Below are 144,179 nucleotides of genomic sequence, written 5' to 3'. Positions count from 1 at the left end.
TCCAATTTGCTCTTTTTTCGCCCACATCCTTCTGTATCAGAAGGTTTCTTACCGCTGGAAACGGTACTATGACTTTAGTATGGGCTTTAAGTAAGAAAGGTCTGAAATATTTGATTGCTTTGAAAACAGCATACGCCTGTTTCTCTACGTCGGAATAGTTGAGTTCAGCACCTTGTAAATTCGAGCTAAAAAATGCGATTGGAGCTTCCGCTTTCTCTTGATTTGTTTGAGTTAGAATCGCGGCATAAGATTTCTCTGAGGCAAATGTGTATAAGATAAAAGATTCTGAAAAATTTGGGGTTGCTAAAGATGGAGCGTTAATGATGGCTTGTTTTATCAAGTTGAATGCTTCATGCTCATCTTGACCCCATTTAAAATTTGAATTCTTTTTTATCATATTTTGCAAAGGAGAAACAATACGTGAGAAATCTGGGACAAATCTCTTCACAAAATTAATTTGACCAAGGAAAGATTGCATGGCTTTTTTGTTATGAGGCATGGATATTTCAGAAATTTCTTTGATTCTGTCAGGTTCAATGTGAATGCCAGATTTTGACACTATGAATCCTAGAAGTTTTCCTTCACTTAATGCGAAAGAAGATTTCTTCGGGTTAAGTGAAATCCCATACCTTAAACATCATTGAAAGATTTGTTTCAAGTCTTTGAGATGGTCGCTTCACTTCTTGGAGTACACTGTTATATCATCCAGGTAAATCACTACAGATTTATTGACTAAGCCTTTGAATGCGATTTCCATGGCCCTCTGAAATGTAGCGCTGGCATTGATCAAACCAAATGGCATCTTCCGATATGCGTATGTGCCCCATTTAGTTCAGAATGTGGTTTTTAACTGATCATCGGGATGCACCAGCACTTGATTGTATCCTGAAAATCCATCCAAAAAAGACATTAATTCTGAACTTGCTACTGCCTGTAATATCTGCTCCATAGGTGGGAGGGGAAAATTGTCTTTTTGACAGGATTTGTTGAGATTTCGGAAATCAATACAAATTCGAATATCTTCGTTTTTCTTTCTAACGGGTACCATATTAGAGACCCATTTGGAATGTCTGACGGGGAAGATTATTCTGGCTCTCAACAGCTTATTTAGCTCAGTTTTTATTTGATTTTCTAAATTGGGGTGGATTTTTCTGAGCTTCTATTGGACAGGTTTTTCATTGTCAATCATCGGGATAGTGTGTTGAATGATAGAAGTGTCGTATGTCTTCAACTCATCGTAGTTCCAGGCAAAAACATGTCTGTATTGTCTCAAAAGACGGATGTATGCTAATTCCTCTTCAGGTGCTAGGCCGTGGCCTAGATTAACGTTTTGTGGTTTCTCATCGGTTCCTAGGTTTACTAAATCGTAGTTCAGAGTCGAACTATAAAGTTTAGCATTGGTAGACCTTTTAAACCGACTTTTCAAATCATATAAGTCTTCTAACTTAACCACTGACCTAGGTATAGCATTATCAGTGCTATGCTGTTGTATTTGATGATCGTGATGGTCTTTGTCAATTATTTGATTTGAGTAGGATCCTTCAGAAGTGAGGAAATTTACAATGTCTGGATCATTATTGAATATTCTCCAGTTTGTAATGTTGTCAGGGATGGACGGTCTAAAAATTAATTCTATTGAGAATCTATCTAGACTAAAATCTTCGGAGGGAATAAGTCTAGAGGCTACGTTAGCTAACAGGTCTGCGCTCGCATTTTGGAGTCTTGGGATTGACGAAATATTGAATGCTATGAAATGTGTAGTCAGATCTTGAACTAAAGATTGATAGTGCTTCAAATGACCTGATAGGCAATGTATGGTGTTACGTACCTGTTTGACGACAATCTCAGAGTCTCCGAAGACTTGAAGGTACTTAACGTTCAACCCGATTTCTTTGTATAGGCCTTGCACCAAGGCCTCGTATTCTACTGTATTGTTTGTGCAATCGAATTCAAGTCTGCATGTAAGCATGGTTTTATTTCCGTCTGGGCTAATTAGAACGCATCCTGCTCCTGCTCCCTCGTTAGATTTGGAGCCATCAAAATATAATTTCCAAAACAAAGATGTATTTACAGAGTTATCTAAAAAATTAACACACTTCGAATCATCAGTTTGGGAAAAATTTTCGACTTGGGACAAAACTGAATTTTCTAAGTAAGGTGAGGTATGAGCATTAAAATTGCCGAGGAAAGAATCTACCGAGTAGTTTCCTATGATATTGCTGTTGTATGCTATTGCTTCATTTTCTCCCTCCATTTCTGTCACTATGTACTTCTGGTGTAACTCTCATTCAACCTTTATTTGATTCGGTTTACCATTGTAGGGTAACCACATGTGCGACCAGTCGGTTGAGAAGTATCCATGGAGTTTTTCGGACCAATCCCTGCTAAGAATTAAGCCATAGAATTTAGGGATATCAGCTACTAGAATGTCAATAACCTGACACACCTTCGGGTTAGATGACAATCTTATGGTCACTTGATTAAGTTCACCAATCACTTCGACTTGGGATCGATCAAGCTGAACTATGCGCACTGCGGATTTTTGCAGTTGAACATTCAACTTGGCACATATTGATCTGGGTAAAATATTCGTTGAAGCACCAGAATCTACCAAACAATTGTGCACGTTTTTGTTGAAAATTTCATAAGTGAGAAGAAAAGGGGGAGTGTGAGACCTAGATCTCCCTCCAAACAAGGCGATGTCATTTGGGTCAATCTTATTGATCGTGTTGGTTGGAGGTCTTCCCGTGTTGTGGGAAGCTACAGCTGTAGGCAAAGATGTAGTAGGCACGGCATGTAATTCTTTCATCATTATCTTCTATTGATGTTTCAATTTTCTCAACTCATAAAGAGTGATATTAGCCCTAGTCTTTTTCATGTCATCAATAATGTTATACTCCATTTCATCCGACACGGTCAGTGTTCTTGATGGAGGTGTTTGATCTGGTTGGACTAGGCTAGATTGAGTCGCCTTAGTGGTTGTTTTCTTTGTTGCGACTTTATTTTTTGCTGCAAGGCTTGCGCCCTTCTGCTTAGGGGTAGTTTGGGGAGGATCAAGTTGATTTTTGCTTCGTGTACTAACCGAAAATGCTTCTTGATCTTCTTCTTGTGGGAGGATGAAATCCCACATTCCTTGTAGTTCCACAACTTCTTCGTCATCGGTCTGCCCTTCAGTGGTATTCTCTTCTTCTTCTTCTTCTTCGGATTCGACGTTTGAGATAGCGTTGGGCGGTTTCACCTCCATTGAAGGATTTCTTTTAAAAGCTCTGTAGGGCTTTCTCGAAGAAGTTTCTGCTACTTGTTTTTTTATGTCAATCATCTCATTGGACATGGTTTTTAACACTTTTTGTAATCCTTCCAAATCGAAAGGATCTTTCGATTGTTTCTTCTTGGGGTCTTCCTTGTAGGAGACTTTCTTAGATTTGCGTTCCTCTATCGCAAATATTTTTTCTAGGGCCACTACGCGTTTTTCTACTGCTATCGCCTCTGTCAAGTTTTCAACTAAGGTTGTCTTATTTGCCCTATCCACGAAGATTGCCAAGTTCGATGGTAAGGCCGTAATATACCATTCACATCTCACTTCTTCGCTGGGCTGGGAAGCAGCAGGAATTTTGTTGAGGATTTTATTGAACCGTAAATTAAAGTCTTTGATGGGTTCTCTAGCCTCGGCTTTAAGATTGGATAGGTCATTTATTAATGTCGCTGTTGATCTGTCATCGCCAAATTTGGTAAGGAATTGACTTTGAAAAATGTCCCAACTTGTGATAGACCCGGAAGGTAATGAAAAGTACCATGACCCGGCTGTTCCTTGCATTGTGTAGGGAAAAAGCCGGACGACAGCATCCTCGTTGGTAACTCCATTGAGATTAACAGAAAGCATGAAATTATTGATATGTTCTTTAGCTAGCATGCCTGCTTCTGGATTGAATTTGGGTAGCCATTTCTCAGGATGGGCCGGTATTGGGCTCAGAGGTGGAGGCATTAAAACTGCCCCAGGATTGTTCCATGGAGACTGGGCCATCGTTGAGCTGCTAGTGAATGCAAGTGCAGAGGATGATCCATGATGCTGGGAAGATGAAGGTATTATGATCTTTGATGATTGAAGGGGAGGGGTTGTGAAAGATGGATGAATGGTTTGAAATGAAGACGTGGGTGGCTGACTTCGCGGTGAGGGAGTTGAGATGGACGACGTAGATGAAAGAGTCTCACTGTCAGACTCTGGTGGTGTTTTCCTTGCTCTTTTCTTGGTGGGAAGAGGGAATTCAGTTAGCTGGATGCCAAAATTTTCACTCTTTAATCTGGTCAGAGGATGAGCAGGATTGTACTGCGAAGTCACGCTGCTTTGAGATTTTTCAGACCTCTGAGTAAAAATAGAAAATCCCTGGAGTTTGCGAATCAGAGTTTGAACTTCAGGGGGTTCAATGATAGATTGGTCTGAAATATTAGGATATGTAGCAGCGGTTGATACCCGAACGACTTCTGACTCTGGATTTAATCGTACTGGAGAAGTCGGGGGAGTTGGTGAGGGCGATTTACTCTCAGAATGGTATTTAGATTTTGATTTAGATGCCATTCATAGTTCGTGCCCTCCTTCTAGCGCCAAATATGTTGAGGCCCCGAAAATCGGGTTGACAACAAGGGGGATACCCACCCGGTCCGGACCTTGGTTGGCAGCTCCTTATCCGTTTGGTATAGCGGGTCCGACTGGGGATAATGGGACCAGTTTCCCAATCTAAGGGGTGTGTGTGTGTGTAGAGTTGAATGATGCTGATCTAGGAGTATTTTAAGCTAATTTAATTCAAACTTCTAAGCTAACTCTATGCTATTGTAATCTAACAAAGGAAAAACAAAACATCTAATCTACACTATCCCGGGGTATATTTCTTATATTATGCGATCTAAAAAGATTTCGAACAATAACTGGTAATAAAGATCATTCAGCTATCATAAGAATAGAAATCAATTAAGATAAACCATTCTGCATAAAAAGTTAGGCAAAACAGTTGTGAACAACATATCGCATAATAAGTTATTCATATATCAAGCACAAATATATGACTCCACCGTACAGAAGTGCCAAATGGTAACCCACACATTCATGCATTAACATATAAACAACTGAAAACTGCATATCACTTTAAAAATATGAACAGAAACAGGTCAAGAGATAAAAGTACCATTTATGACTGGTTCCATTCATAAGCTTCAAGCAATAACGATTTATCTCTACCTGTTCTAACATCTACTAAGAGTACAAAAGTGCAACATCAGTAGCAGACATTAAATGCAAACATTGATAAATCTCGATCCATCCATTCACCAAAAACCCCCTCCGAGGGTGCAAAAGTGCATGTTCTGAGGACAAGTTTTTTGACAAATTTCCGGACCCTTCTCCAAATGCCTGAGAAGGGTTTAAATACTGCTAACTAATTAATCTTAATTACATAAATTTAGGACACGGTTTCAAATGACCGCCCTTCTACTAAAGCAAATTATTTCTAAAAATTGAATCTAATTTCTAACCGTTTTTGTATTTGCTCCTTAGTGCTGTAAGCAATGCAACATTCGCCTGGGAAGAGTCGGCTGGTTGTCTTCTCCTTTCGTTTGAGTTACAAAAATAGAAACAACAAGAGCTGGCACCGCTTTCTGACAAACTGGAAGATATTTTCCTCTGGCTTGGTGTATTCGCTGTGTGTATACTTGGTAATATCCCAAATTTCTCTCAAACTGATTGTGCTGTTGCTATTTCAGTTTCCGACCTGGCGAATGACTGAGAAAGTTAGGGACTTTGCTCTCTGAACAATTTTTTGTATTGAAAACTGCTTCCGTTCTTTGTTCCAGGCTTTTCTGGTGCGTTTTCCTCCTTTAGCGTTTTTCTTTTTGCTTTACCCAGTCTAAGCTTCAGGATCTTTTGAAAACATGCTGCTTTTGTGCGCCTTCGACTCTGAGTCTTGGATAGTCTATTTCCATCAGTCTCTGTTGAGTGATACTCTGGAATCCGCGGTCCTGCTGCATGCGGCATCCATTTGCGAAGGCATTTCTTCTCTGTTCTCCGAGTATTGACGCTTTCCCCTTTTCCTTAGATGTTTCCTGCACATTGATTTATATTAGTTGCTGTATTACAGTTTACGCAAAGGAAAAGAGTAACGATGAAAAGATTGACATGAAAGCTTTAAGCTCTAATGAATGCATAATCATGACACTCATAATGAACTGACTCTTCGAAAAACACAACACAATCCTTCTCGGATACTTTAGCGTACAATCATTAATTTCTTTTTAAGGTGCGCGCCCAATTTTGGTTTGCAGACAGCTTTCCTTGAACGTTGTGCTGAGGAACCTTTGCGATGAGTGATTTATGTGACTCGCATCGCAGTGTCGAGGATTACGTCGTTTAAGATGTGTCATCGCAGGATTTGATGATCGCATTCATCGCAGATCGCAATATCGCAGATCGCAAATATCGTAGATCGCAAATATCGCAGATCGTGCTTAATTATAATCATTGTGTGCTGCTTATGTGATGTTGCGATATGCGACATCGCATATCAGTCGTCGGCGATTCCTTAAGCTTTTTATTTAAGAGAGCTTCACAATATAAGCGATGCGATGAATTTCGCATCGCTTCTTCGCAGCTCATTATGCGCATAGGAAAATGTCTCGTTCTCTTCTCGCGATGCGATATAGCTTTAGGGAGACAAAATACAGAGTTTTGATAAAAAGTTTTTTGGATTTTTTGTTAAGAGTCCCCATTTGCTTGGTGTTATTGCTAATACCAATCAAAGAGGGGGGTTGTTGGTGACCACAACAGACTTCTATGTAGCGAAAGGAATTAAACAAGAGTTGACGGCACCTCATAACCCACAACAGAATGGGGTGGCCGAGAGGAAGAACAGAACTATTGTAGGGGCAGCATGGGTAATGCTACATGACCAAGGCCTACCAGTTCACTTGTGGGCTGAGGCATGCAACAGAGTGGTCTATTTGCAGAATAGAAGCCCGCATCACATACTTGGGATGAAGACACTAGAGGAAGCTTTCTCCGGTAAGAGAACGGATGTGGGTAACTTCAGGATCTTTGGCTCATCGATATATTTCCATGTGACGAAGGATGCATGGAAGAAGCTTGAGATGACAACAGAGTTGGGGATACTTTTGGGGTACATTGATACACCCCACAACTATCGGGTGTACTTGCCTACCAATCGGAGGACAGTGGTTCACGGAGATCTCAAGTTTGATGAGTAGAAGGCCATGCGAGTTTCCCTTGAGAGGGAGATCCAACTACAGGTTGTGGAGGAACTATTGGTTCCTAAGGAGGAGGAGCCTTAGACTGATGCAGAGCAGCTGCATGTAGAGGTTCCAGGAATGGAGACATCCACTCAAGCAGAGTCTTCCAGAGATGGATGAAAGCGCACAAGAAAAGCTAACAGATTGTTGGAGGATGCGAGAGAGAATGTGGGAGCACCATCTTCTCAACGCAAATAGAGGAGGTCACCTAAGAGGTACACTGGATACATGGCCCTTGCTGCAGAATGTCTTGAGACCAAGCCATATTCCTTTGAGGAAGCAGTGCAACAATTGATTTGGGTTCATGCTATGGTGGAGGAATATGACTCCATAGTTCGTAACAGTGTTTGGGATGTGGTTCCAAGATCGGATGACAAGTCAATTGTGAGTTCCCATTGGCTCTACAAGGTAAAGCAAGTTGTTGATGGTAGTGTGGAGAAGCATAAGGCAAGATTTTTTGCCCGTGGCTTTTCACAGGTCGAGAGGATCATGTTGCTACAGTATATTTCGACAAAGGAGCAAGATGCTAACATTTTGACAAAGGCATTATCAAAGTGTAAATTCGAGTTCCATAGAGACACAATCGGGGTGGCAAATAATCCCTTTTTTGTTGAGAGGGAGTGTTGAAATATGGAAACAATAACATTCCAATTTAATTTGTCCTTGAATTAAATTGTGAAATAAAATCAAATTTAGTATTAACAGCTACTTGGAAATAATTAATTTATTTATTTTAAATTAATTAGTTGGAGAAATTCAAGTTAGAAGTATTTATGCAGTCATGCAAGAGTTATTCCTTAAATTAAGGAGATAATATTGACTTATATTTGAATTGTAATTAGTTAACTCATTTTACTAAGTTAAGTCCAGTTAAATTAGTTCCAAAACTATTTGAGCAACTAATAGAGAGTTAATAGTCAGTTGATGCATGCATGCACTCAACTAGTGTACTCCAGTTAACTGAAGATTCCCTCATCAGAAACTCATGCATGTCTATTCTGAAAAAGACCTAGTTGAGATTAATGTCAAGGAAAGTGTACTATATGTTGCATATGTTTTCCGATAAAGAAAACTCATGCATGCATTCAAGGATCATTCCTTGAGGATTGCGCAGTTCTAACAGTGTGTGAGAGAGTGTTCCACTTGGTTGAAGGAAAATCATCCCAGAGGAACAGTGCAAGGAAATAGGAGCTTGGAGGGTAGAGAGGAAGGTTGGAGAGAAGCCAAGATTGCCTGTGAGCATCTGTGAGGATTGTACTGAGAGTTGGCTAGCTGTGAGAGCTAAGGCTTTGTATAATTCCTATGTATTTCCACCTTGTATGATAATACAGATAGTGTGGGGTTTTTAGCTGAGTCTTTCCCCAAAGTATTTTCATGTGTATTGTGCATTGATTCTTATTCTTCTCGTTATATTGTTCAGCTCAATCTTTAAGCTTCCGCAAATTGATAGTAGAAGTAGGTTATAGTATTCTACTCGAGTTAACCTACATCAGATTTTCTACAATCCTATAGGCTGAAAAATTATTTAACAGGATATGAATCAATAATACTTTATATTAAGATTATTGTTTTGGTTAAAACTAATGCCAGTGGGAGCGATATTGATCACTATATACCATGCCATGGGCAGGTATAATAAGGGTTTCACCAGCTCTATTATCTGTAGATATGAAGGGCTTAAACATAAACACACCATTAGATATAAACAAGGATGCATTGCATTCGACATACCTGCCAAATGAATGGTGCTCCTTAGTTTCTTTAAGTATATTAAAATAACAACCAACTAAGCACCGACTAAGGTGTCATTTCTCCCTTGAATGAATAATTCTATTTGTTTACTGAGAACGACTTCAAAATATCTTATGTATAAGAAACAAAAATTTATGAAAGTTAGAATGCCTTTGAAACATCTTTGGCATAGAAAAGAAAAATATGTGAAAGTCATAACACTATGGTGGTTTCTACTGGAATGCCTTCTCCAGCCGCGATTTCTAATGGATGTGAAATTGGGTTTGCTCGAATAGGAACAACATGCTACTCCAAGATAGTGCTCCCTTTTCTACTTCCTTGGATGTTGGAACTCGCTAAACTATTGGGTCTTAGAAAAAAGCTCTAGACCTATTACCCTATTAAAGAAGCTTGCAGAAATATTTTAGTATTAGTATTGTTTGGGGTTAAACTTTCATTTATAAATATGAGAATATCCGTAAGTTAAACTTCCATTTATGAAGTGGGGTGTTATTGTATTTGTTGTTTGGTTGATGGTGTCTCTATTATGGAACAACCATTTTAAATTACATAATAAAATAAATATTTATATAATAATTATTACCATAAAATATGTTAAAATTTATAGAAAAATTAATAGATTAAAAGGTAAAATCTTGTTCAAAGTTCAAAACAGCTGTTGAGTCCCAAACTTGCATCTTCCCTATACACCTTTTTAGCCTTTTTCCATTTACCTGGACCTCCTAAGATGTCAAATCATTGCATATTAGTTTAAAAAGAGCATATAAAATGGTTTCCTAACTATGTCTTTTGACTACTGTTTGATCTAGATTTTTGCTCATTCAGCTGCGAAATCTTGTCACTTTCCACAGCCAACTCAACTTTCCGCAGCATTTTTGTTGAAGTCTATGTTACAGGTATCTACAGGCGAATCCGGCCACATGGGCAAGTTGCAAATGATGTGGACATGGACCATGTCCTATTGGTTCAGCCAAATCCCTCACAGAAGGTCGTGGTCAAAGATAGTCAAGCGGTGGTCAACCTAAGAGTTTTACGGTGGCAGAACTCTGTTTTTCACCACATGAAGACTTGCGTGGCCATTCCTAAATCTCAGGAGACGTGTTAAAACCTGTGGACTGCTTCATGAACCGAATCTAACAGCCACCCTCCTTGGATTTAATCTCCACGGCTACCATAATGCTAGATTTCTGGACGTGGTTATTTACGTGTCTTTTTATCAGCGAAGATTTTAGGAAAGTAGTTGTGTCATCCTCTGTTATAAATAAAGCGTTCTCATACGCATATTAGGGAGCTTTTTGAATGTAATTTTGACTATTTACGAGCCCACTGTGCCGTGACTTTATCCTTATGTTATGACTGCATTTTAATACATGAGAAGACACTATTTATAAGCTCAATTCGTGGTTGATTGCTGATTGGTCGAGGTTGTGCAGAGGGCCCCTATACACACCAAGGTTTTGCTAACTGCTGTATAGTTTCATGCTTTATTTCTTTACGTTCTTGATGCCATAATTGTTTACTTGTATATATTGCCCTCCTTATGGTATTCATGTCGATTGCTGTCCATAGTTTTTATGCCTTCTAATGCTGTTAACTGATCATTGCCTTTGTTTCAGGTTCTAATAGGCAGCTCGGACATTTGCACATAGCTTTATAATGACTAATGACATGAAATTATCTTGTCCTTTTGCTGATTTATTTTCTTAGTTCTAATTCCATCACTATTTATTTCTTTCAGTTTTGTTCATTTACTTTTCTGCAAGATAGATATTAGATTACTCATGTCATTTTCAGTTACCTCCTAAAGCCAGAGTGAGTCAAATGGTGAGGGATTGAAGTATGAATGCGTAGTTTGATATTAGTTTATTTTTCTGCAAGTTAGTTATTGAATTGCTCATGTCATTTTCAGTTACCTCCTAAAGCCAGAGCGAGTCAAATGGTGAGGGATTGAAGTATGAATGCATAGTTTGATATTAGTTTCATTTTATGAAAATTAGATATCAGATTGCTCAATTTGTTTATGATTACCTCCTAAAGCGAAAGCGAGTCGAATGGTGAGGGGTCAGAATATGAGTTGATGTAATATGATTTAGTTTACTTTTCTTGCAGTTTTTGAATTTCTTTGAGTTCAGTTTCTTTTTATACAGCAGCAAGGATACTGGGTTTCATAGCCACTAGCTCACTGTTTGGTTTAATTAGAATATTGGTACATTTTTATTTTCACTTAGGAATTGATTTTAGCATTGTAAGTTTTAAAACCTTTTTTGAAAATTTTAAAATTTGGAAATCATTTTAAAGGTCACCATTGCCTTGAACACTTATATCCATACTTGACTTTTAGAATTGCCATCTCACATTATGGAATCAACAAAAGATAAACCCAGAAACAAACCAAAAATCAAGAATGAAAAAAATTAAGAAATCGGTTATCTTGCATATATAGTGCACCTCACTTCAGTAGCTTACGACTCCCGGATTGACAACTAATATAGCAATTTAGGACACTATAAATTGACCAAACATTTTGGCGCCATTGCCGGGGAAGTGAAACTAGGTAGCCAATTTATTAAAAAAAAGCCAAGAAAATTTCAAGGAAGGTAAAAATTGATAACTTCTCAAAGTATGCTCTCCTCTTGCACCTAATGTGACCTGGAGGATCAGAAAAGAGAATTATTGGTTCAATAATTTCTTGAGTATGCTCTCTTCTTGCACCTAGAGTGATCTGGAAGATCAAAAAGAGAATTATTAGCCCAACTTGAAGAAAAATAAAAAAAAATGACATGCATAGAGCAAGAGATTCTAGGGGAAGGTTTATAGCTAGGGCTAAGAGTTCGATTTTTACAACTCCATCTACTTCAAGTTATAGACAAGATACACCTCCATCATCTCCAACTCACACTCCTAGCCTTAGGATTCCTAGAATTCAAGGGGCAACAGTTGAATTAGGACACTCTTCCACACTATCCACCGAATCTGAGTTAGGAAAAGACCATTTCTTTACTTCTACAGGAAAACAAATTGTAATCGAGGAAGTAAAATCACCTGAAGAAGAAGAGGGAGAAATTCCTCCTCGTTTGCCATTAGTAGAAGAACCAGAGGACTCTGAAATCTTTGAGGAAACTATCATGACAGAGGAAGTAGTAAACGGATTTGGAGGAGGTAGAGGTAGAGGTAGAGGAGGAGGAAACAATGGAGGAGGTAGAGGTAACAACGGGGGAAATAGGGATGGAGATAACTCATTTGGATTTCCTATAGTTGATGAGGAATCTCGTACAACAATGAAAAACATCTCACGATCTGTCCTCCCAAACTTTTATGGGTTGCGAAGTGAGGATCCTGAAACATTTCTATTTGAGTTTGAAGTCGTGTGCCAAACATATGATTATATGGAAGACTCTCAAAAACTCAAATTGTTTCCTTCAACATTGAAGGGAGCTGCTCTAAAATGGTTCATGGGATTAGTCATTCAATCTATTAGGACTTGGAATGATACGAAACAAACATTTTTGGATAGATACCTGGACTATTGTATGCCCACCAATCATAAAGATGAGGTATTCAAAATGGTGCAAAAAGAAGATGAAAACTTGGAGGATTTACTTGAAAGATTTCAATACAACCTGAAAAGAACAAAAATGAATAACCTAGATGAGGAAACCTTGAAAGCCCTTCTATTGAAAGCCATTAGAGATGAATGGATAGATATTTTGAACATGATGGGAAAATGAGATATATCTCAACTTCCACTTCATGATATAGCAGAGCTATGTGTCCATCTCTCAAGAGGAAAATCTAAAACTAGAAAGGGGCCTAGAGATCCTTCTCTCATTAGAGCAAACAAATCTGCAACTGGATCAGTAAGTAGGGTTGAGATTGGCAACATGCTTGACGAGTTCAAAACTGATATTTTAGGGAGCCTTAGTGAGCAACTAGACACCCTTAAGATACAAAACAAGCAAAAAGCAGAAGCTGAAGCTTTGGCCATCTTTTGTCCAAAATGTAGGAAGAAACATGCTCTAAGGTAATGCCCCTTGGATGCAAAAGTTGTAGAAACATGTATGATTTGTTTAGAAAGCCATGAGACCAAGGATTGTCCTTCAATTCCTGGGCTCAAAGCTATCTTTCAAGAAGACCCAAATTCAATTGAGTCTCTCTGCTTTGTTTCAAGAATACCTTGGCAGGGGCAACAAAATCAAGGGTTTAACAACCCCACGAACTTTCAACCCCCACCAAATTGGAATCCTTGGCAACAACCTTGGTCCCAACCTCAAAATCCATTTCAATCATGGGTACAAGGTATGAAAAATCCTTATGGGAGATTTGCTCAATTTTATCAATATTCTCCATCTTTTCAAAATCAACAAGCTCCACAACTTCCAAATCAAAATCCACAACTTTCATTGCCATTTCCACAACAACAACAACCTTCTCAACAAAATCCAAATTCCCGGCTCTTGCTTCCATTCCAACAAAAGACAAATCAACTACCTTCCTAGCCATTGCCAAATCCCAATAATAAAAATCCTCAAAATGCTTACATGGTAGAAGGACAACAATTTCTTACTTGTATGATTGTTCCTCTCAATGATGTACAACTCAGATCTGGTAGAGTTTTAGAAAAGCCTTCTATAGATGCTCAAAAGCAAAGCATTTCTGAGGAAGATTCTCTTGAAGCCAATAAAGGTTCTGAAGCATCTCTTCAAAACCCAAGCACTCAAAAAGAAAAAGAAAAAGAGTCAACCCCCACAACTCCTATAGTTGAGCAACCTGCATCTTCATCCACACCTCCTTTTCCTGAAAGATTACAAATCGACAAAGGAGTGGAAAAACAAATCTTGTTGCCTGACTATGATTTTCTAGATGAATTAAAGAATGTCTGTATCAAGATTCCCTTGCTACAAGCCATTAGAGAGATTCCTATTCTAGCAAAAACAATAAAGGAGTTGAGTCTCAAAAGACCAGGAAGCAAACCAAGAGATACAAAAAGAATCCACCTGGTAGGAAAAAATGCAGATATCATGATGGGAAAAATTACCATGCAGAAGTATGTAGATCCAGGTAGTCCAATTGTCAAAACACATATCAATGGGGTAGAAATTCCAAATACTTTGATTGATTTAGGGGCTGCTATCAACATTATGAGTAGACAGACTATGAAACAACTAAAACTTCCTAATCTTCTTTTTACAACTACTTTACTGAAACTTGCAAATCGATCAATTATCAAACCAGATGGTGTATTAGAAGACATTTCGGTCTCCTTAGATTCTTGGGAATATCCAGTAGATTTCATGATTTTAACTCCCAAGAGTAATCTAGGAGGACACCCATTCATCTTAGGAAGACCTTGGCTAGCCACAGCTGATGCTTTTATCAGTTGTAGATCTAGGGATATGTATATTTCCAATGGTAATTCGACAAAGAAATTCAATTTGTATCCTCCAGCAAAAGAAATTACAGAAGTAGGAGATAATGAATGGGTCGATGATGAGGACACTATATAACCTATCTTTACCATTTCTGAAATCAGTGAAGATAGTCAAATTCTGAACACATTAGAAAATTTTGAAACATATTCAAAATATGACCACACACAATTTCAGTTAGATTCTGACATTGAGTATCTATCATCTAGACAAATGTCTCTTTACTCTATGGAAGAGTTTGGTAGTTCCGCCATTGAGATTTTTTCAGGTAAAACATTGAATATCAACAAAAACTTGGAAAAATCACAACAAGGAGAGCTAACCAAAATCTTGCAAAAACATTCTACTGCATTTGCATGGGAGTATACGGATATGAAAGGTATTGACCCTAATACTTTCATTCATCACATCTACATCGAGGAAAACAGTAAACCAATCAGACAACCTCAGAGAAGGATGAATCCAAACCTTAGGGAGATAGTGAAAGAAGAGCTCCAAAAACTACTCAATGTAAACTTCATTTATCCAATTTTAGATAGCCGATGGGTTTCTCCTTTGGTTATAGTACCTAAAAAAAATGGTAAATGGAGAGTCTGCATTGATTACAGGGAATTGAATAAAGCAACTTTGAAGGATCACTTTCCTTTGCCCTTTATCGATCAGGTATTAGATGCTCTAGCAAGCAAAAAGTACTTTTCATTTTTGGATGGTTTTAGTGGCTATAATCAAATTCAGGTAGCACCTGAAGATCAAGATAAGACCACATTTACCTGTCCATGGGGAACTTTTTATTATCGAGTTCTTCCTTCAGGATTATGTAATGCACCCGCAACATTTCAAAGGGCATTACTAGGAATCTTTTCTGATCTAATCCATGATTGTGTAGAGGTCTATATAGATGATTTTACAGTTTATGGTAATTCATTTGAAGAGGCATTAGAGAATTTGGAAAAAGTCCTTATAAGATGTAAAGAAACAAACTTTTCATTGAGTCATGAAAAATGCTTTATGATGTTTACTGAAGGTATTGTTTTGGGACATCACATTTCAGGGGATGGGATTAAAGTTGATAGATCAAAAGTTGAAGTCATCTCCAAGTTGCCTATTCCAAATTGTCAAAAAGATGTTAGAAGTTTTCTGGGATTTACTGGGTACTATAGAAGATTTATAGAAAACTTCACCAAAATAGCATCTCCACTCTTCAAATTGCTTACAAAAGACTGTGAATTCAAATGGGATCCTGATTGTCAATCAGCATTTGAAACTTTGAAAACAAGAATATCTGAAGCACCCATCTTGAGAGGGCCAAATTGGAAACTTCCTTTCCATATTTCTACAGATGCTTCAGATACAGCTCTAGGAGCTGTGTTGGGTCAAAAGGATTTAGTTCCTTATGCCATTTACTATACCAGTAAAAATTTGACTCCCACTGAGTTGAACTATACTGTGACTGAAAAAGAGTTCTTAGCTATTGTTCATGCAATCAATAAGTTTAGACATTATATAATAGGCTATGAAACTTTTGTCCATACTGATCATTCTGCGATTAGATATCTAATGAAAAAACCTGTTACTAATGGCAAAGTTACAAGATGGCTCTTACTTTTACAGGAATTCAATATTACTGTGTTGGATAGACCAGGGAAACAAAATACAGTAGCTGATTTCTTGTCTAGGATCCAAAATACTAAAGAAGATTCTCTTGTAGAGGATAAGTTTCCAGATGAATATTTATTTGCAGTAACTACTAAGACTCCTTGGTATGCAGATATTGCTAACTATTTGGTTACAGGGAAACTACCTCCACATCTATTTCCTAGTGAAAGAAGAAGAATTATTCAGGAGAGTTCAAAATATTCATGGATTTCTAATGAATTGTTTAAAACAGGGCCAGATTGTGTGATCAGAAGATGTGTTAGGGAAGATGAAATTCCTGACATCCTTAAAGCATGTCATGATGAACCATGCGGTTGACACTTTGCTGACAAAAGGACGGCCTATAAAATCCTTTCTTTAGGATATCATTGGCCTTCCCTCTTCAAAGATACAAAAGAATATGTCAAAAAGTGTGACAACTGCCAAAGAGTAGGGAAACCGACTATTTCAAATGAAATGCCATTACAACCACAGGTAATCATCGAACCCTTTGAAAAATGGGCTTTTAGATTTCATTGGACCCATTAATGCACCATCTAAACAAAAGAAGTATATATTGGTATGCATTGATTATGTCACTAAGTGGGTAGAAGCCAAAGCATTACTTTCTGCTACTGAAAATTTAGTTGTTAGTTTTCTTTATGAAGATATTTTTACTCGCTTTGGTGTCCCAAGAGAAATTGTGACAGATCAGGGAAGTCAATTTACATCCAACATGATAGAGAAGCTGATGGAAGAATACAAAATCAAGCACAGAAAATCTACTCCTTACCATCCGCAAGCAAATGGCCAAGTGGAGTCTACAAACAAAGTTATTGAAAGCATCATCACCAAAACTGTCCATCTACATAGAAGAGATTGGGCAGAAAGGCTTCCTGAAGCCTTATGGGCCTACAAAACTACATGGAGGAATACAACAGGACATTCTCCCTATGAATTTGTTTATGGGAAAGAAGTTCTGCTCCCCATTGAGTTTCAAGTCAAAACTTTCAAGATGGCAGTTCAGTTGGGGATGGATCTATCAGAAGCCCAAAAGCACAGAATGGAGCTGTTGTAGATTTGATATGAAAATATAAGACAATGAAAATAAATCCAAGAAATAACAAGATCTGAATATAGATAGAATGATTCAATTTATTAATCAAAACCCTTAAGGTAGGGCAACACCATACATTCACTCCTTAAAGAAGGAGAACACTCCACAAGCCATATACTTGTTCATACAATAATCCTTCTCTATCTCTCCATGTGGAGTCTCTAGCCTCTATATAGGCCTCATACATACAATACCATGGATCACTACCATGGTTCCCTCATACTATCAACTAATACCATGGGCCCATTACATTATTATTAACTACTTGTGGTCCCTTACATGACATGGGTTAACCACCTTATTTATTACTATGGCCCATCCCATTATTACATTATTACCTTGGGTACCTCCCTTGGTACCCCATATTATCCCCCCTAGGTATATAACATTCCACCCCCTAAGCATGTTTCATCCCCGAAACATGAGAAGAACATAAATAATAAGATCCACTCAAAAGAGTGGTCCACTGGTACCATGCACGTGCATCTAGCCATCCAACAGAAAGGTGAACCCTCAATCTCGCTGGTGCCTCGCTCGCTTGAGATGGAAGTCGACTGTGGTAGCTCTTCTGTGTGGATGTGTAGTAGGTGGATCTTCGTTCCTCTCGATCTGTCATGCGGGGGTTGTTGTCCATGTGGCTAATTGGTTGCCATCTTGATGGTTGTCTTGCGGGGTGATGTGGGTGATGATATGTTGAAGTTTTAACCCACGATGGCTTTTTCTTTACTTCACCCTGCTGTGGTGCCTGTTGTGGTGTCTTCTTTTTCAATATGACTTCAACCACTGAGCCCTCTTCTGATGTATCATCACCTGTAACCTTTTCTTCTTCAGCCTCTGTTTGTGTTTGATTGTTGATCATCAAAGGCTCATCATCTGATATGTCAGTCCCTGGAACATCTTCCACTTCAGCCTCCATATGCTCTACCTGCTTATTGATGGAAATATCCTGTAATGTAATTTTCTTCTTTTTATACCAGAGCTTCAGGAATTTCTTTTGCACATTAATATTGATAGTACCCACGGATTCCATCCAAGGATATCCCAAAACAACATCCATGTTATCCATATCTAAAGCATAAAAATCACCATGAAACACATACTTATCCATAGAAAGTTTCAAATCCTTATAAATTTGAGCATCCTTATCATCAACCTGTGTATTTTCAATATGTTTTGCTGGGACTTGCAATTTTTTTGCCAAATTAACATTGATAAAATTATGTTTACCACTAGGATTGATAGAAACAATGATCTTCTCTTTCTGAATCAATCCATGAACTTGCAATAAGGAGACACCCGTAGCAATTAACCCCTTATGTGTCTCATTCTCCTTTTTTCTAGCCCGAGACCATTTGTCCAAAAAGACTTTTTCAAATTCTACATCTGGAAGTTTGATCAACTGCTGGTAGTCAAGTGAATAATACCATTGTATAGCCTCATCTCTCATATTAAGCACCATTGGAAGCTTCCAATATGTCCCCTATTTGGACTTGTATCTTTGTATGAATTCTTCAATGGTAGGACCATCATCTTTTCCTGTAAAATATAGAACCTTGCTAGAAGCCATGAAAAGGGTTTTGAAAAAATTCACTCAGTTGGCGAAAATTTAAAGTGGCCACAGTTTAGTCAATATTGCTCAGAATCTTTATTATGACCTATTTTCGGAAATGGAATGACCATTCTGCATTTTCCCATGTGATAGAAATCCTGATCCAGGCACTAGAATTCCAGATCTGCGCTGCAACTCTCCCGCCGTCACCAAAATTTCTGCAAAAAAGAGCTGATTTTAAATCAGCGATATCTTCCTCATCCAGACTCCGATTCGACTGATTTCTTTTTCGAAATTGGGTATTTTTTCTCAAAAAATTCATATCTACGATTAGATTTTATAGATCTTGCACCAGGACATCTAGATCTGCGCCGCAAACTCGCTGCCCTGAAAATTGTCTGCAACCCCACTGATTTTTAAATCAGCGATATCTCCTTCATCCGGACTCCGATTCAACCGATTTTTTTTTTGAAATCGGCTATTTTTTCGCAAAGAATACAGATCTACAATTATATTTTGCAGATCTTGCACCAAAACGTACAGATCTGATCTGCAAATTCGCCACCCAAAATCCCTGCAAAAAAATATAAAAAATTTCTCCACTTTGGTGCCCAAGAAAGAGCTCTGATACCACTTGTTGTAGATCTAGCTCTGATACCACTTGTTGTAACTCTGATACCACTTGTTGTAGCTCCGATACCAATTTTTGTAGATCTGATATGAAAATATAAGACAATGAAAATAAACCCAAGAAATAACAAGATTTGAATATAGATAAAATGATTCAATTTATTAATCAAAACCCTTAAGGTAGGGCAACACCATACATTCACTCCTTAAGGAAGGAGAACACTCCACAAGCCATATGCCTGTTCATACAATAATCCTTCTCTATCTCTCCATGTGGAGTCTCTAGCCTCTATATAGGCCTCATACATACAATACCATGGATCATTACCATGGTTCCCTCATACCATCAACTAATACCATGGGCCCATTACATTATTATTAACTACTTGTGGTCCCTTACATGACATGGGTTAACCACCTTATTTATTACTATGGCCCATCCCATTATTACATTATTACCTTGGGTACCTCCCTTGGTACCCCATATTATCCCCCCTAGGTATATAACAGGAGCAGTTGAATGAGCTGGATGAGATCAGACAAGAAGCAATCCTAAGAACTGATCTAGTTCAACATCAAAGAGCTAAGTGGCATGATAGATACATCAAAGAGAAAAAGTTTCAAGAGGGAGATTGGGCATTACTATTTGATTCCAAGTTTAAAGACTTCAAAGGTAAATTTCAGACCCATTGGCTTGGGCCATATGAGATTGACAAAGTCTTTAGCAATGGAGCGGTAAGAATCAAGACCATTGATGAATTTCAAACTCCTCTTATTGTGAATGGCCACAGATTAAAGATTTATCATAAGCCACTCTCAAAAGAGGAATTTGTCAAAATGTTTCAAGAGAATTCTGCAATAAGGCTGGTGAAGAAGAATCCTTCTTCTCCACCAGCCTAGCCTTTGTTCCTTTCTGTAAAAAATAAATAAAAATAATAATTGTATAAGCTTGAAAACCAATCACTGATTGGCAGTCTTATATAGAAAATATAGAGTGAAAATCAGGAACACCTGACACCCTATATTTTCCAAAAAAAAAAATCTCTCTTTCTTTCCCATTTTCACTTCACTTCATTTTCATTCCACTCCATTTCATTTTCATTCCACTCCACTCCATTTCATCCCACTCCATTTCATTCCATTTCATCAATAAAAGTCTCTTTCATGACCATTTCCATTCAGTTAGTTATTATCTAACTATCTTTATTTAGCCAAGTGGTTGCTGTGTCAGTTTCCGCAGCTGGAATCAGTTTCCGCAGCCAGAAGCAGTTTTTGTAGCCACCACTCTATTTTTCAAATTAACAGTCAAGATGTTAGTTCAATAATCATGAAAATGCAGGTATGACTGAGCATATATTATGAAGACATGGAGCATCTAAAGGCATCAATAAGGAGCAGTTGATTAAGGGCTAATGGACAACAAATGGCAAAGATTCCAAGGTATGAGTAAAAATTTCTTTCAAATAGCAATCAAAGGCACAATTTTGCATAGTTATTAAACCTTAAAGCTCCACTATATGCAATGATTACCACGATAGCTCCATTACCATTTCACGACATTCCTCCATGAACCATGCATTTATTCCCTAAACGGTCTCATGATTAATTCTCGGGTTTAACTCGTAGTTGACTACACTTTCACACCCCACTTGTAATCATGAGATGTGACCTATTTAATTACGGCTCCTCTCCATCGCATAATTTCCGCAGCCATTTCTTAAACGTGTTAACATCTCCTACGCAGCCATTCAGTTTAAAAATTCCGGGTTCACTTCACTCCCCTGCCATTTTATTAAAGCCATGACTACATTACCACCTCGTTCACATACGTCTTCACTCCATTTCGTGAACTCACCTCGGCTGCCTGTCCTCTGTTTCAGCTTACAGTCCCTGAACACTCCCGCTACCTGTTCTCCATCTTCCATTTTCAGCCACTGTTTTCTTCTCCATAAACCCTGTAACCTAGCCGTCTTACCTCTGCTAAACCCTCACATGCAATTGAATTTCAAACAGAGGAAAGGATGGGTCGGTTATTAAGGGCAGAACCGGAAGGGCCCAAGTTCTTCGTTTCATTCAAAAATTTAAGGGCCACAATAAGGAGATAACAAAAGCTTTTGCAAGGTCTTTCAACGGCCAGGTGGTGGAAATTGGAGACCTTAAGTTCACAGTCACCGAAGCATCCATAGCAGCTGCTACAGACCTGCCCCAGGAAGGTGAACGCTGGTTTAAAAACAAGAGTTTGGATGAGCAGGCATGGAGAGTCATATTACGTAACCCAGGTATGGACATAACTGTATTCACAAAAGGAATTCCTATTCATGCATTAAAAGAAGAGTGGGCCAACTTACTGTTAATCATTCAAAAGTTCATTACTTGTGAAGGCCGTTTTGGAGCAATGTACATGTATCATACTCGGTTATTGATGAACTTCTTAGAGAACCAAACCCTTAATCTGCCCTACTTCTTATTGCTGAGCTTGAAAAAGATGTGCACAACAGTCCAAAAGAACATAGAAGACATAGAACCTCATTTATATCATCATGGGCTTGTGAGGATTCTAATTGAAGACCAACTGAAGAAAAACAAAGATACCTAGGAACGGTTTTTAGTAAGAAACTACTTCCAAGAGCCATCTAAGGCACTTGAAAGCAGTACACCAAAAACACCAAGAAGGAGTAGGAGAAAATAGAAAAGTGCAATAATTCAAGACTCTCCTATTAGCAAAACTAAAGAAGTTGGTCAAAAAGAGAAGGAGGAAAGAACTAAGGATGGAAAACAGAGAAAATTGAAAGGAAAAAGAAGCATAGAGGATGTCTAACAATCACCAGAACCATCTGTAGAGGAAGACTATCAAATATAGTGCATCTCCGAAAACAAGCTGCTACAACGAAGAAGAAAGAAAAAGGAAAACAGAGTATGGAAGAAGAGAGTACTAGCCCACAGTATTTAAGAAGAAGCAACAGGCTTAGAGGAAAGTGGAGGAAAACACAAGTAAAAGGACTCCACTTCATTGACTTAGGTGGGGAAACACTTGAGAAACCTCCAGCTGGTCGTAGCCCACCTCATCCTCAGCCAAATATTGAAACCAGTCCTCCAGATGTTGATATAAGTCCTTCTCAGCCAGAGTTAGAAATCATTCCTCCTCCTCAACAAGACTTTGAGGTTAGCCCAAGGAAAACACCTGAAATAGATCCAAATCAGCAAGATGTGTATGATTATCTAGAATCCTTAGAGAAGACAGCTGCAGGCCCGAGCACATCATCCACTCTGCCTCACATAGCACAAGAAGCACAAGTCCAATCATTGAAACAAGAAGTGTTTGAATTGGAGGTTTTAAACAGGCACATTAAACAAGAAAATGAAGCATTAAAGGAGCAAAGCAAAGTGGACAAAATCATTCATGATAACACTATGTTACATCTGGGACTGTGGCAGAAAAAGAACAAGAAATTAAAGAAAAAGTGCAGGAAGTTGAGTAGGGAATTAATCAATCTCAAATTCAGATGTTTGATAAGGAAGCCCAGGATGGTAGTAGCACCAAGGAAGAAGAGAAGAGGACTGGATGTACTGGTAGAAGCTTCAGAACACATGGACTAAAGGGGGGATGATCAAAATTTTGGTTGCATGAGGACATGCAACACCTTCATAGTGGGGGTATGTTGAGTCCCAAACTTGCATCTTCCCTATACACCTTTTTAGCCTTTTTCCATTTACCTGGACCTCCTAAGCTGCCAAATCATTGCATATTAGTTTAAAAAGAGCATATAAAATGGTTTCCTAACTATGTCTTGTGACTGCTGTTTGATCTAGATTTTTGCTCATTCAGCTGCGGAATCTTGTCACTTTCCGCAGCCTTTTTGTTGAAGTCTATGTTACAGGTGTCTATAGGCGAATCCGACCACATGGGCAAGTTGCAAATTATGTGGACATGGACCATGTCCTATTGCTTCAGCCGAATCCCTCACAGAAGGTCGTGGTCAAAGATAGTCAAGCGGTGGTCAACCTAAGAGTTTTACGGTGTCAGAACTTTGTTTTTCACCACGTGAAGACTTGTGTGGCCGTTCCTAAATCTCAAGAGACGTGTTAACACCTGTGGACTGCTTCATGAACCGAATCTAACAGCCACCCTCCTTGGATTTAATCTCCACGGCTACCATAATGCTAGATTTCTGGACGTGGTTATTCACGTGTCTTTTTATCAGCGCAAATTTTAGGAAAGTAGTTGTGTCATCCTCTATTATAAATAAAGCGTTCTCATACGCATATTAGGGAGCTTTTTGAATGTAATTTTGACTGTTGACGAGCCCACTGTGCCATGACTTTATCCTTATGTTATGACTGCATTTTAATACATGAGAAGACACTGTTTATAAGCTCAATTAGTGGTTGATTGCTGATTGGCCGAGGTTGTGCAGAGGGCCCCTGTACACACCAAAGTTTTGTTAACTACTGTATAGTTTCACGCTTTATTTCTTTACGTTCTTGATGCCATAATTGTTTACTTGTATATATTGCATTGCTTATGGTATTCATGTCGATCGCTATCCATAGTTTTTATGCTTTCTAATGCTGTTAACTGATCAGTGTCTTTGTTTCAGGTTCTAATAGGCAGCCCGGGCATTTGCACATAGCTTTATAATGACTAATGACATGAAATTATCTTGTCCTTCTACTGATTTATTTTCTTAGTTCTAATTCCAGCACTGTTTATTTCTTTCAGTTTTGTTCTTTTACTTTTCTACAAGATAGATATTAGATTACTCATGTCATTTTCAGTTACCTCCTAAAGCCAGAGCGAGTCAAATGATGAGAGATTGAAGTATGAATGCGTAGTTTGATATTAGTTTATTTTTCTACAAGTTAGTTATTGAATTGCTCATGTCATTTTCAGTTACCTCCTAAAGCTAGAGCGAGTCAAATGGTGAGGGATTGAAGTATGAATGCATAGTTTGATATTAGTTTCATTTTATGCAAATTAGATATCAGATTGCTCAATTTGTTTATGATTACCTCCTAAAGCAAGAGCAAGTTGAATGGTGAGGGGTCAGAATATGAGTTGATGTAATATGATTTAGTTTTGTTTGCTTGTAGTTTTTGAATTTCTTTGAGTTCAGTTTCTTTTTATACAACAACAAGGATACTGGGTTTCATAGTCACTAGCTCACTATTTGGTTTAATTAGAATATTGGTACATTTTTATTTTCTCTTAGGAATTGATTTCACCATTGTAAGTTTTAAAACCTTTTTTGAAAATTTTGAAATTTGGAAATCATTTTAAAGGTCACCATTGCCTTGAACACTTATATCCATACTTGACTTTTAGAATTGCCATCTCACATTAGGGAATCAACAAAAGATAAACCCAGAAACAAACCAAAAATCAAGAATGACAAAAAGTAAGAAATCAGTTATCTTGCATATATAGTGCACTTCATTTCAGCAGCTTACGACTCCCAGATTGACAATTAATATAGCAATTTAGGACACTCTAAATTGACCAAACAATAGCCTAACATGTCGATTTTGCATTGAATCCTTGAGCACTTAAATCTCGGCTACTTGTTCAAATCTCTTATTACAATACTTGCAACAGAATATAAAAATAAAATAAATAAAACAAAGCGACAAATTAACAGGGATATCGAGATTATCATGTAGCCTTTGCCTGTGACCATTCATACAACTTGTGGATATGTGTGCAATTATGAAATTAGTGTCTTAGTCTCTGAAGTTTCAATGAGGCATATATCAATGTACATTAGTAGTGCCAAATGTATCTGCCATCATACACATCGTTCTCCACTTGAAAGTTGCAACAAATTATGTAGCTTGAAGGTTATGTCAGTGGCTTATAATTTTGTTTGGGCTCTCATGACTATGTTACTAAGCACCTTCTACTTGGACTCACAGTCGCAAAAATTTCTTATTTTTTCTGTAAAATGGTTGATCTCCTGAGAAGGGGTTTATGTTGGGCAATGATTTTCTTATCGTTTTTTTTAAATGGTGGATCCCTAGAGAAGGCGTTTATAATGGAAAACATCTAGTGAGAAACGTATGGTGAGCAAGGAAGGAATGGTCGTTGTGATACTGAACCCTCCAATCAAAGGTGGTCCAACCTACACATGGATGAATATACCAATTAGTAATGGTTGAATTCCTCCCATTATTCCAACCGATTTCGAAGAAGAATGCCGAAAATTGTTATAGAATGCATTCCAACATTACCCCAAATCCGTGTGCAACCATTACTTTTGGGTGGATTTTGGAAGGTACGACATTTGGTAGGAGTCAAAATGGGAAAGGAATGGGTGCAAGGTACAAAAGAAGAACCTTGTGGTCATTCGGATGTGATCGTACTCCTTCATTTGTGTTTGGGTTTCATATTTATGTTTTGAATTGGTGGGGTGGGTAGGGAATTTTACCAAGGCTGGCTGGGGGCACATTACAACATGGAAAGGCCCTTACACATACACAAGGAATGCATAGGAAAGCGGTTGACTTTATAGGTAGACCTATCTGATCTTAAGACAATATTGTAAAAAAATTTCTGGTACGTGATAACCTCACTCTTTCACCCTACAAGAATGGGTATTTCTTTATAGATTTAGAATAACCCTATCTAAGCCTGTCATTGGGGTTCAAGTGCTTTCTAGTGCATTATCCCTATCGTGGTTATTTCCATCATTTATCCCTGTTATTCTCTGCCCTAGCTTTGGCATGACAACCCAATATAGAATGTATTTCTTGCCAGACGTGCCTGCTCCTCTAATGATGCCTTAATTATGCCCTAAGACACATCTATAAGAAATGAAAACAACCAATGGTTCAGGCATTTGCAAAAGGAAATGATTGTTACATCCCTCTCTCTAGTGAGCAAGCTAAATAAGCCAACTCACCCACCTTCCATCCATCTAGGCATAGGCGAGAGAAAGCACTCGACCCAAGAAGGGAGGTGATTCTACCTTGCTCATTTGTATTTAGGGTGTCATAAACAAGTGCTTCATGATATATTTTACTAGATGTAAAATTTTCGGGGATTATTGGGAAAAATAACTCTTCAATCCTCTGCGCACAAAACATTGGCCAAATTGGTGGAATTGGAAGAATTGGGGAATTAGCTGAAAAAAGGAAAGAGGCGGCAAGTAAGCCTTTTCCTATTACAAAATACATCAATTGTGATTGCCCTTTTTGCTGCAATTGTTGGACTAGTTCCATGTTGAAGGGAAGTGACAAATTTCAAGTGGACTTTTGAAGGGAGGGGGAAATTCCTCAATTAATAAGGCTTGGTCAAAATGCACGACATTGTTAGCTACTTGCCTACTCCTTTCCACTAGACAACGCTTGAAGATGGTTCACTGCTGCAAAATAAGTAGTGAAGTCTAAGGTGTTTTTGGGTACCCATTTTGTGTGAAAGTTTGTTGAAGTGCAGGAGGCCCTTGGGTTTGGTAAAAAAACACATATGAAATAGAAATACAAGTATATTCTACCTTTGCATATAGCAATAAATTGTTTGGATACAAAGATTTGAGCATGAGAAAGATGGATTTGTGTTTCATCTGTGTATCTTATCATTTGATATGAGGCTGTGTTGTAGCAAGATGTGCCTGAACTCTCCCTCAAAAGAGGTAATCATCATTGTAAGTTATGGCTAAGATAACGAGATATTGGAAATGACCTTATGTACCTGATTGGTATCTATGTCAAGTTCTTATCTTATTGTGTGAGTCTACTATGTGAGGTGCTCTATGTGATATGAAATAGAAGTAGGTATCTCTAACTTCTAGGGCTATTGCCTTTTCTAGTAGATTGCATGTGCTTTATGCTGACTGTTTTCTTGAAAATATTATTAAATAATGATGAAATTTTATGGAATATTTTGTAAAATTAATGAGGTGTTTGACGTTTCAGGTCAGCACTTCAACCATCTATAAATAGAGAGGAGAGATTATCATTAGAAAAAATAATTTAAAATATTATAATAAATGATGATTTTCTTAATATTAATTTGGTTTTTTAAAAAGTTGTAGAGAATAATGTATAATCCTTAATATATATGGATTGGTTGCATCTTTATTTTAAGGTAAATTAAATAGAAAATTACTTTATCTTGTCAAAATATAATTTATTTAAAAATTTAACCATTATTTTAGTATTATGATTATATTGAAGAGTGGTTGGTTTTCAAGGATTTTTAATTTTAAAACTTGTTTTCTTTAATAGTGTAGTTAAAAAGCAATTTTTTAGTTTTATTGCTTTCAACTCTATTTCATCTAATATTATGAAGAAATTTAAAGCGGTGTTAACATTTGAGGTTTTAAGTTGATGTCAAATACGTTATTTATTTAATTAAGTAATAAATAACAATAATTAAAGGATGTGTATGCTATTATTAATAAATAATTTTCAAAAATGTGAAAGCTACATAAATCTCAAAACAAATCCAATTTTCAAGAATATAAGTTTGGATATAAACTCATATAGTTCAGAATACGTTTATCTATATACACATAAGTCATCCTCTCGTAGACCATGCAAAAAAAATGTTTATCAATACATTTCCATATTGGCACATAATTACTCTAACACACAACGTAACACTTATGTATTATTGATGATATCGTGGGTTTAGTTAAATATGTTACACATACACCACCGGTTGGAAAGAGTGTGGTTTTTTTACATGTTCTGCATATATAATGTTTAATACCACACTCCCTGTCCACGATGGCTGCCACATGGAAGATGTCATGGGACTTTGGTTTTAGTGGCTTTGGGGTCCCACTATCCGTGTACACTCTAGCCAACTTGAATTTTGGTTTTAGTGGCTTGGGGTCCTACTATCTGCGTATACTCTAGCCAAATGGCATTTTTTTCGACGGACGGTGAGGATTTATTCCGAATGTTTAATAGTGGGGTGGCTTATGTCACAATTAGGGTAACTACTCGACCAAAACCTACAATCAATCATTCATTATGCTATGTCATCGATGGTGAAAGTGAGCTTTCAAAATTTTCCTTCTAACCCCACTGCCTTGAGAGTATTTTTACCCTTTTCCTAAGGATGTGCAATCAAGATTTTGGTTGGATTAGATTAGGTAACCATGGAGATTCGAATACCATACCTTGCATGGTTTTAAACCAATGTTGGTTCATCCCTGGGTAATTTCTCTTAGGAAAAACATTTTTTCCTTTGTTTATCTTTTGGGGTTTTTAATTTAATCCAACATCTTCCTTCATTGAAATTTAACCACTCGTACACTGTATTTGCAAGTGTCACATTTTTATGCTAATGTTCCTTTGGTACTGGTACCAAACTTCCACTCGTTATTTTGGTTCGAATTCTGTTATTCCACAGGGTTATTATGCTGAGTTTTCTTTATGGTAATTTTTTCAATCCTAACCCTAATGTTATCGCTCTCGAGGGTTTCATTTAGTTCCTCAAATGGCCTAATAACGAGTACTAATTGCTCCTCTTTCTTGTAGAAATATTGCACCTGTGCTCCACATCCACAAGTATAATAACCTCAAACTCCATGTTATTAGTTCTCTCTTTCCTTTCGACAATTTTCCTTAGAAATTAGACAATTGTTTACCCTATTCATTTTCCTCACATGTACGCTTCAATAGTAATAGGGTATTTATTTATGAACAAAAGCTTACTGGAGAGTGTCATTGGTTTTGTTTTCCCTGCAATGACTACATGTTCTTATTACTTCTTTTTATTACTTGTCATGTCCTTCACACTGTGAGAACCTTCAAACTTATTCACGGTTCTTATATGTTATACTAGGGTTCTTTCCGGTAGAAAGACCATTAGACTGGTCGAGAATAATTATTATTATTAAGGGCATGGCCCATTTTAGTATACTACTTGCTTCACCTTTCTTGGGCCTTGTTGTTTGAAAACATAACAGGTTTTTTTCTCCCTTTGAGGGTTCATATTATTATGCGATGAATTAATCATTTTCATTTCCAAGAGGATTAGAATAGTTTCGTCTTTTATTTATCCAAACAACAATTTTTAAATTACTTTTTTTAGATTTCCCTGTAGATTCAATAGCTTATGTGATTTTCTAAAACACAAGACAAGAATCTACTCTACTCTTCTCAGCGAAAACCAAAATTGATCGATGAAAAAAATAAGCAAGAAAGGAAGAATATAAATTGAACATAACACAATTTTTTTTTGGGGAAAGCAACTACTAAAAACCACGACTATCTATATTGCATTAACCATAAGATCTAAGAAGAGAATACAATGCTTGTTCGTCTTGAACAATTCCTGCACTAGTACAATCTAACTGATCCAAAATTGATATAAGACAATCAATAAGGTATTACAAATTCATGTGCATGGATGTGCCTATGTTATTTTATGCAACGGATCGATAAGATTGCGAAATACACAGACACTGAAGCAGTTAAAGAAAACACAATAGGAAAACATATAAACACAACAAGTTTAATAAGGAGTTCACCCAATACTCCTGGGCTACGTCTCCTGGTCCCACCTTCAGTGGTGGCCTCTCTATTATGTTTTCAAAGCAGAGTTTTTACAATAGTGAGCTCAATTTGAGTCTCACTCAACAGATATAAATCAGCAAGACTGTACTTGGATTCCCCAAGTCTCTGGAGTACACAGACTCTCCTTACTGACTCTTGACCTCTACTGGTCACAATGGTATGAGTCTAATCTGAGACTCAATACATGACAGGCATATACAGAGGAGTTCACTTGAACCTCGCAAGCCCTTTCTAGAGTACACTGACTCTCTGACTCTCTCTGACTCTGTCTCGATGCTGCCTTTTGCTTCTGTAGGTCAACTCGATTTCTTCTCTATGTTCTCTGCTCTTAGCTTTCTTAACTCGCTTACTGCTTTTACTGCTTGTTCGTGGCTTTAAAGCCAATCTGCTTTCTGACTATTCGTTTCTGCTTCTCGGCTTTCTGGTTCCCTTACCTTTGTCTGTTTGAATCCCTATGTTCTGCGTAATCATCACTGTATAATGCCTCACAGGGAGGTGGCCACCTGTTTCATAACAAACTGAGTGTCAGTTCTCTTGGACGTTTTCAAAACGGCCGTTTATTGCATTAACTCCAAGAATGCCCGCAAACACGACCTTCTGCCAATGCATCGTCCACGTCGGACTTCAAATCTTATACAACTCTATCTATTTATCTCATCAGGTTCAGTCACCCATCGGAACGCATCTCCACCGTTGATATGGGGGGCCTAAATCCTACGATCATCATCCATATCAGGTGGGTAAGTAACATGATGTTTACCCATCCGATGTGAACAATTTTCTCTCTCTTCTGCTAGACACGTGGCACCCATTGTGTGGCATCGGGCAGGACTTGGTTGAAACTGCTTACCGCTCGAAGCCCTTCCGATATTCTACCAGTTTTTGTGGGACCCCACTTCTGACGGAATCAGAACGGTACTTTTCCGCAATTTACAATTATTTCGGGTCCGGGTGCTCGAGGCTTTTCCTTCTTTGAGGGGTTTTCCCTGCGATATGCGATTAGTCACTAATCGCATATCAGAAACTACCCCCGTTTCTTGAATTGACTCCTGGTTTTGCTAATTTGTGGCAGCGCGTGTTACCATGGGCCGATGGTCTGCGTGCTTGACCGAGGGTCCTCGTTGCTCCACGCTGATCACAAATTGCAACTGTTACGAGGTTATCTCTGATAAGCTTGATCTTTATAAGACTTTGAAACTTTGGCATGAATTTTACAGAATTCATGAAAACTTAGAGAGTGTTCTAGGATCCAATTTGGATGACTAACTCTCTACCTCACAAGCCAACTCAAGCCAACACTTAGCCAATTTTGTTGCCTTCCAACCCCCTACTTCCTTGCACAATCCCTAGAGGAATTAACCCATATTTAATTGGGAAATCCACTCTCTATAGTACGTTGTCCCCGAACTCTAATCTCAACTAGGTGTTCCTATGAACTGACATGAATGAGTTTTTTATGAATGAATCTTTAGTTAACTCTTGTGGTACTAGTGATGCACTGGTGCACTACTCCACCAATAGACTTCTACCAGTTCGTCAGATAGTTAGAAACAATTTAATTGACTAAAACTTATTTAGACTGAGTTATCTAATTACAACTCCAAAGAACTCAACCCGGGCCCCTGAAATTTAGGGATCACTGTACATGACTCTAGATAGACTTTCAACTCGAATTTCCTTATTCAATTAAGTCAATTTAACTTCATTAACTATTACAAGTTGCCATGAGACTAGAATTACAATTTAATCCACAATTTAATTCAAGGAAAAATTAAAATGGAATTTCTTGTTGCTATTTTTAACACTCCCTTTCAACAAGAATGGGATTATCAGCTACCCCGATCCTATCTCTATGAAACTTGAATTTGCATCTTGACAATGCCTTTGTCAAAATATCTGCATCTTGCTCCTCTATGGGAATGTACTCCAACAACATAATTCTACTTTTCACACAATGTAGAAGATGATAATACCGGATATTAATATGCTTGGACCGATCATGAAAAACTAGATTTTCAGAGAGTTTGATATAACTCTAATTTTCACAGTAAATCACAGTTGGATCCATCTTCTAACCAAGAAAGCCAACCAGAATCTTCCTCACCCATATAGCCTAACAAGATGCTTGACTAGGAGCCATGTACTTTGCCTCTGCTAAACTGAGTGCAACCGATATCTGTTTCCTTTTGTACCAAGAAGCAGCAGCTGAACCATTATTGAAGATCCCTCCTGATGTGCTCTTCCTGACGAATGGAATCATTGCCCAATATACATCGATGAAGCCTTGAATTTTCACTTTGTCTATCCATATGTACCATAAACCATATTGAGTAGTGCCTCTAAGGTATCTCAACACATGCTTGGCTTCCTTCCAATACAGCTTGGTCATCTTAACCATCCCTTGAATAAGCTGGTTAAATGCATATCACATGTCCGAGCATGTATTCACCAAATATAAGAGTGAACTCACAGGCTTCCTATAAATAGTAGCTTCCACTACTTCACTAGAAGTAGCATCCTCCTTCCTCCAGGTACCTCTTAGAGGAGTCTCCATGGGATTACTGCTCTCCATGTGGAACCTTTTCAGTGTCTTGTTGGCATACTTTCCCTGAGAGACAAAAAGTTCCTCATTACCTTGCCATACTTACATGCCCAGAAAGTAGTGCATGAGCCCTAATTCCTTCATTTCTAACTCTCTTGCAAGGTCCTCTTCACAATACTTGATCAACTTATCATCACCTGTCATAATCAAATCATCGACATATAAAACAATAATCAAAAATTTACCTTCAACCACAATATGGTAAAGGTTCACATCCGCTTCACTTTTGTTGAAGCCCAACCCGGTGAAGTAGTTATTGATCCTAGTGTACCTGTAACACCCTCCTCACACATCTGCCCAAGTAACTAGCCAACCGGGGTAAACATGCGATGAGAGGCTACTATGATTGGATTCGACCTCCTATGTGACCTTAAGGAAGTGGAATCGATGGAACACATCAACCAACCTATCCACATCAGCAACAGAACCCTCAGGAGACATATCAGCTGCTTAGACAATCTATCCCTAGGCCCCACTGATGCTATGGAAATCTTAAACCTTAGTTTCTCTCATGCTATAGGTATGAGAGTGTCCAAACACCCATAATAGCTCTCACAGTCTTGCCTCCTCGCGTCGAGAGACCCAATTTTCCAGTTCTGTGCTAGCGACGCTGGGATTTGAGCCACTTTTTCAAGCCCAGAGCCCAAGTCACTACCCAGAATGGAATGATAGCTTAATAGCAGTCAAAGAACAGGGAAACAATGATGAAAAAGTAAGAAGTTAAACAAGGCCTTAATCAGACCCCTACTAGCCATGACAAGAATTTCGTCAAGCATATCATCAACATGTAACCTACGGGTGTAAACAACAAAATTAAGTGTATGGATCTGATACTTATCTAAGAATCACTATGAACCATTGTTCCCTCATGCCATTTTATGCATTATCATCTATTAGGCCATAGATATATTATCCATTGATTTACACGTAAAAACATCCTAAGAGCCATACATAGTTGTTGTCATAAAACAGACATATAACCAGCGTAATAACAATAGAAATGCTCATGAAAGTACAACCATATATACCACATATAATCCATCAAATTAATCTTATAAATAAATGGAGAAATAAACTTTCATTAATGATGCAATAAGCCAACCGAAGGTGGGACTACCACGTTCCACCGGACCATAGATTGGCTTAACCAAGTCTCTCTTCATCCAATCACCCCCATGCCATATCCCAAGCATGAATGTGGGACTCATAGAACACACAAAAAACACAAAATAAGCATGGATTCCACTGAGTTCTCCACCTACACCGTGAGGAATTTGAGTGCCTCCTAGTCTCTCAGCTTTTACTGTTATCCACAGTTTGATCCAGGGATCACTAGGCCCTACACCAAGACACACTCTCCATGCTTTACCGTACATCCCATCTTAGGTGTAATAGTCTCAATAGAGAGAGATACACCTCTTGGATTTATCATATATCCCATCATTCACTGACAAGGATTCATAGGCCCATCGAGGCACACAATCCAAAACTCTAAGTGTCCAAGAGAGAGAGAGAATAGAAGAGACTCTAAAAATAAATTGATCAAGCTCGCCAATTGATCCTCATAAGCCTTTTTATCAATGAGGCCTCTATTTTCTTCATTTTCCATTATTTTCCTTCAATTACCTCCTCACATGAAACCTGTGACCTTTCACCTCCCTTTCTTCCTAATTTCATTTATTTTCATAAATAAATGTGCCAAAAATGCCATTTTTCCTTTGCCAATTTCCTTAGCCAAAAAAAACCAAATGAAGACCCATACTAGGATGTATTTCCCACCATTCATCTTGGAATAAATGTCCCATCAACTGTGGTCTTATATATTTTTACATGAAATTTTTACCAGGGCTGTTACAAAACCCTCCCCCTTGGGGGAACACCATATTCAGTGTTCATTAACACCTATAACCAACTTGACTACTGAAAACAAAACATACTGCCCATGGAGCTTTAAAACACAACCCATTGCAGTATTTACAACGACCACTATTGAAACATGACAAACATACCATTTAATGGAGCTTTATAACACATCTCATTATGATATTTACAATAATATCCACATATACTTATGCACATTTTCTTCAACCAACAAATAACCATACTATCTATGTAGGTTTATAAACAAGCTCGATACAATATTTACAATAATATACACATATACACACAGACATATTATATTTTTTCAACCAAAAAATAAAAAGAATACAATGCCTGCATCTACAACAAGGGAATCCAGAGGCTCACACCTCCACCCTCAAAGTAATACCAGGATTCACCTCCTTCCCAAGAAGTCCAGAATCCACTGCCACACTCAAAGCTGCATCCAATGTCTAGTGCTACAATCCTGCACCACTTGTACTCTCAGCGAACAGCTACCGGCTCATTGTTCCAGGGCCCACTCCCAATGTGGATTTGATTCCATATGGCAATGCTCATGACCAAAAAAAATATATCCATGGACTTCCCTTCTCTGCTACATAATCCCTCGAGAAATCTGGTCACCCCTTCTGTGTATTCACTCACCTTCGAAGTTACCCGACATCCCTTATCGTTGGAATGGAAATAATTGGACTATTGAATACATATTCTCCCATGGATATCTTGATATTATGACACTTTCCAAACAAATTTACGGTTCCTCCATACCATCACTTGGCACTCTGGTGTTGGATATAGTAAGCAATTCAATTCCATGGCTATATTATAATGAATAAAGTTATGGGTACTACCCGAATCAATCAACATTATTACCTTTTTCTTCTTGATATGTCTTTATGTTCACAATCTATCTAGAATAATTTCTTCTTAGCACACTTATGAGCTTTAGTGTATTTTCTATCACAACTATAACAAATCCCTTTTACTCTTTTTTCCTCCATTTTTTGTTGTGTCAACCTTGTAGGTTGTTGAAGACTAGGACCAACAACACTTCCATCTTTATAGTTGTGAGTGTTAGACTTCCTTATTGCCATAACTTTTCTTTCAACTTTTCTTGCCACCCTTAATGCCTTCTCCAATGAATTAGGTTCCCAAAGGCGAACCTCATGTTGGATTTTATCTTTTAAAGTCCCTATGAATACATCAATCCTATGCTCCTCTGGAATATCGGTTACCCTAATATTCACTTTTTGGAAGTCTTCAATGTGCTCTATCATTGAACCCATTTGTTTGAGATTTATCAATTGGCTAAACAACGTGTTGTTCTTTGTGTCTTCATAATCTGCTATCATTTCCTCTGTAAAAATTGACTAGATGACAAGTGGTTTATGAGAACAAAGCCATCTATACCATACAAACTTATTGGGTTCTAAATATAAATATGAAATACGTACCTTTTGTGAGGGTTGCACATCATGTAGATCAAAATATTGCTCCATTTGTAGTATCCAAGTTACCAGATCCTTGCCATCAAAATTCCTCATATCTATATTTGGAATGTGGTGGTTCATAAATCCCACATTGGAGTCTCTAAAATTTTAATTGATATTCCTTTTGTCTTCATCGTGATTTTCATGGATTGCCTTGTCACCACTGGGACGCCTTTCTTCTAGAAACTTTGCCAGACCTTGCTTCAACCCCTGTATCTTGACATTCATCATTTCTTCCAATTTATTTTTCATTACTTTTTGCGAGAGTGAAATTTGTTGCACTTGGTCTCCTAAATTTGATATATCATGTTGCGTTTCTTCCTCTTAAATCTTCTTCCCGAGTGATAGTAGAGATTTTGGGTTTCTTACTAGGTGTTTCCATTTTATTTCTTTGGCTAATAAATTAATGATAATTATGCTTCAGTTTTACCTTTTAATTACTTCAAACTAATTTTTTAAACAAAACCTATGCAAATTTTAAAACTACACACCTTGTTTCTTTTGCTTTGTAGGAGCTCAATATTGAATCTATTATATCTCTGTAATTTACGACCTCCAAGATTTGAAATTTCATCCTGTGGTATCCCTATGAGTCCTCTTTCCAACCCCACAAGTATTATCGAGATTGTATTCTTCAATAAATATTTATGCCCAATCTCCCACGATGACATGACTATAGAATAGTTCAGTATATCAAACTTCTACGAGTGCCACGTGTCACTGTTTCAACCTTCAGCCCTGAAAATGATACCCTAAAACCTACAATCCGTGCTATTTCTATTAATTTTTATAAAAGTTAAATATGATGGTTAGAGAAAAAGTTATGATGATTTTTCCAAGGTCACCTGTTTGAGATGGAATTCTAGAGCCTACAAAAACCCTAACTTCCTCGGAGCATATCTTCGAAAATATAGCGAGACAATATCTAAAATTTGTACACGAGGTTCACCAAGATTTTGACTCCACGTGGTTTCAATTTAAGATTTTGAAGCTTCATATAATTTATTTTATAGAAAATATACCATGATGACTTGTTTGAAGCAGCAAAACCCTAGAATCCAAAGCTCTGATACCAAATGTTATGCAACCAGGTCACAAAATAGTAGAAGAGATATATCAACGACTTCAAAATTAGCATCTTTGAGGGTGAAACTTCCTTTACATTACACAAGTGAACAACTATTGGATGATTCAAATGACAAAACCTCCTTTCTATATATAAGAGTATAAGTGGTCAGAATATAAACAGGGTTGACATAATAATAATAATGTAAGGGAACAACAATAACAATAGCGGTTTTTTATGGGGCACAATAATAAAAATGTGGGTACTGCATGGACACACAAATAAAAATAAGGGTCTACACTGACAATAACAATGAGGGAATACACTAGTATTATAGGGACTTAACACTGCAGCTGTGTTAGAGGACAAAGGATATGATGTGGTGTTGAGCAAAGGGAAAGATTTTCTGAAGCATGTTGCTACTGGATAAGTAAAATAAATTGGTGTTACAGTAAGAAATAACTACAAACTAGAGGTGGATGCATGCACTGCATTGAGTAGCAAAGAAAAACATGTTCAGAGTCAAGATGTTTGGGAATTTTAGCATAGGCGCATGGGTCACTTACACCATGGAGTTTTGAACAATAATGCAACGAATCACCACAAAACTTCTGAAATGCATCCTTCACCAACAAGATGTTGGCAAGGGATGCACCCTTGGAAATTATGTGAAGTCCCACTTTCAGAGCCGAGATATTAGAGTTGGAGCCATCTTGGAGTGAGTCCACTCAGATGTGTGTTGACGATTTTCTATAGTCTCAGTTGCAAAGCACATGTATTATGTAATTTTCATAGATGAATTTTCCCATAAGTGCTAGATCTATTTTATGAAGAAGAAATATGAAGTGTTTGCAAAAGTTGTTATATTCAAAGCATTAGTTAAAAATGAGATTGGATAAAAAATTAAATCCTTGAGAAGTGATAATAGAGGAGAGTTTGTGTTTAGTGCCTTCAAATATTTTTGTGCCAAGTAAGGTATTAGAAGAGAACTGATTGCATCCCACAGCCCACAACAAAATACGGTGGCAGAGAGGAAAAATAGAAGCATTGCAGCGACTTCAAGAGAAATGTTGCATGAATAAGGATTTCCATTATCCTTATTAACATAATTTTGTAATACAACATTTTATTTGCGGAACCGAAACCCTTAAAGAATACTTGGCATGATAACACCCGAAGAGGCTTTCTATGGGAGGAAGCTAGATGTATCACATTTTTGAATTTTTGGAGGTCCAATCTATTTTCATGTCTCCATGGATAGAAGGAAAAATTTGGAGCCTACATATGAGTTGGGGATCTTTGTAGGATACACAGAGACACCTCATAACTATCGGGTGTATTTTGCCTCACTCGGGATGAAAGTGAGGAGGAGAGATGTTATATTTGATGAGGATAAGGCACTGAGAAGCTCTCTATAGAGAGACATGAGTATTCCACTAGAGGAGGAGATTATAGCTCCAAAAGAGGATCCTCAGGATGTTGTGGAGAAACCACATGTGGAGGAGCAGAGAGTAGGTAGAGTGGAGGCACTCACTCAACCAGAATCTTCCAGAGGGGAGGAAGAGAACCAAAGAGGCTGACAGGTTGGCGCGGGATTCACAGGAGCATGTGGGAGCTCCTACATCCTTGTGAAGGCAGAGGAGATCACCAGAAATATATACTGGCTATATGGCACTCCTGACAGAACACATTGATTCTGAGTCTTCTTCATTTGAGGAGGAAATATACCAACTACTCGGGGTAAATTCCATGATGGAGGAGTATGACTCCATCATGAAGAACAATGTATGAGAGTTGGTGCCAAGACAAAAAGAACAAGTTAGTGGTTGGTTATATATGGATATACAAAGTGAAACATGTAGCTGATGGTAGTATTGAGGAGTACAAGGCCAAATTTGAAAAAGAAGGCTTATCACAGGTAGAGGGAGTTGATTATGAGGAGACGTTTTCTCCAGTGGCAAGATCCTCCTCCATTAGAACCATTCTAGCATTAGCTACATAGTTGGGGTGGAATATCCACCAAATGGATGTGAAGATTTCCTTCCTCAATGGAGTGGTTGAGGAATATTTTCACATGGAGAAGCCTAAGGGGTTTGAGACATTTGAAAGGGAGACACATGTCTGTAGACTCATGAGATCCCTTTATGGTCTCAAACAAGCACCCTCTGCTTGGTACACTTGCGTAAAATCCTATCTCAGTGGACTTGGATTAACTAAGAGTGAATCATATGCCAGTCTCTACTACAATGTGGTAGATGGAAAATTTATTATCTTATTACTATATGTAGATGACTTGATACTGATAAGGGATGAGAAGTTGATCCAGTCTTGCAAGGAGGACCTTGCAAGAGAGTTCGAGATGAAGGACATGGGCTTGATGCACTACTTCCTTGGTTTGGAGGTGTGGCAGGGAGATGGAGAGTTGTTTGTGGGTCAGGGGAAGTATACCTCTAAAATACTTTAGAGATTCCATATGCAGGATTGCAAGCCTATGGACACTCCTCTAGCTACCAATTGGAGGAAGGAGGATGCTTCTATAGGAGAGGCAATAGATACCACGATCTATAGATAGTTGGTGGGGTCCTTGATGTATATGGTGAACAAAATTCCTAACATGTGTTTTGTAGTTAATAAGATTAGTTGATTTGCGGTGAAGCTTAGAAAGCTTCACTAGAAAGCAACAAAACATGTGCTTAGATACCTTAGAGGCACAACAAATTTTGGGTTATGGTAAAAGAGGACTGATGGTGTGAAGCTCCAAGACCTCATTGATGTAGATTGGGCAGGGAGTCCTTTAGACAAGAATAGCACTTCGGGAGCTATCCTCTGTGTTGGGTCAACATATATTTCCTGACATACCAGGAAAATAAGATATGTAGCACTCAGCTCAATAGAGGTCGAGTCTATGATGACTAGTCAAGCAACATGCGAGTCCATTTGGATGAGAAAAAATATTATTGTTATTTTTAGTAAGGAGATGGATCCTACTATGATAATTAGAGTTGTATCAAACTATATGAAAATCTAGAATTTCATGATAGGTCCAAGCACATTGATATCAGGGATCATCACTTGAGAGATTGTGTGCAAGGGAGAATCATGGTGTTGCAGTACATTCTTATAGAGGAGGAGGATGCAGATATTTTGGCAAAGGCATTGTTAAGAGGAAAAATCAAGTTCCACAAAAGCACGATAAGGGTGATGCAGAACCCTTTTCTTGCTAAGAGGGAGTGTTAAAATTGTAGCAAGAAAAGGATTCATTTGTCTTATGCCTTAGTAAAATGGAGAAATTTGATTTTCCACATCAGTAGGATGACTTGGATTGCAGTTAGTTGGAGTGAGATGGCTTTATCTCCGAGTTAAATCAATAAATTCGAGTTTGTAGGTTAGAAGTAGAGTTGTGAATGGGTTGATTGATAAAATCTAGCAATATAGTGGATTTATTATTAGTTAAACTTAGTTAACTAATCTTTAGTCTTTAGTGGAGTCAACAAGAGTTCAGTTTAGTAGCTATAACAATTGTTAACTCACCAATCTCTTAGTTAACTGATCAATTTACCAAAAATAGTCCTAATCATGCATGAAATTAAAATTTCTGAGTTGGAGTGGAGGAAAAGGCACATTATAATTGTCTGTTGTATGCTAGTTGAGTGTACATGTTTTGCATTGGAGCAGGTGGTCAATTCCTTCAAGATTTGAGCAAGGAAATATGGAATTATCCTATTTTTTAGGGGATCATTTCCTTAAGTATTCCACAAGGAAATAGGAGAATAACAAAGGCCTATTTTGGCTAAGTGTTGGTTAGAGTAGGCCAGTGAGTAGGAGATTAGAATTGTAGTGTAGGGTGTGCTTTAGGATTGAATAAAGACATTGTAATTGATCTGTATTCTGATCTGAATTAATGCAATGTAGAGGAGGTGTTTTTGCCAGTTGGGTTCCCTTGTAAAATCATTGTGTTCCTTATGTTTTGATAGTTTCATGTTATTGCATGTGTTTCTATTGTGTGTTTTCCTTTCTGCGGAATAGTAGAAGAAATTTGTGTCTCTTGATTTCTGATCAAATTCATTAGGAGTGCCAATTTTCTTGCAATTTCTACAAAACCCTAAGAGAAATATTATGAACCACAATATATAAACCCTATGATAAATATTAAAAATAGTAAAATAAACATGGTTTACCATGGTTGACCATGTTTTATTTTTAAATTGATACAATCTTTGTGACAATGCGACATTGTACCATGATTAATTTTCATATTAAGACAATTTTTGTCATAATGCGATGTTGGACCATGGTTGACCATGGTTAATTTTCAAATTGAGACAATCTTTGTCACAATTTGAAATTGGACCATGGTTGACCATGGTTAATTTTCATATTGAGAAAGTCTTTGTCACAATTTGAAATTGGACTATTCAATACATATTATCCCATGGATATCTTGAGAATATGACACTTTCCAAAGAAATTTATGGTTCCTCCATTTGCAACCATTTCTTGACACTCTAGTGATGGATATAGGAAGCAATTCAATTCCTTGGCTATCTTACAATGAATAAAGCTATAGGTAACAACCCGAATCAATCAATATTATTACCTTTTTCTTATTGATATGTCCCTATCTTCACAATCTATGTAGAATAATTTCTTCTCAGCACACTTATGACCTTTAGTGTATTTTCTATCACAACTGTGACAAAGACCTTTTTCTCTTTTTTCCTCCAATTCTTGCAGTGTAATCCTTGTAGTTTGTTGAAGACTAGGACCATAAACACTTCCATCTTTATATTTGTGAGTGGTAGACTTCCTTGTTGCCACAATTTTGCTTTCAACTTTTCTTGCCACCCTCAATGCCTTCTCCGATGAATCGGGTTCCCAAAGGCGAACCTCATGTTGGATGTTATCTTTTAAAGTCCCTATGAATACGTCAATCCTATGCTCCTCTGGAATATTGGTTACCCAAATATTCACTTTTTGGAAGTCTTCAATGTGCTCCGCCATTGAACCCTTTTGTTTGAGATTTATCAATTGGATAAAGAACATTTTTCTCTTTGTGTCTTCATAATGTTCTATCATTTCCTCCATAAAAATTGACTAGTCGATAAGTGGTTTATGAGAAAAAATGCATCTATACCATACAAACTAATTGGGTTCTAAATATAAAGATGCAATACGTACCTTTTGTGAGGGTTGCACATCATGTAGATCAAAATATTTCTCCATCTGTAGTAACCAAGTTACCAGATCCTTGCCATGAAACTCCCTCATATCTATCTTTGGAATTTTGTGGTTCTTAAACCCCACATTGGAGTCTCTAAAATCGTAATTTATATTCCTTTTGTCTTCATCATGATTTTCACGGATTGCCTTGTCACCACTGGGACCCCTTTCTTCTAAAAACTTTGCCAAACCTTCCTTCAACCCCTCTATCTTGACATTCATAATTGCTTCCATGTTTTCTTTTAAACCATAATTCAAAACTCCCATGTCCCTTTTTATATCATGTATCCTAACATTCATCATTGCTTCCAATTCATTTTTCGTTACTTTTTGTGAGAGCGAAATTTGTTGCACTTGGTCTCCTAAATTTGATATAATGTTGCATTTATTCCTCTTCTTCATGAGTCAAAGTAGATATTTCAGTTTTCTTACTAGGTGTTTCCATTTTACTTCTTCGGGTCATCAATTAATGAAAATTAAGATTCACTATGCCCTTTAAATTACTTCCAACTAGTTTTTTAAATAAAACTTATGCAAATTTTAAAACTACACACCTTTTTTCTTTTCATTTGTAGGAGCTCAATATTGCATTTGTTATATCTCCGTAATTTAGGACCTCCAAGGTCTGATCGAGATTGGATTCTTCAATAAAGATTTATTCCCAATCTCCGACGATGGCTTGATTATAGAGTGGTACAATAGAATGAACTTCTACAGAGTGCCACATGTCACTCTTTCAACCTTCAGCCCTAAAAATGATACCCCAAAACCCAAAGTATGCCCTATTTCTATCACTTATTTTAAAATTTAAATACGATGCTCAGAGAAAAAGTTATGATGATTTTCCCAAGGTAACCTGTTTGAGATGGAATTCTGGAGCCTACCAAAACCCTAACTTCCTCGGATCATATCTTCGAAAATATAGCGATACAAGATCTGAAATTCATACACAATGTTCACCAAGAGTTTGACTCCAGGTGGTTTCAATTTACTATTTTGACGCTTCGTAGAAATAAAGTTATAGCGAAAATACAATGATGACCTATTTGAAGCAGTGAAACCCCAGAATCCAAAGCTCTGATACCAAATGCTATGCAACCAGCTCACAGAATAGTAGAAGAGATAGATCAATGACTTCAAAATTAGCCTCTACGAGGGGGAAACCTCATTTACATTACCCAAATGAACAATTATTGGATGATTCAAATGACAAAACCACCTTTCTATATATAGGAGTCTAAGCGGTCATAATATAATCAGAGATGACATAAGAATAATAATGTAAGGGAACAAAAATAACAATAGTGGGCTTTTATGGGGCACAATAATAACAATGTGGATACTACATCGGCACAACAATAACAATAAGGGGCTACACTAATAATAAAAAAGAGGGAATACACTAATATTATAAGGACCTAAGACTATAACTGTGTTGGAGGACAGAGGAAATTATGTGGTGTTGAGTAAAGAGAAAGCTTCTCTGAAGCATGTTGCTACTGGATAAGTAAAATAAATTGGTGTTACAGTGAAAAATATCTACAAGATAAAGGTGGATGTATGCACTACATTGAGCAGCAAAGCAAAACCTATTCAGAGTCGAGATGTTGGGGAACTTTAGAATAGGTGCATGGGTCACTTACAACATGGAGTTTTTAAAAATAATGCAACAGATCACCATAGGACTTCCAAAATTCATCCTTCACCAACATGATGTTTGCAAGGGATGCACCCTTGGAAATTATGTGAAATCCCACTTCCAGGGCCGAGATAGTAGAGTTGGAGCCATCTTGGAGTGATTCCACTTAAGATGTGTGTGGATGATTTTCTACAGTCTCAGTTGCAAAGCACATGTATTATGTAATTTTCATAAATGAATTTTCCTACAAGTGCTAGATCTATTTTGTGAAGAAGAAACATGAAGTGTTCGCAAAATTTGTTATATTCAAAGAATTAGATGAAAATGAGACTGGATAGAAAATTAAATCCTTGAGAAGTGATAATGGAGGAGAGTTTGTGTCTAATGCTTCAAAGATTTTTATGCCAAGTAAGGTATTAGAAGAGAACTGATTGCACACCACAACCCACAAAAAAATGGGGTGGCAAAGAGGAAAAATAGAAGCATTCTAGACTCAATAGAGGTTGCAAGATAAATGTTGCATGAACAAGGATTTCCATTATCCTTATTGGCATAAGATTGTAATACAACATTTTATTTGTAGAACTGGAGCCCTCACAAAATACTTGGCATGATCACACTTGAAGAGGCTTTCTATGGGAGGAAGCTAGATGTATCTCATTTTTGAATTTTTGGAGCTACAATCTATTGTCATGTCTCCAAGGATAAAAGGAAAAATTTGGAGCCTACAGTTAAGATGGGGATCTTTATAGGATACATAGAGACACCTCATAACTACCGGGTGTATTTTCCCTCACTCAGGATTACAATGATGAGGAGAGATGTTATATTTGATGAGGAGAAGGCTATTAGAATCTCTCTATAGAGGGAGATGCATATTCCACCAGAGGAGGAAATTCTAGCTCTAAATGAGGATCCTCAGGATGTTGTGTAGCAACCACATGTGGAGGAGCAGAGAGTAGGCGGAGTGGAGACACTCACTCAACCAGAATCTTCTAGAGGGGAGGAAAAGAACAAAAGAGGTTGATAGGTTGGCCTGGGATTCACAGGAGCATGTGGGAGCTACTACATCCTTGTGAAGGCAGAGGATATCACCAGACATATATACTGGTTATATGGTACTCATGACAAAACTCATTGATTCTGAGCCTTCTTCATTTGAGGAGGAAATATCCCAACTAGTGTGGGTAGATGCCATGATGGAGGAGTATGACTCTGTCATGAAGAAAAATGTATGAGAGTTGCTCCCAACACCAAAGGACAAGTTAGTGGCTGGTTCCATATGGATATACAAAGTGAAACATGCAGCTGATGGTAGTATTGAGGAGTACAAGGCCAGATTTGTGGAAAAAGGCTTCTTATAGGTAGAGGGAGTTGATTATGAGGATACATTTTCCCCATTGGCGAGATACTCCTCCATTAAAACCATTCTAGCATTAGCTACACAGTTGGGGTGGAAGATCCACCAAATGGATGTCAATATTTCCTTCCTCATTGGAGTGATTGAAGAATATATTTACATGGAGAAGCCTGAGGGGTTTGAGACATCTGATAGGGAGACACATGTGTGTAGACTCATGAGAGCCCTTTATGGTCTCAAACAAGCACCCTGTGCTTGATACACTTGCATAAACTTGCATCTCAGTGGACTTGGATTCACTAAGAGTGAATCATATGCCAATCTCTACTATAATGTGGTAGATTCTAAATTGCTTATCTTATTATTGTATGTAGCTAACTTGATACTGACAAGGGATGAGAAGGTGATCCAATCTTGCAAGGGGGAACTTGAAATAGAATTCGAGATGAAGGACATGGGCTTGATGAATTACTTCCTTGGTTTGGAGGTGTGGAAGGGAGATGAAGATTTGTTTGTGGGTCATGGGAATTATACCTCTAAAATACTTTATAGATTCTATATTCAGGACGGAAAGCCTATGGACACTCCTCTAGCTACAAATTGGAGGAAGGAGGATGCTTCTAAAGGAGAGGCAATAGATACCACGATCTATAGATAGTTGGTGGGGTCCTTCATTTATTTGGTGAACAAAAGGCCCGACATGTGTTTTGTAGTTAATCAACTTATTCGATTTACGGTGAAGCCTAGCAAGCTTCACAAGAAATCAAAAAATCATGTGCTCAGATACTTCAGAGGAACAACAGATTTTGGGTTATGGTAAAAGAGGACTGATGGTGCGAAGCTACAAGACTTGACTGATGCAGATTGGGCAGGGAGTCCTTTAGAAAAGAAGAGCACTTCAGGAGCTATCCTCAGTGTTGGGTCAATATCTATTTCCTAGCATAGCAAGAAACTAAGATCTGTAGCACTCATCTCAAAAGAGGCCGAGTCTAGTCAAGCAACGTGCAAGTCCATTTAGATGAGAAAAATTCTTGTTTTTATTTTCAGTAAGGAGATGGATCCTACTGTGATAATCATAGTTGTATCAAACTCTCTAAAAATCTAGCATTTCATGATAGTTCCAAGCACATTGATATCAGGTACCATCACTTGAGAGATTGTGTGCAGGGGAGAATCATGGTGTTGCAGTACAATCCCACAGAGGAGCAAGATGCAGATATTTTGACAAGGACATTGTTAAGAGGAAAATTCGAGTTCCATAAGAGCACCATAAGGGTAATGCAGAACCCTTTTCTTGCTAAGAGGGAGTGTTAAAATTGTAACAAGAAAAGGATTCATTTGACTTGTGCCTTAGTGAAATGGAGAAATTTTATTTTCCACATCACTAGGATGAATTGGATTGTAGTTAGCTGGAGTGAGATGGATTTGTCTCCCAGTTAAATCAGTAAATTCGAGTTTGTAGGCTAGAAGTAGAGTTGTGCATGGGTTGATTGCTAAAATGCAGCAATATAGTGGATTTATTATTAGTTAAACTCGGTTAACTGAGCTTTAGTCTTTAGTGGAGTCAGTAGGAGTTCAGTTTAGTAGCTATATTAGTTGTTAACTCATTGATCTCTCAGTTAACTTATCAATTTACCAAAAACAGTCCCAAGCATGCATGGAATTCGAATTTCCGAGTTGGAGTGGAGGAAAAGGTAGATTGTAATTGTCAATTGTACGTTAGTTGAGTGTACAGGTTTTACATTGGAGCAAGTGGTCAATTCCTTTAGGATTTGAGCAAGGAAATATGGAATTATCCTATTTTTTAAGGGATAATTTCGTTAAGGATTGTGCAAGGAAATAGGAGGATAACAAAGGCCTATTTTGGATAAGTGTTGGTCAGAGTAGGTCAGTGAGTAGGAGATCAAAATTGCAGTGTAGGGTGCACTTTAGGATCGAAGAAATCCATTGTAATTGATCCATATTTTGATCTGAATTAATGCAAAGCAGCGGAGGTGTTTTTCCCCAAGAAATTTATATTAAACCCAAGGATTGATATTGTAAACCCTGTGAATAATATTTTATCCTAGTAATATGAACCCTTCGATTAATAAACCCAAGGGATTAGTACTAAAATCCCAAGGAATTATAAACCCAAAGGGAATAATATTAAACCCAAGAGAATAATATTAAACCCGAGGGATTAATATTATAAACCCAAGGTATATAAACCGTAAGATAAATAATATAAACCCTAAAATGAGCATAGTTGACCATGATTGACCATGGTTGACCATCATTGATCTTCATAATGATAAAATATTTATAAGAATGCAATATTAGACAATGGTTAACCATGGTGGACCATGATTGTTTTTCATATTGAAACAATTTTTGTCACAATGTGATGTTGGACCATGGTTGATTTTCATATTGAGAAAATATTTGTCACATTGTGACATTGGACCATGGTTAATTTTCGTATTGAGAAAATCTTTGTCACAATGTGACGTTGAACCATGGTTGACCATGATTATAAACTCAAGGGATTTATATTAAACCCCAAGGATTAATATTATAAACCCTATGAATAATATTATACCCTAGGAATATGAACCCTTATAATAATAAACCCAAGGGATTAATTCTAAAACCCCAAGGGAATAATATTACACCCAAGGCATTAATATTATAAACCCAAGGTATATAAACCCTAAGATAAATATTATAAATCCTAGAATAAACATTGTTGACCATGTTTGACCATGGTTGATTTTCATATTGAGACAATATTTGTCATAATGTGACGTTGGACCATGGTTGACCATGATTGATTTTCATATCGAGGCAATATTTGTCACAATGCGACGTTGGACCATGGTTGATATACATATTGAGAAAATATTTGTCACAATGTGATGTTGGACCATGGTTGACTATGATTGACTATGATTATAAACCCAAGGGATTTATATTAAAACCAAGGATTAGTATTATAAACCCTATGAACAATATTATACCCTAGGAATATGAACCCTTAGATTAATAAACCCAAGGGATTATAAATCGAAGGGAATAATATTAAACCCAAGAGATTAACATTATAAATGCAAGGTATATAAACCCTAAGATAAATATTATAAATGCTAAAATAAATATGGTTGACCACGATTGGCCATGGTTGACAATGGTTAACATTGGTTGACTATGTTTGATTTTCATATTAAGAGAATCTTTGTCACAATGTAACGTTGTACCATAGTTGACCATGATTATAAACCCAAGGGATTTATATTAAACCCTAGGATTAATATCATAAAGCGTATGAATAATATTATACACTAGGAATATGAACCCTTAGATTTATAAACCTAATGGATTTATATTATAAACCCAAGGGAATAATAAACCTAAGGGATTAAATCTAAAACTGCAAGGGATTATAAACCCAAGGGAATAATATTAAACCCAAGGGATTAATACTATAAACCCAAGGTATATAAACCCTAAGATAAATATTATAAACCCTAAAATAAACATGGTCGACAATGGTTGAGCATGGTTCATTTTCGTATTGAGACAATATTTGTCACAATGCGATGTTGGACCATGGTTGAACATGGTTATAAACAAAGAGTTGACCAAGTTTGAGAATGTTTAACTATCTAATCATTGACTATAGAGTTTCACTTTATTTCACTATGTTTGAATACTTTGGTTGACTATGTTTGACTATTAATATTAATTTGACTATTTGTGTGGTTGGCTATTAAAATGATTGACTATGTATGGCTATTAATGCGGCCAAATATGTTTATTTAAACCCAAATATTACACCTAATAGCATGACCTTAGTTCACTAAAGTTGAAAGTGTTTAAGTTTATTACATGAAACCTACTTTGATTTTAAATAAAGATATAAAACTTGTACATGATTATGATTGAAAATGTGAATCTCTTTCATTGTATTCATTGGAACGATCATTTCACAATAGAATATGATTTATTACATACATTTACCCTTATCTGATTAAATATATAGGTTTTCTAGCATATGCATGTACAGGTCTCATATCTTTATTTAAAAGTAAAGTTTCATGTAATAAATGATTTTGAATTGTTCATTTTTCCTACATCACAACATTATGTAGAAACACAGAAAGAATACCTTTATATCTATAATTCTTTTATTATTAGTATTTTTTATTATATTAATAATTTTATTTTCACTAAAAAATAGAATAGTTCAACAATCAATGAAAAAATATATTTATATGTATAATCTTATTATTAGTATTTATTTACTATCTTAAATAATTTTATAATATTATCAAACCAAAAGAGATATTGGAAATATCTATTTTTTAAGTGATATTGTACTCATTGTTAATGTTGAAAAAAGTTATAAACATATATTAAAGAAGAGTATTAGGGTTTTGATTTACTAAAAAAAGAGTGATACTATAAAACTATTATGGAATTAAAAAGAAAATTTGAACACCAATATAATTTCATTAATTTTCAACACTAAAAATAAATTTGCAACAGTAATATAACCTTATTAATTGTGAAAAAGTATGTCTTTTAGTGTACAAATAGGAGACCCGTGACTTTCAGTGTACTAATTTATTTTCATTATATTATGGCTTGCAAGGATTTATACTTCTTCATACATCTCTTTATTGAAGTGTTTTAAATATTAAACTTTTAGTTATATTCTATATACTAAATGGTAAATTGAAAGAAAATTGTTACAATTACACTTGTGATTTTATTTGGGGAAAAAGTAAAAATGAAACAGGTGGTGTTTTTCTACCGGATTGCGCTGGTCGAACACTGTGAATGTACTAATAATCAACATGATTGAGTTGCACGATGTACTTGAAACTATAAAGTTGTTTAAAAATAAAATAAAAACTCTCATCCTTGATTTAATATAGACCATCAAGATTGATGATGGTTTTATTGACAAAATAGTTAATATAGGAAAGTGGGTTTTACTGAGGTTGGTGAGAGCTACCTAAGTTGAGAAATGATTAGTGCATGACAAGTGATATATTTTGAAACTTACACTTGCTCAATAATTAATGTGTCCAATTATCAAGTGGATGCATGTCAATGAAGTTATTTCTCTCTTTGATGGTCATTTGCTAATGTGAAAACTAATGCAATGTGATAGATATGTATTAAAATATGGATACCCTAATATGAACATCATTCGTCATGATGTGACTTTCCCACACATGTCGGTGTCTCGTCGTATATTTGCAACGCATAGGCAAATTTGTTTGGCTTTGTTCCTTTGGCTTGAAATACATGATTTCCACGAATATTTTTCTACTTATGTGTGGTGGCATTACTGATTGTGCCAAAAAAAAACCTTGAAATTTCATGGCTGTGAATTTCCTAACAGATCTTTGTGCTCAGAAATTCATGATGTTTGACTAAACTAGCTATTATAGCAATGTTTCAGAGTATAAAGGCTTATAAGATATCCCTAATTTATGAATGATAAAAAATTTGTTAAAATAATAAGTTCATTGAATTCTCAAAAGAGTTTGCAAAAGATCTAACATTTTTGGAATTACAAAATTTCAGCATATCTTTGTTCTCGCATTTAGAAAATTTCCCCATGTTCTGGGATAAAGCAATGGCAAGTCCTTTGATATGAAAATTTCCCCATGTTCCATGATAAAGCAATGCCATGTCCGTGATATGAAATTATGTCATTTGCAAAAGAATATGTTCAAAGGATTAGAAAGGCTACATAAATTTGAAAATATAGATGTGGTTATAAGAGGCGTTTAGTAAAACATCCGAAACGGTAGTTCATGACCACTGTTTATTCACAACGAGGATAGAAAACTATGGTTTTTCAGTTCATTGTTGCATTGGAGTTGGTGAAATATTTATTTTATTTTAATTTATATTCACTCATTTATTGTAGTTGGTGAAAAATTTATTTTATTTAATTAATATTTACTAATTTAATGTATTTGGTGAAATATTTCTTTTATTTAATTAATATCGAGTAATTCACTCTAGGTTGTGAAAGATCACTAAATATTTATTTATTTTAATTAATATTCACTAATTCACTAATTTTTGTTATTGTTGTTTTATCAAAGTGGCTAAAAGTTTATTTATGTTGAAACAAAAGTTTGCATGAAAATCAATTTTCCAAGAAAACTAACATGTTGTCGAGCTGTGTAAATAATAGCGCTAAAGAGCAAAGAAAATAACTGACAATGATTAAAGTATACAATTTGATATTATTTCTAAATGCACTAAATGGGATTTCCATCTTTATATAATCTTTATTCTATTAGGAATAAGAGTTTTTATATTTAGTGATTTAGTTTTTCAATATTATCACAAGATGATTTTCCCAAAGCCTTTATTCCTTCGGTGTATCTTTGCACCTTTAGGGGCAATAGCTAGTTTATTGATTGTTTCTATTCCATATCCATAAAATGTCTTTGAGACCCGGCCTTAGCTCTTGGGTGCATAATTCAATGTACTCAAGCGTATCAACCCCAATGTTGCGAAGCTCTACTAGGAAAAGCATGGGTGTGACTTTTGAAATCTCGAAGTCGAGTGATAAACATCCCTTCCACCCTTCCTAGGATCCCTACAATTGGACCTTTCAATGCTATGATTTCTTCACCCTGAATATCATGACTTTGGCGATCTCCTCCAACTTCTATATTATGCTCAAAGCTGACTGAGTCAAAGTGAACTAGAAATCCTACTTCACGACCTTGTCCTCGAATTGCATGGAGAGATTGAACACTGGATAAAGGGATATGATGTTGAAGGTAGGTAAGTTTGGGAATGAAGAGTGTTGTGTCAAGATTGTCAAGCAAACTGACATCAATATATTTGTTGGGTTGAGAGAGTTTGAAGCTGTGTCGAAACCGTGGGACCTCCATAAGATCCGAGATGGCTAGGAAAACCATGATGGGAACCTAAAATAACCGTTAGGGATCTTCTTATACCAATATGTCCATCTTAAATACTAATGATCTAACATGAGCCTAGAGGGATCCAATTTTTCACTTGCAAATTTTTTTATGAGCAAACATTATTTAAATGTTTTGTATAGTTATTTAATTTTATTTAATTTTTAGATATTTTTAAACTTTTTGTAGATATGAGCAAAATTTCAACTTTCATGACAAATAGACATGCTTACACATCATACTGGGTTGTAGAATGAGCATCTCCGCTCAACAAATCCATCAAATTCAGGTCATGGAAAAGCAAGTATCCCGCTATAAGCACAAACAATATAACCCTGCCAGATCAAATATTTGATGTAATGGAAATTAGGGGAAGAAGCACCTTGATCTAACCAGTTGAAGAATGCAGAAGAAGATAGTGGAAGTTGAGCCGCTTCCATTTCTGCCTACCGATGTGTTGTTCCAATTTAGATAATTAATTAAAAAATAATTCGCTGCCATGTTTCAAATGGATGCAATGTAATGCGCAACATGAGAATAGTGAAATCCTCCCCATTCCTTTTTAAGAGAATTTGAAAATATGCTTACCCAATTAGCTTGACGAAGAATATTTTGTTCTCAAATGAAGAATATTCCAATTAGTTTGTTATTCTAATTATTGAATTTTAATAAAATCTATGAAATGGAATCTAAAGACCTATGGGAAATCGACTTTTTTGTTGTTGTTGGCTATATGTCGTGGTGTTGCAGTGATATCAAATCAAGGGCAAGTTAGTGATTTGTCTAAAGTTTACCTACCTATTTAGTCATGCACTTCACCAAATCTGCATCATACCTACAAATAATAAGGGTTTATGCAAAACATAAGCTTATAAATAAACAAGTCTGCATGGAAGATGGAATACCTACCTGATATGATGGATTGGTTGGCCACTTCCAACTTTCTTGCATTTGCTTCACTTCATCCTAGATTCTTTTTACTATTTCTGAACTTGGATATGCATAAAAAAATATTTTTCTCATATAAATCTTTAAATAGCTTGAAGTTTTCAGTTTATATTACATAATTTAAATTGATGATATCATTTAGAAATATAAGTTAATATGATGTGATGTGGGACATGTGATTTCTTTGTAATTTCTTTATCTTATGAAATCTCTTGCACATTATCCAGAATGATATCTCTTGCACAATATCAAGAAGTAAATTCCCTCTTGAAATAAATATTATCAGATAATGTTACAACAACCAAAAACATGAAAATATCGTGTGCAGGGACACCTGCAAGGTAGAAAGATCCATTAACCAAAATCATTTAAAAAAACTGGCAGAAAAAGGCATTAACCAAAGTTATTTTTAAGAAAATGAATGTTATCCGATGGATTTCAATCCATTATCAGTCAATTCCTTATATTGGTCGAATTCAAGTTTTCAATTTGGGATTGAATCATGAACATTTGTTGAATGAGACTCTTATTATAGTGGTTTTCCACAGGATAGAGGGCCAACATGTAAATCCTAACGGGGAACTCACACTATGTCGTTTACTAGTGCATAATGCCTCCACTACCACGATAATCCTGGTTTAGCATATGTCTCCTATGTTGCTCACATCACACCCCAGATCTATGTGTTGGCATCCTATTCCCTAGCCAGATGAATTTGAAGAAGGGATATATGGCCAACATTTCCAAAACCACCTATAAGGAAATGGAAAATATAGATTTACTAACTGGATAGACTTTCCCTTGCCTGGGTGGGTAGCCTGGAGAGCAGATGTAACGAAGTATCCTATTGGGAAGAAAACCTATTGGCTATTGAGAACTGGAACCTGTTGAGAATCACAACTATTGGGGGTGTTGTAAATGACTATGGATAAATGGCAAGAAGATATGATGCACTACTCCTTCTCTATACTAGTATCCATAGACATTTCAGTCATTGTAGGAAACCCAACAACACTAACAACACCAGTAGAATTGTATATAGAGGAATAAATAGCACCACCATGTTTACCAGCACCATCCTAAGACCTACTCTTGCCTTTTCAATTAACAACACTCATGTCGGCCAAAAGCCATAGAGGGTAGATGGAAGCAATATGTTGTGGGGGAAGATGGCAACAATATGCTCCTCAGGAGCGGTATTGATCCAAAATGGATCTTGGATAGACTCGTAAGTCTAAAGTGTTCCTCACAAAGGAAAATGAAAGTCCAAGGATGCTCTTGGAAACAGTCCCACTGCATATATATTTTCATTCTGAATCTACTGCAACTTGAAGGGCTAAAATGGACTTTGGATGAAGAAGTTATCACAGAAAGAAGTTTGCCATGGTCCTTTGAAAAGGAGGTAGATTCTTCCCAAAATGGGCTTAAGGCCTTATAAAGGAAAATCACATCGCAAAAGGTTCAAAGGGTGGACTTAAGGCCAGGGTGGAAGGACCCTCGATCAGCGATCTCCAATTCATCACATCGGAGGTAGGCATGTATGCAATATTGAGACCCTAGACTTGGCGATTGTGATAATAAGATTATGCAATTGCGATAATCGGTGATCGGAGCGATCGACCAATCGGAAATCGGAGGAGCAAAGGCATAGACCTCACCGATGTGATACGTGAGGTGCGATATCGGCGATCGGTGGTTGCCATAACCAAAGGGAAGACCCCCGGGCCGTTGCGACATGCGATAAAGCGATGGGTTGATGTGCGATTGCGAGTGGACTATTGGATCAAGTGCGCAGATCAACGGTCAAGATTCGATTAGGGTGATCAAAGATCGGGAGATTGGCGAATCCCTGATACAAATGCCAATGCACATTGCAATATGCGATTGCGATATGTCGATAAAAGGCAGACCCGATAGAGTTTATCAACGTGATTTCATAACTTTTGAAATCCATATTTACAGGATTTTTGTGTATTTCCCCTGTATTAGGTTGTTTTGGCCTATTCCATGCGATAGCGATATGTGATAAAGCCCAGACCCAAAAGGGAGTATAGATGCGATTTCATATATTTGAAGTTTGGCTAAAAGGAAAATGATGTGTTTTTAACGCGTCTGCCTGTGTATTCCGTTATGCTACTATTTTCAGGTTTTCGCATGATGGAAGGCCCCGATTCCTTTGTAACAACCCTTGATTAGTGTGCCATGCTGCAAGCAGGCATTTTGTAAAAAATGATGCGTTTGTAACATGCAGAGCCATAGAGCCAGAAGCCAGAGGGCCAAATGAAGAGACAGAGGAATGATTATACGCGGAGAAATGGACAGGAAGCTGCAGAGCCGGAAGAATCCTCACAAAAGCTAGAGAGCATGCAGAGGTTGAAGGAGAACAGAGAGTCTTAGGGGTTGCTAGAAGGTTGCTGGGAATTTGCTTGGAGGTCAAGCGAACCTGAAAGGCATGCAGAGGCTGAGAGAAGCTCACAGTTGCGCAGAGCCAGAGCTCAAGATAACTATGCAGAACCATAGGATCGATAATAGCTGAGAGCTGAGAGCCAGAGCCAAAGCCAAGAGCTAGAGCTAGAGACGAGAGCGAGAGCACCAGAGCCGCAGAGCCGGAGTGCTTGACAAAGGCATAGCCACCAGAAGTTGGAGGCAGAGCCTCAGAGCCACAGAGCTCACAACAAACTTCTAAGAGCCTTGATGCCGTAGTGAAGCTGCAGAATAGCAAAAGGGTCGAAATGATCAAGCTGTTGCTAGTGTCCAGAGTGGGCTGAAGATAGAGGAAGGCATTCCAGAGACAATTAGGGAATTTTGAGGGAGTTGGTGCAAGCCAGAGCAAGATCGCTCAGAGCGCTGATTGAAGGAGTCAAGTTCAGAGAAGCCTAGATCTGTCATCAGAGTGAGGACAACCAATGGGATAAGATGGCATTCTAAACCCATAGGTTTAGTTTAAACCAATGGAGTTGAGCATGGAGCTTGTAAAATATTTCTTGCCATAATCCCAGAGAGCCTAGTTGAGTTGACTAGAGCTCAAGGAGACGTAGCCCAAGAGTTTTGGGTGAACTCCATATTATATTATTGTTATGTGTCAATGCTTATTGCTGCATTGCATTTCCTGCTTATTTGATGTTCTATTTACTGTTATATGTATTTTATATTAGCATAAGCAAGTGAACTGAAAGCACTTAACAGTTAAAAATAAACACAAGCATACACCTATTTCAAGCATTATTAATTTCCACAATTGGTTAATCATAAGGTATTGGAAATATTTAAGCTTTGGAAGTGGGAGAGGTTCCTGTAAGCTGACAAGAAGCCTTTAGTGCCCCATTTTCATATCAAGTGGTATCAGAGCCTGAGATTGATTAACCCCACCTTCAGGAAGGTGATATCAAAGCTTGTTATACCATAGCAAGTGGTATCAAATCATAATGCTTGATTGACAGCGCAAAGGATTTCTTGTTTGAAAGGTGTTTAAACAGTCAGAGGTTGATTGTATGCTTGTTTGTAGATTGACTATTGTTTGAGTTTGCAGAGGTGAAGGGAAAGCTATTGATAGCTCATTCCAGGAGAGGACAAGAAGGAAGAAGGGCTGAAGGCATTCTTGTTATCCCAAAGGACCTCAAAGCAACCCTTGAAGCACAAGAGGGCTTCTACCTCAAGAGTGTGAAGATTATATTCTTGGGGAATGCAATGGTGTGAAGCATACCTTGCAGAAAGAAGGTGTATATCAGCATACACTTGAACGAGAGAGTTGTGGAAACTCTGAAAGCCTTGAAGAGGTTGATGATGTTCCAAAGGGAGCTACTTCTTCATTCAGTTCACCTCCTCATGAAGGAAATAAACGTGAAAGGGAAAGGTATAAATCTGGTTCTTATCATCTTCCTTTTGATTTTGCAAAGCATGATAAATTTCCACATAGATATGGGAAAATAATTACATGTTCCTTTTGTGGTTTGGATAACCATAATGTTTCTAGATGTTGGAAGAGGATAGCCACATGCAAGAAAATTTTGAAGGAAACGAAGTAAGAAGCAAAAGGTCCATTGGACAAGGCAAATAATGTTGTCAAGAGGATGCACATATGTTGCACCGACTACCATAAGCAAGGACATCTTGCTGCAAAATGTTGGACTCTGAATCCAACAATGCTTCCACAAAACTTGAAGAAGGTGGAAAGAGAAAATGGCAGAAATGGAAAGGAAGTTTCCATGAATGATGTGTTTCAGGATGATTCACATGTTGATGCTGATGTGCAGACAAAGGTAGCACCTTTGAAATGGATTGGTAAGAAATGGTTAGAGTTCTTATCCAATTAAGATTGCATGTCTATTGATGCATCTATTTGCATTTCTTTGTTAATGGAATGCAAGTTGTAGGATTTTGCCAAGAAGGTGAATGGAAAAGTTGAGTAGGAGACTCACTTTATTGCTGCAACATTATATTTCATTTCAACTTCGAAAGTACAATGTGCTTAAGCGAAAGTTGAAAGATGAAATGCATGCATGAGCATGATATGCATGAACACAGGGATGCTGATGATTTCTTTGTTTTTGAACATGTGTGTGTGATTAACTTGAAGGGTTGATTGCTTTGACATGCATGTAATGCAATGTTGACTTGGGAGAAGTTAACTTGGTCTCCAAGATGGAGATAATGATGAAGTGTTTCATCTTTTGAAAAAGAGTCCTAGAGGTCTTTTTCTACATGCTTTACTTAAAGGGTCATTTGTTTTAAAGGCATGTTTTGTGGGCTTGTTATCTAGTCCATCATTTGTATCTAGATGTAAGACATGGAGGTATTCACAAGATGTGAAAATCTATTTCTTTTGTTGAAGCAACAGGCTAAGCCATCCAGTTGTTGTCTGTATTTTTGTTGTTGTTGACAGCTTGTCAAACAGGTACAAATGAAAATATTGTGAAGTAGATGTAACTACACATTGGTTTGAGCCACCTTGGATCAATGATTAAGGAAGAGAAGTTCAAACTACCTTCTATAGCCTTCTCCGCAGGAGTTCTCTAGGAAGGCAAGGAGGAAGACAGTTCTTCCCAAGGGGACCAGCACATCCAGGAAGGAAAGTGGTCAAAGACTTTGGTTCAGAGGCACTATGCAAAGGCAAGTGTATGGAGGTTGAAAGAAGAGGGTGAGGTACTCTCATTTACTATTCAGATCAATATATCAGTCTTTTGGAGACCAAAAGTTCTTTTAGTGGGAAGGCGTGATCCAAAATGGATCTTGGATAGACTTCTAAGTCTAAAGTGTTCCTCACAGAGGAAAATGAAAGTCCAAGGATGCTCTTGGAAATAGTCTCATTGCATAGATCTTTTCATTCTGAATCTATTGCAACTTGAATGGGCTAAAATGGACTTTGGATGAAGAAGTTATCGCTGAAAGAAGTTTTCCATGGTCGTTTGAAAAGGAGGCAAATTCTTCCAAAAATGGGCTTAAGGCCTTATAAAGGAAAATTTCATCGCAAAAGGTTCAAAGGGTGGAATTAAGGCCAGGGCGGAAGGACCCCCGATCAGCAATCTCCGCCTCATTGCTTCAGAGGTAGGCATGTATGCGATATTAGGACCCTAGACTTGGCGATTTCGATAATGCGATTATGCGATTGCAATAATTGGCGATTGGAGCAATCGACCAATTGGTGATCGAAGGACCAGAGGCATAGACCCCACTAATGCGATACGCGAGGTGCGATATCGGTGATCAGCGAATTGGCAGATCGGTAGTCGGCATAACCAAAGGGAAGACCCCCGGGCCGTTGCGACAATGATATTGTGACACGCAATAAAGCGATGGGCCGATGTGCGATTGCACATGGACCGTTGGATTGGGTGTGCAAATCAACAGTTAGGATTCGATTGGGGTGATTGGAGATCGGGAGATTGGTGGATCCCCGATACAAAGGCCAATCCACATTGCGATATGCAAATAAAAGGCGGACCCGATAGAGTTTATCAACGCGATTTCATACCTTTTGAAATCTAGATTTACGGGATTTCTATGTATTTCCCGTGTATTGGGTTGTTTTGGCCTACACCATGCAATAGCGGTATACGATAAAGCATGGACCCGATAGGGAGTATATATGCGATTGCATATATTTGAAGTCCGTCTAAAAGGCAAATGATGTTTTTTTAATGTGTCTCCATGTGTAATCTGTTATGTTGTTGTTTTTAGGTTTTTGCCTGAAGGAAGGCCCCAATTCCTTTGTAACAGTGCCTGATCATTGTGCCATGCTGTAAGTGGGAGTTTTGTAAACAATGATGCATTTGTAATGCGTAGAGCCACAGAGCCAGAAGACAGAGGGCCAGATGAAGAGACAGAGGAATGATTATACATGGAGAAACAGACAGGAAGCCGCAGAGCCAGAAGAAGCCTCACAAAAGCTAGAGAGCACGTAGAGGCTGAAGGAGCACAGAGAGTCTTAGGTGTCGCTGGAAGGTTTTCAGGAATTTTCTTGGAGGTCGAGCGAACCTGAAAGGCATGTAGAGGCCGAGAGAAGCTCACAGCTGCACAGAGCTAGAGCTCAAGATAGTTGCGTAGAACCAGAGGGTCGATAGCAGTAGAGAGCCGAGAGCCCGAGCCAGAGCCAGAGCTAAGAGCGAGAGTACCAAAGCTACAAAGCTAGAGTGCTTGACAGAGGCATAGCCACTAGAGGTTTGAGGCAGAGCCTCAGAGCCATAGAGCTCACAACAAACTTCTAAGAGCCGTGATGCCATAGTGAAGCTGTAGAACAACAAAAGGGTCGAAATGATCAAGCTGTTGCTGGAGTCCAGAGTGGGCTGAAGACAGAAGAAGGCATTCTAGAGACAATGAGGGAATTCTAAGGGAGTTGGTGCAAGCCAGAGCAAGATCGCTTAGAGCGCTGATTGAAGGAGTCAAATCCAGAGAAGCCTAGATCTGTCATCAGATTGAAGATAGCCAGTGGGATAAGATGGCATTCTAAACCCATAGGTTTAGTGTAAACCAATGGAGTTGGGCATGGAGCTTGTAAAATATTTCTTGCCATAATCCCAGAGAGCCTAGTTGAGTTGACTAGAGCTCAAGGAGACGTAGCCCAAGAGTTTTGGGTGAACTCCATATTATATTGTTGTTATGTGTTATTGCTTATTGCTGCATTACATTTGCTGCTTATTTGTTGTTATATGTATTGTATATCAGCATAAGCAAGTGAACTTAAAAAACTTAACAATTAAAAACAAACACAAGAATACACCTATTTCAAGCATTATTAATTTATGCAACTGGTTAATCATAACGTTTTGAAAATATTTAAGCTTTGGAAGTGGGAGAGGTTCTTGTAAGATGACAAGAAGCCTTTAGTGCCCCATTTTTAGATCAGGTATGCACCAAGTATAGCAGCGGTATGCTCCAAGTATTTCACATTTCACATAAAATGTTAAAAATTAATGCTAACCTTCAAGCTAGCATTAGTCAAGCTCGCTGCTCCTCCAATTTTGATCTATATCCTAAATTTAATCAGAAAACGAAGCCTACCTCAATATTACTTGCAATAAAACCCCAAAGTATATGAGAAAGAAGTTAAAATAACTGTCATAATTTGATAATCATAGAAAATTATTAGATCTATATCCAAAGTATATATCAGAAAATGATGCCTGCCTCGATATTACTTGCAATAAGACCCCAAAGTTAAGGTAGTTGTCAGAATTTGATAAGCATAGAAAATATTTAATAATAAATGAATCCAAAAAACTTTGTATTAAGCTCATTTTCTTAATTTAAAGTAATCCATTCTGTGCATACCCAACAATTATCATCATCTAGGAAGTCACATTTTTCTCAGGCATTTCCTGAAATAACTTTAGGGCTTCGTAGACACGCCCATTCAGTGCATACCCTGCAATGATGGAATTCCAAGACACCGTGTTTCGTTGAGGTATTTTTTCAAACAGATGGCGTGCCTCCCCTATACTTCCATATATCACATATGGATGACAAGAGCACTATCCACAAAGACATCATACTAAAAAACCCCGCTGATTATGACTTCATGCATAGCCTTGAGCACTACCAGATTCGGACAATCCTAGAAAACACTGGCAAAGGTGAATTGATTGGGTTGGATGTTTGTTCTCCCTGCATTTGGGAAACCATTATTAATGCTTCTTCGACGAACCCATGCTTTGTGTATCCTGCAATTATGGCAATATGTGAGAAGGCATCTCGTGCAGCCATAAGGTCGAAAACTCTGCAAACGTCTTGGAGACTCTCGCATCTAGCATACATATTGATAAGGGTATTCAATATATATCTCTAGGGCACAAGTCTCATTTTAACAATGTGGGTATGGACTAACTTTCCATCAGACAATGCTTGCAGCTTGCTACAGGCCTGCAAGAGAGAAACATATGTGCATGAATCATGGCCTTGCCACCAGTCGATGGTCGACCAACATGCCAACAACCTCATACACATGCAAGAGGCACAAGGAAGCAATATGCCACAGGGAAAATGGTTGCAATACACAAACATGTTGCAAAAGCATACCAAATATATGTCCAAACTAATTCACAGAAAATGTTTATGTTTTAATGTTAGCATTAATCAACCTGACCAGTCGAATTTTGATTTATGACGTGATCTATCTTGTAAGTTTACATCCAAATATAAGGATCATTGGAAATAAGACTCTGAATTGTATGAACAACTTTGTCAATATCCTATAGGAAGAAAAATTATTAAAGGATATGAATCAATAATAATTTATATTAAGGTTTTTTTTTGGTTAAAACTAATGCCAGTGGGAGCGATATCGATCGCTATATACCATGCCATGGGGAGGTATAATAATGGTTTCACTAGCTCTATTATCTGTAGATACGAAGGGCTTAAGCAGAAACATAGCCTTAGATATAAAAAAGGATGCATTGCATTTGGCATACCTGCCAAATAAATGGTGCTCCTTAGTTTATTCAAGTATATTAAAATAACCACCAGCTAAGCACCGACTAAGGTGTCATTTCTCCCTTGAATCAATAACTCTATTTGTTTATTGATAACGACTTCAAAATATCTTATGTATAAGAAACAAAAATCTATGAAAGTTAGAACAAATTCGAAACATATTTGGCATAAAAAAGAAAAATATGTGAAAGTTATAAAACTGTGGTGGCTTCTACTGGAATGTCTACTCTGGCCAAGATTTCTAATGGCTATGAAATTGGGTTTGCTTGAACAGGAACAACATCCTACAACAAGATAGTTCTCCCTTTGCTACTTCCTTGGATGTTGGAACTCGCTAAACTATTGCGTCTAAGAAAAAATATCTAGAACTATTACCCTATTAAAGAAGCTTGTAGAAATATTTTAGTATTAGTATTGATTGGGGTTAAAATTTAATTTATAAATATGAGAATATCCATAAGTTAAACTTCCATTTATGAAGTGGGGTGGTATTGTATTTATTGTTTGGTTGATGGTCTCTCTATTATGGAACAACCATTTTAATTTACATAATAAAATAAATATTTATATAATACTTATTACCATAAAATATGTTAAAATTTATAGAAAACTTAATAGAGTAAAAAGTAAAATCTTATTCGAAGTTCAAAACAACCTAACATGTCGACTTTTGCATTGAATCCCTGAGTACTTAAATCCTAGTTACTTGTTCAAATATCTTATTCCAATACTTACAAATAAATATAAAAATAAACTAAATAAAACAAAGTGACAAATTAACAGGGATGTCGAGGATATCATGTAACCTTTGCCTATGACCATTCATAGAACCTGTGGATATGTGTGCAATTATGAAAATAGTGTCTTTGTCTCTGAAGTTTCAATGAAGCATATATCAATGTACATAAATAGTGCCAAATTTATCTATCATCATACATGTCATTCTCCACTTGACATTTGCAACAAATTATGTAGCTTGAAGGTTATGTCAGTGGCTTGTAATTTTTTTTGGACTCTCACGAATATGTTACTAAGCACCTTCTGCTTGGACTGACAGTCGCAAAATTTTTCTTATTTTTGCTATAAAATGGTTGATCTCTAGTGAAGGGATCTACATTGACCAACGATTTTCTTATTGTTGTTGTAAAATGGTTGATCCCCAGAGAAGGGGTTTATGATCGCCAACGTCTAGTGAGCAATGTATGGTGAGCAAGGAAGGAATGGTCACTGTGATACTGACCCCTCCAATCAAAGGTGGTACAACCTGCACATGGATGAATATACCAATTAGTAATGACTGAATTCCACCCATTATTCCAGCCGATTTCGAAGAAGAATGTAGAAAATTGTTATAGAATGCATTTTAGCATTACCCCAAATCTAGGAGTTGGGTGGAATTTGGAAGGTACAACATTCGGTAGGAGGAGAAATGGGAAAGGAATGGGTGCCAGGTACGAAAGAAGAACCTTGTGGTCATTCGGATGTGATCTTACTCCTTCATTTGTGTCTGGGCTTGAAATTTATGCTTTGAATTGGTGGGGTGGGTAGGGAGTTTTACCAAGGCTGGTTGGGGGCACGTTACGCCATGGAAAGACCCTTACATGTACATAAGGCATGCACGGGAAAGAATTTCACTTTATAGGTATAACTATCTGATCTTAAGACAATATTGTAAGAACCTTTCTGGTACATGATAACCTCTTTCACCCTACAAGAATGGGTCTTTCTTTATGGCTTTAGAATAACCCCATCTAAGCCTGTCAGTGGGATTCAAGTGATTTCTAGTGCTTTATCCCTACCCTGCTTATTTCCAACATTTAGCCTTGTTATTCTCCGCCCTAGCTTTGGCATGGAAACCCAATACAGAATGTCTTTCTTGCCAAACGTGCCCGCTCCTCTAGTAGTGCCTTAATGGTGCCCTAAGATGCAGCTATAAGCAATGAAAATAGCCAATGGTTTAGTGATTTAAAAAAAGGAAATTTGTGTTACAACCCTCTCCCTATCAAGCAAGCTAAATAATCCAACCTTCCCACCTTCCATCCTTCTACCCGCCTAGCTTCCACCCATCTAGGCAGAGGCAAGAGAAAATGCTCGACCCAAGAAGGGAGTTGATTCTTCCTTGTTCATTTATATTAGGGGTGTCATAAATGAGTGATTCATGATATTTTTTACTAGACGTAAACTATTCGGGGATTATTTGGAAAAATAACTCTTCGATCCTTTGTGCATAGAACAATTCAGGGATTATTTTGGATGATTTGGAAAAGAAGCGATTTTCCTAAAAATTCAAGGATGTGTATGCTATGATTAGCAAACAATTTTCAAGAATGTGAAAGCTACATAAATCTCAAAACAAATCCGATTTTCAAGAATGTCAAAGCTGCATAAATTCATGCCTGTGCTTTATGCTGACCATTATATATATATCCTCCATAATTGCATATGTTATTGGGTTTCAGAATATTTCATTACCCATGGCAACCTATAACTCCTAAACATAATCTATTCACTTTTTAGATACTTAATACTAAAATATTTCTTGCATAATTAATTGCTCTTGGTATCTTGTTCAAGTTTTTGAAACCACTCATTAAGACCTAGAGTACCTTTTTCTGAGATCTCCATTCTTTTCAATGTAGATCCAAAGATGTTTCCAATAATTACATTCATATAGGGCTTTATCATTCAACCCTTTCGTGTGTGTGTGTGTATATATATATATATATATATATATATATATATATATATCTATATATATATCTATATATATATATATATATATATATATATATAGATATATAGATATAAGTTTGGATATAAATCTACATACATATATAAACTCATATAGTTCAAAATATGTTTATCTATATACACATGTTGACGGTGCTGGACCTACCAAAATTCAGGGGATCACCCTTGTATGAAGTCCCAACTAGACCTCACACCATTTGGTGTGGGAGACCCATCCGTATGATGGCCCAGTTTCCATTGTCTTAAGGATTTTCCTCAACTCTTGCTTGTCATCACATGAGAGTGGTTCACTTTGTCTTCGAGAAGTGAGGTTCACATGCCTAGTGAGTGTAAGTGTAATTGTGTCAATGGTCCTTTCACTGTGAGGGGGAAATGGTGAAGGTGAGTTCCAGGTTGAAAGGGATCAGTCCCAACTCAGCTAGGAACACAAAACACAAAGGACATACACAGCTCCCAGCAGAGAAGTCCACTTGGATGTGATGGTCACAACATACGAGGTAAGATAACACGTAAAACACTCACGGATCAGTCTGAGATGAGTGCAATGGTTGTTATAGCAAGGTTCATGTGAAAGTTTTGTCTGACGTGTGGAAAAGTAGTCGACACAGATGGGACAACATTAATAGCATATATAACACATTTCGATTAATAGATTATGCATTACAACAAATGAATTAGTTCAGATGTAGAACACATGGTTAAAGAAAAATGCATTACAACTGTTAAAGATCAGTCTTACAACAAATACAATACATGTGCGAAAATGTGTTGGCCTGTTGACAAGCTTCTGAATTAAGTGAAAGTTCCAAGACACATCGTTACACCATACATCACTAACCCCATCAGTGGGGCATTGGATCCACTACTTACTCCTCCAAGAAAAGATTACAGAATCTTTTGGCTATGTTGGAGGAGCTGAGGTGAAAATTCCCTTCATGTACAAATGAGGGGGGTATTTATAGCCAAGGGTGAAATTGACCCTTCTGGATGTTCGACTACCCTCATGACCGTTCGACTTCCATGACTTTCCGACTTACATGACTCTATGTTCAACAAGTGGGTCTCTTGGACTTCCATGTTACATCACATTGATTGACAACAAACCCATAATGGAAATGTGGGCAACATGACTCATGACTTGAAACGACATGACTTGACAAGAAAATGTTGGTACATTTGTGCTACTGATAGAGTGCATGTTGAGCTACATTACTTCTAAGTGATGGATGTCTTCATGGTGTATCGTATCTTCACCTCTGCATGGTGAGGTGTGCAGAACCTTTGATGGTCCTTGGTTCGCTTGATGAAGCTCTAGTATGTTGTTCCTTACTTTTGTGTTGGAAGGCTTGACATGCTTACTTGTTCGTGAAGGTGCATGTTCATTTTGTTCATCTGCTTTGCATGATTTTTTCGTTCGTCCACTTCATATGCTTCATTCATTCGTCCGCTTTGAATGCTTTGTTCTTTCATCTGCTTCGTATGCTTCGTTCTTTCATCCGCTTCGCATGTTTCGTTTGTTCATCTACTTCGCATGCTTCATTTGTTTGTCCACTTCACATGCTTCGTTCGTTCGTCCATTGGTGAACCTATCCATCTGCATGTGCTCCCTTCGTTCATCCCATTCATCGTCTTGAAATGTTTTTGGGTGTACCTATACCTGCAGTCACTCATGACGAGACAACATAAAATCCAAAACCTCCTAGTCTACCACAACACATGATCATTCAGATGCGAGTGACTGAGAGAGGCAGCAGGGCTATGATGTGGGATGATGGCTCCAGGAAACTACTGATGAAAACTACACAAGAGTCACTAAGGGATGGAGATAGATGATCTGAGTTGACAGTGACTGTCTGCAAGGTCTGGCTCGACTGGGAGGAAAAATTGCACAAATTTTAGGAGGGACAGTCCGGGCTGTAGGAGGGCAGGGCAGGAATACTCTGTACATTTTCCGGAATGAACAGTTAGCACGGGCTAGACAGCCAAATTTACACAATTTTCTAGAGGAACGGGCCGAACTGCATGAGGGGTCAGCAAGCAGGGATTTCGCAATTTTTCTGGGGAACTACCCGGGAGACTGGCAGGTAGAATTGAGCAATTCCCAGAGGGAACTGCAAATTTGCTGCTGGGTTCAGTGGGAGCTAGACTTGCACAATTCCCAGAGGGAACTGCCAGTTGGCTGTTGGGGTCACTGGCAGCTAGACTTGTGCAATTCCCAAAGGGAACTTCTAGCTAGCTGCTGGGGTCATTGGCAGTAGAAACTGCGTAATTCCTGGAGGGAACAGGCAGTTTGCTGCTGGGAGTTGTTGGCTGGGAAAATTACATTAAGGCCGGGAGGTCGGCCTACTGATCATCTCTGCGCAATTTCTAAGCTGAGCTAACTAATGGGCAGTGAGAGGCATGATCATGAGCACTACGCAATTTCTAAGATGAACAGTTGGTCAACTGTCCGAGTGGCCAGCATGAGTGCTAATAGAATTTCCGGTGGGAAACACAGCTTGAAATAACTAGCTTGGTGCTTCTGCACTATTCTGGTTGACAGTCGATTGAGTCACAAGCAGGGTGATGGTCCAGCTGTCAATGAGGATTCTGGTCGTTAGAACTTCAACAAAAATGACTACGTGTGTGAACAGTGGAAAGATGCATAGGTGATCATACGGACACACACTCGAATGACTTGATGATGAAATGAGAAAACCATCCAGACACACATCTTCAACATGACTAACCGATGGTGAAAGCGACAAGCTCGACACTCGTGATTTATCATTCATGATCGAGACGATGCTTGCACGATAGTGAATATGACTCTATGTGTGAGTGTGAGAGATGTCTTCATGGCGAACACAACAAACACATATGAAGCAAAGACTTCGAGCATAACCAAAAAACGTTCACAAGCATGACTTAGACATCAAAATACAGAGACTTGAGTGCAATAAATAAGCAAGGTGAATGTAAAGACTCACACGAGCTCACGGAGTGAACCCGAGTGTGTGCAGTCATCAAGTGAAACTCTCCAAGGGAGGCTTTGAAATTCGTGCGGGCCAAAATTTTGGAGGGTGGTTATAGCCGCTACAACACTTGGTGACACACTGGTAGAAATCTAGTGTCTTTGTTTCGGTTCATTGCTAGCATAAGGCCTTGGTCTTTCAGGAAGTATCGAATCGTTGTGTAGGTTACTTTAGTTTCCCCACTTACCCCATGGACATACATGGTTCACCCTTTTCCAACTAAATCAAACACAATCAAAATTTTATCTTAGATCTCAGTGTTTCGAATACGAGAAAGGTAGTTTAGTTCAGGAGTTGAAGATTTTTAGAGTATAAATTTTCATCTCTAGTGTTGCTCCGTTGCCAGCAGGCCTGGACAATATCCCAGTGGAGTCACGCAGGAACACAGACATTGCTCCACTGCCAGCGAGCCTGGTCAGTATCCCAATGGAGTTCCATGCTTCACCTCTCTACGGAGGAAGCCTTTCTCTTCTTTCACCTTTGTATTTTTTTTTAAGAGAACTGTGCATAGGCACTTATTTATTTTTGGGGCGGAAGAGGGATCCCGAATTATTGAGAGTAGAAAATGTTGTTCCTTCAGAGAAGCATGTAAGACCTCTTACATAGGTTTGCTCATTTAGACTTTTCCCCTTCTCCATTTCTACTAATTAGATTAGCTTCAACACATGGAGCAGAAGGCTGAGTATAGGCATGGGGCTTCCCAGCATGGAAAATTTTAGGGGCTAATGTTCGCCCAGTGGGCTAATTTTCAATGATTTTTCCACAAATAAGATTCGCCAATTTCCAATTTTATAAAAGACGATTCGCCCAAATTTTAGAATATAAAATTATTTTACCTTAAAAATCGCCAACATTATAGAGAGACTATATATAAAATAACTATAAATTTGATTAATTTTACAAATATATCAATAAACATTTATAATTTGCATATTAGGGATTAGTGAGATTCGCCAATGTTTTAAACTTCAAGAAAATTTTCCATCCTTAAAATTTTCCTTGCTTCCCAGTGTGGACACAGGTTTACGGTTGGACCAATGCTTCCCTTACAAACGGTTTGTATTTTACATTATGACTTCATCGGTCGAAGGTTGTAACCAAGAACAGAGAAAATGGACACAAGACTAGCCAAGTGCTGCAGTGTCACAAGTCTCTTCAAATTTCAGCCACATACTCTATTCAAAAGCCAAAACATAGTAGTTGGCAGCATTTATTTCTGGCAACAAAAATAGTAATATAACAAACAAATAAAATGCACGTGAAAAAAAATAGTAATCAAAATAAAACAAAGAAAAACAAAAGATAATAAGAAAAAAAAAACCAAATGAAACAACAAGCAACAAGAAAACTATATACAAGGCATGGGTGTGGCCCGACCTACTGAACTAATGTTTGAGGACTTGATCGTTTTATAGGAAGATTATCAATCCTCCCATTGAGTGATTGAAAATCATAGGTGTGTGAACCAAGGTTCTCGTGGACTAGTGTCAGTCCACCGAGTTCCGCTACTGGAACATGATGTCATTCTAGAAAACCTTCAAGTGAAGACAACACTACTGTCTCAGGTACTATGTGCAACATGGGCTCAGATGATGACAGGGGGTATTTGTTTTTACTCCGGGAAGGGTTCAAGTTTTTGAAGTCAATGCATAAGCGACTCTTCCTAGATTTCTTATGTGCATGATTTAGATCATAAAACTAAGTATGATGACAAACTTTGCAAGAAATCCAACCACATAAAATGTTAGTCAATCTATTCTGTGAAATAAGTACAAACAACATGTATGTGTTACATTTTCCTTGCTGTAATGGCTTGTCTTCTCCTATACCTTCAATCTCATATTGGATTGTTCGCATGTAGTGGGTACTCAAGTCATCATCTACTCGTGCAGGCCCATCCTGGTACTGTACGATCAAGCAGTCAACGATTGATCACTGATGTAGTGTGTAACTTGTACTGAGATTAGCCATCTTCATATCATGATGGATTCCTAAGTTTCTTTGTTCGTTCATGGTGTTTTTCCTTCATGTTCAGCACGAGTACTTCAGCATCATTGTTTGTGAATCTGGGCTTCAAACAACTTGAAATCATGCATTATTCATTGCTTTGGATGGCTGAGATGAACTCAGTCCTTGAGTCATCACGTGTTCCTGATTTATAAAAACTCATGGTCCACAACTTGTTTGTACATGGACTATTTGGCATGCTGGTACTGCTGCTACTACCATTGTTGCTACTACTGCTACTAACAGAAAAACAAACTGTACAAGTTTCATTATCATCAATTGGGTGAGGAAGGAGTCCCAACTGCTTGTCTGATGATGTTGAAGTAGGCCGTGCAGGATAACACTCCAATGCATTTTCTAGGAGGTAGTTTCCAAACATGAGTTCCGTGAAGGCCAATGGTTCCTTCTCGCCATCAAAGGGAGTGAGAGTGTGTTTCATATACTTCTCGTATAACACCCGGATTTGGTTGCATCTGCCCTTGCACGAAATCCACGAGTGAGACCAGTCTCTAGCAAAGTATCCATCTAGCTTGTTGGACTAGTCTCTGCTGAGAAGCAGACCATATGCTTCTGGTATGTCCACAACAACTATGTTGATGCACTGGTGGACTCGACTGTCATGGGATAGTCGAATGATCACATCTCATAGTTCACCAATGGATGGTACTAATTTTCTATCAAGTTGGATGATTCTTGCAGATGTTTCGCTCCATCGTGCATTAATATTCTTAGCAATGGAGAGTGGCATGACATTGGTTGTCGCGCCAGAATCAACCAAACAATTGTGGACATGGTAGTTTAAAACTTCGAATGAAACTAGGAATGGGGGGCAACCTGAGTTTTCTTCTTCCATTTAGAATGTATTGAGCACAGTGGATAGTGATCTGGGAGGTGTGCTTGCTCCCTTGTTGGTGGATGTTGCGTTGTCTGGTTCTGTTTGTCCCAATGGGTACAACAAGATATCTCGTTGACTCTAGACTTTGGCTTGCTCAAACAAATTGATGTTCGCTCGAGTTTTCTTCATGTCATCGACTATGTTGTAATCTAGAGGTGATACACTCACTGAGGTGTCTAGTGTGGAATGAGTGTTCATGCTATCCAGTTGAGTGTTCTGCAACTTGCTGCCTACGGATGTGTTCTTATCCGCCACTGTATTTCTAGAATTTCTTTGTGTTTGTTGCTTTTATGTAGCTGGTGGATCGGCCTTCTTTATTAGTAGTCTCACTTTCTATTGCATGTACTCAAGTGTTAGGGGAGTCCCTTTACTCCTAAGATGGTAACAATCATGTTTTTTTTGGGGCTGCTGCTCGGTGTTCGTCTTCGAGATTACTTGTGACCACTGATATGCATTCACCACATGTCCATAACTTTGTGCTTCATCAAGTACAACCTCTTTTTTATCATCAGTGTCTTCCGGTTGCTCCTGTATGTCACCATATGCATCGAGTGTATGAGTATATATAGAGGTAACAACTCACTTCCAATATGAACAAGAGTTCTCGGGATGAAACTCTTCATGGAAGGAATAGAACTTAGGATGAGTGCATTGATCGAGTTGGAACACAGGCTTTTGCGCAAATTTGGAACTGAACCTGTTGTTTCTTGATGAGATGGTTGATGAACTACTTTCTGTCTCTTTCTATCTTCCGTTGCTTTAGTTTGGACATTTCGGTGGTCAAGATCTTGACAAGGCCAGTGAGGGTCTCAATATAAATTGCTTCCTTTTCTCTGCCCTTGCTCGTTGTTTCTTGGGGCTTTCTGCTCCTTGGAGTCTTTCATTGATTCATCATCCTTGATGACTCCAATCGCACGCAAGTCTTTCTCAACAACAATATCCTCTTCGTAGCTTTCTAACAATGTTGGCTCCGCATCTCGCTTGACAAACTGCGCAATGGTGCTTGGCAATGCAAACGTGTAATAGTCGACAATGATGGAGTCATGCAAACTTGTTCAAAATATGCATAAACCTCTGATTGAAATCTTTCACTTTCTCTTTTCCCTCCATCTTGAGGCTTCCCAATTCTTTGAGTAGCATGGCTGGGGTCTTATCATCGGCAAACTTTTCAAGGATCATACCTAGTTCTATATGGAGTTGGGTGGAAGGTTGTAATACTAAGCAGCTGCATGACCGTCCAAGGTACATGGAAACAATATACATGCTACGTCATCATAACGTACCTCAAGCATCGACAGATATAGGTAGAAGTTGTCTAAATGGTCTTTTTCCTTCATCGTGCTATCAGGGTTGAACTTCATGTTCATTCTCTCTGCTTGCTTCGACATCTTGTGCAGAAAAGCCTAGAGAGCCAATTGTCCCTGAGTCATCCATTCATGATTTTGGTCAGCCATCTCTTCTTCCTCTTCGTCCTCTTCTTCTTCTTCCTCCGCTTCGGAATCTGATGGTTTTGGATCTGAGTCTGTTGGTGTTGGCTTGTATAGGCCTGACTAAGGTTCAAAGGTAATTTAGCCAAGCAAATCTCGGTACTACTGGCCCTTTCGGCAACAGTCTGCAGAGCGTGGACTGAGGTCTCACTTGAAGTAGTATGGGAGGGTGCTAGAATCAGGTTTCTGCACCCTGGGGATGTCTAATGGGCTTTTGGAGGTCCACGGTTTGACCCGTTGCTACACACACTTGTGATCCCTTCGCAACCTGCGGTGTTGCTTCCCCATAGCCCTATTCGGGGTACAACCTGTATAATACCCAAGTTCCTTGCTATTTAATCTATTATTATCTGGCTACTAAACTTGTGCAAGTAAGATTAATGATTATTATAGCATATTCAACAATCATATCAGTGCGCATGATAAATAAACCAGTATAAACGTAAAGAAGGCAAGGTACAACAAATACACAAAAATAAGAATCAACTTCTCTTTATTAATATTCAATGCCAATTATAGACTCGACATCGCCCTGTGCACTCAGCTGTAGGGGTCTGCGCACTCAGCTGCGAACTCTACGAGGCCTCTGTGCATTCAGCTGAAGAGCCTCTTCCTACTACTACAACCCAATATACTAAGAGTCCTACTCTAAGCTCAAACCATTCGTACTTTTCTCTCTTATTCCTTTTCTATATTTACAACTTAGGGCCTCGCTCTATTTATACAATCCCATGGTCTGCGGACCATGGGTAGGCTGACGTGACTTTACATTTCATTACATTACTTTAGGGCAGACAGCCTTATGACTTAACCTCTACTTCGCACTCCGCATCTTCAATTCGTGGAGTCATACAAAACCTTTGACGAAAACTTGGGCTATGAGCCCCAAAACATGCTGTGGGGGATTCCATGCCCAACAGGGCCCCAACACAATCATCGTGACTTGTCCTAAGTCACTCTGCTGGTGCGGAAATCTTGGCATGGAGCCCTTCCAACTAGTCCCATACTGCTCGGAGGTTCGCAGCGCACTGTTCTGCGGTTTGTTGGACCTGCTGCATCCTTGCTTCTGAATAAGCCACATCTGAATCATGTCCTTACCTTGGTACCGACATCGGATGCATGTGTTTATAGTCCCACACGCTTGCTCGGCTCCTCAGGTCGCAAAGGCTGTGCTTCAGCCAGTTAGTTAGAGAGTTGGCCCACTCGTGTAGGGTTTCAAGCGGCTGCCATTTACTTTTCCTAGGAAGGGTTCTCCATTAAGTTTTACTAGCTGGATCGCACCTCCGTCTGTGATCTCCTTTACCACATATGGTCCCAGCCAGTGCATTCTGAATTTTCCCGAAAATTTTTCAAACTTACTATCATACAGTAGCACTAAGTCATTTACCTTGAAGGTGCGCAACTTGATATGGCAGTCGTGCTAGGCCTTTTCACGCTGCTTTTGTACCTACTAGTGAAATCCAGCTAGAAACTGTTCTTCCTCGAGTTCTTCTAATTGCACGAGCCTTTCTTCCAAAGCTTCGTGGTCCGTCATGCCTGTGAGCGCTACTATTCACAAACTAGGTATGATGTATTCCATTGGCATGACAACTTCCATACCATAGACCAGCCGAAAGGGTGTCTGTCCCATCAATTTCTTGCACATTGTCCTACCATAACACAGCAAGTACGCATAGGTCCTAGTCGTTCTGCTGCACGTTACATACTTTGGTCAGCGCAGTCTCCAGTATTTTATTGAATGCCTCTACTGTTCCATTGGCCTGTGGGTGGTACGGTGTACTTTTTTGATGATACACCTGGAACTCTTCTGTGAGTGCACTGATGGTTTCATTCAGCAAATGTGTTCCACGATCACTCATTAAGATTTTTGGACAACCAAATCATGTTAACATGTTTTCGAACAAAAACTTTGCAGCTGTAGCGGTTGTGTACTCCTTGATCAGTTGTGCTTCCACCCATCATGTCACGTACTTTGTCGTGGTGATGTTGTAGCGCGCACCCATATTTCCCTGAGGTTTGATTGGGCCCAAAAAGTCGATCGCCCATTTCTCAAATGGCTATAGTGTCATTTGGGGATTTAGTGGCATCTCGTCCCTTCGTGATGGTTTTCATATCCTTTGATATATATCGTAGGTCTTATAGTGTGGTTATGAATCCTGGTGTAGGGTCAGCCACCATAACCCTACATGAAGAATCTTCTATGTGGTCGCACATCCTACATAGTGTGCTCCTGCAACGCCCCCATGTGCTTCCGCAAGGATCTGACTTCGTTCAAATTCAAGTACGTATCATCACAATTTCTCATTATTGTGCATCTTGTAGAGGTGCCCCATGATGACTGAAAAGTCTGCCGTGTGCACCACCAATTCCTTCTTCTATTGGATGGAGTACTCCTTCCTTGTTGTTAAAAAAATGATTATATCTTCGAAGTGTCTGTCCACGACGCACACTGCAAAGAGTTGTGCATCAGGTAGTCCCTCCTCCAAATTTGTTGGTTCCTCACCTGTCTCAATTCGTGACAAGTGGTTTGGTCCTGCGTTTAAGCGTCCCGGCTTGACTATGACCTCAAAATCATATTCTTGAAACAGTAAAAGCCATCTGCATATTCTCCCCCCCAACACAGGCTTTTTCACCAAGTATTTCAATGCGGAATGGTCAGTATACATCTTGAAATGTCCTCCAAGTAAATAGTGTCGGTATTTTTGGAGTGCGTACACCATTGCCAACCCCTCACGCTTGGTGGTAGAGTAGTTCTTTTCTGCTTTGGACAATCTTCGACTCGCAAACGCGATCAGGTGATCTACACCCTCCGTGCCTTCCTGTGTGAGTACGGCTCCCAACACGATACATGACGCATCAACATGTACATGAAATTCAACATCCCATTTTGGGAAGACCAGGATTGGAGCGGAGGCCAGTTTCCCTTTCAGGACATCCAAACTCTTCATGCAATCATCATTCCAGCAATATGTAACATCTTTTGGCAATAGCTTTTTCATCGGCGCGGTTATTTGGGAATAAATTTTGATGAATTCCTATAGTATCCAGTGTGTCCCAAGGTAGCACGTAGTTGTTTAATATTTCGCGGTGCTTCCAAATTTATGATAACGACAATATTTGTAGGGTCCACCATCAGACCTTGTTTGCAGACAACATGTCCCAGGAGGTTTCCAAAGGGAATGATGAATGTACACTTCTTCAGGTTCAGTGCAATCTAGTGTCGGCATCAAGTATCCAGCATCAAGCATAAGCTTGCTACATGGTGCTTAACTAATCCAAAAACAGTCCAATCATCCAGATAGACTTCCAAAAACTTGTGGATGCATTCTTTGAATGCATCTACCATGATGCACGAGAATATAGCGGGTGCATTCTTCAGTCCAAATGGCATAACGATGTATTGAAAGCAGCCCCATTCTATTGCGAAGGTCGTTTTGCTCCTATCTTCCAGCACGATCTTGATCTGATGGTACCTTGAGAATCCATCCGTGAATGAGTATGCTTCCTGATTGCCAACATTCTCCAGTACTTCATCTGTGATTGGTGTTGGGAATGGATCATGTACATAGGCGTCATTCAGCTTCCTGAGGTCTACGCATATTCTTATTTCACCCTTCTCTTTTTTCTTCGGTACTACCATAGGACTCACCCAATCGGATTCTTCCACTGGTTCAATAATTCTAGCTGCGAGCACTTTTTCTAATTCGTCACAAACCTTTTTCTTAGACTTTGGATTCAAGTGGTAAGGCTGCTGCTTGACTAGCTTCGCATCGGGTTTTAGGGTGTTCTTCATCATTCCTAAATCCCCAACGATCCCTTTTAAGTATGTAATTTTGGTCAGGAACAATTCTTGGTATTCGCGGAGTAACTCAGCAACCTTATCAACTATGGCATCGTCCCAATAGTCCCCAAGCGTTGTGTACTTTGGCTCTACCTCTGTTCCAATGTTGACCTGCTTCGTCTTTAGTGGTGCGGTGATGTCAAGGTCTTCAAGTGATGGTCTGTGAATCTTGCGAGAGCCTTCTATTTCTGAAATGTTAATGTTCCATGGGTCCTCATCATCCTCCTCAACATTCATGTTATAACACTCCAGTGCACTGCTTAACTGTGTCACCCATTCTGGCTGAAGTACTCCCATTGGCTCCTATGGTATTTTGAAGATAGTGGCTTTTACTACTTGTAGCGCATTGTCAATAGTATCTGACCAATGATCTTCAAATGTGAATGTTAACAAGAATCCCTCGCACAAGACATCCCATTCGCCTGTACCATGGCAGAGCTCCATCTCCGTATACCAATTCATGGGTATGACGTCCAGGGTATGGTAGAATAAATGTACCCATTCAGGCTGTGGCTCTTCCCCATAGACCTTGGTCCATTTCGCGAGGTGCGTGCATGGATCATCTCATCCATCATATTTGTTGACTAGCCATATTTGTGGTTTCCCAAATCATAGGTGCATCATTCTTCTACAACCACGCTAGTCCTCAAAATTTCCTTGATGCATACCCCACCATCGTGCGGGTGTTGCGCAAAGTGCCCACTTCAGTGCATCGAACCGCTGCTGTTTTGGTACTGCGATTTCGAATTTGCTCAGAAATTCATCCACCACTGACAGTCCATCATATGTCAACAGCTCCCTTACCTTTGTTGTCACGCAACACAATTATCTAACCATCATGTTGCAATTAAGTGTTGTTACTTCATGCAGCCGATTCTACCATCGCTCTATCTCTTCGTTTGAATCCAAAGTGTAGGAGCTTTCACACTCCCATGAAATCCTTCCATCTGTAGTTGGATTCACCCAATCTTCTTCTCACACAGTTATCTTGTAAATAAAATTGATATTGTCATCACTATCGTCGTTGCGCACCGGTTCAGTGTATCACGCTCCTTCGGCTGGATCTAGCGGTACTACCATGCATAGTGACTTTTTCTCAAAGATCATTTTGTGCTTCTTCAGATTTATGACTCCATTCATATCGGTGGCCCAGTCTATTCTGAGTAGCATGGGGTAGGGATTGTTTTCATCGACAATCTCTATCACTTCAAAATCCGCCTGCACAATCGCACCTTCAATATCGACTGTTACCCCTTGTAACATTCCCATGGGAAAAATCTTTTGTTGGTTCACCATTCGTAACTAAATAGGGGACCAATGTAACGCATTTATACCCATGCATTCCCATGTTTTCTTTGGTAGTACATTCACGTCCAAACCCAAATCTAGGATTACCTGATCCATTTTGTACTCACCTATTTGTGCATTCAACCTCATTTCCCTTCCTATGCACAACGCATGCTTCTCAAGTTTTCGGACCACGTGTGGTTCTCCTGACCCCACGCACCTAGTGATAAGTTCCTATAGTCCTTTGACTACCTTGTTGTTGCGCAGTAGTTTCATGCATGTCTCCATAAAGGTAGTGAGCATTGAAGGATCCATCCCTAGTTCTAGTTGATCCTTACTACCTGAAGTGGAGGCCTCCATGAAGCTCTTCTTAGCTTCCATGAATGTCTCCTTCGTGCATTCTAAATCAAACTCAGGTTCCTTTGTAGGAGCCTTGCGAACCCACACACTTTCTTCTGGTTGCTTCCCTTTATCATCTCTCGTGGTCATACCGCTCCTGAGCATCATGTTTACATTCGGGTCTTCTTCGCGTGGCTCAGACCTCATCATTTGTAAATTCTGGGTCAGAGGGGGCTGGAGTACCCCCTTTTCACGCATCCTTGCTATCAACGAAGGGTAGTCTTCTGCCTCATGATCAAACTGAGTACAATACCAACATGATATTCTTGTCAGGTTTGTACAATCGCGAGCATAGTGCCCTAGCCCTCCGCAATTGTAACAAATTATTTGTCCGCGACCCCTTCTTGGTCCCATTCTGCCTCGACCCCTACCGCACCCTTGAAACCCATCTTGTGCCATCCCTACATCTGGGTCGAGGACTCATGTTTCGGTCTACACCCTGTAGGCAGGAGTCCGGTCCATCATTAGTTCATAGCTTCGGCATGTGTGTTCGTCATGGCCAACCGACCTGTAGAAATTACAAAACAATTACTGGGACGTCTACATATACTTCTATGACAGATGATAATTATCCGTGGTGTGCTTTCCTCCTATCTGGCAGATAATGCACCATAATGCAGACGTTGTGCTTGGCCCTGCCTGTGCCTCAGGCCTTACTGACATTGGCCCTCCTCCTGCCAAGTAGTTCACAAACATTGGATAGTGGTCCTTGTCGTGCCCTTGGCCTTTGCATTTTATGCACCATACTTCCCCCCACACCTCCGGCTGAGGTGTCATGTCCTGTTTCAAACTTTGCATTTCTAGACATAGATTCTGTACCTACGTGTGGATTTCCTGGACTCCCAACCCAGGGTCTTGTATAGTGGTCTCATGCAATCTCATTGCCATCTCCAACGCTTCGATCTGGGTGGGAAATTTTTGCTGTGACAGTGCCATCCTTAAGTGTGGCGTAAGTGAGGCCACAAACCATGCGCGATGTTGTGCATCTGTTAACGTCATATTGGCTTCGTGAATCGTACTCTTCAACCTTTGATCCATATCCCAGGGGGTCTCGCCTGGGAGCATCGCGATCTCCTTAAACCCGATGATTGATTGTGTTTCTGATTTTGGCCTGCTAAATTCCCTGTTCAACGCAGCCTGGATCTCTGCAATTCCTATGTTTGGGTGGTCATTAGAATGCTTGATATACCACGTTAATGCGCGATCCTGTAGCACACTCACCAGTGTAGCCTTTTTAATATTATCATCCACGATGCCCTGTGCTTCCCATACTACACTTACCATGAACCAGAATTGGTCTGGATCTTCATTTCCCACTCCTCTGAATATCGGTAGTTTGATCGCACTTGCCATACTGAACTGCGGTGGTGGCAGAGGTGGAGTGGGTGGAGATGGAGGCGAGGGGCGATGAAACAGGTGGCGGTGTGGGTGGAGGTGGTAAACGTAGAATATGTTGCCTTATCAGACTGACCGCACTTCTCAGAGAAACTTTCATGAGCTCTTCCTCGCTTTCCCACGAGGGTGAAATTAAGGGACTGTTTTCCAACTCTTCACTACTTCCACTTCTATAGATCTTCCTGTTTTGTGTAGTTCCAAACATTAATTTATTTGCATAACCCTCTTTTCACATAATAACATCTTAATCCAAGTGTTCAAATATTTAATATACTTACCTCACGGTCCCTTGAGAAAATGTCGTTCCGCCTCACTATAGCTGATAGTCATGTCGACCGCAAACTCAGTGATAAATCCTCCTATTATTCGGTCGAGCCAATGGTCCACAACTCGTGCTATCTTATCTCCTGATGCTTCTAGTCTACGCACTAATTCTGGAGTCCACACTATTGGTTTGTCGAGCCTACACCTTCCCTAGTGTTGTGGCCACCAACAACCCCCCTCCTTCTTTAGTATTAGCAATAACACTAAACAAGTGGGGACCCTTAGTAAAAAATTCGAAAAATTTTATAATTTTTTTTTGTATTACACTCCTTAAAAATACATCGCATGGAGAAGAGTAAAGCATTTCTTTATGAGCACAATAAAAAACTGCGAAGAAGCGACGCGAAATTCATCGCATCGCATACATTAAGAAGCGCCCATAAATGAAAGAAATCTCCGATGGCCGATATGCGACATCGCATATCGCAACATTGCATAAACAACACACAATAACTTAACAAATTGCAGCGATCTTACGATAAATGTGATTTGCGATCTTGCGATAAATGCGATCTGCGATCTTGCGATAACCGTGATGTTTCGATCTTGCCATAAACGCGATAACGCGATTCTATGATAAACTGATCAGGAAACTCTGCGATGACAAATCTTGATAATGCGATCTGCGATGCTGTGATGTGAGTCGCAGAAATCACCCATCGCAAATTTTCCTCGGCTCAGCATTCAAGAAAAGCTGTCCCTAAACCAAAAATTGGGCGCGCACCTTAAAGGAAATTAATGAATGTACGCCAAAGTATTCATGAAGGACAGTTTTGCGTTTTTCGAAGAGTCAGTTCACTATGGGTGTCATGATTTTATACATTCGTAGAGCTTAGGGCTTTCATGTCAAAATTTATTATCATTACTCTTTTCCTTTGCGTGAACTGCAGGAATGAAAATCAGGAAACAACATGAAGCAATGCGCAGGAAACATCTAAGGAAAAAGGGAAAGCATCAATGCTCAAAGAACATAGAAGAGATGTCCTCATAAACGAATACCGCATGCAACAGAAACGCAGATTTCAGGGTATTACTGAATAGATGCTGATATCAATAGGTGATTTGACATTCAAGGTCAAAAGCTCACAAAAGCAGCATGTTTACAAAATTCTGAAGCTTATGAAGGAAAAAGCACTAAAGGCGGAAAACACACCAGAAAGGCCCAGATCAAAGAACGGAGGCAATTTTCGATGCGTGATTAGCGCCTAGCGCTAATCGCACATCGCTAAGAAAATTGTTCAGAAAGCAAAGTCCCTAATTTGCTTAGTCATCCACGAGTCTGGAAACCGAGATAGCAAAAGCAGAAGCAATTTGAGAAAAATTTGGGTTGTTTCCAAGTATATACACAGTAAATTCGCCCAGCTAGAGGATGATTCCCAAAATTATCTTCTAGTTTACTAAAAAATGGTGCCAGCGCTTGCCATTTCTATTTGCGTAGCACAAGAAAAAGCAGAAAACAACTAGCCGACTCTTCCCAGGCAAATGTTGCATTCTCGCAACATTAAGGAGCAAATGCAGAAATAGTTAGGAATTAGATTCAATTTTTAGAAATAAGTTTTCTTAGATAAAGGGCGGTCATTTAAACCATATCCTAAATTTGTGTAATTAAGTTATTTAGTTATCAGTATTTAAACCCTTCTCATGCATTTAGAGAAGGGTCCAGAAATTTGTCAAAAACTTGTCCTCAGAACATGCACTTTTTCACCCTCAGAGGAGGTTTTGATGAATGAATGGATCAAGGTTTATTAATGTTTGCATTTGATATCTGCTACTGATGTTGCACTTCTGTACTCTTGGTAGATATTAGAACAAGGAGAGATAAATCATTGTTGCTTGAAGCTTATGAGTAGGACCAGTCATAAATGGTACTTTTATCTCTTGACCATTTCTGCTTATATTCTTAAAGTGATATACAGTTTTTAGTTGTTTATATGTTATTGCATGAATGTTTGAGTTACCATTTGGCACTTTTGTACGGTGGAGCCATTTATTTATGTTTGATATATGAATAACTTATTATGTGATATGTTGTTCACAACTGTTTTGCCTAACTTTTTATGCAAAGTGGTTCATCTTAATTGATTTCCATTCTTATGATAGCTGAATGATATTTATTACCAGTTATTATTTGAAATCTATTTAGATCGCATAATAGAAGAAATACATCCCGGGTTAGCATAGATTAGATGTCCTGTTTTCATTAGATTACAATAGCATAAAATTAGATTAAAGTAGCTTAGATTAGAACTCTTAGATCAGCATCATCCAACTCTGCACACACACACACCCTTAGATTTGGAAACTGGTCCCATTATCCCCAGTCGGACCCGCTATACCAAACGGATAAGGAGCTGCCAACCAAGGTCCGGACCGGGCGGGTATCCCCTTGTTGTCGACCCAATTTTCGGGGCTTCAACATATTTGGCGCTAGAAGGAGGGCCTGAACTATGAATGGCACCTAAATCAAAATCTAAATATGATTCTGAGAGTAAATCGCCCTCATCATCTCCCCCGACTTCTCCAGTATATTTAAATCCAAAGTCAGAAGTCGCTCGAGTATCAATCGCTGCTACACACCCTGATATTTCAGACCAATCTACCATTAAACCTCCTGGAGTTGAATCTCTGATTCACAAACTTCAGGGATTTTCCATTTCTCCTCAGAGGTCTGATAAATCTCAAAGCAGTGTGACTTCGCAGTACAATCCTGCTCATCCCCTAACCAGGTTAAAGAGTGAAAAATTTGGCATCCAGCCAACTGAGTTGCCTCTTCCCACCAGGAAAAGAGCGAGGAAATCACCACAAGAGTCTGACAGTGAGACTCTTTCGTCTACATCGCCCATTTCAACTACCTCACCGTGAAGTCAACCACCCACACCTCCATTCCAAACCATCATCCATCCGTCTACCAGAACTCCCACAACCTCTCTTCAATCATCTACGGTCATAGTATCCTCATCTTCCCAGCCACAGAGATCATCTTCTGCACTTTTCTCTACTAGCAGCTCAACAATGGCCCAGTCTCCATGGAACAACCCTGGGGCAGTTTTAATGCCCGTGCCATTGAGTCAAATACCGGCCCATCCTGAGAAATGGCTGCCCAAATTCAATCCAGAAGCAGGCATGCTAGTAGAAGAACACATAAACAATTTCATGCTTTCTATCAATCTCAATGGAGTTACTAACGAAGATGTTGTTGTTCGGCTTTTTCCCTATACACCGCAAGGGACAGTCAGGTCATGGTATTTTTCATTACCCTCCGGGTCTATCACAAGTTGGGATATCTTCCAGAATCAATTCCTTATCAAGTTTGGTGATGACAGATCAATGGCAACACTAATCAATGACCTATCCAATATTAAGGCCCAAGCTAAAGAACCTATCAAAGATTTCGATTTATGGTTCAATAAAAATTCCCACTGCTTCCCAACCCAGCGAAGAAGTACGATGTGAATGGTATATTACTGCTTTACCATCAAACATAGAAATCTTCGTGGATAGAGCAAATAAAACAACCTTAGTTGAAAACATGACAGAGGCGATAGCAGTAGAGAAACGCGTAATAGCCCTGGAAAAGAGATCCGCGATAGAGGAACGCAAGTCTAAAAAAGTCACCTTCAAGGAAGACTCCAAGAAGAAACAAACAAAAGACCCTTTCGATTTGGAAGGATTGCAGAAAGTATTAAAGACCATGTCTAATGAGATGGTTGACATAAAAGAACAAGTACCAGAAACTTCTTTAAAAAAGCCCTACAGAGCTTTTAAAAGAGGTCCTTCAACGGATGCAAAACCACCCAATTCCATCTCTAATGCTGAAACTGAGGAAGAGGAAGAAGAAGAAAGTGCCACTGAAGGGAAGACCGATGACGAAGAAGTTGTGGAATTACAAGGAATGTGGGATTTCATCCTCCCACAAGAAGAAGATCGAGAAGTATTTCTGGTTAGCACACGAAGCAGAATTCAGCTTGATCCTCCCCAAACTACCCCTAAGCAGAAGAGTGCAAGCCCTACAACAAAAGATAAAGTCGCAACAAAGAAAACGACCACTAAAGCAACTCAATCTAGCCCAGTCCAAGCAAATCAAACAAATCCATCAAAAACACTGATAGTGTAAGATGAAATGGAGTACAATATTATTGATGACATGAAAAAGACTAGGGCTAATGTTACCCTTTATGAATTGAGCAAATTGAAGCATAAACAGAAGATAATGATGAAAGAATTACATGTCGTGCCTATTGTACCTTTGCCTACCACTGTACTCTCTCAAGCTTCCCACAACATGGGAAGACCTCCAACTAACGCGATCAATAAGATTGATCCAAATGATATCGCCTTGATTGGAGGAAGATCAAGAACTCACACTGCCCCGTTTCTTCTCACTTACGAAATTTTCAACAAAAATGTGCACAATTGTTTGGTAGATTCCGGTGCTTCATCGGATATTTTACCCAGATCAATATGTGCTAAGTTAAATGTTCAACCACAAAAATCCGCAGTGCACATAGTTCAGCTTGATCGATCTAAAGTCGAAGTGATTGGTGAAATTAATCAAGTAACCATAAGATTGTCATCTAACCCGAAGGTATGTCAAGTTATTGACATTCTAGTGGCTGATATCCCAGAATTCTATGGCTTAATTCTTAGCAGGGATTGGTCCGAGAAACTCCATGGGTACTTTGCAACCGAATGGTCGCACATGTGGTTACCCTACAACGGTAAACCAAATCAAATAAAGGTTGAATGAGAGTTACACCAGAAGTACATAGTAACGGAATTAGAGGGAGAAAACGAAGCAGTATCGTATAACAGCAGTATCATAGGCAATTACCCGGTAGATTCTTTTCTCGGTAATTTCAATGCTCACACATCACCTTACTTAGAAAATTCAGTTTTATCCCAAGTCGAAATTTTTTCCCAAAATGATAGTTCAAAGTGTGTTAATTTTGTAGATAAACCTGTAAATACATCTTTGTTTTGGAAATTGTATTTCGATGGCTCTAAATCTAACAAAGGAGCAGGAGCAGGATGCGTTCTGATTAATCCAGAAGGAAACAAGACCATGCTTATGTGCAGACTCGAATTCAATTGCACAAACAATACAGCAGAATATGAGGCCTTGGTGCAAGGCCTATACAAAGCAATCGGGTTAAACATCAAGTATCTTCAAGTCTTCGGAGACTCTAAGATTATCGTCAAACAAGTACGTAACACTATACATTGCCTATCAGGTCATTTAAAACACTATCAATCTTTAGTACAAGATCTGACTGAGCATTTCATAGCATTTAATATTTCTTCAATCCCGAGACTCCAAAACGCAAGCACAGACCTTTTGGCTAACGTAGCCTCTAGGCTTATTCCCTCCGAAGATTTTAGTCCAGATAGATTCTCAATAGAATTAATCTTTAGACCGTCCATCCCTGACAACATTACAAATTGGAGAGTATTCAATGACGATCCTGATATTGTAGATTTCCTCACTTCCGAAGGATCCTACTCCAATCAGATAATTGACGAAGACCATCATGATCAAAAAATACAACAAAATAGCACTAATAATTCTATACCTAAATCGGTGGTTAAGTTAGAAGACTTATACGATTTGAAAAATCGGTTTAAAAGGTCTACCAATTCAAAGCTCTACAGTCCAACTCTGAACTACGAATTAGTAAACCTAGGAACCGATGATAAACCACAAAACGTTAATCTAGGCATCGGCCTAGTCCCTGAAGAAAAACTAGCGTATATTCGTCTTTTGAGACAATATAAAAATGTTTTTGCCTGGAATTACGATGAGCTGAAGACGTACGACACTTCTATCATTCAACATACTATTCCTATGATTGACAACGAAAAAACTGTCCAATAGAAACTGAGAAAGATCCACCCCAATTTAGAAAATCAGATAAAAACTGAGCTAAATAAGTTATTAAAAGCCAGAATAATTTTCCCCATCAGACATTCCAAATGGGTCTCCAATATGGTACCCGTTAGAAAGAAAAACGAAAATATTAGAATCTGTATTGATTTTTGGAATCTTAACAAAGCCTATCAAAAAGACAATTTTCCTCTTCCACCTATGGAACAAATATTACAGGCAGTAGCAGGCTCAGAACTGATGTCTTTCTTGGACGGATTTTCAGGATATAATCAAGTGCTGGTGCATCCCGATGATCAGTTGAAAACCACATTCAAAACTAAATGGGGCACATATGCATATCGGAAAATGCCATTTGGTTTGATTAATGTCGGCGCTACATTTCAAAGAGCCATGGACATCGCATTTAAGGGTTTAGTCAATAAATCTGTAGTAATTTATTTGGATGATATAACAATGTACTCCAAGAAGCGAAGCGACCATCTCAAAGATTTAAAACAAATCTTTCAACGATGTTTAAGGTATGGGATTTCACTTAACCCAAAGAAATCTTTTTTCGCATTAAGTGAATGAAAACTTCTAGGATTCATAGTGTCAAAATCCGGCATTCACATTGATCCTGACAGAATCAAAGAAATCTCTGAAATATCTCTACCTCATAATAAAAATGCCATGCAATCTTTCCTTGGTCAAATCAATTTTGTAAAGAGATTTGTCCCAAATTTTTCACGAATTGTGTCTCCTTTGCAAACCATGATTAAAAAGAATTCAAATTTCAAATGGGGTCAAGATGAACATGAAGCATTCAACCTGATCAAACAAGCTATTATTAATGCTCCATCTTTAGCAACCCCGAATTTTTCAGAATCTTTTGTTTTATACACATTTGCCTCAGAGAAATCATATGTTGCGATTCTAACTCAAGCAAATCAAGGAAAGGCGGAAGCTCCAATTGCGTTTTTTAGCTCAAATTTACAAGGTGCTGAACTCAATTATTCAAACGTGGAAAAACAGGCCTATGCTGTTTTCAAAGCGGTCAAATATTTTAGACCTTTCTTACTTAAAACCCATACGAAGATCATAGTGCCGTTTCCAGCGGTAAGAAATATTCTAGTACAGAAGGATATGGGCAAGAAAAGAGAAAATTGGATCACTGCTTTACAGGAATACGACCTTGAGATTAGACCAGTAAACATTGTAAGAGGTCAAGGCTTCTGCAAAATGTTGGCTGGAGCATCGCAAATCTCTGAATTTTCATCCGAAGAGATACAAATGTATGAGGTAAGCCTAAACGATGCAAAATCATTGTATGCCGATATCATTTATTATCTTAAGAACGGGTATGCTCCATCACACCTGGATAACACTAAGCAAAGAGCTCTGAGATTGAAAGCTAAACAATATCATCTCATAAATGATATTCTTTTTAGAAAGAATTATGATTCTGTTTTTCTTAGATGTCTTGAAAAAACTGAAGCTGAAAAAGTTTTGCAGGAACTCCACGATGGACCAGCAGGCGGACACTATGCTGGAGATGCTACTGCACATAAAATTTTACGTGCAGGATATTAGTGGCCTACGCTGTTCAAAGATTCACACAGTTACGTGAGGAAATGTCAAGTCTGCCAAACTACTGCTGGAAGACAAAAGAAGCCATCCCTGCCACTACAACCGGTACACATCGAGCAACCATTCAGTCAGTGGGGCTTGGACATAATAGGTGAGATCGTTCCTCACTCTTCTAAGCAGCATAGATACATCCTCATGGCAACAGATTATTTTACTAAACGGGTAGAAGCAGTTCCTCTCAAGACAGCTAATTCTGAAAATATTATCGAATTCATAGATCAATTTATAATCCCTAGGTTTGGATTGCCAACGGCTTTAATGTTTGATAATGCATCATACTTTTCTAGAAATGCAATGACTGAGTTTGCACTTAAAAGAGGGTTAAAACTAAAATATTCGGCCAATTACTATCCGCAAGGTAATGGGTTAGCTGAGTCAACAAATAAAAACCTAATCATGATTATTAAAAGAACAGTTGACCAAAACCAAAAGAATTGGCATAAAGCTTTGGTAAATGCTTTATGGGCAGATAGAATAACGAAAAAAGCTTCGATTGGCACTTCCCCCTTTAATTTAGTTTATGGGAAAGAAGTGGTTCTTCCAACTCACTTAGTCATTCCCTCTTTGTCTTTAATACAATACATTGATGAAGTACCTACTTCCTCCATACAACTAAGACAAACGGAAATAATTAAATTAGAAGAGCAGCGAGAAGAAGCTAAGAAAACCCATGCTCATCATCAAGCGCTAATAAAATCCTATTTTGATTCAAACATAATGACCAAATTTTTTTTTCAGATGGGAGATTTAGTTTTAAAATGGGATAAGGCTCATGAAGAAAAGGGCAAACATACAAAATTTCAAAAGATGTGGCTTGGTCCTTTTCAGATTGTTGAAGTCATCGGTCCATCAACATTTGCCTTACAGGATTTAGCAAGTAGAAGGGATTCTTTGCCTGTTAATGGACAAATCCTTAAAATATATTTTCCATAGAAGATTATTCTTCTATTTTTTAGAATAGTTTTATTTTTCTTTTCTTTTCTTTTTCATAATAAAACCAGTTGTAAATGGTTAGTACCGGTATTCACGAAAATACACCAATTCTCTTTCAGATTTTGAGCTTTTCACTTGTATAAATAGAATTTTTTTTGAAAATATGATCTTTATAATTGACAGATACAGTTAAAAACTTTAGTCTAGATATGATACTAGTTTCAACTTCAAAAAATTTGATGAAAGCAACCTTTAGCGAAGAAATTGTTTTATATCAGCACAATGAAAGGTATCAATAAAAAAATAAAGATTCTCTGTAAAACTGTTATTTTCAAACTCTATTATTGTTGTCCAGAGCTTTCTTAAGGAAAACAATGATTTCCCCCCTGCTAAAGAAAATCGCAACATTCAGAGGGACAATCCAAGAAACACTATATCTCAAAGAATAAGAGGTCTCATCACGAGCCGGCTTATCATGATCACAGATATTATAACTTTGCTGACTTTGCCAAATACTGTCCATCAAAATAGGGCAATGACTCAAGACTGTTGAAATCAAAAGACAAGGGGTCTCATCACGAGCAGCTTGTTCAGCAAAAGTGTAAATCAAGCGAGCGACTATGTCATAATTTGGCTACCAAACCAAGACATTCTTCTTTAAGAATAAAAAAGGAAAAAGTGTCAATATGGATTTTTCTTTGAAGGTTGTAGATAACCTTAAGCAGGATAAAGGATCATTGCTGGGTAACAGGTAACCCTGTCGAGGCTATGGACGCCTGCTGGCAGCAGAGGCTCTACCTACGACAAACGAGCATATTTTAAAGCTAGCACACAGAGAAGACTTTATTTTATCTTTTCAAGACCAAGTAATGGCTGATATAAACACAAGGACAAGCCTGAGGAAGCAAACAATTAGAATAGAAAGAATTTGAAACAAAATATCATTGATAGAATAAGGCATAATGTACTCTATCTGTCCATAACAAAGTTTAGATTTATGAAAAATTTTCCGCTTTGGAAGTTTAAAAAATTCAATAGAAAAGCAGAGATAACTGGTTCTTCCAAGTGAATCGCCAATGTTGTGGCCACCAACAACCCCCCTCCTTCTTTAGTATTAGCAATAACACTAAACAAGTGGGGACCCTTAGTAAAAAATTCAAAAAATTTTATAATTTTTTTTTGTATTATACTCCTTAAAAATACATCGCATGGAGAAGAGTAAAGCATTTCTTTATGAGCACAATAAAAAACTGTGAAGAAGCGATGCGAAATTCATCACATCGCATACATTAAGAAGCTCCCATAAATGAAAGAAATCTTCGATGGCCGATATGCGACATCGCATAAAAATCACACAATAACTTAACAAATTGCAGCGATCTTGCGATAAATGTGATCTGCGATCTTGCGATAAATGCGATCTGCGATCTTGCGATAACCGCGATGCTGCGATCTTGCGATAAACGCGATAACGCGATTCTGTGATAAATTGATCAGGAAACTCCGCGATGACACATCTTGATAATGCGATCCGCGATGCTGCGATGTGAGTCGCAGAAATCACCCATCGCAAATTTTCCTCGGCTTAGCATTCAAGAAAAGTTGTCCCTAAACCAAAAATTGGGCATGCACCTTAAAGGAAATTAATGAATGTAAGCCAAAGTATTCATGAAGGACATTTTTGTGTTTTTTGAAGAGTCAGTTCACTATGGGTGTCATGATTTTATACATTCGTAGAGCTTAGGGCTTTCATGTCAAAATTTATTATCATTACTCTTTTCCTTTGCCTGAACTGCAGGAACGAAAAATAGGAAACAACATGAAGAAATGCGCAGGAAACATCTAAGGAAAAAGGGAAAGCGTCAATGCTCGGAGAACAGAGAAGAGATGTCCTCATAAACGAATACCGCATGCAACAGAAATGCAGATTTCAGAGTATTACTGAACAGATGCTGATATCAATAGGCGATTCGACACTCAAGGTCAAAAGCTCACAAAAGCAGCATGTTTACAAAATTCTGAAGCTTATGAAGGAAAAAGCGCTAAAGGCGGAAAACGCACCATAAAGGCCTGGATCAAAGAACGAAGGCAGTTTTCGATGCGCGATTAGCGCCTAGCGCTAATCGCGCATCGCTAAGAAAATTGTTCAGAAAGCAAAGTCCCTAATTTGCTTAGTCATCCATGAGTCCGGAAACCGAGATAGAAAAAGCAGAAGCAATTTGAGAGAAATTTGGGTTGTTACCAAGTATATACACAGTAAATTCACCCAGCCATAGGATGATTCCCAAAAATATCTTCTAGTTTACTAAAAAATGGTGCCACCGCTTGCCATTTCTATTCGCGTAGCACAAGCAAAAGCAGAGAACAACCAGCCGACTATTCCCAGGCAAATGTTGCATGCTCACAACATTAAGGAGCAAATGCAGAAATAGTTAGGAATTAGATTCAATTTTTAGAAATAAGTTTGCTTAGATAAAGGGCGGTCATTTAAACCATATCCTAAATTTGTGTAATTAAGTTATTTAGTTAGCAGTATTTAAACCCTTCTCATGCATTTAGAGAAGGGTCCAGAAATTTGTCAAAAAATTGTCCTCGAAACATGCACTTTTGCACCCTCAGAGGAGGTTTTGATGAATGAATGGATCAAGGTTTATTAATGTTTGCATTTGATATCTGCTACTGATGTTGCACTTCTGTACTCTTGGTAGATATTAGAACAAGGAGAGATAAATTATTGTTGCTTGAAGCTTATGAGTAGGACCAGTCATAAATGGTACTTTTATCTCTTGACCATTTATGCTTATATTCTTAAAGTGATATACAGTTTTTAGTTGTTTATATGTTATTGCATGAATGTTTGAGTTACCATTTGGCACTTTTGTACGGTGGAGCCATTTATTTATGTTTGATATATGAATAACTTATTATGCGATATGCTGTTCACAACTGTTTTTCCTAACTTTTTATCCAAAGTGGTTCATCTTAATTGATTTCCATTCTTATGATAGCTGAATGATCTTTATTACCAGTTATTATTTGAAATCTATTTAGATCGCATAATAAAAGAAATACATCCCGGGTTAGCATAGATTAGATGTGCTGTTTTCATTAGATTACAATAGCATAGAATTCGATTAAAGTAGCTTAGATTAGAACTCTTAGATCAGCATCATCCAACTCTGCACACACAAACACCCTTAGATTGGGAAACTGGTCCCATTATCCCCAGTCAGACCCGCTATACCAAACGGATAAGGAGCTGCCAACCAAGGTCCAGACCGGGCGGGTATCCCCCTTGTTGTCGACCCGATTTTCGGGGCTTCAACATCTAGCTATCTACTAACTTTGCGATCCACTCATACAGCTCAAAGGGGAAGGATGCAAAGAAAATCTCATGGATTTTCATATAAAAGTAGCACTCCAACCACTGTTCCTTAGATAATTGCAGAGTTCTGTTTTCCTGCGTCGTGAACTTGTGAATCTTCTTGTCCAACCACTCTTAAATTTCTTTCTTTATTGGATTCCAGTGGCACGACATCAAACATCCTTTATGCAGATCCTGGTCTCGGTAACGGAACCATTTGTTGGCTTGTATGGGCCTAACCCAGGTTCAAAGGTGATTTAGCCAAGAAAATCTCGGTACTACTGGCGCTTTCGGAACAGTCAGCATAGCATGGATTGAGGTCTCACTCGAAGTAGTATGGCAGCGTGCTAGAACTAGGTTTTTGCACCCTGGGGATGTCTGATGGGCTTTTGGAGGTCCGCAGTCTGACTTGTCGCTACACGCACTTGCGATCCCTTCGAAACCTGCGGTGCTGCTTCCACGCAAACTATTCGGGGTGCAACCCATATAATACCCAAGTTCCTTTCTATTTAATCTGTTATTATCTGGTTACTTAACTTGTGCGAGTAAAACTGATGATTATTACAGCATCTTTAGCAATCATATCAGTGTGCACGATAAATAAACCAGTATAAATGTAAAGAAGGCAAGGTACAAAAAATAGATAGAAATAAGAATCAACTTCTCTTTATTAATCTTCGATCCCGATTACAGACTCGAGACCGACCTATGCACTTAGCTGCAGGGGTCCGCACAGTTGGCTGCGGACTCTAATAGGCCTTTGTGCACTCAGCTGCAGAGCCTCTTCCTACTTCTACAACCCAATATACTAAGAATCCTACTCTAAGCTCAAACCATTCGTACTTTTCTCTCTTATTCCTTTGCTATCTTTACAACTTAGATCCTTGCTCTATTTATACAATCCCATGGTCTATAGACCATGGGTAGGCCGACATGACTTTACATTACATTACATTACTTTAGGGCGGACAACGCTATGAATTAGCCTCTACTTCGCGCTCTGCATCCGCAATTCGCAGAGACCTACAAAACTTGGGCTTTGAGCCCCAAAACATGCTGTGGAGGGATTCCATGCCCAACAGTCAATTCGTCTCCACCTCCACCTCCTCCGCTGCCTTCCCCTCCACCTCCTACACTGGAGTTTGATCCCAAGACCACAAGAGTACCTTGTTCATCTTCAAAGAATATTGGAGGTTCCTTTCCATCTTCAATAGCTTCTTCCAACCCTTCAATAGTAGCAAGGATTGTGTCTTCCACCAATGATACAACCACTCCTGTCGTAGTGGCCTTTGGCTTCTTAGATGTGTGTGGAAGGTACTCTATGCATAGGATCATTCCAACTACTTTTGAAAACTGGCAAGTGATGGGACAAATGGAGTGAAGGTGTTGATCTGAAATCTCATGTTCAATTCTAGGAGGTGAGGAGTAACCAACTGTTGAGTTGTGAGAGAGAGAGTGCAAGTTACTTCCTTGATCAGATGGTTGATGAGTGAGTGTGAGGGGAATTTTAGTCATGTACAACTGGATGCCCTCCTTCTAGTGCAAGAAATGTTGACGATGCTAGACCCGCCAACATTCAGGGGATCACCCCAATATGAAGTCCCAACTAGACCTCACACCATTTGGTGTGGGAGTCCCATCCAATATGATGGCCCAGTTGCCATTGTCTTAAGGATTTTCCTCAACTCTTGCTTGTCGGCACAGGAGAGTGGTTCGCTTTGTCTTTTAGAAGTGAGGTTTGCGTGCCTAGTGAGTGTAAGTGTACTTGTGTCAATGGTTTTTTCACTGTGAGGGGGAAAGGGTGAAGGTGAGTTCCAAGTTGAAAGGGATCAGTCCCAACTCGACTAGGAACACAAAACACAAAGGACATACACATCTCCCGATGGAGCAGTCCACTCGGATGCGGCAGTCAGAACATACGAGGTAAGATAACACATACAATAATCATGGATCAGTGCAAGACGAGTGAAACGGTTGTTACAACAAGGTTCATGTGAAAGGTTTGTCTAATGTCCAGCAGAGCAGTCGACATGGACAAGGCAACATTAACAGCATATACAACACATTTCCATTAATAGATTATGCATTACAACAAATGAATCGATTCAAATTTAGAACACATGGTTAAAAAAACATGCATTACAAGTGTTAAAGATCAGTCTTACAACAAATACAATACATGTGTGAAAATGTGCTGGCCTGTTGACAAGCTTATAAATTAAGCGAAAGTTCCAAGACACATCGTTACACCATACATCACTAACCCCATCAGCGGGGCATTGGAGCCACTACTTACTCCTCAAAGAAAATATTATAGACTCTCTTGGCTATGTTGGAGGAGCTGAGGTGAAAATTCCCTTCATGTACAAATGAGGGGGGTATTTATAGCCAAGGGTGAAACTGACCCTTGTGGATGTTCAACTACCCTCATGACTGTTCGACTTCCATGAATTTCTGAATTACATGACTCTATGTTCAACATGTGGGTCTCTTGGACTTCCATGTTACATCACATTGATTGACAACAAGCCCATAATGGAGATGTTGGTAACATGATTCATGACTTGACTCGACATGACTTGACAAGACAATGCAGGTACATTCGTGCTACTGTTGGAGTGCATGTCAAGCTACAGTGCTCCTAAGTGATAAATGTCTTCATGGTGTATCATAGCTTCACCTCCACATGGTGAAGTGCGAGGAGTCTTCAATGGTCCTTGGTTCGCTTGATGAAGCTCTAGTATGTTGTTCCTTGCTTTCATTCTAGAAGGCTTGACAGGCTCACTTGTTCACAAAGGTGCATATTCATCGCTTTCATTCTTTTTGAATGCTTCGTTCGTTTGTCTGCTTCGCATGCTTCATTCGTTTCTCCACTTCGCATGCTTCGTTCATTCATCTGCTTCACATGCTTAATTCATTTGTCCATTGGTGAACCTGTCCATATGCATGTGCTCCCTTCGTTCATCCTTTTTTTCATCTTGACATGTTTGTGGGTGTACCTATACCTGCGGTCACTCATGACAAGATGACATCAAATCCAAAACCTCCTAGTCTACCATGACACATGATCATTCAGAGGGGGGTGACTGGGAGAGGCAGCAGGGCTGTGATGCGGGAAGATGGCTCCCAGAAACTGCTAATGAAAACTGTGCAAGAGTCACTGAGGGATGGAGATAGACGATCTGAGTTGACAGTGACTATCTGCAAGGTCTGGGTCGGCTAGGAGGAAAAATTGTGAAAGTTTTAGGAGGGACAGTCCGGGGTGTAGGAGGGCCGGGTAGGCATGCTCTGCGCATTTTTCATAACGAACAGTCAGTAGGGGTTGGGCAGCCAAATCTGTGCAATTTTCCAGAGTAACGGGCCGGGCTGCATGAGGGGTCAGCAGGCAGGCATTGTGCAATTTTTCTGGGGAACTTCCCAGGAGACTAGTAGCCAAAACTACACAATTCCTAAAGGGAACTGCTAGTTGGTTACTGGGGTCACTGGCAGCCAGACTTATGTAATTCCCAGAGGGAACTGCCAGTTGGCTGCTGGGGTCACTGGCAGCCAGACTTGTGTAATTCCCAGAGGGAACTACCAGTTGGCTACTGGGGTCACTGGCAACAAAAACTGCACAATTCCTGGATGGAACAGCCAGTCTACTGCTGGGTGTTGCTGGCAGGGAAAATTGCATTAAGGCCGAGAGGCTAGCCTGTTGATCATCTTTCTGCAATTTCTAAGCTGAGTTGATTGATGGGCAGTGGGAGGCCTGCTCCTGAGCACTAAGTAATTTTTGAGATGAACAGTCGGTCGACTGTTCGGGTGGCCAACATGAGTGCTGATTGAATTGCCTGCAGGTAGCACAACTAGAACTAGCTTGGTGCTTCTATACTGTTCTGGTTGAAAACCGATCGAGTCGAAAGCAGGGTGTTGGTCGGATTGTTAGTGAGGAGTTTGGTCATCAGAACTTCAACAAAAATGACTAAGTGTGAACAGTCAAAATATGCATAGGTGATCATATAGACACACACTCGCATGACTTGACGATGAAATGACCAAACCATCTGGACACACATGTTCAACATGACTGACCGATGATGCAAGCGACAAGTGTGACACTCGTGATTGATCGTTCATGATCGAGACGATGTTTGTGTGACAGTGAATATGACTCCGTGTGTGAGTGTGACAGATGCCTTCATGGCGAACACAACAAACACATACGAAGCAAAGACTTTGAGCATAGCTAGAAAACAGTCGCAAGCATGACTTAGACATCAACATGTAGAGACTTGAGTGCAATAAACAAGCAAGGCGAATGTAAAGACTCACATGAGCTCACGGAGTGAACTCGAGTGTGTGGAGTCATCAAGTGAAACTGTCCAAGGGAGGCTTCGAAATTGGTGTTTTAGGCCAAAATTTTGGATGGTGGTTGTAGCCGCTATAACAACACATAAGTCATCCTCTCGTAGACCATGCAAAAAAAAATGGTTTATTAATACATTTCCATATTGGCACATAATCGCTCCAACACCCAACGTAACACTTATGTATTATTGTTGATATCATGGGTTTAGTTAAATATGTTAGACATACACCACCAACAGGTTGGAAAGAGTATGGTTTGTTTACATGTTATGCATATATAATGTTTACTACCACACTCCCTATCCATGATGGCTGCCACATGGAAGATGTCACGAGACTTTGGTTTTAGTGGCTTGAGGTCCCACTATCCATCTATACTCTACCCAACTCACATTTTGGTTTTAGTGGCTTGGGGTCCCACTATCCGCGTATACTCTAGCCAAATGGCATTTTTTTCGACAGTGACGATTTGTTTCAAATGTTTAATAGTGGGGATGGCTTATGTCATAGTTAGGGTAACTACTCGACCAAAACCAACCATCAATGATTCATTATGCTATGTCATCGAAGGTGAAAGTGAGCTTTGCAACTTTCCCTTCAAACTCCACTGTCTTGAAAGTACTTTTACCCTTTTCCTAAGGATTTACCATCAAGATTTTGGTTGGATTAGCTTAGGTAACCATGGAGGTTTGAATACCATCCCTTGCATGGTTTTAAACAAGCGTTGGTTCATCCTGGGGTAATTTCCCTTAGGAAAAGCCTTTTTTCCTTTGTTTATATTTTGGGGTTTTTAATTTAATCCAACATTGTCCTTCATTAAACTTTAATCACTCTTATACTGTGTTCGCAAGTGTCACATTTTTATGCTAATGTTTCTTTGGTACTGGTATCAAACTTCCACTGGTTCTTTTGGTTCGAATTCTACTACTCCATAGGGTTATTATTCCGAGTTTTATTTATGCTAATTTTTTCAACCCTAACCCTAATGTTATCGCTCTCAAGGGTTTCATTTAGTTCCTCGAATGGCCTAATAATGAGTAATAATTTCTCCTCTTTCTTGTAGAAATATTGCAGCTTTGCTCCACTTCCACAAGTATAATAAATTCAAACTCCACGTTATTAGTTCTATCTCTCCTTTCGATAATTTTCCTTAGAAACTAGACAATTTTTTACCCTGCTCATTTTCCTCAGATGTATGCTTCAATAGTAATAGGGTATTTCTTTATGAAAAAAATCTTACTGGAGAGTGTCAATGGTTTTGTTTTCCTTGCAATGAATACATGTTCTTATTACTATGTGTATGCTATGATTAACAAACAATTTTCAAGAATGTGAGAGCTACATAAATCTCAAAACAAATCCAATTTTCAAGAATTTCAAAGCTGCATAAATTCTTGCCTATGCTTTATGCTGACCGTTATATATCTATATCTATCTATCTATCTATATATATATATATATATATATATATATATATATATATATATATATATATATATATATATATCCTCCATAATTGCATATGTTATTGGATTTCAGAATCTTGCATTACCTATGGCAACCTATAACTCCTAAAAACAATCTATTCACTTTTTAGATACTTAATACTAAAATATTTCTTGCATAATTAATTACTCTCGATAGCTTGTTCAAGTTTTTGAATCCAGTCATTAAGACCTAGAATACCTTTTTCTTGGATCTCCATTCTTTGTAATGTAGATCCACACATGTTTCCTATAATTATATTCATATAGGTCTTGATCGTTCAACCCTTTCCTTTATATATATATAAATAAGTTTGGATATAAATCTACATACGTATATCAAATCATATAGTTTAGAATATGTTTATCTATATACACACAAGTCATCCTCTCATAGACAATGCAAAAAGAATGTTTATCAATACATTTCCATATTGGCACATAATCACTCTAACACCCGACGTAACACTTATGTATTATTGATGATATCGTGGGTTTAGTTAAATATGTTACACATAAACCACCAACAGGTTGGAAAGAGTATGGTTTGTTTACATGTTACTCAAGGGTTTCATTTAGTTCCTCCAATGGCCTAATAATGAGTACTAATTTATCCTCTTTTTTGTAGAAATATCACGGCTTTGCTCCACATCCAGAAGTATAATAACTTCAAACTCCAAGTTATTATTTCTCTCTCTCCTTTCGAAAATTTTCTTTAGAAACTAGACAATTGTTTACACTACTCATTTTCCTCACATGTACGCTTCAATAGTAATAGGGTATTTCTTTATGAAAAAAGTCTTACTAGAGAGTGTCAATGGTTTTGTTTTCCCTGCAATGACTACATGTTCTTATTACTTCCTTTCATTCCTTGTCATGTCCTTCACACCACGAGAACCTTCAAACTTATTCACGATTCTTATATGTTATACTAGGGTTCTTTCCAGTAGATAGACCATTAAACTGGTAGAGAATAATTATTATTATTAAGGGCATGGCTCATTTTAGTATACTACTTTCTTCACCTTTCTCTTTGGAAACATAAGGGTTTTTTTTCCTCCGTTTGAGGGTTCATATTATTACACTATTAATTAATCATTTTGATTTCCAAGAGGACTATAATAGTTTCATCTTTTTTTAATCCAAACAATAGTTTTTAAATGACTTTGTGTGGATTTTCCTGTAGATTCAACAATTTATGTGATTTTCTAAAACACAAGACAAGAATCTACTCTACTCTTCTCAATGGAAACCAAAATTGAACGGTGAAAACAATAAGCAGAAAAGGAAGAATATCAATCAAACATAACACAATATTTCTATGGGGAAAGCAACTACTAAAAACCATGACTATCTATATTGCATTAACTAGAAGATGTGAGAATAAAATACAATGCTTGTTCGTCCTGAACAATTCCCGCACTAGTATAATCTAACTCTGTACCTCACAAGCCAACTCAAGCCAACACTTAGCCAATTTTGTTGCCTACCAATCCCCTACTTCCTTGCACAATCCCTAGAGGAATTAACCCATATTTAATTGGGAAATCCACTCTCCATAACCGCGCAATCAAAATATAGGTGCTTAATTGATTTCATGCACCATATGTACAACTTGGAAAAGTATACAACTAATAGTACAATTGGCTCTTCGTAAGAACTGGCATGCATGAGTTATTTATGAGTGAATCTTTAGTTAACTAGTGTGGTATTGGTGATGCACTAGTGCACTACACCACTACCAGACTTCTACTAATTCCTCCAATAGTTAGAAAGAATTTAACTTACTATAACTTATTTAGACTTAGTGATCTAATTGGAACTCCAAAGAAATCAACTTGGGCCCCAAAATTTAGGGATCATTTTATGTGACTCTAGATATACTTCCAACTCAAATTTCCTAAGTCAATTAAGTCAATTTAACTTAATTAACTATTACAAGTTGCTATGAGACTACAATTACAATTTAATTCACAATTTAATTCATGGAAAACTTATATTGGAATTTCCATTTGCTATTTTTAACACTCCCTCTCAACAAGAGAGGGATTATTAGCTACCCCGATCCTGTCTCTGTGAAACTCGAATTTTCATCTTGACAATACCTTTTTCAAAATATCTAGATCCTTCTCCTCTGTTGGAATGTACTCCAACAACATAATTCTCCTTTGCACACAATATCGAAGATGATGATACTGGATATCAATATGCTTGGACCGATCATGAAAAACTGGATTTTCAAAGAGCTTTATACTACTCTGATTTTCATAGTAAATCAAAGTTGGATCCAGTATTTGACCAAACAAACCAACCAGCATCTTCCTCATCTAGATAGCCTGACAAGATGCTTGACTAGCAACCATGTACTCTACCTCTGCTAAACTCAGTGCAATTGATCTCTGTTTCCTGTTGTACCAAGAAACAACTGTTGACCCAATAATGAAGATCCCTACTGATGTGTTTTTCCTGATGGATGGAATCGCTACCTAATCTACATCGGTGAAGCCTTGAAGTTTCACTCCATTTATCTGTTTGTACCATAAACCATATTGAGTAGTGCCTCTGAGGTATCTCAACACATGCTTGGCTTCCTTCCAATAAAACTTGTTCAGCTTAACCATCACTTGACTAAGTTGGTTAACTGCAGAGCACATGTTCAGTCATGTGTTCACCAAATGAAAGAGTGAACCCATAGGCTTCTTGTAGTAGCTTCTACTACTTCATTCGAAGTAGCATCCTCCTTGCCCCAGTTACCTGCTAGAGGAGTCTCCATGGGTTTACTTCTCTCCTTGTGGAACCTTTTCAGTATCCTGTTGGCATACTTTCCCTAAGAGACAAAAACTTCCTCATCACCTTGCCATACTTACATTCCTAGAAAGTAGTTTATGACCCCAAGTCCTTCATTTCAAACTCTCTTGAAAGGTCCTCTTCGCAAGACTTGATCAACTTATCATCACCTATCAGAATCAAATCGTTGACATATAAAAGAATAATCAACAGTTTACCTTCAATCACAATATGGTAAAGTTTCACATCCGCTTCAATTTTGGTGAAGCCCAACCCGATGAAGTAGCTATCAATCTTGGTGTACCTGTCACTCTCGCAGGCTTGTTTGCCTGCGTCTAGAGACCAAATTTTCCAGTTCTGTGCCAACGACGTGGGGATTTGAGAAACTTTTTCAAGCCTAGAGCCCAAGTCACTGCCCACAATGGAATGATAGCTTAAGATCAGGAAACGAACATTGAAACAATGATGAAAAAACAATAATTAAATAAGACCTTAATCATACCCATATTAGCCATGATAAGAATTTCGTAAAACATATCATCAACATGTAACTTATGGGTGTAAACAAAAAAATTAAGCGTAGGGATCTCATACTTATCTGAGAATCGCTATGAACCATTGTTCCCTCATGCCATTTTCTGCATTATCATCCATTACGCCATAGATATATTATCCATTCATTTACAAGTAAAAACATGTTGAGAGCCATACATAGCCGATGTCATAAAACACACATATAACCATCATAATAACAACATAAATACTCATGAAAGTACAACCATATAGACCACATATAATCCATCAAAATACCCTTATAAATATAGGTAGAAATAACCTTTCATTAATGATGCAATAAGCTAACCAAAGATGGGACTACCATGTTCCACCCAACCATAGATTGGTTGAGCCAAGTATCTCTTTAGCCAATCACACCCATGCCATATTCCAAGCATGAATGTGGGACTCATAGAACACACAAAAAGCACCAAATAAACATGGATTCCATTGGAGTTCTCCACCTACACCATGAGGAATTTTAGTGCCTCCTAGTCTCTCACGCTTTACTATAATCCACAATCCGATCCAGGGATCACTAGACCCTACACCAAGACACACTCTATAGGGTTTACCGTACATCCCATCCTGGGACTACTAGGCTCAATGGAGAAATATCCACCTCTTGGATTTGTCATATATCCCGCCATTCACCAGAAAGGATTCCTAGGCCCACCGAGGCACACAATCCTGACTTTTCCACAATCCACAGTCTGGTTCAGGGGTTACTAGGCTAGTGGCTTTACCGTGATCCACAGTTTGGTTCAGGGACCACTAGGCCATTTTTTTCTCCTTTCAAAGATCCACCCCACTCAGCTTTGAATACATCCATCCATCCCACATAAACAGAAGTACGAGAACCCATATAATCAAGGCCATCAAGAAATGGAAAGGCTAGGCTAAAGAACACTATCACACCTGGAAAAACCCATGGCATGATAGAAAAGAACCACATGCAATACGATGCATGCCAAATATAGTTACGAAAATACACATGTAAATTGATACCTACAATGAATCGTGTTGTAGCTGCTTTATCTTTACTTCCTCTTGCCTTCTTTTCCTTTCTTGCTCCAATGCCAAAGTGCTCCAAGAAAACTCTAAGTGTCCAAGAGTGAGAGAGAGAGAGAGACAATAGAAGAGTGCTCCAAGACTAAACTTATCAAGCTTGTCAACTGATCCTCATAAGCCTTTTTATCAATGAGGCCTCTATTTTCTTCATTTTCCATTATTTTCCTTCAATTTACTCCTCACATGCAACCTATGAACTTTCACCTCCATTTTCTCCTAATTTCCTTTCTTTTCATAAATAAATGTGCCAAAAATGCCATTTTTCTTTGCCAATTTCCTTTATCCATAAACAACCAAATGAACACCCATACTAGGATGTCTTGCCCAACATTCATCGTCAAATACATGTCCCATAAATTATCGTCCTATATATTTTTACATGGAATTTTTACCAGGGCTATTACAGAACCCTCCCCCTTGGGGGAACACTGTCCTCAATGTTCATTAACACCTATAACCAGCTTGAATGCTGAAAACAAAACATACTTCCCATGGAGCTTTATAACACAAGTCGTTGCACTATTTACAATGACCACTGTTGAAACATGAAAAACATACCGTTTACTGGAGCTTTATAACACAGCTCATTATGATATTTACAATAATAACCACATATACTTATGCACATTTTCTTCAACCAACAAATAATGATACTGCCTATGGAGATTTACCAACAAGCTCGATATAGTATCTACAATAATACACACACACACACACACACACACACATATATATATATATATATATATATTCTCAACCAACAAATAAAAGGATATGATACCTACATCTGCAACAAGGGAATCCAGAGGCTCACGCCTCCACCCTCAAAGTAATACGAGGATTCACCTCCTTCCCGGGAAGTGCAGAATCAACTTCCACACTCAACACTACATCCAATGTCCAGCACTACAATCCTACAGCACTTGTCCTCTCAGCGAACAGTTAGCCGCTAATTTTTCCGGGGCACACTCCCAATGTGCATTTGATTCCATATGGTAATGCTCATGACCAAAAAGAAAATCTCTGGCCTTCCCTTCTCTGCTATACAATCCCTCGAGAAATTCAGTCACCCCTTCTGTGTAGTCACTCACCTTCCAAGTTCCTCAACATCCCCTATCATTGGAATGGAAAGCACTGGACTATTAAATAATATTCTCAAATGGATAGCTTGATATTATCGAAATTTCCAACGAAATTTATGGTTCCTCCATACCGTCACTTGACACTCTAGTGTTGGATATAGGAAGCAATTCAATTCCTTGGCTATCTTACAATGAATAAAGTTATGTGTACTACCCGAATCAATCAACAATATTACCTTTTTCTTCTTGATATGTCCTTCTCTTCACAATCTATGTATATTTCTTCTCAGCACACTTATGAGCTTTAGTGTATTTTCTATCACAACTATAAGAAAGGCCTCTTTCTCTTTTTTCCTCCAATTGTTGTGGCGTCAATGTTGTAGGTTGTTGAAGACTAGGACCAGAAACACTTCCATCTTTATAGTTGTGAGTGGTAGACTTCCTTATTGCCATAATTTTTCTTTCAACTTTTCTTGCCATCTTGAATGCCTTCTCCAATGAATCGGGTTCCCAAAGGCAACCCATGTTGGATGTTATCTTTTAAAGTCCCTATGAAGACATCAATCCTATGCTCCTCTCGAATATTGATTACCTTGATATTCACTTTTTGGAAGTCTTCAATGTGCTCCACCATTGAACCCTTTTGTTTGAGATTTATCAAATGGCTAAAGAACGTGTTTCTCTTTGTGTCGCCATAGTGTGCTATCATTTCCTCCTTAAAAATGGACTAGGCGACAAGTGGATTATGAGAAAAAAGTCATCTATACCATACAAAATGATTGGGTTCTATATGTAAATATACAATACATACCTTTTGTGAGGGTTGCACATCATGTAGATCAAAATACTGCTCCATATTTAGTATCCAAGTTACCGAATCCTTGCCATCAAAATTCCTCATATATATCTTTGGAATGTGGTGGTTCATAAACCCCACATTGGAGTCTCTAAAATCATAATTGATATTCCTTTTGTCTTCATCATGATTTTCATGGATTGCGTTGTCACCACTGGGACACCTTTCTTATAGAAACTTTGCCAAACCTTCCTTCAACCCCTCTATATTGGCATTCATCATTTCTTCGATGTATTCTTTTAAACCATCATTCAAAACTCCCATGTCCCTTTTTATATCATATATCTGAAAATTTATCATTGCTTCCAACTCATTTTTAATTACTTTTTGTGAGAGTGAAATTTTTTGCACTTGGTCTCCTAAATTTGATATATCATGTTGCATTTATTCCTCTTCTTCATGATTCATAATAGATATTTTGGGTTTCTTACTGGGTGTTTCCATTTTATTTCTTAGTTTCTTCAATTAATGATAATTATGCTTCACTATGCCCTTTGAATTACTTCAAACTAATTTTTCAAACAAAACTTATGCAACTTTTAAAACTACACACCTTTTTTGTTTCGCTTTGTAGGAGCTCGATATTAAATATGTTATATCTCTGTAATTTTGGACCTCCAAGGTCTAAAATTTCATCGTGTGGTATCCCTTTGAGTCCTCTTTCCAACCCCACAAGTATTATTTAGGTTGGATTCTTCAATAAAGGTTTATGCCGAATCTCCAACGGTGACCTAATTACGGAGTGCCACATGTCACTGTTTCAACCTTCAGCCCCACAAATGATACCCCGAAACTTACAGCTTGTCATATTTCTGTTACTTTTATAAAATTTAAATACGATGTTTAGAGAAATATTTATGATGATTTTCACAAGGTCACCTATTTGAGATGGAATTTTGGAGCATGCAAAAACCCTAACTTCCTCGGATCATATCTTCGAAAATTTAGTGAGATAATATATGAAATTCATACATGAGGTTCACTAAGATTTCGACTCCATGTGGTTTCAATTTAAGCTTTTGAAGCTTTGTACAAAAAAAAGTTATATCAAAAATACCACGATGGCCTATTTGAAGGGGTCACAATATAATCAAAGCTGACATAACAATAATAATGTAAGGGAACAATAATAACAATAGTGGGCTTCTATGGGGCACAATAATAACATTGTGGTTACTGCATGGGCATAACAATAACAATAAGGGGCTATACTGACAATAACAATGGGGGAATACACTAGTATTATAGGGACCTAACATTGTAGTTGTGTTGGAAGACAGAGGATATGATGTGGTGTTGAGTAAAGGGAAACCTTTTCTGAAGCACGTTGCTACTGGATAAGTAAAATAAATTGGCATTATAGTGAAAATCTCTACAAACTAGAGGTGGATGCATGCACTGCATTGAGTAGCAAAGAAAAACATGTTTAGGGTCGAGCTGTTGGGGAACTTTAGCATAGGCGCATGGGTCAATTACACCATGGAGCTTTGAAAAATAATGCAACAAATCACCACAGGACTTCCAAAATGCATCCTTCAACAACATGATGTTTGTAAGGGATGCACCCTTGGAAATTATGTGAAATCCCACTTCCAGGGCCAAGATAGTAGAGTTGTAGCCATCTTAGAGTGAGTCCACTAAGATGTGTGTGGAATATTTTCTACAATCTTAGTTGCAAATCACATGTATTATGTAATTTTCATAGATGAATTTTCTTGCAAGTGCTAGATCTATTTTATGAAGAAGAAATATGAATTGTTTGAAAATTTTGTTTTATTCAAAGAATTAGTTGAAAATGGGAGCGGATAAAAAAATTAAATACCTTAGAAGTGATAATGGAGGAGAGTTTGTGTCTAGTGCCTTCAAATATTTTTGTGCCAAGTAAGATATTAGAAGAGAACTGATTGCACCCCACAACCCATAAGAAAATGGGGTGGTAGAGAGAAAAAATAGAAACATTGTAGGGGCTACAAGAAAAATGTTGCATGAACAAGGATTTCCATTATCCTTATTGGCATAAGCTTGTAATACAACATTTTATTTGTAGAACCGGAGCTTTCACAAAATACTTGGCATGATCACACCCAAAGAGGATTTCTATGAGAGGAAGCCAGATGTATCCCATTTTTTTTATTTTTGGAGCTACAATCTATTGTCATGTCTCCATGGATAGAAGGAAAAATTTGGAGCCTACAGCTAAGATGGGGATCTTTGTAGGATACACAAAGACACCTCATAAATAGCGGGTGTATTTTTCCTCACTCAAGATGACAGTAATGAGGAGAGATGTTATATTTGATGAGGAAAAGGCTATGCGAAGCTCTCTATAGAGAGATATGAGTATTCCACTAGAGGAGGAGCTTGTAGATCCAAAGGAGGATCCTCAGGATGTTGTGGAGAAACCACATGTGGAGGAGTAGAGAGTAGGTAGAGTGGAGGCAATGACTCAACCAAAATCTTCCAGAGGGGAGGAAGAGAATCAAAGAGGCTGACAGGTTGGCTTGGGATGCACAGGATCATGTGGGAGCTCCTACATCCTTGTGAAGGTAGAGGAGATCACCAGACATATATACTGGTTATATGGCACTCATGACAGAACTCATTGATTCTGAGCCTTCTTCATTTGAGGAGGAAATATCCCAACTAGTGTGGGTATATGCCATGATGGAGGATTATGACTCCATAATGAAGAAAAATATATGAGAGTTGGTGCCAAGACCAAAGAACAAGTTAGTGGTTGGTTCCATATGGATACACAAAGTGAAACATGCAGTTGATGGTAGTATTGAGGAGTACAAGGCCAGATTTGTGGAAAATGGATTCTTATAGGTAGAGGGAGTTGATTATGAGGAGAAATTTTTCCCAGTGGCGAGATAATCCTCCATTATAACCATTCTAGAATTAGCTACATAGTTGGGGTGGAAGATCCACAAAATGGATGTGAAGATTTCCTTCCTCGATGGAGTGGTTGAGGAATATATTTACATGGATAAGACTAAGCGGTTTGAGACATTTGATATGGAGACACATGTGTGTCGACTCATGAGATCCCTTTATGGTCTCAAAAAAGAACCCTATGCTTAGTACACTTGCATAAACTCCTATCTAAATGGACTTGGATTCACTAAGAGTGAATCATATGCCAATGTCTACTACAATGACGTAGATGGAAAATTGCTTATATTATTAGTATGTAGATGACTTGATACTGACAAGGGATGAGAAGTTGATCCAATCTTGCAAGGAGGACCCTTAAAAAGAGTTAGAGATGAAGGACATGGGCTTGATGCACTACTTCCTTGGTTTGGAGGTGTGGAAGGGAGATGACTAGTTGTTTGTGGGTCATGGGAAGTATACCTCTAAAATACTTTAGAGATTCTATATGCAGGACTACAAGCCTATGGACAGTCCTCTAGCTACTAGTTGGGGGAAGGATGATGCTCCTATAGGAGAGGCAATAGATACCATGATCTATAGATAGTTGGTGGGGTCCTCGATGTATCTGGTGAGAAAAATGCCTGACATGTGTTTTGTATTTAATTAGCGTAGTCGATTTACGGTGAAGCCTAGAAATCTTCGCTAGAAATAAATAAAACATGTGCTTAAATACCTCAGAGGCACAATAGATTTTGGGTTATAGTAAAAGACGATTGATGGTGTGAAGCTACAAGACTTCACTGATGCAGATTGGGCAGGGATTCCTTTAGAAAAGAAGATCACTTCAGGAGCTATCATCAGTGTTGGGTCAACATGTATTTCCTGACATAGTAGGAAACTAAGATCCATAACACTCAACTCAGCAGAGGCCGAGTCTGTGACTGCTGGTCAAGCAACGTGCATGTTGACAAATGGAAACAAGAAATTCCAGTTTAATTTGTCCTTGAATTAAACTGTGAAGTAAAATAGAATTCTTTTCCCATAGAAATTTGAAAATAATTAATTAAGTTTAATTAACTTTATTAATTTAGGAAATTCGAATTAGAGGTCTTTTAGAAGACATATATATGTTCTCCCTACCTTATACGAGCTCAGGATGAGTTATGAATGATTTGTAATTAGTTAACCCAGTTTATTGAGTTAAGTCCAGTTAAATTAGTTCTAATCAATTTCAGGAACTAAGAGTGACTAAACAGTCAATTGGGACACTATTGACCTAGTTAGTGCTACTGTAATTAACTAAAGGTTCCACCATCAGAAACTCATGCATGTCGATTATGAGAAAGACCCAGTTGAAACTAGAGTGCAGGGACAGTGTACTATTTGTTTTATATTTTTCTGAGTTTCACTGATAGTGAATGGAATCAGGAACTGATCTTTGAGGGATTGTGCTATTTTTAGAGGCTTTATTTCCATTTAAATACAAGCTATCCTTAATAGGAATTACACATTGTAATAGAGACTTGGAGAGCTTGTTAATTGGCTAAGATTTTGACTTGAGCTTGCTTATGAGCTGGAGATTGAATTTACTAAGTGTTGGGCTTGTTTTAGAGAGAACAAGCATTGTAATTTCATCTAGATTTTCTAGATTAACACAAAATAGATAGTGGGGTTTTGAGCTATGGCTTTCCTCCAATATTTATTGTGTTATGTGCCTTTGATTCTCTTCCTCTATTGATTATTGTTTGCTCGATGTTTATGGGCTTCTGCTACAAAGAGTATAAGTACATTATTATCTCTTGTTTTAGTAGATTACATGAGCTTGTGAATCTACAAGATTTTCTACATGGTATCAGAGCAAGATTGATTTTTGGGCCGAGAGTTTGAAGAGAAGTTATGAGAATTTATGTGCAAAATTTTCAAAAACAAATTACATATTTGGATTCCTTGGTAAAATATACCCAAATTCAAAAAACAAATCGGCCGAATTGGAATTCGAATGAGGAAGATATCATTGATTTAAAATCAGTTCTCTAGAGCAGATTTTGAAGTTTTGCATTTATGGGTTACAGGTGAAAGTTGAATTTGCATACATACTTCAAGATCGGTAGATGGAGTTCCATGGGTTGAGGCTTGAGTATTCCTTAGAAGTCAACTCAAATTTCATAGCCTAGAGGGACAGGATGGAGGCTGTGCTAGAAGATAATGGCTTGAAGGAATTCATTGATCAAGAAGTCCCCAAGCTAGTAGCTATGGATGCACAAAACTTGGTTGAATGGAAGAAGTGTGTGAAGAAGGCAAGGCAGATAATCCTTGATGGAGTTCAAGACCACATTGTCTCGAGTCTCCATGGAACGTAAACACCACATGATATGTGGAAAACATTGACGAACTTGTATAAGAATAACAGTGATCAAAGGAACTTGGCACTGAAGGATAAACTTCGTAAAATCAAGATGGAGAAAGGCGAGACGATTACAAAGTACTTGACCAAGTTCACTCAATGTTGGGATGAACTTGGAAGTGTTGGAATCATAGTCTCTGAGGAGGATATATGGTGAGCCTTTCTCTTCTGGGACTCCCAAAGAGTTGGCATAGTTATTAGGACTTTGTCAATGGTCAGGAGAAGCTTCCAGATTGGGAATGACTGTCAGATTTGATGCAGGATGAGATTAAGAGGAACACCAGGGATGGCTTTTCATCAAAGACTGATGATGAAGAGAACTGTTCCTTAGCGATTACGGCAAGGAAGGTAAAAGGTAAAATTTCTCATTCTAAATAAGATTCTTATCATGGAGGTAAGAAAAAGGACATGACCAAGGTTAAATGCTTTCATTGTCACAACATGGGCCACTTTGCTACAAATTATCCATTGAATAAGTCCAAGGAGAAGTCCTCAGGAGGAGCGGTGGGTGAGGCTTTGGCCTCCCAATTTGAATTGGACTTTTCCTTCATTGCATGCATGGTGTCTTCAGTGATGGGAAGTTTCTGGTACTTAGACAATGGAGCTTCTTTCCACATGACTGGCGACAAAGAGTTATTCAGCAAATTAGAGGAGAAAGTTCTCAAGATGCATATTGAGATGGGTGATGACGGTAAGTATAGTGTTACTGGTGTGGGCACTATTACTTTTCAGAGGGAGCATGTAACTCCACTCACCTTGAATAATGTTATGCATGTACCCGGACTGGCGAAGAACTTGGTATCCGTCGCTATGCTTTAGGATAGAGGCTATGATGTGATATTTTCGAAAGGAAAGGTGTTCCTTCGACACATAGCCATGGGTCAAGTAAAGAAGATAGGGGTTCGAGTTTAGAATCTATATAAGATAGAGGTATATGATTGTGTTTCTTTGAGTTCAAAAGCAGAAAAGATGTTGAGCTGAGACGTCGGCGAGTTGTGACTTAGGTGATTGGGCCACTTGCATCATGGGGATTTGAAGGTATTGCAACAAATCTCTACCGGTCTTATCAAAGGTACTCTTGAGAGTCCATTCAGATGTGTGTGGACCATTCTCGATAGTATCCACCACCAAACAAAAGTATTATGTTATATTTGTAGATGACTATTCTCATAAATGTTGGATATTTTTCATGCAGAGAAAGGATTAGACATTCACAAAGTTTTGCGAATTCAAAGCATTGGTCATGAAAGAGTTAGGCAAGAAGGTTAAAGCTCTACGAAGTGATAACGGTGGAGAATATGTCTCCAATGAGCTTAATAACTTCTGTGTAGTGGAAGGGATTAAATGAGAGTTGATGGCACCTCATAACCCTCAACAAAATGGGGTTTCCGAGAGGAATAACATGGGCATAGTAGGGGTAGCAAGGGTGATATTGCATGATAAGGGCCTACCACTACACTTGTGGGCTGAGGCATGTAACACAACGATTTATGTTTAGAACTATAGCCCACATCGGATACTTGAGATTAAGACACCGGAGGAAACTTATTCCGGTAAGAGGCCAGATGTTGGTCACTTCAGGATTTTTGGGTCATTAGATTATTGCCATGTGACCAAAGATGTACGGAAGAAGCTTGAGCCAACAACATAGTTATGGATCTTTATGGCGCATCAGTGCATTGATACTCCCCACAACTATCAAGTGTACATGCAAACCAGTCGGATGATAGTGGTTCACAAGGATGTCAAGTTTGATGAGGAGAAGGCCATGCGAGTATGCCTTGAGAGGGAGCTTGAGCTACATGCAGAGGATGAAATTTTAGTTATTAAGGTTGAGGAGCCTCAAATTGATGTGGAGCAGCCACTTGAAGAGGTTCAAGGAGTGGAGACATCCACTCAGGAAAAGTCTTCCAAAGAGGGAAGAAAGCGCATTAGAGATGTTGACAAATTGTTGGATGATGCACGGGAGAATGTGGTAGCACCCTCTTCTCAGCACAGATAGACGAGGTTACCAAAGAGGTACACTGGATACATGGCACTTATGGGTGCATGTGTTGTGATAGATCCATCTTCCTTTCAGGAAGTAGTGCAACGACCAGTCTGGGTTGATGCGATGGTGGAGGAGTATGCTCCATGGTTCAAAATAGTGTTTGGGATGTGGTCTAAAGACCAGAGGACAAATCAGTTGTGAGCTCTCATTGCCTTTACAAGGTAAATCAAGCTGCAAATAGTAGTGTTGAGAAGCATAAGGCCAGATTTGTGGCTCGTGGCTTTTCATAGGTAGAGGAGATTGACTATGATGATACCTTTGCTCCAGTTGGAAGGCATTCATCTATCATATCTATTTTGGCACTATATGCACAGATGGGTTGGAGTATCCATCAGATGGATGTGAAGACTGCCTTCCTCAATGGAATGATTGAGGAGGAGGTGTACATAGAGAAGCCCGAAGGTTTTGAAACCTTGTACCGTGAGTCGCATGTGTGCCGACTCAAGAGAGTGTTGTATGGGCTGAAGAAAGCACCCCGTGCTTGGCACACCAGGATAGATAGCTACTTCACTGGGTTGGGCTTCACAAAGAGGGAAGGAGACGCGAACCTATATCACATAGTGGTGGAAGGTAAGGTTTTGATCATTGTACTTTATGTAGATGATCTCAGACTGACAAGTGATGAGAAGCTCATCAAATATTGCAAGGAGGACCTTGCAAGAGAGTTTGAGATGAAGGACATGGGGCTCATGTGTTACTTTCTTGACATGAAGGTATGATAGGGAGATGGGGATTTTTTTGTATCTTAGGGCAAGTATTCCAACGAGATACTCAAGATATTCGACATGGAGAGAAGTAAACCAATGGAGACTCCTCTAGTTGGTAACCGGAGGAAGGAGGATGCTACTTCAGGGGAAGTAGTGGAAGCTACTATGTATAGGTAGCTTATGGGTTCACTCATGTATTTGGTGAACATGCAACCATATATGTGTTATGCAGTTAACGAGCTTAGTCAAGCGATGGTTAGGCCTACCAAGCTATATTGGAAGGTGGAAAAGCATGTATTAAGATACCTCAGAAGCACTACTCAGTTTGGGTTGTGGTATAGATGGTCAAAGGGAGTGAAGCTTCAAGGCTTCACTGATGGAGATTGGGTAGGGAGTCCATCTGATAGGAAGAGAACATTAGGAGGGATCTTTAGTATTGGATCAGCTGCAGTTTCTTGGTACATTAGGAAATAGAGATCAGTTGCACTCAGTTTGGCAGAGGCAGAGTACATGGTTTCAAGTCAAGCATCATGTGAGGCTATCTCGATGAGGAAGATCGTAGTTGGTTTGTTTGGTCAACAGATGGATCCGACATTGATTTATTGTGATAATCAGAGTTGTATCAAACTCTCTTAAAATCCATTTTTTCATGATCATTCCAAGCGTATAGATATATGGTATCATCATCTCAGAGATTGTATATTGAGGTGGATCATGTTGTTAGATTACATTCCCACGTGGGAGAAAGATGCTGACATCTTGACAAAGGCATTGCCAAGATGTAAATTCTAGTTTCACAGAGACAAGATCAGGGTAGTGGATAATCCTTTTCTTGTTCAGAGGGAGTGCTGAGAAATGGCAACAAGAAATTCCAGTTTAATTTGTCCTTGAATTAAAATGTGAATTAAAATAGAATTCTTTTATCATAGCAATTTGAAAATAATTAGTTAAGTTTAATTAACTTAATTAATATAGGAAATTTGAATTGGAAGTCTTTTAGAAGACATGTATATGTTCTCGTTAACTTATAGGAGTTCAGGATGAGTTATGAATGAGTTGTAATTAGTTAACTAAGTTTATTGACTTAAGTCCAGTTAAAATTAGTTCCAATCAGTTTCGGGAACTAATAGTGAGTAAACAGTTAGTTGGGACACTAGTGACCTAATTAATGCTACTCTAGTTAACTGAAGATTCCACCATCAAAAACTCATGCATGTCGATTCTGAGAAAGACCTAGTTGAGACTAGAGTGCAAGGACAATCTACTATTTGTTTTAGACTTTTCTGAGTTGCACTGACAGTGCATACTATCAGGAACTGATCCTTGAGGGATTACGATATTTTTAGAGGCTTTATTTCCCTTTAAATACAAGCTATCCTTCATAGGAATTACACATCGGAATAGAGACTTGGGAGAGCTTGTGAATTGGCTAAGCTTTGGCCTTGAGCTTGCTTATGAGTTGGAGATTGAATTCACTGAGTATTGGGATTGTTCTAGACATAATAAGCATTGTAATTTCATCTTGATTTTCCAGATTAATACAAAAAAGATAGTGGGGTTTTGAGTTTTGGATTTCCCCAGACATTTATTGTGTTATGTGCCTTTGATTCTATTCCTCAATTGATTATTGTTTTCTCGATTTTTATCGGCTTCCGCTGTAAAGAGTAGATTATCTAGGTGGCTCCAAAGAGACACCTAGGACAAAGAAGGCTTATGAATGCTCAAAAATCAAAGTGCTCATAATGATATCAACCTAGGACCAGAGCATAGATCTTGTCGTCCTGATTCCAATGGTGTGAACGACACTTCAATCCAAGTTCAGATGATGAAGTTATCGTGAAAATAAGGTTGCTTTGTTCCTTAAGAAAATGAGGTATTTTCCTTTAAAAATGGGTTTTAATCCTTTAAAATGCAAATCGCAATCGGAGGCAAGAGATGGCCGATATCAGTGCTATTCAGGCGGTGATCGGCGATATCTACACTTGCGAATCAGAGACAAAGTGTCAGATCGGTGGATCGGGTTAGCGAAAGGCCTATGACTAGGAGCCCGGGCCGTAGCAATTGCGGATATCGACGATCGAAGATCGGAACGATCAACAGATCGGCGAATGGCATATTAGCATATCAGTGATCGGTGATCCCCCAATATGTAGGGCTATTGGCAACAGCGATAGAAATAAGCGATAACTGCGGGCCCGATGGGAATTATAAGCCCGATTTGATAAAATTTGAGATCTGGTCTTTTATGTTTTGGTCGGATTTTTCAGTGTGTTTCTGTTTAATACAAAAAAGGCTATTTTTAAGGTTTTGTTGCAACGGCCGATGCTTCTATGCAAAGGGCTTCCATTATAAAAAAAACAGACCTCCGATTCTTAAGCGACCCTATCCCAAACATGTTATAAAACACGATGGATGCAGAGAGCCGAGACAGGTAGGAGGCTGAAGGCTGCATGACAGAGGGTGAGAGCAGTGTGGCAGAGAGCCCGAGAGGCTGTGTGGAGAAGCTATGTGGAGAGAGGCCCGAGAGCTTGAGTACGCAGAGAAGCATGAAATCCGCAGAGTAGTGCTTGAAATATGCAGAGCCATAGAGCTACAGAGAGCCATAAGCTAGAGCGCTTGATCGAGTGAGATCGCAAGGCTGTAGTGATATAAGCCAAAGCACTACAGAGCCAGATAGCCAGCGAGTTACAAAGCCGAGAGTCCAGAGCAGTTATTCTCTTTATGATCGATTCTTCTTCTTGTGATCAATTCATCTTTTGATCGATTCTCCTTCGAAATCGATGCTATGAGATTGATGTTTCAACGAGCTTCAGCTTATTGATAGTTGTTTCAGATGTCCCGCTTCTTCATATGGCCATTCGTAGTGAGGCCATGATAGATTAGTATTGGGTTGTGCCTGCGCATCGATAATGTGAACAACGTATTCACTGTGGATTGTCTTATGAACATCCACTTCTTCATCCACTTCTTCAGATGGCCCATGGTGTGAGGTATATTATTTGAGTATATACTTCTTCTTATTCCATTGTGTTGCATAGATCCTTGATAGATACTTCTTCTTATTCCTTACTGATTTGATACGAAATCTTCTGTATGATGTACTTGTTGTCATAACTCTTCATGTTATGCTTTGAGATCCCTTATTGTATGTTGCTAGGATACTCTTGTTTATTACATGTCGTCATGCATGTGTTTTGGTTTTGACATCCCTTTTGTTCCATGTTGGCGAGATTCTCACCATGCATGTTTTCGTGTCATACTGATAGGAGTCTTTTGATTGAGAATTCTGGATGTGGAATATCTTTTAGAGCCACTCCCGCGTGAGGTAATTTTTCCTTGTATGATTACAACATCATATCTTGTTTACATCACCATTATTGACAACACTTAATGCAGTGCTGTACACCATCTTGACACCGGGGCTCGGAGACATAGTCCCTCCTGGACGAACTCCAGTATCAATGCTTATGCTTTCATGTGCTGATGATTGTTATGTTCCTCTTCTTTTCCGCATGCAGATGCATTCGTTAATGTTCTTTTAAAATGCAATTTAACACATCGCAAAAGTAAAAGGTCTTGGGAGGGTCCTTCTTCACACTCGGACCTAGATCAAGTGGTATCAGAGCGGTCTTTGTGTTGATGTGAATTGCAGTGTGAACAATGACAGAAGATGAAAGAGCAATGTACGAGACCATGCTTAACATTTCCAAGAAAGTGGAAATCTTGTATGAAACTCAACAGAAAGAGACAGAGGAAAAGGAGCGATTGTAGCTTTAGTTGCAAGCCACAGAAGAGGCCATGGAAGAACTGAAGCAAAACAAACATAATCTTCAAATAGAGAATGATGAATTGAATATGCATATACATGAAGAGAAAGAGGAAAAACAAAATTTGCTACGACAACTGCAAGCAAAGGACAAGGCGTTGGAAAAGCTACAGTGTGACCAATGCAAGTCAAAAAGTAGTTCTCCATCTTCATGTATGTTTCCTGATAATGATTTCACTGTGTTTGAAAATCACACCACAGGAATTGGCTCCAAACAGTTGAAGAGAATGGGGTACGAAGGAAAAGGCTTGGGCGTTAATGGCCAAGGCATTATCAATCCCATCAAAGTAGAGGAATTACGCCATCAGGCAAGACTTGGGTATGCCAGGAAAGAAGTTGGGGAATGCACTGAGACAATTAGCGAACCACCAACAATGGATGATGAGAAACCCTCATTAGATCTTTCCTAATCAAAAGAGAAGGAAAACAATGTTGATTTCCTTTCAATTTCATCTTCTCATAGTATGATGTCTATTGGAGATTTGGAGATCCCAATTACAGGGACAAACATGAGGTTCCTAAGGATGAGGCATGAGGAGAAAGAAGAACTTGGTGCTAATAACCAAGGCATCACTCAACCTTTGGAGGTTGTGCATGAACATCGATTTTCAAGCTCGAGATACACTAAAGGAGAGTGCCCAAAGGTGTCATATTCATATGAGACATTGTTGAGGAAAGAGAATGATGGGAAAACATCCCCATCATCCCATGGCAGTTTCCATTGCAGGGAGAGAGCTGAGGCAAGCTCTCATCACCATACCGACATCAGAAACAATGAAGGAAGGTATAACCATTTTTTATCTTTGAATGTTCATTTTGATTATGATCATGTTATTAATAATGAACAAAGATCAAGGCATCGAAAAACATGTACCTTTTTTGGTTTACCTAACCATACCTTTTCTAAGTGTTGGAAAAGAATGGCAGCACTCACGAGGCGTGAAAGACCCTCTCAACAGCATGAAAAGAAATAGGTTAAGTAGATATGGAGGAAGAAAACCTACTGCAGTCATTACAACAGAAATGGCCATCAAAGACCCACTTGCTAGAAGCTCCATCTAGAGCAATGCCTTAAAGACAAAGCGTCGGTACATGAACCAGGTAACCAGCTCTTCGATAAGAAAAACCACCTCAAGGAGGTGACCCATTCACATTGATAAGTGAAAAATGGTTTTTTTGACTTATTGTCATTTCATGTTCATTCTTTTGTAAATCATTTTTTTCATTTTAAAGTGTAAAAGTGATGACGTGTTTTCCATCACTTGGTCGGCAACAATGATGTTTGGTCATGTTTTGAGTCATATTTTGAGTTGCATGTTAAAACTATGAAAGTGATGTTATGTTTCCATCACTTTTTGAAGCAACAATGATAGGTTGGCCTTGTTGTCATAGCTGGGGTATTACATCCATCTTGTTGTAAACTTGACCACCAAGTATGTGTTATAAACTCGTGGCAAGTATGGGACGTTTGGGTCTTTAGTTGGTCATGTCATTCAAAGCATGTAATTTGCAAAACAATGTACTACAGGTTGCAGAAGTAGCAGGTGTCGGTTCGTCGCTTAAGGCTCCGAAGAACAAAGGTGAAGGAGATGGAAGCAAGACCTTTTCAGGACACTTGTGATGCAGACAGGGTACAGAGAGAATTGCAGATTATTTTTCATGCTTTTGGAGGACCAAAAGCTCCTCAGTGGGGAGGATTGATCTAGGTGGCTCCAGAGAGACACCCAGGACAAAGAAGGCTTATGAACGCTCAAAAATCAAAGTGCTTAGAATGATGTTGACCTAGGACCAGAGTGTAGATCTTGTCGTCCTGATTCCAACAGCATGAACGACACTTCAATCCGAGTTCGGATGATGAAGTTATCGCGAAAAGAAGGTTTCTTTGTTCCTTAGGAAAATGAGTCATTTTCCTTTAAAAATGGGTTTTACGCCTTTAAAAGGCAAATCGAAATTGGAGGCAAGCGATGGCCGATATTGACGTTATTCAGGTGGTGATCGGTGATATCGACACCTGCGAATCAGCGATGGAGTGTCTGATCAATGGATCGGGTTAGCAGAAGGCCTAGGACCAGGACCTCCGGCAATAGCGATTGTGATTGCCGATATTGTTGATCGGCGATCGGAACAATCAATAGATCAACGATCGGCATATCGACATATCGATGATCGACGATCCCCCGATATGCAAGGCTATTGGCAGCAATGATAGCGATAAGCGATAACCGTGGACCCGATGGGAATTATAAGTCCGATTTGATAAAATTTGAGATCCAGTCTTTTATGTTTTGGTCGGATTTTTCAGTTTTTCAGTGTGTTTCTGTTTAGCTAAAAAAGGATATTTTGAAGGTTTTGTTGCAATGTCGGATTCTTCTATGAAAACAACTTCCATTATAAACAAAACAGACCTCCGATTATTAAGTGGCCCTATCCCAAATGTGTTATAAAACACAATGGAAACAGAGAGCCGAGACAGGCAGTAGGCTAAAGGCTGCGTGACAGAGGGTGAGAGCAGTGTGGCAAAGAACCCGACAAGCTATGTGGAGAGAGCCTCGAGAGCCTGATTACGCAGAGAAGCATGAAATCTGTAGAGCAGCGCTTGAAATCTGTAGAGCCGCAGAGCTACATAGAGCCATAAGCCAGAGCGCTTGATCGAGTGAGATCGCAAGGCTACAGTGACATAAGAGAGAGCGCTACAGAGCCAGATAGCCAGCGAGTTATAGAGCCGAGAGTCCAGAGCAGTTATTCTATTTATGATCGATTCTTCTTTTTGTGATCGATTCATCTTTCGATTCTCCTTGCAAATCAATGTTTTGAGATCGATGTTTCAGTGATATTCATCTTATTGACAGCTGTTTCAGATGTCTCGCTTCTTCATATGGCCATTCATAGTGAGGCCGTGACAGATTGGTAGAGGGTTGTGCCTGTGCATCTATAATGTGAACAGCATATTCACTGTGGATTGTCTTATGAACATCCACTTCTTCATCCACTTCTTCAAATGGCCCATGGTGTGAGGTATATGATTTGAGTATATACTTCTTCTTATTCCATTATGCTGCATAGATCCTTGATTGATATTGAGGCAGGATCTTATTTATTCCATGTTGTCATGATTCCCTGCTGATTTGATGCGGGATATTCTATATGATGTACTTGATGTCATAACTCTTCATGTTATGCTTTGAGATCCCTTATTGTATGTTGTTGGGATACTCTTTTTTATTACATGTCGTCATGCATGTGTTTTGGTTTTGACATCCCTTTTGTGCCATGTTGGCAGGATGCTCACTATGCATGTTTTTGTGTCATACTGATAGGATTTTTTTGATTGAGAATTTCGGATGTGGAATATCTCTTAGAGCCACTCCTACGTGAGGGAATTTTTCCTTGTACGATCACGACATCATCTCTTGTGTACATCAGCATTATTGACAGCAATTAATGCAGAGGCCTACACCATCTTGACACCAGGGCCCGGAGACGTAGTCCCTCCTGGACGAACTCCGTTATCAACGCTTATGTTTTCATGTGTTGATGATTGTTATGTTCCTCTTCTTTTCCACATGCAGATGTATTCGTTAATGTTATTTTAAAATGAAATTTAACACATCATGAAAGTAAAAGGTCTTGGGAGGTTCCTTCTTAACACTCGGACCTGGATCAATAGAAGTAGATTCTTGTCTCTTGTTTTAGTAGATTACATGAGCTTGTGAATCTACAAGATTTTTTACAATGCGAGTCCATTCGAATGAGAAAAAATCTTGTTGTTATTTTCAGTAAGGGGATGAATCCTACTGTGATAATCAGAGTTGTATCAAACTCTCTGAAAATCTAGAATTTCATGATAGGTCCAAGCACATTGATATCATGTACCATCATTTGAGAGATATTGTGTAGAGGGAGAATCATGGTGTAGCAGTACATTCCCACAGAGGGGCAGGATGCAGATATTTTGACAAAGGCATTGTTAAGAGGAAAAATCGAGTTCCACAAGAGCACGATTAGGGTGATGTAGAACCCTTTTCTTGCTAAGAGGGAGTGTTAAAATTGTAGCAAGAAAATGATTCATTTGACCTATGCCTTAGTCAAATGGATAAATTCTATTTTCCACATCAGTATGATGACTTGGATTTCACTTAGTTGGAGTGAGATGGCTTTGTCTCTGAGTTAAATCAGTAAATTCAAGTTTGTAATCTAGAAGTATAGTTGTGCATGGGTTGATTGCTAAAATATAGCAATATAGTGGATTTATTATTAGTTAAACTCAGTTAACTGAGCTTTAGTCTTTAGTGGAGTCAGTAGGAGTTTAGTTTAGTGGCTATAATAGTTGTTAACTCATCGATGTCTCAGTTAACTGATCAATTTACCAACAATAGTCCCAGGCATGCATGGAATTCAAATTTCTGAGTTCGAGTGGAGGAAAAGGCACATTGTAATTGTCAATTGTATGCTAGTTGAGTGTACAAGTTTTGCATTGGAGTAGGTGGTCAATTCCTTCAGGATTTGAGCAAGGAAATATGGAATTATTCTATTTTTAGGGGATAATTTCCTTAAGGATTGCACAATGAAATAGGAGGATAACAAAGGCCTATTTTGGCTAAGTGTTGGTCAGAGTAGGTGAGTGAGTAGGAGATCAGAATTGCAGTGTAGGGTGTGCTTTAGGATTGAATAAAGACATTGTGATTGATCCATATTCTTATTTGAATTAATGCAAAGCAGCGGAGGTGTTTTCCCCAGTTGGGTTCCCTTGTAAAATCATTGTGTTCCTTATGTTTTGATAGTTATATGTTATTTCATGTGTTTCTATTGTGTGTTTTCCTTTCTGCATAATAGTAGAATAAATTTGTGTCTCTTGATTTCATGTCAAATTCATTAGTCATAGCAATTTTCTTGGAATTTCTGCGAAACCCTCAGAGAAATATTGTGAACCACAGTATATAAACCCTATGATAAATATTACAAACAATAAAATAAACATGGTTTACCATGGTTGACCATGTTTTATTTTCATATTGATACAATCTTTGTGACAATTTGACATTGGACCATGATTAATTTTCATATTGAGACAATTTTTGTCATAGTGCGACGTTGGACCATGGTTGGCCATGGTTAATTTTCATATTGAGACAATCTTTGTCACAATTTAAAATTGGACCATGGTTGACCATGAATGATTTTCATATCGAGATAGTATTTGTCACAATGTGACGTTGGATCATGGTTGATTTTCATATTGAGAGAATATTTGTCACAATGTGACATTGGACCATGGTTAACTATGGTTTACCATGATTATAAACACAAGCAATTTATATTAAACCCAAGGATTGATATTGTAAATTGTGTGAATAATATTTTATCCTAGGAATATGAACCCTTAGATTAATAAACCCAAGGGAATAATAAACCCAAGTGATTAATACTAAAAGCCCAAGGAATTATAAACCCAAAGGGAATAATATTAAACCCAAGAGAATAATATCAAACTCAAGGGATTAATATTGATAAAATCTTTGTAAGAATGAAACATTGGACCATGGTTAACCATTGTTGACCATGATTGGTTTTCATATTGAAGCAATCTTTGTCACAATGTGACGTTGGACCATGGTTGATTTTCATATTGAGAAAATCTTTGTTACATTGTGACATTATACCATGGTTGATTTTCGTATTGAGAAAATCTTTGTCACAATGTAACGTTGGACCATGGTTGACCATGATTATAAACTTAAGGGATTTACATTAAACCCAAGGATTAATATTATAAACCCTAGGAATAATATTTTTCCCTAGGAATATGAACCATTAGAATAATAAACCCAAGGGATTGGTTTTATAAACCCAAGGAATTAATTCTAAAACCCCAAGGGAATAATATTAAACCCAAGGGATTAATATTATAAACCCAAGTTCTATAAACCCTAAGATAAATATTATAAACCCTAAAATAAAAATTGTTGTCCATGGTTGATTTTCATATTGAGACAATATTTGTTACAATGTGACGTTGGACCATGGTTGACCATGATTTATTTTCATATCAAGGCAATATTTGTCACAATGCGATGTTGGACCATGGTTGATTTTCATATTGAGAAAATCTTTGTCACAATGTGATGTTGGACCGTTGTTGGACATGATTGGCTATGATTATAAACCCAAGGGATTTATATTAAACCTAAGGATTAGTATTATAAACCTTATGAATAATATTATACCCTAGGAATATGAACCCTTAGATTAATAAACCCAAGGGATTATAAATCGAAGGGAATCATATTAAACCCAAGACATTAACATTATAAATGCAAGGTATATAAACTCTAAGATAAATATTATAAACGCTAAAATAAATATGGTTGACCACGATTAACCATTGTTGACGATGGTTAACATTGGTTGACTATGTTTGATTTTCATATTAAGAGAATCTTTGCCACAATTTGACGTTGTACCATGGTTGACCATGATTATAAACCCAAGGGATTTATATTAAACCCTAGGATTAATATCATAAACCCTATGAATAATATTATACACTAGGAATATGAACCCTTAGATTTATAAACCTAGGGGATTGATATTATAAACCCAAGGGAATAATAAACCTAAGGGATTAAATCTAAAACCGCAAGGGATTATAAACCCAAGGGAATAATATTAAACCCATGGGATTAGTATTATAAACCCAAGTTATATAAACCCTAAGATAAATATTATAAACCCTAAAATAAACATGCTCGACCATGGTTGAGCATGGTTGCTTGTCATATTGAGACAATCTTTGTCACAATGTGACGTTGAACCATGGTTGAACATGGTTATAAACAAATAGTTGACCATGAGTCCCTTGCGTTTATAAACGAAGAGTTGACCAAGTTTGAGCATGGTTAACTATCTAATCTTTTTTATTTTATTTTATTTTATTTTTTTTGGTCAAGTAATAATGGAGCCTTCTATTAACGGAACTAGTACATTACATATGTTACATGTCTATGAAAGTGCATAGACCAAAACAAGAAACAACCTGTTATGGGAATGGCAACAACAGGAAATAAACCAAGTCCCCTAGACTTTCAAAACCTATTGAAACAGGAAGGAGTGTTAAACTCCCAAGGGCTATTTGTTATCCATAGACAACTGAAGGGCATCCGCTAAGCCCCAGACCATTGCTCCAAACCTGACGATAACACAAACCTCAGTTAAAAAGTTTGAATTCTGCCATTCTGAAAAAACGTCGGCTCTTCTATGCCATTGATAAGATCCAATGGTCCCATCACTTCCCATCTTCGAAACTTGCCCTCTTCAATCATCCATCGATATTGGTCCACCAGATCTAACGGCTCACATGTTTTTTGTGCGGTTAACTTTTGTGCACCCCAAATCTGCCCGAAAAGTGGTTTCCCTCTCTCACCTCATTGTTACATGTCACTGTGAGAGTGGAATCGAAGCCAAAGGGTAATTACCACTTACTGCCTTTCCTCCGCTCGAAATCCACTCGTGGGTTTCTCCAACCCGCTACTACCCACTCGGACCCGACAAAAACACAAACCATAGTTCTGAACAAAGTTTGAAATCTGCCCCACCGAAGAAACATTGGCACTTCTCCACCATTGATCTATTCAAGATCCAATGGTCACAACACTTCCCAACAATGAGACTTGCTCCTCATTTGTCAACCGTCGATCTCGCTCCCCCAGATCTAACGGCTCACATGTATTTTTCACGGTTAACTTGCACACTCCAAGTCCGCCCGAAAAAAGCTGTTTCCCTCTCTCACCTCGCTGCTACTTGTCACTGTGTGAGTGGAATCGGAGCCAATAGGGAAATACCATTTACGGCCTTTCCTCCACCCAAAATCCACTTGTGGTTTTCTCCAACCTGCTTCTTCTCGTTAACTTTCGGGTAACTTCCTCACTCGAACACCATAGATCTATCTCAACCGAGATCTGTCAATCTAGAATCAGTCCTCACGCCACTGCATCCTTGGTCTTCCTCTGTTGATCTCAACCATCCACTCAAATCCAATGGAATATTAATGCCAATACAATCTACGGACTGCTACCAAACAAAAAGCAAACAGTTTAAGCTTCCCTATCCTCCTACCTATCTTCTAAGCCTCTTCGATCCATCATATCAATCCATCGATCCCTATCTTTGGCAGCCTGACAGAGACAATCCTCTAACAATTTTCTTGTGGGTAACAACTCCCAAACGTGTCAAGTGTCCCTTTCCCTATTAATCACTCCCTCATTCGCTAGACGATCAACTAACATGTTAGCTTTTCTTTTCACGTGGACAAAGCTTACAGTTTTTAAGGTTTGTAGATGGGTGTAGATACGGTGAAAGACCTGCGATAGCCTCCAGTGTTTCTACACTTTATCCTGTGATGTACCATTGCATATTTTCTTGGCCGCTCTAATAATCAACTCTGAATCTGCTTCAATGATGACATTGTGTGAATTTGAATCCACCAAGATTTCCAAGAATTACTCTAAGGCCATGAGTTCCGCCATGTTATTAGTGGCCTTCCCCGAGTGGCCATGAAAGATCTCCTTTATTTGACCTTGTTCATCTCTTATTATACCCCCAAAACCAGCTAACCCTGGGTTTCCCTTAGATGCTCTGTCTATATTGACCTTTAAGAAACCATGTGGAGGAGGCTTCCAAATATTTATATCTGCATTTGTTTGGCTCACACCCTTGATTATGCCCTGTGGGCCTATATACCGGAGACCCAAATGCAGTAGAATACACACATCTTGGGGCAAAGGAGGGTCCTTAGGAAGTTTCCTCAACAAGCTTCTGACTGTGTCTTTGAGCTACCTTAAAATTTGGTCAATTGTGTGCTAGGGCTTGCTTGCTTTATTCTTGAAGATCCGACTATTGCATTCTTTCCAAACATCCAAGATGACAAAGCCTAGAACCAAAGTCCATGCTTTATTAATGATTTCATTCCCTGAGAATTTTTTCCTCCAATTCTTCAATGTGTTGGAGATGCTGAGTCTATCCCTATCAGTGTGCCTAAAGATTGAGGCCAGCCATTCCCACACGGTATGGGTGAAAGGGCACAAGTTGAGAAGGTGATCCATTGTCTCCTCTTGTGAGCCACAAAGGTAACATTTGGATGGTCCAGTGAAGTCTTTTTTCAGGAGATTCTCCCAACTTAAAATTTTCCTTTGATGAACTAGCCAAATAAATAACATCTTTTTTCATCCAGCGGGGGCTTTGCCAAAGATTCTTCCAAACTTGATGAGGGTTTAGGTAGTTAAATCCTATTAATACCTATTTAGCTTCTTTGAGGTTAAGGTTTCCTTCGGTGTTATTTCCCCATCTTAGTTGGTAAGGCAAGGAGGATACTAGAATCATCCTATGCTCTAGATTCTGAGTAAGAGAGTCTGTGGGCCTTCAAAGGGCTCTCTTCACTGTGGCCTAGATCCTTCCAAATTCTCCATTTTCCATTGTTCCTTACCTAGTCCCAGAAGTCATTTACCATAAGTAGACCTTTGTTGTCTATGTCATTCTTGAGAGCTGCTAATTCATCCTTATACAAGTTGGGTTCCTGTTGCCAGTTATCCTCCCAAAATCATGCTAGGTTCCCAGCTCGAATCTCCCAGAAACTATGTTGCTGAACAATACCTTTATTTTCCCAGGCAAGGTTCCAAATGTGGGAGCCCTTAATATGCCCTAACATTCTAATGTGATCCTTCTCCTGCTAATTCTTGGCATATTTTTGTTTCCAAATCTTAGCCCAGGGAGTTGTCAATTCCTTGATCCACCTCCACCAGAGTTTAGCTCCCGAAACTCTGCTGATGGTTTCAGGATCATGAAGCCCCAAGCCACCATGGCTCTTGGGTTTGCAGATCTTGTCCCAGGCTACTAAAGCCCATTTCTTTTTCTCTTCTCCTCTACCCCATAGAAAATCCCTTTGTATGCTCCTGATTTGTTGCTTAATTCCTTTAGGAGTAGGAAGAGCTAAGAACATGAACATGGGAATTGCCTGTAGAACAGATGTGAGCACAAGGCACCTTGCCAAATTTAAAGACCTGCATGTCCATTTTCTGATCTTGTCCTAAAGTTTATTTATTATTGGCTCCCACACTTCCTTGCTTAGAGGTTTATCTGTGAGAGGTATGCCCAAATACTTGGAAGGTAGCTGGTCCCTTTGAAACCCAAGAATTCTGGTGATGTTTCTTTGAATAACAATGTCATTGTTAAAGAAAAAAAAAATTGATTTGATGAGTCTTGCCTCTATGCCAGCTACCATAGCAAAGTCATTTAAGATATTTTTTATCGTTCTAGCTTCCCTGACTGTGTGTATTCCCTGCAGCATTGTATCATCCGCAAATTGTTGACGAGTGTCTACCACTCCATCCAAGGTGATTTTGATACCCTGGATTCTTCCTTCAGCATTTACCATTTTAATCACTCTTCCTAGCCCTTCCATGATGAGAAAAAAGAGGAAGGGTGAGAGGGGATCCCCTTTTCTGAGACCTCTGGAGGGTGTGAAGAGTCTTGAAGGAGTGCCATTAAGTAGGATGGAAAATTTGGTCATGGTAACTAGTGCCATAACCCATCTTATCCAGTTTTGGTCGAAGCCATAGGCTCTTAGAACTGCCCTTATATAAGACCAACTTAGCTTGTCGTAAGCTTTCACTAGGTCCAGCTGAATGATCATACCAGCTTGTTTGTTGCTTTTGAGAGAGTGTACCACCTCATGAGCTTGGATGATGTTATTGAGGATTTGTCTTCCTTCCACATAGCCTGTTTTCTCCTCTGAGATGAGAGCTGGTAAAAGGGGCTTGAGTCTATTGGTGATCACCTTGGAAATAATTTTATACACCACATTACATAAAGCTATGGATCTAAAACCATCCAAAGTCATGGCTTTTTCCTGTTTTGGGATCAAAGCTATGAAGGAGACGTTAAAAGCCTTCAGAACCTTTTTGGATCTTCTTGAGTCTTCCACCACCTCAAGGATATCCTGTTTGACTATTTTCCAGTAGGATTTGAAGAAGTCTACATTGAACCCATCCGGGCCTAGAGCTTTTCCATTTTGCATTTCATTGATCACTTCACTGACCTCCTCTTCTGACACTGGCCTATTAAGATTGTGGTTGTCCTCTTTGGTAACCAGCTGAGGGATATACTAAGTGAAATGGTTGATGAACCTAGATCTATCCTCTAGAGGCTCCTCTGCTATACTGAGGAAATGTTGTACAAGGACAGATTCCATGTCTTTGTGAGAGACGAGTTCTCTCCCTTGAGAATCTTTGAGCTTTGTGATTCTGTTGTGTGCCTTGTGATCCATGGTGGATTTATGAAATAACTTCGTGTTTCTTTCTCCCTCTCTAATCCATTGTATCCTTGATTTCTGTCTCCACAAAATCTCCTCTTACAAGCATTGATCTTCCCATTCTTCCTGCAAAGAATCAGCTAGGTTTTTCCACTCCTCGGTAAAGCCCTCTATGATGCTGATCTGATTGATCTCCTGGAGTTTCTGCTCAGCTTCTATTTTGGCTTTGAAGATATTGCCAAATTCCTTTTTGTTCCAATATTTAAGCCTGGATTTGATATGTTTAAGTTTCTGTTGGAGCAGGAACATTCTAGTGCCTTGAATGTTCAGATCCTCTCTCCACCATTTGTCAATATTACTGGTGAATTTAGGGTGAGAGAGCCAGGCATTTTCAAACCTGAAAGGTCTATTTCTTGGTGTACCCATAAAAGTGGCTTCTAGCCGTATATGCCAATTATACGGACCTCCAAAGGGAAGAATAGAAGCTTTCATGGCAGGGCCTGAGAGAAAGAGGTCCTCTGAAATAATAAATCTATCTAGTTTAGAGGTGATTTGTGAAGCCCCTCCCTCTTGTTGTTCCAGGTGAAGGTCCCATTTATTGTTTTAGTTTCCACTAACTCCATGTTCATTATGAAGTTCTGGAAGGCCATGGAGTCTCTACCTAGCTGTCTGATACCGCCTTTTTTCTCTATAAGAGATATTATCATATTGAAATCTCCTGCAACGATCCAGGGCATATTAGGGTGTCTTGCTCTTAGTTTCTCAAGGGAGGTGAGAAGCTTGAGTTTGTCTTCTTGCTTTTGAGGTCCATAGACATTTGTGATCATGTATATCTCCTTATCACCTAAAGGTTGACACACCAAAGAAAGATAGTTCCTAGATGCCTCAACATCCAGGATTCCAAATTTATGGGGATCCCACAGCGTGAGAATCCCCCCCACTGAGTTTTTTTCTTTAATCTCTAGATACTCATACTTGATTAGCCATTTATTATGAATTTCTCTAATCTTATCCATCGAACATTTTATCTCCTGAATAAAAACCATATTTGGTTTTTCTTCTTTTATTCTATTACTGATATTTATTTGTCTCCTTCTATTTTCTATGCCTCTAATATTCCAGGTTGTGAGCTTCATTAAGAAAGGTTTGTAAAGGAATAGCTGGTGAGATCTTTCATCTTACCTAAGTTAATCAATAGTTTCCCACATTCATTCAGTAACTCATTCTATCTTTTTCTTCCTCTTTTCCTACCTAGGTTCTTTGGAGATTGTGCCTCTGTCTCCTCCATCATTTTGACCACTCTATGCTCCTGGATTTCATGATTTCTTTTGAATCCAGATCCCTTCGATTGTGATATCCATAGGAAGAGTTGTTGAACCCTGTCACATTCCTCTCTTGGCAGGGAGTCCACTCCTTTGGTCGTCCCTTGTTCCAGAAATTTCTCTAGATCTAGATTTCCCTATCTAGAATCTCCCGCAGTTCACGGTCCTCCATTCCCGCGTCACTTGGAGTCATCTCATGGTCCCTATTTATCTCCATAATGCTTGGCAGATCATCCTTTTGCTAGCTATTTTCTATGATATCTTCCATGTTGTCATCCCTTTCCTTCTCAGTGATAATGTTCTCCATTTCCTGGTTTGTGTCTTTGTTTCCTTCTTCTTCTTCTAAGATCTTAAAGCTATTGTGGCTCGGTTGTCTTTCCTCATTGATCTTCTTTTGCGGCCGCTTTCCGTTTTCCCTTTGCCCCCAACCTTGGTAAAACCCTCAGGATTTTTATCCACAGTGGTTTTCACATTTCTCTCCATGTTGTTTGTTGGGAAATCTCTATATAGATGCCCATGCTCATGGCATTTGCAGCGCCTAAATGGGATGTGCTCATAGTCCACCGCTTGCACCCATTCTTCATCATATACTTCTAAAATTATCGCATCCAGAAGTGCTCCAAATAAGTCCATTTCCACACATATCCGGGCGAAGGAGGTGTATTTTCCTTTCAGAGTCACATATGAGATCTTTAGAAATTTCCCCAGTTTGTTGCCTATTGTTTTCAGAGATTCCGGTAGCCAATAATCCAGAGGAAGGGAGTATAGTCTGATGCATACTGGTACCGATGTGAATGTCTCACGTTCCGAGACAAAGTTCATCATCCATGGCCGCATGTAGAGGCCTATAGTAGCATAGAAATATGGTCCTCCTCCGAACACTCTGTCTTTATCCTCAAGGCCTGTGAATACTACTGTGAAGAAGCTCTTAGATCCCAGATGAAGGTGTATTTCCCCCTTTTTATCCAGTGGCTCCTTATCCATACATGCGGCACCCTCTCCGTCGGCTATATCCCCATGAATTTGCATATGACCACATATTTTGTCATATGATCCCTATGCGCTTGTAGCGTTGGGTCGCTTAAGATGACCCGAGGAATGATGTTCGACTTGAGTTTGCAGACCCCAGTTGTCCTTTTGGAAGTAGGTTTTTGACTGCTACCCCCTCTCTCCTTTTCCTTACTAGCTTCCTACTGATCCCCTTCATGTTCATGCGGTCCGTTTCTTCCTAATATGTCTGTATTACTTGCCTCTGTTGCCTTCTCTAGAGGTTTCTTGAAACACTGCTTTCCCACATCCTTGCTTCTATCCATGACTACTTGACTGTAGGAGGGAGCAGCACTCCCCCCTACATGTCCCGCCATGGTGCCCAATGTCAAAACCATAACGCCAACCCTAGATCAAGTTGCAGAGCCTCCTGATCGCCATCCGATTCTCTAATATTGAAATATATTCCATTAGCTATCTAATCATTGACTATAGAGGTTCACTTTATTTCATTATGTTTGAATACTTTGGTTGACTATGTTTGACTATTAATATTAATTTGACTATCTGTGTGGTTGGCTATTAAAATGATTGACTATGTATAACTATTAATGCAGCCAAATATGTTTATTTAAACCCCAATATTACACTTAATAGCATGACCTTAGTTCACTAAAATTTTGTCACATACATTAAATAATATAAATGAGAAAAATATAAAATTAAATATAATCACTTAGTTAAGCTATTCAGTATATTTTATTTATTTTCTATTAAATACCATAATTATATTTAATTAATATAATAATCTTTATTATTATACATAAAACAAAAAAACAAAAAATAGTAAATTCAATAAGGTAAGTAAAAATTTAATAGTAATTTGAAATGAAAGATGGTTTTACATAGAATGGCCTATCGTATAACTGAAATGTCCATTAACTCAATTTTTGTCTTTTCCAAAAAGCTACATGAATTATGTACAACATAAAATGATATATTTCAGTGTTTTTTTGTCGGATTGGGCCCAGCCAATCCCAGGGCTCCTACCAGGTGTCGTCCCACCAGGTCGGCTGCCTGGGTCTAATTCTCCATTGGGTCTGACTCTTCGTAGTTCTATTTCCCAGGGAATAGAACTCGAAACCTTGATGTGAATGCTTCGAAAAAGTATGGGCCTTTGAAAACACTGTGTTTTCTTTTTTATATTGTAGGCATCTCAAAAGCGGATGTCTGTCTACAGGACGAACCGAAATAAAATCTGATCATAGACTACACAAGGCTAGATCATAGACTAGCAAATAGTTAATATATGGAAGTGCGATTTTTCTAAGGTTCATTGGTGCGATTAATGTGTCGAATTATCAAGTCAATGCAGGTCAATGAAGTTATTTCTCTTTTTGATGGTCATTTGCTAATGTGAAAAGTAATGCATGTAATGTGATAGATATGTATTAAAATATGGATATCTTAATATGAACTTCATTCATCATGATGTGACTTTCCTACACATATCAGTGTCTGTCATATATTTGCAAAGCATAAGAAAATTTGTTTGGCTTTGTTCTTTTGGATTGAAATACATGATTTCCACGAATATTTTTCTGCTTATGTGTGGTGGCATTAATGATTGTGCAAAAAAAAAACCTTGAAATTCAATGGTTGTGAATTTTCTAACAAATCTCTGTGCTAAAAAATTCATGATGTTTGACTAAACTAGTTATTATAGCAATGTTTCACAGTATAAAGGCTTATAATATATCCCTAATTTATGAATGATAAAACTTTGTTAAAATAATAAGTTCATTGAATTCTCAAAGGAGTTTGCAAAAGATCTAACATTTTTGGAATTACAAAATTTCAGCATATCTTTTTTCTCCCATTTGGAAAATTTCCCCATGTTTTGGGATAAAGGAATGGCAATTCCTTTGATATGAAAATTTCCCCATGTTCCATGATAAAGCAATGCCAAGTCCTTTGATATGAAATTATGTCCTTTGCAAAAGAATATGTTCAAAGGATTAGAAAGGCTACATAAATTTGAAAATATAGATGTGGTTATAAGAGACATTTAGCAAAACATCTGAAATGGTAGTTCATGACCATTGTTCATTCGCAACGAGGATAGAAAACTGCAGTTTTTCAGTTCATTGTTGCATTAGAGTTGGTGAAATATTTATTTTATTTTAATTTATATTCACTCATTTATTGTAGTTGGTGAAAATTTTATTTTATTTAATTAATATTTACTAATTTATTGTAGTTGGTGAAATATTTGTTTTATTTAATTAATATCAAGTAATTCACTCTAGGTTGTGAAAGATCACCAAATATTTATTCATTTTAATTAATATTCACTAATTCACTAATTTTTGCTATTGTTGTTTTATCAAAGTGGCTGAAAGTTAATTATGTTTATTTATGTTGAAACAAAAGTTTGCATGAAAATCATTTTTCCAATCAAACTAACATGTTGTTGAGCTATGTAAATAACACTGAAGAATAGAGCAAATCACTGACAATGATTAAAGTATACAATCTCATCTTATTTTTAAATGCACTAAATGAGATTTCCATCTTTATATAATATCTATTCTATTAGAAATAAGAGTTTTTATATTAAGTGATTTAGTTTTTTAAGATTATCACAAGATGATTTTCCCACAACCTTTATTCTTTCAGTGTATCTTTGCACCTTTAGGGGCAATAGCTAGTTTATTGATTGTTTCCATCCCATATCCATAAAATGTCTTTGAGACCCGGCCTTAGCTCTTAGGTGCATAATTCATTGTACTCAAGTGTTCGTCCCTAGTGTTGTGAAGCTCTAATAGGAAAAGCAAGGGCATGACTTTTGAAATCTTGAAGAAAAGTGATAAACATCCCTTCCACCCTTCCTAGGATCCCTGCAACTTGACCTTTCAATCCTATGATTTCTTGACCCTGAATATCAAGACTTTGGCGATCTCCTCCAACTTCGATATTATGGTCAAAGCCTGCTGAGTCAAAGTGACCCAGAAATCCTACTTCATGACTTTGTCCTCGAATAGCGTGGAGAGATTGAACCCTGGACATAGGGATGTGATGTTGAATACATTGAGGTGGGCGAGTTTGGTAATGAAGAATGTTGTGTCAAGATTGTCAAGCAGGACGACATCAATATATTTGTTGGGTTGAGAGGGTTTGAAGCCGGGCCGAAACCATGGGACTTCCATAAGCTGCGACATGGCGAGGAAAACCATGATGGGAACCTAAAATAACCATTATGGATCTTCTTATGCAAGTATAGATCCATCTTAAATACTGATGATCTAACATGAGACTAGAGGGATCCAATTTCTTCACTTGAAAATATTTTTTATGAGCTGATATTATTTAACTGTTTTGTATAGTTATTTAATTTTATTTGTTTCTTAGATTTTTTTTTAATTTTATTTTGGAGATATGAGTAAAATTTCAACTTTCATGATGGATAGACTTGCTTACACATCATACTGGGCCGTAGAGTGAACCTCTCTGCTCAACAAAGCCATCAAATTCGTGTCATGGAAAAGAAAGTATCTTGCTCTGAGCACGAACAATATGACCCCGCACGATCAAATATTTAATGTAATTACAATTAGGGAAAGAAGCACCTTGATCTAACCAGTGGAAGAATGTGGAAGAAGATCGTGGAAGCTGTGCCACTTCCACTTCTTCCTACCGATGTGTTGTTCCAGTTTGGATAATTAATTAAAAAATAATTCACGGCCACATTTCAAATGAATGCAATGTAATGCGCAACATGAGAATGGTGAAATCCTCTCCATTCTTTTTTACGAAAATTTGAAAATACGCTCACCCAATTAGCTTGATGAAGAATATTCCATTCTCAGATGATGAATATTCCAATTAGCTTGGTATTCTAATTATTGAATTTTAATCAAATCTATGACATGGAATCCAAAGAACTATGGGGAAATCGACTTTTTTTTTGGTTGACTATATGCCATGGTGTTGTAGTAATATCAAATCAAAGGCGAGTGAGAGATTCGTCTAAGTTTACCTACGTGTTTAAACATGCACTTCACCAAATCTACATCAGACCTACAAATAATAAGGGTTTATGCAAAACATAAGCTTATAAATAAACAAGTCTACATGGCAGATAGAATACCTGCCCGTTATGGTGGATTGGTTGGCCACTTCGCATCTTTCTTGCATTTGCTTCACTTCATCCAAAATTCTTTTTACTATTTCTGAACTTGGATATGTGAAAAAAAATATTCTTCTCATATAAAACTTGATCTTGAAAACAAATATTCTTCAAAACTTGAACTTGAGGGATATTCTTAACCTACAAAACTTGATCTTGAGGGACTACCTGAAGTTGTCGTGTATTATAAACAGCGTGAAGTTTTCAGTTTAGATTACATAAAATTTAAATCTTTAAATAGCTTGAAGTTTTCAGTTTATATTACATAATTTAAATTGACGAGATCATTTAGAAATACAAGTTAATATGATATGATGTGGGATATGTGATTGCTTTGCAATCGCTTTATCTTATGAAATCTCTTGCACAGTATCCAGAATGATATCTCTTGCACAATATTAAGAAGTAAATTACCTCTTGAAATAAATATTATCAGACAATGTTACAACAACCAAAAACATGAAAATATCATGTGCAGAGACACCTACAAGGTAGAGAGAGCCATTAACGAAAATCATTTTAAAAAAATGGCAGAAAAAGGCATTAACCAAAATTATTTTAAGAAAATGAATGTTATATGATGGATTTGAATCCATTATCAGCCAATTCCTTATATTGGTCAAATTCAATTTTTCAATTTGGGATTGAAGCATGAACATTAGAGTGGTTTTCTGCCATACAAAGGGCCAACATATAAATCCTGATGGGGAACTCGCACTATGTCCTTTACTAGTGCATAGTGCCCCCACTACAATGATAATCCTGGTAAAGCATATGTCTCCTCTGTTGCTCACATAACACCCCAAATCTATGTGTTGGCATCCTATTCCCTGGCCAGATGAATTTGAAGAAGGGATATATGGCCAACATTTCCAAAACAACCTATAAAAGCCTATAAGGAAATGGAAAATATAGATTTAGTAACTGGATAGCCTTTCCCTCGCCTAGGTAGGTAGCCTCGAGAGCAGATGTAACGTACTATCTTATTGGGAAGAAAACCTATTGGCTATTGAGAACAAAAACCTATTTAGAATCAAACTATTCGGCGTGTTGTAAGTGACCATGGATAAATGGTAAGAGGATATGACCCCCTACTCCTTCTTTGGACCAGTAGCCATACACAATTCAGTCATTGTAGGAAACCCAACACCACTAATAACAACTAAATACAAGGGATCATAAGAACCGGTGAGTCCTCTCATCCACCCTCCCATCGACTTTCACCATATTCCTTTGGCAGAGAGAGACTATAAAATTCATGAAACCCTCTGCGAATTTGATTGTTTTGAAATGTATTGCTAGATTTATGACATGTTTATGGATAAATATGATGATATTCAACTGTGGGAATCCAATTTTCCCCACTATATCTTTCCCCATACCCACAACACCCCTGAATTCATTAGGAAGTGTCATGCTTGCTATCTACCTAGCCAAAGAGCTATTATTGCCCCTACTAGAGAAATTTTGTTCACTATCACTCCCCAAGCTATAGACCAAATGATGCAAGCTCCTACAACAGAGAATGCCACCCCTTTTTCCCATGAAGCACTTGTTGAATTATATCAAAAACTGGACTTTTTTAAAAGATCCAAAACCCTTGATATTTTCTTGACTGAAGATGCCCCATTACCTAAGAAAAAACCTTCCTATCCATCCTCCATTTTCCCTGAGAGAGCCAAGAAAATCATCACAATCATCTCCTACCTCCTTGGCTATTACTCAGATCAGTGGGTAGATGAGGAAATCACAGGATTTATTTCCATTTTATCTACAGATTCCAAGCCTTCAATCTTTTTCAACTTTAGCCAATTTCTTCCAGATTTTATCCATGAACAGTTTGTCAAATTCCAAACGGAGGAAGTATTTAAATATACTTCTGTGTTGGTGTATATGTTTTTATATTTTCATAGAGACAACCTCAAGTTTGCCTTACAAAAGTTGGATGAAGAAGTAAATCACCAATTAGTCATCTTCTGGACTACGTTGATAATGAAGGAACAAAAGGAATATTCATACAAACAATTCATAGAGATGTTTGTACATCCAACACTCAGTCTCCTAAGCAGCATGTTAGAGCCAATAATCAGTGAAGAAATCAAAAATATCATGCAGTTATCAGACCAAGTCCAGACAGGCGATTGGTACCTTTATCAGAATTACACAAAACTAGGGATATTTGGGTGTGAACTTGCCCCTTACAAGCTGCCAAAATTCCTCCAAATGAGGATTTTTGCTCTAGAATACACCAGGAAAATGCTTAGTATGGATGAGATTCACTTTGTAGCTGCCAAGAAGAAATCTGAGTGCAAAATCCAAACTCAAATAGGGCCTTTCATTTGCAACAACAGGGCAGCAAGGGAAGAAATAGATAAACTACTAAAAGAGATGTAGTTCAACCTTAGTTTCACCTGGTCATATGATCCATTAGGGGTCATCTCCAAATTAAGGGTAGAGAAAAAATCTACTGTTTATTTTCACACAACCATACTAGAGATTGAAAAGTATAAAAGCCAGCTAGAATGGACTGAGAACACTCTACAAGAGGCAGAGGAGTAGTTGGTGTCATCTTTAACAATACAAAATCCTATCACACAAGAGAAAACAACAAAGAGGAACAAAGAAGAAGAGTCACATTCAGTGACTAAGATTTCCATTGAAGACTTCAAAATCATGTACAGAAAGAATACTAAGCTACATTCCAAAATAAGCCTAAGAAAGGATTTAGAGCAAGAGAATATTATCACCACCAAAGAGCCACTTGTTTCCTCATTAGTGGGTGATCAAACTACACTTTCTCCTACTACCTCAATAGCTTCATAGGATCAGCAACAGGTTATGCAGCCCAACACATCTACCAGAGAGGAGACATAAAAGAGTATATTTGATATTTTTAAGAAAATTAAATTGAGAAATGAGGCCCTTAAGATAAACACATCTAATCAGTTCTAGAAGTAGACTTCCAGTTCTCAAATTAGACTGTTGTCATTCATTGACTCTGAGAAAGGTAAAATGAAGATGGCATTCCTTCAAGCACATAACCCACAACCTAAGGTAGCATCAGATTACAAGAAGAAATCATTTGAATTTGATGTGAAATACATACATCCCATTGACCAAATGGAGATGCACAAGCAAACTGGGAAAATGATTTCATCTACTCTCACTAACACTCCTATGAGTTTTCCTAGATTGCAGGTTACAGTAGCCAATGTTCAATCACAATTGAAGATGGAGAAAGTCTCTGCACTTGCCAAAGACACAAGGATCAAAGCTTTGGAGGACTTGGTGATCAAAGTAGGTTATGATCCTACAAATATCAATGCTGCAGAAGAGCTTGTAAGGAAAAATAATATAGACATAGCATCATTAAGGAAGAATTTGAAATTACCAGCCACAGAAGATCCTCTGGCCAAGGACATTGAAGAAACAGAGTCACAAAAGGTAGACATGATGAAGCTCATCATGGAGCAGAGTGCACAGTTGAAGAAAATGGAGACAGAGATGGAAAAGATAATCAAAGAAAAGGAGCAAGCTGCCAAAATGGCTATTGTCCCTTTGGAAACACTGCCTATCACAGCAATTCCTACAGCTACATATTCTACAACAAACACAGGGGCTACTGCAAATCAGTTGGGAAGTGCAGTGCAGAATATCTCTCTCCAAACTGAATAAATCAAAATATTGCAGACAGATAGATCAAAACCAGATAGAAGTATGGAGGAAATCGACAACTGATTCCTCTATTGGCCAGACACTGGCCCAAGTTAAAGAAATTATCAGGAACAATATTATTGAAGCAATGGATGAAATCTGGCCTTGTATCCATATTATATTTGAGCAAAAAGAGTTGATGGAGAAAGCCAAGCAGGCCATTTCCACTATCAACACTGAATTGGGAGAAATGCCTACCACGACCAACCACATCATCAAATTTCTTAAATCTAAAAACATATATGAATTGGATGATTTGGGAGTATTTGATAGAACATAAACAATCTTAGAAGTAAAGAAAGTTCTGACAAAGAAGAATTTGATTGTGCAGCTGACAGAGAAATGTCACAGTTTAGAGGTAGCAGTTAACAAGTTTTTCACCAGAATAGAAGCATTAAATAAGAAGGGTTTGCCTTCTTTATTTGTGATCAATGACAAACTGATGACCAGGGAAGATTATATGAATAATCTAAAAGACACTGCAAAGGATACGGCCAAGTCTTCCCACATTAAAGGTGCTATGACAAGGAGAGCTTTTTACGAAGCTATCAGCAACATGAGTTTCATCTAGCATGAGATAAATCACATTTTTGTAGTGAAACCCAAATTCACTCAGTATACCAAGGTACATGAGATCTATCGCAAGGCAACAAAAATTACCATTCCAGATGACACGCAGTGGGATAAATTATGTGAATACTAGGATTAAAGAAAGGGCTAGCTTCACTAGCGCAACATCCAAATAGTGGCCACTCAGCGACCGTTCTCCACCAAAGTAGTGCCAGATGTCCAGATCACTTCACCAAATTCACCTCTTTTACTCACATTATTTCATTTATGTTAGTTTGAAGTTAATATTAGAATTCCAGGTCAATAAGGCATTAAATTGTAATCTTTTTTGCAAATTATATTTAAATACTTCATTCAGTCGAAGTATTGAGTGTCAGTTCCTGATCATTGTAACTCTTTTTGTCAAGCACTATACTTTTTCCATGCTGTTGGAGCACCATTAATAATAAAAAAATTCACAGGATTCTTGTGTTGTGAATTAATGGTGATGTTTTTCTTATTGTAACTATTGTTTCCACTTTTATTCTCTGTATGTTTATCATCTAAAATCTAATTGTAGAACAGGAGATGTGAAAAATAAGATATGTTACTGAGCACCTTATTTGGACTATTTTTACAGTCTGTATGTTTTCTTCTGAAGTCTGATTTAAGAATTCTTAAATGCTTTTCAATCACTACTGAAACACACTTTTTCTCCACTTCATTATTCAATTTAAAAGATCCAGTAAATGTAACTAGCTTTCCCTGTGATTACTCTTTTAAACATTTGCTGCAACATCCAGCTTCATTTGACTCCATAGCCCAATGGAAAGAAAGTAATTTGATCAGATCAACCAACCAACGAATCAAACAAATTCAAACTAACAACCAAGCATAATCATAACTAGCCTAAAATCAACTTAAAAAACCAAGACAAATCATAAAGAGAGATCCCTCTCTTAAGCTGGCAAGGCTAGATCTCAACTTCAAAAGTGTTTTGATGTTGTCCAATATATTGACTCCCTCAACCTCAAAAATATAGAATGATAATATAGTGGCAACCATACTAGGGAAGAATACATTTTAATCCAAAACATTATTATTCCCTAGCTTAAAATTAGTATTCCAATAAGAAATTTTTGTATCAATATGAAATACATGATCTGAGGTTGTTTTTTTGTATATATCTGCTAGCTTATAGATTCTGTTTTTTTTGTTTTTGTGCGATGATTTTTCATAACCCTGGCTCCCAAAATAATTTATACTAGATCTCTTCTTGATCCCAACCCTACTAAAATTCTAGATGACCCTGAGAAACTGGTAAGAAAGAAAAGCTTTACCAAAGAGTCAAGGTAGTAATAGTTCCTTGCCTAGATTCGATTCTCCTCTGGAAAATACTCCCTTGTCAAGGTCTAATTCTCTCCTAGTGAAATTTGAAACTTTACAAGACATAGAATTTGATTTGTCTTTTTAGCAAAGTTTGTTTAGATCCAAGTCTAAGGCTTTTATAGATCAAACTGTCATAGACAAAGCCATACTGCAACCATATATTTCCCAAACCCATGTCCTTGAAACAGATCCTGATCTTGAATCTTTACAAAAATTTGACAAATTACAAGGTCTATTTTCTATGTTGGACCAAGCTATCGAAGAATATTTCATTCAACAATTTGTTGAATTCTCTGCTTTGACTGTTGCTGCAACCTCTTTGTCTAGTTAGTCTTCCCAATCTGTACATTTACAGCCTCCTAGTCCTACTCATTCCATAGTTTCAACTTCCCTACCTCTAATTTATCAAACTACTATCCCTACTATCCCCCTTACACCTCCATTAGGCCCATCCTCAATTTAATCTACCAGGATAGTTATGGGAGGAAGCTATGCACCCTTGGTGTTACCAGGATAGCTAAATGCTATGTTTGCATATTATCCATCCAAAATTGTGACCTTTGATAATACTGGTGCTTATACTGCCCAACAGCATGTGGATAGGATGAATGATGTGTTTGATCTCCAAGAAGTGGATGAAGCTGATGTTAAAATGAGATTGTTTGCCCAGAGCTTAGGAGGTGATGTGAAGAAATGGTTTAGGGGTTTACCTGCAGGAAGTATAGCTAACCTTGCTTCTTTCCATCAAACTTTTTTAGCTAGATGGGAGATCAAGAAGAACCCACTTCAACTCCTAAACGAATATAAAAGGTTAAAAAGAAAACCCAATGAAACTATGGAAGAGTATTGTGAAAGATTCAATACTATTTACAATGCCATTCCACAAGACATCAAGCCCTCCCCTGGTCTAGCTCTGATTGATTTTCCAGATGGTTTCGATGTAGATATGGAATATCAACTTAGGGAAAGAGACCCGACAACTTTGGAAGAAATGCAAGCAAATGCAATTAAAGTTGAAGCCAACATCTTGGCCAAAAAATCCAAACTGAAGTCTGAACACAGAGTAACCATAAAAGAAGAACCTTCTACTTCTGTTGTTGACCATAAGATTGATAACTTAGTCAGAGTAGTGAATCAAATGATGCAAAGAGTGAGCATCAATGACCAAAATCAAGCAAGAGAAAACCAAAATGTCCCTCAAACTAGAAACCAAAACTTTAGAAGGAATGTTCCCCAAATTAAACAAAGAGAACTAAAGGGTCCAAATTAGAAAATTCAGCCTCCTTTTCAGGAAAATTACACAAATGATGAGGGGAATATTGTGGAAGATTTGGATGATAATCAAATTAATTTGTTAGGGATAAGTGATGATGAAATAGTTTTCCTCACTCAAGAGGAACAAGAACTTTTTCTTATAGCCCAGACTGAAATGGATTCTAAAGAGTTAAAAGAATACAAACAAGGATTTGAAAATGCCATAATGGAAGTCCATATGTAGTATAATCTTAGAAGTAAGAAAAATTAAGATATTGCCAATAAAAAGAATCCTGAAAAATCAAGTTAAAAATGTTCCTGATTCTGATCCTAAGAAGACAGTGGAAAAGCTTCCTAAGAAAACCACTGAAAATTTTGGAAAGAAGCCAACAGAACCTGTCATAAAGAATACCATTGACACAACTTCCAAAATTACTCAAACTAATCTTCCTTCTACTAGTCAACAAACAGAAATAGTTGCTGATAAATCTGATTTTTCAAATCTGCTTAAAAATCCAACACCATTCAATATAGAAAATGAACTTGCAAAGCTAAAAATTTCTATCCCCTTAACTGAATTAATCAACAAGAATGTATACAGGACTCAGGTCCTGAAGGCATTAAACATTGGGGAGAAAACTAATGATGTAAATTTGAGTGATGATCAGCCTGAGCTCCTATTTGGGCCAGAAGTAGAAGGCAAACCACAAGAAGGAGGGGTTCCTCCATTTTATGTCAGTTTAAATATTCAATATAAAATTCTCCACAATGCTATGCTAGATTCAGGTGCATCCCATAATTTAATGTCCAAGGCTATCATGGAAAGACTAGGACTTGACATTACTAGGCAATACAAACATTTGTATTCCTCTTATTCTAGCAAAGTTAGATACCTAGGCCTCATCAAAGACATGTGTATTACTTTATCTCAAATCCCTAGTAAAATTCTGGTGATGGATATAGTGGTTGCATACATTCCCCAAAAGTATGGCATACTATTGTCATCCTCATGGTGAGAAAAATTACAAGGAACCCTACAAATGGACATGACTTATGCCACTATACCAGTGTTTGGTCAACAGAGAAGACTATATAGGGAAACTTTAATGAATTATATGGTCAGCAGTCAAGATAAACCACATAACTACCCTCTTTACTCTATTCATTCCAACCTGGACGCTTTCGTTCTTTATAATGATGGAGACATTAATGCACAGGTTTCTCAAGCAGAAAATGATATTGATGAAAAACATGAAAATAAAACTCTAATTGTGAAACAAAACACTAAAATTGAACCTTTTTGGAACATTATATTTGATGCCTCTTGTAGAAAAGCAGGTTCAGGGGCAGGTGTTTGGGTGTCCAACTAAACAAACAGTACACAATGCAAATTAAACATCGTCCAACTGTACTTGATAATATGAGACATTGGCAGGGATTTGGAAGTGACAAAGAAATTGAAAGCTTTTTGCAATCCAAGGATGAGTATGAAGATTATAGTACATATTTAGAGTGTGAAGTAGAGAATCGGATTGTTGAATATGTTAGTGTAGGATAAAAACTTGATGATGTTGATGTAAAATAAACATGTACATAAATTAGAATTGCATGAAATAGATCTAGAAAAAGAAGAATTTGAAGTACTTCAGCTTAAGGATAATGTTCTTCCTAGGGGTTTAGTTCCGTTAGAAGAACTTTTTGATTTCAATGATGTAGCAAAAAAGCCAAAAATGGAACCCATAGGGGCAAACATAGAAGAATGCAATATAGGTAGTGAGCAGAATCCCAAAATGATAAAACTCTCAAAATCACTTCCTATTGTCACAAACAATGATACATAGCTCTTTTCAAAGAATTCGTAGATGTCTTTTCCTGGAGCTATGAGGACCTAAAAGCATATGACACTAGTATCATACAACACAAAATCCCAATCAAGGAAGATCAAAAACCATTCAAACAAAAACTTCATAGGATAAATCTTGTCCTAATGCCTTTGATTGAGAAAGAAGTAAAACGGATGTATGATTCTAAAATTATACTTCCTCTTAGATACTCTAAATGGGTATCTAACATTGTGCCTACTAGAAAGAAAACTAGAGAAATTAGATTGTGTATTGATTTTAGAAATCTTAATAAGGTATCCCTCAAAGAGAACTATATGTTACCTAAAGTGGATCATATATTGCAAAGGGTAGTAGGGTATATTAGAATTTCTATATTAGATAGTTTCTTAGGTTACAACCAAGTCTTAGTGCATACTGATGAACAGGATAAAATTTCTTCACTACACCATGGGGAACTTTAATGTATGTGAAAATTCCCTTTGGCTTAATGAATGTTGGAACCACTTTCCAAATGGATATTGCCTTCGCTGATGAAATGGGCCATTTTATTGTGATTTATCTAGATGGCATTACTGTCTATTCTAAAATTGATGAGGAACATTTAGCACATTTAAGAAGAGTGCTTGAAAAATGTAGAAGTTTTTGCATCTCGCTAAGGAAAACTTCTTGGTCACATTACTTCCAAGGATGGAATTAGGATTGATCCTAGTAGAATCGAATCAATATTAAAAATCAGTCATCCAAGAAACATCAAAGGGCTTCAGTCTTTTATTGGTTAAAATAATTTTCCTACGGAGATTCATTCCTAACCTGGCAGAACTTCTTAGAAATATAAAAAAACATGCTTAAAAAGGATTCGAAAATCAACTGGAGTATTGAGGCTAAACAATCCTTTAACTTAGTTAAACAAGCATTGACCAAGGCACCAGTGTTGATCAACCCTGATTTTACAAAAGATTTCATAATCTTCTCTTTTGCTTCCAAACACACCATTGCAAGAGTCTTACTGCAGAAAAATAGTGAAGGCTTCGAACAACCTATTGCATTCTTTAGTAAAGCTTTAAGAGATGCATCTCTGAAATACAATATTATGGAAAAACATGCCTTTGCATTGGTTAAAACAATAAAATATTTTAGAGTATATATTTTGCATTCCCATATTATTGATTATGCACCTAATGTAGTGGTTAAGGACATTTTGACACAGAATGGATCTGATGGAAAGTGAGGCAAATGGATTGTTGTCATTCTTGAATATGACTTGGAAATAAATCCCACCAAGTTAATCAAAGGTCAAGGACTAGCCAAATTGATGGATGAGTCAAATTTCCATGCTTTGGACATTAACTTGATTGATTCATTGGATAATCAAGAGGAATAGGTGACTCCACAAATTGATGAGGCATTTCTAAACTCACCCTCGTATGCAGACTTTCTTTATGTTATATTTAATTTAAATGCTCATCTTGGTTTGAAAAAAATAAAGGCAAGGTTTCTGAAGTTAAAAGCAGTTGAATTTTGCATTATAGATATTGTCTTGTATTGGAAAGATCCTAGGGTATTCTACTTAAACGCTTGTTAAAGGATGATGCAGAAAAAGTTATGCAGGAATTCCATGAAGGAGACTGTGATGGACATCTTTATTAGAAAACCACTTCCAATAAAATCCTTAGAGCTGGTTTCTACTGGCCTACCCTTTTCCTTTAAATTCATAAACAAGTCACCTCATGCCATAAATGCCAGATTTTTTAGGGAAAGAGAAAATTGCTGCCCTTGGAATTAAATCCTATCTCCGTTGAAAGCCCTTCCAGCAATGGGGATTGTCTTTCATTGGTGAAATTCATCCCTCTTCCTTTACCCAACATAAGTGGATTCTTACAGCCACTGACTACTTTACCAAGTGGATAGAGGCCATCCCTTCCATAGCTGCCACTGATGCTGTCATTATTAAATTCCTTGAGACTAATATCCTCTCCAGATTTGGTTGTCCTAGAACACTTATCATTGATAATGCTGCAACCTTCAAATCTAAAAATATGGTTGAATTCTACCATAAATACCACATTACTTTGGGAAATTCAATAGCTTATTTCCCTCAGGGTAATGGGTTGGCTGAATCCTCAAATAAAAGCTTGGTAAACATCATAAAAAAGATATTAGAAGACAACAAAAAGTCTTGGCACAACAAGTTGGTCAATACACTTTGCGCTGACAGACTTACTACTAAAAAATAAATTGGCATGTCACCATACCAATTTTTATATGGGATGGATGCATTTTTTCCATCCTCCTTAGGAGTTCGACTCATGAAGATCATTCAAGAAGTGCAAGTTGAACCCAATGATATACAGAGAAGGATTAATCAAACTATCCAGTTG

This window comes from Pinus tabuliformis, chromosome 1_2 (assembly GCF_031772625.1).
Source record: "Pinus tabuliformis cultivar Carrire ecotype Pingquan chromosome 1_2, CPIR1, whole genome shotgun sequence".
Classification (NCBI taxonomy): Eukaryota; Viridiplantae; Streptophyta; class Pinopsida; order Pinales; family Pinaceae; genus Pinus; species Pinus tabuliformis.
This window is presented reverse-complemented; position numbering follows the sequence as displayed.